Source organism: Strigops habroptila, chromosome 7 (genome assembly GCF_004027225.2).
Source record: "Strigops habroptila isolate Jane chromosome 7, bStrHab1.2.pri, whole genome shotgun sequence".
NCBI classification, from domain to species: Eukaryota; Metazoa; Chordata; class Aves; order Psittaciformes; family Psittacidae; genus Strigops; species Strigops habroptila.
In genome coordinates this window covers 51665944-51789163 of record NC_044283.2, presented here as the reverse complement: position 1 = coordinate 51789163, position 123220 = coordinate 51665944, and the positions used below count along the sequence as shown (strand labels likewise).

The following is a 123220-nucleotide window of genomic DNA, read 5'->3' as shown; positions in this document are numbered from 1 at the left end:
GGGAGGTAAGGCAGGCCTGTGTGGGCAAGGAGCATTTTGCTGGTTTTCATCCCTGCTTTCCACAATGCATTAATTCTTTCCAGATGTGGCACTTTCTGATAGAAAAGCAACTGTGTTATTGTGCTCTTTATTATTATTAACAACTTTCAGCTTTCTTATTACATCAGTAGGACACTTCCCCGGGTCAGGGTTGCAATTCTTCTAATGAATGTGGCTCATTTGTCTCCCCCTCTCCCTCCTCACTCTGCTTTTTGTCTGCTTGCTCTTTGGGTAGTAATTTGATGTGTTTGAGCTCTCACCACCTCCGCTGCCCCCGGGGCTGAAGTTCTGACGATGCTAAACAATTAAAATGCAATGCAATTACAGGCAGCACGGAGCAGCAGAGAATAAGCCAGCAAAAACTCAGCCGTGCAGAACGCTGCGGAGACAGCGTGGCTGTCAGTGCCCGGCTCCAGGAGATCATCTGGCTTTTCTAAGCAGCAATAATTGAGCCTTTCGCATGTGCCACAGTTATGAACTAGTCAAAAGCCTGTTTGCTGTGCACCCAGGAGCACCAGATGGATTGGATGGTCCCCGCAGCTCTTCAGGGGCTGCCAACTTTACGCTTCAAGCCTCTTCTAGCTCCTGTACTTGTAAGTTTTTCTTCTGACAGGTTTTATGCATATGAGCCCCTTGCCTGAATTTAGCTGGTGAAGTGAGGAGGAAGGGTGAGGACGGGTACACCAAATGAAACCAGCATAGCTGGGGGGAGTTCAGAGCCAGAGCTGAACTCTGCTGCTTGCATCCACCCCAAGGAAAGCCCATGGCAGAAATGAAACTGTCTCCAACCTTCAGCCCTCAGATTATGTTTGCTATGGGTCAGGATATGCCCCACGCCAGCCGCTTTGATCACACTCAGATACTTGCAGTCCTATTTTCATGAACCCCATGCACACCTTTCCAAATGAAACTTGGAGCCAGGGAGCTTAGCAAAGAGCTGCTACTATCAGAAAAGCAATTGTAGGGAGATGTTTCACCTGGGATTTAACATCTTACCTCGGTGAAGCACACACCCAATGCAAAGGCCAGAGAGGAGGTGATTGCAGGTACTTGCAGCTGCTCTGCATAGAGAGGGCTGAGCATTGATGTGCAGGTCGCATCCCAAAGGTGAGCTACAGGAAACAGTAAATGCTCCCCCCTGCTTAGCCAGAGCCCCTGCTCATGGCAGGATTGGGAGGGAAAGTATCCCCCAGGTACAAACCCAGTGTGGCTGCCCAGGGCAGCTCACCTGCACTGGAGTTGCCGAGCTTGCTTCCACACTCTTCCCAGGTCCCTCCCTTGCATCCCAAAATCTGTGGGCATTCATTGCAGACATGGGCAGCAATGACTTAACACTATGGTGTTCAATACTCTGCTTGAGGGGCCTGTCCTGGACCACCAGGAGATGGAGATAAAACAGGACCTGGATGTGCACCTGGTTACTCTTTTGTGCTGATTAAGCTGGGTACTTTACAAGCCACGGCAAGGTTTCATGCTCTTGTGCCGTACTATGCTTGGTAAAGGAGCTGGCCCTGAGGCACATGTGTCCTCCATCACCCCAATCATTTCCTTCAGGTGCTGCCACTGTATGATGACCAGGGAAATTCATCCCTGTGCTCTACCCTCCCTCCCAGGTAGGTTTTTTATTGCTGTGCTGCTTTGCACCCTCCTCTGGTAGTTAGTGCTGCTGTCTGCAAAGGATGGAGGCTTTGGGGCACCTGCCATCCTCCAAAAAGCTGGATGCGCTCAGGCTGCCCTCAGTTGCCCAGGTTTGGCTGCTAGCTTAGGAGCAGGAAGGCTGAGCACTGGGAGGATCAGTTTGCTGGGGGCCTGTGCAGTATTTGAGTACATCTCAGTCCTTGGTTCACAGGGGTGGTGTGTCTCACTGAGTAACTGCAGCAGGTCAGGGGAAAAAGTGTTATTATTCTGTAGCTACACCTCTTCTCTTTTGAGAGATGCTGCTGCTTTTGGCTCCTCTCTCGGCTGGTGTGCCTTTGCCCTCTTTGAATAAATTACAGCACTAGGGTGAAGGCACCTTCATCTCTACAGGCTGTACTCACTGCCCTTGCACAGCTGTGAAAACATCTGCATACCCACAAGAGCTATGTGGGCCAGGCACCATCTGGCCCTCTCCACACAGGTACCATCCAGCTCTGTACCTACAAAATACAGTTAAAAGCTCCATTTAAACTCAATGATAAAGTTTGGAACCCAGCTCTTTGCTTCTTGTGCCCAGCCTTGGAACCTGTAAGAGATGCAAATCTGGAGTGATGCTTGCCCCTCCAAATGGCTTCTCAAAGCTCATTGTTTTTTAAGCTTATTTTAAAAAGCATTTCAGTAGTTCTTTGCAACTTTGCTGTCCTGAAGCAGTAGCGTGTGCAGGAACACAGCAGAGCGAAGGTGGTGGATTTCTGTTCACCAAAGTGGAGCGATGCTGAAGGAGCAGCAGGTGGGGAGGAGTTCATCTCCTCTTTCAAGTCGTGTTGGGAACAAAGGTAAGGGATGGCTTTTGACAAATGAATAGTGCAAATACGCCGTCTCTCTGGCCTGGGCTTTCCAAGTTTCAAAGAAACAGTTTTCCTGTGCCTGCAGGTCACTGATGGCGTGAGCTGTTCAGGGATTGCCCTTGGTGGGATCTGCACCATACACTGTTTGGAGGATGAAGAAACTTGCACTGAAGTCATCTCTGTGCCATTTGTAGGCTGGGAAATAGAGCCCTCCCTTTCTCTGGGTGGCTTTGCTCACCGCTGGCCATCTCAACACAGCACGAGTGGGTCAGGTATGTGATGTTTTGACCACATACTCAGTTCTCTGCCCCTACACGGGTTGTTAGAAGTATAAATAGGAGAAATCCTGACACAGAAATAGTCAGTGGGGTTGCCTTGGGGCAAACAGGTGTGTATTTACATACTCATACATCCTCTGGTAGAATAAAACCAGAGCGTGTGGCCCAATGTGTTTTCTTGAACTACATCAGGTCATCTAGTAATATCCCAGCCCTCTCTGAAGAACGGAAGGGCAGAAGCCATTGCAAGGAAGAGGTGTGATTTGCAACAAGGAGAGAAGGATCTCTGTTTTCTTGCACTTGCAAAAGACTTATGTGAAAACCTGTGCCTTTGAGAGACTTCTTGCAGGATGAAGGTAACTTCTAGATCCAGAAATATTTGATTAAAAATATTCCTTTTTTTTTTAACCTTTTTCATTAAACAAGAGCACCTAACCAGCTGGCTTACTGTAACAGTTTTGGGAACATGATCATTAGGATTCAGCTGTAATGCAAAGGCAATGCACTAACTTTAGCCGAGCCTCAGTCATTAGGCACATATGGTTTTTATTTTCCAGAGCTAGGTCTGACATATAAAATTAGTTATTTTGTCCAAGGGTGTTAGAAGCAGCAGGAATTAGCGTAGAATATAAACAGCACACCTGATGGAACAAAATAAGGAAAAAATAATGGACATAATTACTGGTGTGAGAGTTTCAGGTACTCAAGGTGGTGTTCAGGGAAGACGAAACCTTAACTGTTACAGACAAAACAATTTCTAGGCTTTCAAAGCTCCCTTTCAAATGCAGCACCTTAATAATTGAGTCTCTGTTATGTAATTGAAAATTAGTAACATTATCCCCATGTTACTGAGAGGGAAAACATGAGAGCAAAAGCACACTGTGTTGCCAAAGCATGGTGTGTGTCTGTGGTGGGGACAGGGACAGCAGCTCAAGGCACACATAGCAGTAAACATGCTCCTGCTTTGCTCTGCAGGTTTAATGCCTGGGAAAACACATTTCAGCCCTGAAGTCCTGCAAGTGAAATGGAAATCAAGGGAAGCTACAATTGCTGGTCATCTTTTGGAGGATAATATTGGGATAATGTTAGCTTTTCCCCTCCAAATTGTTCACCCCATACGGTGGGTCAATAGCATCTCACCTGATGCTATTTGCCAGCAGCTGCCTTACCAGAAATACCTGGCAGACAAACCTGTTACATCACCTGCCTGAACTGCCTCTCACCACCTCCAAGCATCACTGCCCTGCTGGGGCAAGAGCCAGTACGAGATGAGACCCGCACCACCAAGAAGTTCCTGTGCCATTTGTGTTCACCTCCCGTATTCATTAAAACCAGTCTATTTTTTGTTAGGCTGACTTGCAATTTCCAGCACAACGTAACAAAGTGCCAGAGAAACAGTGCAACCTTCTGGTGTGAATCTTCCCTCTCCTTCGAGAGAGCTAAGAGCGAAGCAGTTTCTGACAGCCTCTGTGCGCCTGCATGGAGAAAACATGTCCCCATGTCATCTGGCAACAATAGCCCAAACCCCCTCACAGGTGAGCCTGCAGCATGTCAGCTCTGGACCCTTGGACAGGTTAATTTTCTTAATTATGTATGTTGTGTTGGGCAATACTCTGAAGTGACACAAAATATCAGGTATGTAACAAAGAAAATTAACCTCAGACACTTCATACAAGCAAAAAGGTTACTGGGACATAAGGCAGTCCTGGGCTGGCTTAGCTGGAAAACCTGGAACTGCCGCCTTTGTTAAAACCAGCCCAGAGCCAAAGAGGCACTACAGGGAGAATATGGGTCCCACAGGGCAGAAGTCTGCTATGCGGGGACCCTGGTATTTATTTATTTGCTATGCGTGTGTGGGTCAAGCTGCTGGTGGTTTTGGTGCTGTGCAGGTCCTGATGCAACTCTTGGTGGGGCATCGCCTTTGCTCCTGCAAATGTGCAGGGGGCTGTTGGAAACAAGAGAACTTTAAGCAATGTCACCATGTCAGACAAAGTAGGATGGGTCATGATGGTCTGCGTTACATGGATACTGTGCCTGCCTGCCCCTTTCTGCCTCCTTTTCACCTCAAAAGGAACTCAAGCATCACTGTCTTCATCTTGTCGTGTTAGCAGTTCCTCTGTCAAGCCTCTGAATCACACCGCACAGGATTTGGGTTCAGTAACCTCTGCTTTAATTTTTGCAAGCCACAAACCAGGCACCCTGCTGTTTTCCAGCAGGCAGTGGGGAGGGAAGACACAGCAAGCACTGCACTAGTTTTATCATGGAACAACCTGGCTCCCAGAAATGGTGTGTTGGTGGCAAGGCACAAGCCTGGGTACTGGCCCTGAAGCTGGTGCAGCAGGGAAGCCCAGATCATTAGGAAAGCAGAGGTGGCTTAGCTTTGTGCTCTGGGAAATGAACATGAACTTCTCTTGCAGAAGGAGCAGTGCACAAAAGCAGCTCAGTGTCCTGGACATATCCGCACCCAGGCAGGGAGGACTGGGTTCATGTGGGAGCTCAGCAGCACATTAGGAAGTAAAAGCTGATTTGACAAGCCAATGCCTTTTAATAATGCATTTTAATACCTGAATAGGAAGGTAATGCTCTATAAGAACATCACCTTTGGTTACATTGGGGTCTCTTTTCTGTACCAAACTCAAGCAGATTGCTAGACGTCAACAAACCAACAGTTTCTTGCCTTTGTTCCACCATACTGCAGGGAACAACAGCTGGTTCTCTGACTTCAGGCAGCACTGCTTCCTGCTACCTGCTGTACAGCCTCCTCAATGCCTTGAAGGCATGGATGGCAGCTGAGCTACTGCAACAACTCGCATCCTTCTTGCCTATTACTTTGTGAGATCTTAACAGGGAAGAATACTAATCTTTGCCTTTTGATATGCACAGCCCGTGCTGCCGGCAATATTTCATCTTTGCAGGCACAGACCACGAGGAGGTTGACAGCCATCACTGTATGTGCTGTTGGCCGTGCAGAGCTGTAAAAACATCACCGTTTGGTTTGGCTGGCGTTGCAGGTGGGTGGATTCAGGTGCTCCCAGCCCATGAGCTGCTCCTGCAGGTCACTAGAAAAGATTCTGCAACATGAACAATGGGGATGCTCAGCACGTGCGCTCTCGTTGAGAGAGGAAACACCAACAAGGAGTTCCATCAGCCTTTGCAAAAGCAGCAGAGTGGCACAACCCTTCCTGTTTGCCACCCAACACTGGTGTGATGCTGGGTTACGAATAGCAAGCGTGGTTTCCATTGGGCAGCACAAAGTGGTGAGGACCAGTGAGCAGCCCAGTGCATTGATGAACCCACAGCAGTGATTTCCCAGGCCTGGTTTCTGTGCCAAGCAGCCTTGGAGATGACCAGGAAAGGTTTTTGCTGTGCTGGTCATCCTCCTGGGGAGGAAGCTGCTAGCTGTATTTCTGCATTCACTTGCATCAAAGCCTCAAGCTTAGGCTTAGGTGGAAGGAAACCTTCCACCAGCACAGCTGTGAAGTTTCTTCTGACATGATGTACAATGAAACGTGGGAGTTAATGTGTAGCTCAGTGAGCTGTTTATTTGCAAGCAGGTCCATTGCTTTGGGTCTGCAATCAGAAATAACAACAGCAGCCTGAATGTGCTCTCTGAAGAGATCTCTCTAGGCCTGCTTATAAGGAAAGCAAAAAAAGAAGGAAAGAAAATAAGTATCATTCCTGTGGGAAGAGATATCCATCCCTTGTCTTCACCCAGGACTGGTTCCTGAGCTGCTGGTTGGTGTTCAGGGCACAAGGGCCTCCAGCTCTGCAAGCAGAGCCCTCGCTCTGCACCTCCATCTTCTTCAGAAAAAAGCTTATACCTCCCTGAAAATCCTACTGAAGCAGGGTGGAGATGTTACCTTTTCAGGTCGTTTATTCAGCAGATTTGGAGGAGGGAAGAGAGGGCTTTGAATTTGCCTTGAGTTAGTTCTGGATATGAACATGATGGTGAAAAGACTCATCAAGAGGCCTCAGTTTTTCCAGAGGGATTTGATGTCTTGATATGGGAGAAGGGAAACAGCCCAAAGCATTAATGAAGTTCAGCCCTGGGGCAGAGACAGAAGGAGCAAGTGTGTGATTGTAAGAGCTGAAATCCCTTAACTGGGAAATTCAGTCAGGCACACTGAGCTTTTCTGTACACAAACAAACCATTTCTGTTCCCTAACAGCCATTTATAAACCTACTGCCATGCAGATAATCTTCCCAAAGACAACTGGGCTTGACTAAAGCATTACAACCATCCATTTTACCATAGTTTCCTCATAACACAGATGTGAAATGAGCTAGGTAACAGTTCTCTCTATTCACAATAATATGCCAACCTAAACCATAACGCATTCAGCTTTTGCTCTCCTTCCCTAAGAGAGTTTGGTGTCTTGTTTCCACCCAACTGTTTGTTGGTGGGGTTTTGTTGTTGTTTTATTTTCCCTTATGTCATTTCACCCGGGAGATGCTCTGGGGAAGTAGCTCTCAACCTGCGTTTCACACCACAGCTGTCTCATGGATGCAAGAAGGGAATATCTACAATTCCTTTATTTTTATTCCCTCCAGCTGTGTTGCCTGCTTGAGCAACCTGTGTGAATAGTTTTTCTTGCCCTCCCAGAGAGCATCTGGATGCTTCTGGAGAGGCAAAGTATAGGGGCTACAGCCCCACCTTGTCTCGCAGCTGGACCAAGCAGCACATAAACCTGCAGGTGCTTTTGGGAGCATCACAGCAGGAGTTTGATGGGTAAAACAGCTCTGACTAGGCAGCAGCTTCCCCCCTGCTCTGGGGCACATGAGCTCTCCTGAGGTGATGCGGTGATGCCCTGAGGAGTGTTATCAGGGTGGGACTGGGGACGCGTGCCCCCTTGGCTGCCAGCCGATTCCCTGGCTGTCCAGGTGACTTCTGTTCCTGTCAGCTTTACATTAGGTTTAACAGATTTGGTGAAGGCCCGTTTGCCTGACAGGCTGCTGATGGAACAGGTGTAAAACAAGCAAACAAAATCAAAGCAGCAATTTGAGTTGAACTTCTGTGAGATCTGTTTGAAGAAGTAAATGTGTAACTTATCAAATATACAACTTACGAAATCATAAACTGCAACAGAGGGCTAAATAATTCCTATCCTAAAAATACCTATTAAAAATGTGGTTTACAAAAGAAAGCAGTGCTTTTTGTATACAACTTGCAGCAAACTTTTCTCTTTTAATCCAAATAGACCAGAAATGTCCATGTAACAATGCAACCATCTTTCATTTTTTTTTCTCCCTAAGAAGAGAGAAATTGGGCATTTTGATTGCAAATGTCTTTTTTTTCTTAAAAAAAAAAAAAAAGGTAAATTTAGATTAGGTATGAGAAAGAAGTTCTTTACCGTGAGGGTGGTGAGGCACTGGAACAGGTTGCCCAGAGAAGTTGTGGCTGCCCCACCCCTGGCAGTGTTCAAAGCCAGGCTGGACAGGGCTTGGAGCAACTTGGTCTAGTGGAAGGTGTCTTTGCCCTTGGCAGGGAGGTTGGAACTGGATGATCTTTAAGATCCCTTCCAGCCCAAACTATTCTGTGGTCGACCCTGGGTGTGCTGCATCCAGTGGTGGTGGGTAGGTAATGGTGCCTGAAGTCCATGCCAGTTTATTTTTCCCTGGGGTTTCCATCCCCGGAAACTGAAGACCCCCCTGATGAAATAGAAAATTCTTTCAAGGAGAAATGCAAGACATGAAGCCCCTTGTGCAGGGCTCCCACCAGGGAAGGATATTTCAGCAGCGACAAGACCTGTGCTTTCAGCGTGATGCTTTCTTCCAAAAATATGGACAGGTAGATGCTGTCAGCTGGTGAAGTGCCATGTACCTCTCTGTGACTGACAGGGACACTTTCTGCCAGCCCACATCAGCACCCTGGTTCTAGGAGCTGCTGATGGCCCCCCATTCCCTCTGGAAACAATCTGTGTTTTCTGTGGGAAAGGCAGGTGGTGAAGGAAGATGATAATGAAGGTAATGATCATGGTGAAGGTGTGCTCGCTGACATGTTCCTTAAGGTCTTTGCTCCAGCAGTTAAATTTTCCTCTGTTTTGCAGCCTTAAATGTTGAGCACACCAGTTTATATGGCAATATTCTTGTAATTGCCCTTAAGCTCACAGGCTTTTTAGAAGGGAAGCATCTTCACGGGAGCTGGCAGTGCTGGTCTTGAGGTAAGGATTTGGCTTGTGGAAGGGCTCATGCTTTATGAACATGCAGATTTTAGTTTGGTAATTAAACAAAAAAAAACAAAGCCAACACCAACCCCCCCCCAGAAAAAACCTAAAAAGGAAAGCCCTCCTTATCCCTCCTCCTGAATATTTATTAGCCTGTTGCTGAAAACTCTCTGAGAGTGTTTTAACATGTTTAAATGAGACTGTTTTAACTTTAACCCTTGTAAATAGCAATTAAAAGAAAATCAAAGGATTGGATTTTTAATTTTTTCCCCTAACTGCTAAAAACCTGACAATTTAGATCCTCATTTCAAGTCCCTGAAGTCTTGAAGTTTTCAGCTGTTTGGCTGATCCTCTGCCCGTGTTCCACAACACGGTTGGGACGAGGTTTGCTCTGCTCCCGGGGCAGCAGCTTTCCTTCCTCCAAAGGCCGTGCTCTGCTATGAAACGGGGTGTGGATTAAGAGGTGATGCAGTGAAAAAAGTGAAATTAAGGTAAAATTAAAGTTTGCTTTGCCTTCTCACCAGTCTGCCACCATATCTGTGTTTAGAGGGGTGAGCTGGGGCTCCTGATAGCCTCAGCCCTGCTGGATGCAGAGGTGCTCCTAAGTCCTTGGTACCATGGGCGCTCTCAGGTGTGGGAAGGATTCATCCAGTGTAAGGATATTTTCAGCTCTTGCTCTACATGAGGAAGATCATTTCTTACAAATGTCTCTGTTATTGCTACTGTTGCTTTTAGTCAATTGGCAAAATATTGAGTGTTTAAGGATGGGTGGAGATGACTCCCATTTTCTTCAGTCCTGTGCCTGGGAACTGAAGCAAAGGCTCATTTTGGTTGTCGTATTCACATCTTTCATTTCTCGTACTCAATGCCTGGAGACTGCTATGAGGTACTTGATTATTCATATATTAAATACATATTTGGAATTGCTCTAGCACCTTAGGACTTTTATATCAAGCATCAAATCTCCTATAGGATTTTTCTTACCTAAACCTCTGCCCTTTGGACCCAACATGTTTGGAAAGCAAAAGCACTTCAGCTGAGATGAAGCACAAATGGATTTACTGGAGTTTTAAACATCCCAGGTGTTAAAGCAGGGACCTGTCCGCGCATGCTCCAGGGACATCTGAAGTTGGCCAAGAGGACTCAGCTCCACTTGTATTTTGGAGCAGGACTGCATGGCTTCTAGTAGGAGTGTGTTATCAGGAGTAAGGAAGGAGGGAGCACTGCAGAAAAGGAGGGGCAGCTTTTATTAAGTTGGGAATTTCTAGGTGATCAGGCTTGATCTTCCTCATCACTGCTAGACAATCACAGCAGGGGACCGGGAGATGCTTATTGTAAGGCCCAACACCTTGTAATTAAAGCCGCTATTGAAAATATTCATCACTCAGTGGTGGGAAGGAGAGAACCCTCCTGCCCCCTCTCTGCACGTCACAGGGAAGCTGAAAAGGCCACATACATGTTTTATTTCCTCCCATGCAGGCCAGCTTTTGAAGCAAGGTGTAACACCTCTGAAACACCCCCTTGCCAAACTGTTTTGGGAAGCAAGAAGTTTGCATCTATTAACTTCCAGAAAAAAGAAGTTAATTAAAGGCAACAGGCTAAACTAAGCCCAGATTGAGCTGGCTTGGTACATTTATCACCTGGAGCTACAGCATCAGGGTTTTCATACGATGGCCAAGGTTCAGCGAGATTTTTTTGGCAGGAGAAAACACCTCAGAAAGTGAGAATCCCACGGCTAGTGAGCCAGGGGTTGTCACCTCTGTACGCTCCTAATTCAGGGGTACCCTGGGGGTCAGAGAAAGTATCATAAAGTAATTAAAGAAAAGAAAGGTAAATGTAATGTTGCATAGCAAAGTAACCTGCTGCAGGGTTATCACTGGTGACAAGAAACAGTGACATGAGAAAACTCACTTTCCACCCCAGTCGGGTCAGTGCTGCCTCTCACTGATTCACTATCTTTAATAACCAAAGTGATTTCGAGCTGTGTGTAGGCAAACAACTGGACTCCATGAGGCAGCAGAGGTCCAGCAACTAGCCCAGTCCTTCAGCCCCACGACTATGGCTGTGACTGTCCACAGGGGACCTGCGACACGTAAGTTGGTTTCACTACTGAGGGACCCAAGTGAAAGATGGCTGCATCGCCCTCACTGCTGCCAGGGATGCGCGGTCAGTTATTGATGGGAGGGAGCATGATTCCCAGCTTCCCCTATGGCTTCGGACAGAGAGCATTCCCAATGCAACCATGCAGACCAGTCTCTCTAAACCCACATGAGAGGCGCAGGGAGATAGGCAGGGATTACCAAAAGAAACCCCCCCAAAATGATATTATTGACTAATAATTTTTACTAGTCTCATCGAGGATTTGCATTTCACTTCGCGCATCAAAACATGCCTTTGCTTGACTATAGCAATGCTTGTGACTTCAGAATATGTTTTCCTAAATCTTCACAGGAAAGTGCTGGTAGATGGTCTATTAGAGAAATATGTATTAAGACTGTTCAAAGTATGTAAAACCAGGTTTTTATAACCCCCTGATGGCAGGCAGCAGTGGGTGGTTTGTTCTGCAGGACAAACATGTCTCTGATTTTCTTCTCTCCCTGTTTCTGATTCTTGACAGGGCTTTCCATTTCTGCAGAGTCTACATGGGCTTGAAAGCTGAGCAAGATTTGTAGCTTGCACCAAATCTGAGACAACATCTGTGAGGGTACTTGCAGGGAAATGCGTGTATACCACACACATTTCAGAGTGTAACCAAAAAGGGAACCAAAGAGTTCCCAGAGTAACCAAAAGGGAATTATTTTTCCATATAGCCTATGTTACTTTTTCATACCCAAGGCCTAACACTTGAAAAATCCTGTGAACTGCTTTCTGTGAAGGCAGGTATCATACAACATTTTATACAGCGCTGGGCAAAATTATCTGTAAGGATTGGGTCACTATGGTAACCGCTTCTTATCCCAGAATCAAAAAGTGGTTATGATTGTAATTAAAAAATGTATGCTTTCTACCAAGAATTATTGTGAATTATAATTCATTTTCTGTCACATACTGGAGTTATTTTTATTGCCCCCACAGGCATCAGCATTTGTCATAATTCAGCAATGCAACTCTTCATAGAGAGAGACCATAACCTGCTTTGAATGTACTGGGAGAAATTGTGGTTGATGACTTCAACCTCTTAAATACTTCAACAGACTCCTGCAAAACACCAGAAATGTTTTTTGTTCTTAGAGAGAAAAGCATGAGATAAACAAGGCCTCCTGAAAGCTCACATTTCATCGCAACTAGCTGTGTACCCTGAGCCCAGTGGTGTGGAGAGAAGGGTCCAGGTTTGCTGCTGTAAGCAGGTGAGTTGGCCACAGATTCAGATTTTCTTTCTGCTTAAGCAGAAGTTTTATTAACAAAAAAAACAACAAAACACCACCACACAAACAAACAAACAAAACAAAACAAGATACAACCTCCCAGCTTTTCTTCCTTGGGTGTTTTTGCCCATCACTTCTGTTCCCAGGATGGTGGTCACACATGGAAACCTTGGGAGACTGCTGGGATGTGGTGGGGGTTCACAAGTAAATCACTGAGGCTGCCTTTAAAAACTATAACATGAGTAACAGGAGCATAGTGTTCCACAGGGCCCTGACTGAGCTGGTGGCAAAGCTGGTTTTCAATTCAAGAGAAGCAAACCCACGTTTGCGAATAGGTGGGCTGCTCCAGCTGGCTCTGTCCACAGTGGCTTCATGGAGGATAGAAGCCCCTGCTACTAATATGAATAATTTCCAAGGGGGTAGCAGCAGAGTGGCCTCTTCCCTGGCCTGGGTCTGCACCAGGCCAGGACACTTAGCAGGATTTTTGGCACTCATCCCTAGTATTCTGTTTTAATGGGGCTACAGCCTATTCATTCTTCAACTAACACATTGTGGAGAAATATACACCTATGTTTTATGTAAACAGTAATATAATTTTTTGCCTAAATATTTCTCTTTTCTACTCTTTCCAAGAGGCAGGCAGAACAAATGTTTAGTTTCCTAAAACGTATAACTTTCAACATTATTTTGGGGGAGGGATCTCATTTCTCTGTAATACAGTTGTGAATTCCTGTGGGCTCTTGATTTTTTTTAATCCTGAAAGTGGGTTTACTGCTCAGTGGCCACAGTTATCCCAGCAGGACACTGTGGAAAGCCTTTTTGGTGCTTAAAATGAGGAATTTGCTCTTCCTGGCTTGGAGGAGCAGACTCCTGTGCGCCAGATGAGCAGTAATGTTAGGTTAAGGAGCCATGGACTAACTTTTATTCTTTCAGAGCCATTCCAGCCACCCATCTAACCAAATGGCTCTCAATGGAGGAAGAGTTGTAATTCACTGAGCTGAATGAAGGCTTTTGGGAAAGGACCCTGTAAAAACCCCAGTCCCAGTCACCCAGAAGAGCCCAAATACACCTGCAGATCCTGAGCACTGCACCCAGTATGGTGGCAATGCTGCCCACAATGGCACAGCCCCTACCTGCACCTCGGGGCTGGCACAGGGATGCTCTCCGCAGCCAGCTGCAGCCTTCCCTTCACACAGGCTGTGGGCTTTCCAGGTGAAACTCTTGCCACCTAGAGAAGGTAAATACTTAATAATGGCCATAATAGAGTCAAGTGGCAAATGACTTCATTAAACCTGGAGTAATAATTAGTTTAATTAGCTGAAGCGCAGCTCAATAAAGCATACTTCAGAGATGGATTAGCTCCAGCATGCTATGCTGGGGGCAGTGGGAGGGCTCTGCAGATCTGTGCTGTGCTTCCCAGGCATGGAGGGACACAGTGCTGGGGAGCAGTGTCAGAGGGATGCCCTCAGGGCAGGTTTCGCTTACCCTGCAGCTTGTCCTGGCACGGCTCAGGGACAGGACTAAGCGCAAGGCAGCTCCTGAAGCAGGATGAAGCCTGTGGCCTCGCCCTTGGCATCCATCCTTCAGCTCCACCAGGAAGCAGCAGTAAGTTGGCCTTTCCCCTACAGGCTTTTCCCTGGGGCTCCTTGGGGCTTCTTTGTTAGCAGCTCAAGCTAATGGTTCAGTCTCAAAACCCAGCCTGGTGCGTGCTTTTATTTCTCCCTTCAGTTTTTGAATTATCTGTCAATTTCCCTTTTTTTTTAGCTGCTGGGAAAGAGTCACAGCTAAGCTGCAGTTCAAGCTACACAAAAATGTCCTATTTCCCCAAGTGCGAGTGGGTTTTGCACTCGCAACGGTTTTAATGTTCAGCAGTGTCTTCAAGTGTGGTATCTCTTGCAGAGGTTGAATCTCCTGCACTGTCATGTGTTGCTAACCTCCTCCGCCACCCTCATCCTTCTAGTTTCACGATGGCAGTTGTTTGCTGGCATAGCCCTACCCTTAGATACAAGAAATGAGCTTGTCTGTGTTGAGACTAAAGACTACATTTTTGGTTTCCAATGCAGGGTATCTGCAGTGTGAAATCTTGCTTGACACCGAGGATGTGCATCACAGTCCCAGCCAGCAGGAACCACAACTCCTCCCTTAATAGGTTGCTTCATGAACAGTGGAATTGACATATGCTGCAACAAGCAGGACAAGCCAGTGCCTTAGGGCTACAGCCTTAAAACAGAAGAAAGGATGCTGAAGCTCTTTACCCTGCCCAGGTATTGGGAATCAACCTCCTTCTCCCTGCTCTCCTGGCAGTGCTCGGGGTCAGACACACAAGAGCCCACCAGAGAGGGCCTGGGGGGTAAGAGAACCACTGTGTAGCACCGTGGCTTCAGCAGTCCTCGTGCTGGGCACTTAAGAGCCCTTGACAACGATAATTACATTAGCTTGTGAAGGCTAAGTCTATCAGAGTGATGGTAAGCTTGGAGGAGCCTGCTTCAGTCTGAAGTACATTAGCATGCACAGTATGGGAGAGCAGAAACTAGCATGACGCACCCACATGTTGTGAAGTGAGAAACAAATCCTATCATTTGAGCTGGCTACTGGGATGTAGCATCTATCCTTCTACTTCTTCAGCCTGAATTCATTTCCTCATCCTCTGGAGAGAATAAGATGTGGTGGCCCTTGCCCATGGGGCACCAGAAAGAAGGAAACAAAAGGGATTTGCTTGCAAGACAGAAACAGCATGTTGCCAAGGTAGGACCAACCCATCATCTCTCTTCCAGCGAATAAAGTATCAAGCAGAGAAAAACCATCCTGGAGCTCCAATGTCCACTGTGCCCACTCTCCACCCATTGCTCCAAACTTGAGTTTTTAAAGAGCTTCCCTGTGCAGGACCATCTGCCCTGCAGCCTGCTCATGGAGCAGCTCAAGGCTTCACACTGCTCTCACTCCTCGAAGCAACACCTTGCTGTGCCATGACTCTTCGGAGACTTCCCATAGATGTTCCAGTGGGATGGTTAATGGGGTCAGGGAGAGGAAAACCAGGCTGAAAGAGGTGGCCAGGAGATCCAGATAATGAAGCAGAATGTCAGAATGGTCCCTGCCACCTAGCAGAGGTCCTTCACCAGATGTACTCATGGGAAAGAAGGCATGGATGTGTCAGTTTGCTGGTGCCTCTGACAGATGTTGCATGTGAACAGACGACTTGTGCTGAAAGGTGAGTACCTGAACAATCAGAACAGTCATTTGCAGATCTCTGGGCAAGTTTAGTCTTCAACCCCTGTAAAGCCACCCCATGAACCAAATGAGGCAGAGATCCCGGGAAATAAAAAAGGTGTTTGGTACCATACGCACTAGAGGGGCCTGCACTGCGCTGCAGCACCAAGTGCGATGCTGTGTCCTCCCTTCCAGCTTCAACACAGGTAGTATTCTTCTCAGGCATGGAAAAACAAAACAAAACATAACATCCCAGCAGCTTTTCAAAAGTAGGATTTATTAAATTGATTAAATTGCAAGCTCTTTCATCCTGGCTTTCCAAGGAGAGTTTTGAACCAGACGTCCCTGGGATGTGCTCAACTTCTCCAAGCATGCAGCCTCACCACAGATGCCCGTTTCCCACTACTCATTTTCTACACGAGCCTCACAGTGGAGGCGGCTGAGGCAAGAGTACGCTCACGCAGATGGGAGACATACTGGTTGCACCTCCCCGCTGCTCCCACCATTCGAGCTGCCATGTCGGTCTCTGGGCCCTCAGGTTGGTAAGCTTCATTTCCTTTACTTTCCCTACCCTCCACCTCCAGAGGATCATTAATGTGAAAGAAGAATATTTGACAGAGCTCAGTCTAATGTCCATGAAAAATAACTGCATCACTGATGGCGAGCGCTTTCTGTGCTGCAGCCCCGTGACTGGCTGGGACTGGAAGGCTGCTGCTTCTTCAATAAGGGAACTGGACACCTGAGACAACAGCTACAATGCTCCTCCATCCTACAGGTAGGGGTAATTCTTCAAATATTTCAAGTGTAAACTAGGCACTGATTATCTAGTCTTGAAAGTGGGACAAAGATTAAAAGAAACTCTTCAAAAACTGTTTTTGAGGAAGACAGAGGAGTGTAAGGAGGTATTTGTATGCGTTGCTTGACATCCTGACTTGTACGGAGAGAGCAAGAGGGATGAGTGGGAAAGACGCAATGTGCCATGCGGGACATTTCTCCCCATGAAGCAAGCAAGGCAAGCTCTCTGTCCCCCCGGCATGTCCTCCCCATGTTTCCACCGAGGTTCAGGCAGCATCAGGCACTGAAGGCTTTTCTCTTTCCCAAATCTGTAAATACCATTCAGGTATTTCAGTGTCATCGTATTCTCGTATTCCCAAAGCAGATCTTAGCCCTACTCATGGATCAGGAACCTAATATGAGACAACAGAAGGCTTGACATTACTTCAAGGGGGTTTAGGTACTGTCTAAATAACAGGATTTCAATGGGATGTGTGCGTGCAAGAAAACCACAGTGTGCACTTCTCTTCCCCTTCCTCCTCATCACTTCTTTAGACTTGCAGTCTTAAAGAAACTTTGCTACTGTAGGTTGAATATTTCCTTGCCTGTGTATATCAAAAAAAAACCAAAACAAACCCCTAACACAACAAAAACAACCACAAACCCCTCCAAACAAATCAGGACAGTGGTATCAGCAAGGCCAAGTCACAGTCACACCTTGTGAAAGCTTGTGCTTCTCCAGGTAGCAGGGTAGCAATGCCAGGCAAAGGGCTGGTTTTCAGCAGGGTGAGATGCCCAAGTCTGTAAGCAACTTCTGCAATGCCAAGACATTGCAAGGCAAAACCCATCGTGGTCGTATAAGGATGTGATTCATAGGCAGGGGCTGGTGGGTTTAGGGTTACCAGCAGAAGCAGCTGGAACATGTTTGGATACCCTCTCCTCTGCCTGCGCCCAAAGCCCATCTGCAGTTTCAGTCGTTGCTGTATCACCTTTACAGACACAATCTGGATTTCTGTTGCCAGAAAGCCAGGGCTGTGGGCAGCCAGGCACTGTCTCTATGGCCATGGGCATTAACATCCTCCTGTGACTTGCTTAAATTACACATTCAGGCTGGTTTTTTTTAGGGAGCAGTCACGAGCACAGGCCTCTTTCAGCACCTTTTATTCGAAGGTAAATAGTCGAAAGACTCTTCCCACTTTGCAGATGTGCTGTTGCACTTGATGGGAAGCACCATTGTAATCACCTCAGTGACGCGTCTGCTGAGGTTTAGAAAATTTACAGTCTCCTGCTGCCTTACCCTGCGCCCTAATCTGCTTCCCCCTGCTCTCACCAGTACAAGTACCCTCTGCCTCTTTGCTGAATAAACGCAACAGGAAAGGGAATAGAAACCCTTCGGGAGTCTGTTCCTGCACCAAGCAAAAAAAACTGGATGTGTTTTGCCATGGGGCTGCAAATGGTGGTCAGAGCAAATTGTGTGTGGCTCCCATAGCAAGGGCCAAGGCACTGGTGGCTGCTGGTCATCCTCCCTGGCCTCCTGGAGCAGGGATGGGAGCCATGGGGATGAAGGGGGGCATACACATCTGGGAATTAGGAAATATAATAATGGTTCCTGTAATATGATGTAGGAAATGTATCTCATTTATGCATGCTGCTGCCACCCTGGCTGCATGCTGGGCTCCTGTTACGTTGAAAATTGCCCTCTTTTTTTATCTAGGAGGAGGCTACAGGATATCAGAGAATCTCTGATGTTTATGTGTCTGCGCTGATTTTAAGATGTTTAAAGCTCACCAGGGCTATGTTATTTCATCTGGTTGAATCAGGGCAGCTCCCAAAGTCCCCAGGTCCTTCAGGAGCGAGTCACTGCTCAGACCCGCTGCTTGCGAGGATTGGCCCTGTTTAGTGTTGATGCTGGAGCAGGGATAGGGGGACCATAGTTGTTTAGACTTAACAAGTCAGACTGAGAAAGCTCTGAGAGGAGTTTCCAGCACCAAATGCTTCTGGGAATGGATTTAGCTCCGCTAAATCTGCTGCAGTGTGCTCCCACTGTTTGGCCAGGTGACTGGACTGCTAGAGCTGTGATGGTGAAGCATAGAGGGATATGCAAAATTCCCATGCTCAGGAGCCAAGACAAATGCAGAAGAAATAGCTGAAAATAAATTTTGCACTATCTGAGCTACCCATTTATAAGGTAGTGATGGGCTGATATTACTGAGTAGCTGAGTACTTGCCAACTCCCAGGTAAGCCATTTCTATAAGTGAGCATGAGGACAGCAATGGTAGCTGCTATCATTATAGATGGGCAAAAGCCCCAGGGATCCGTGGGATATTTGTACTCATGTCTGAGTGACAAGTTGTCACTGCTACAGCAAAGTTTGCATAGAAACACTTTGCAGCTGCTCTATATTTACTTAATGAACAGGAGTCTGCTCTTCAGTTTGAACTTTATTAGCTATTAAATGGGACTTATAGAGCACCTGACTGCAAGCCTAACAGGCTGTAAACATGGGGTTTGAACTTGCTCCCCTTGTACAGCCAGGAGTAAAGGTGGTCGGGAAAGGACCCTAAGCTGATTCTGCTGGCACTGATGATGCTGTGCCGGTCCTTGGTGGCCATGGAGTCATCTCTCACACCTCTGCACTTTTCCTAAGCCGAGCACTTATCCTTTGGGCGATGGGAAGCCATTTTAGTCAGCTTTTCCTAAATGCTGGAGCATCCATAAGAGGCTTTCCATTCTACAGTTCCTCAACCATTATATATGGGGGAGGGGAGAGAAATCCTAAATCACATCTTGCAAATGGTTTCAGGAAACTACTGACTGGTATGGTTCCCAACTCATATAAGACGGAAAATGGATGCACCTGGGTTTTTCCCCCTGCTTCTGGAGAAGTGAGTTATGTTACACTTGCTACTGCTGTTTTGTTTGCCCAAGCTTTGGGCAAACAGCATGGCAACTACTGAACGTGCCAGAGACCCAAGGCCCCGACTCAGTTGTTCATCCCACTTTATAAAATAATTTAATAGGAAATAATTTAAGCATGGACTTAAGTGCATTGCTGTATTGGGACTTTGGGGCAAAACCTGCTGGATTCAGCTCATCTGAAGCAGATATTTATCAGAGGTTGGGCGAAGCCACTGACACTCATAAACACCCTGTTGGTGATAACTTGGACACCAGCACATAGGCATTTTGTGAAACAAATAAGGATCAACCAGCATTGTGCTGGATGAGTCATATGGGAGAGGGGGGAAATTGGCTGATTTCACTCTTTTTAAGGCAGTCGGCCATGCCGATGTGAGCGGCAAATGGAGGAGAGCCAGGCAAAAGCCAGCCACAGTGGAGACCATGATGGCCAGCTATTCATTTTGGAGGAAAATTGGCAGCAAAAGGGATCTGGTCAGCCTTAAGCTCTGGCAGCACTTGTTCTAATTTTGTTGAGCTGACTCCTTAATTAAACGGTCACTTTATGGGGAGAAGCATTGGCTGTGCAGTAGCAAAAGGTGGAGGCTGCCATCCCAATTCATTTAATTCTTCCGAATGCCACCCGCTGCTGTACCCCAGCCATGGAGGATAATTTTGCCTCTAGTTTTCAGCCTGCATCCAGGCATTTTCCTTTTCTTGAGGGACAACTTAATTCCTTTCCTGGACTTACTTTGGGCTATAATGTGGCTGTATTTCAATGCCTCTTATGAACCCCATATTGAAGGCAAGCATAGTAAAGATGTGGGAAAAGAGCTACAGTTCACTTTTTAACTTGTTGAAGGTGTTATTTCCTTCTCCCTGCACCTGGGGCTTTCTCCAGGTCTCAATCCAGCAGCCCCTCCATCCCACAGTGCTCTTCCAAAAGGATAAACCTCAGACATATAAGAAATAGAGTTGTTTGTGTCTATACCAATAAGACACAATGTTGGGTCTATACAGCTTTAAAGCAATATTTTGGGAAGTCATCTCTGTGGTTGGCAGTGAAAATATGACTGACAGAGCAGGACTGGGATTGCCTCTATGGATGTGTCTACAAGGGAAATTGGTCAACTGGAAGACCTTGAAGCTGACCTTCTTAAGGGCATACAGCAAACTCAGAGTGGCTGGTGGCAGAGGAGAGGCCAGGGATGGATTTTTCAGGCCCCCAGTGCTTGGTTTCCATCAGCTCACACAGGTGTTGGGAACCTGAGGTTTCTTACGCAAGTCGCTCCTCACCAGGGAAAAGCATCCCAGTGAAACTTTAAGCAATAGGTATGTGCATCTGCCGGCATGCGTGTGATGCATGTGCAGACAGTAAATTCAGCAGTTTGCCCCCTCACCATAGCTGATGAGGTCGCTGATGTGCGTAACCAGTGCCTCTCACTGACTACTGTGATTTGGAGGAAGGAAAACCAGATTTGTGAAAAGGTCCATGGCATATCCAGCCAGTGCTGGAGCCAGGAGTGTACTTGTGAGGACTGTGGGCCGGCAGCAGTGTGTGAGTACACAGACACCACTCAGAGCTATTCTGGATCTCATGTTTGGCGTCTGTCTTAAAATCAATTAAATATCTCTTCATCATGCCTGGCGCTTGGCCGAGGACAGTTCAGCTGCGATGTTCCCAGGACGAGCTGTGTGCCTTGTACATCTTTGTTTTGCTCAGCAAACTTTAGGCAGGGAAAGAAAAATTGCCTGATTCTGGAAGAACTGGACCTGTTATTTCTAAGGCTCCTGAGCTAAAGAATCATCTGCCCTCAGCAGAGTTATCCAGGCTCAGCAGAGGAGATTAATTTCTTTAAAATGGGATCTCCTCAGCCCTAAGCTCCATGTTGCCACATTACTTATGGCCAAAACCCCTGATGGGGTTTGGCATGGCAGATATCAAATGCGGAAAGACGCACAAATTATTATCTCTTTGTTTGTTATTGACCCCTGCACAGCTGGCTTGGTATTTTGGTGAGTTTAACAGGACTTCTGCCCAACCAGCACCTACAGCTGATCTTCAAGGGGGCAAATGACACCCCAAATGCCATCAGGTCCTTCCCCACAAGCTGCCACCTCATTGTTTAGCATTGTCAGTCCCTCACCCCATCCATGACATTGTCTGGCTTAATAGGATTATAACACCATCCTCTGATTATGGACTCTGGTCTCAAGCTGTTGGGGCAACTCAAGGAGAATAAAAGTTTCTTTCCATGAGGAGTGTGGTGCTGCTGGTGGGGAAATCCTTACCCGCAAGGCCAGCCACTGCTGCAGCACTGATGCCTTAGCTTGCTCTATTTTGTGCTGCTTTTAGGTGGCGTCGTCAGTAAAGACTCCTGTAGCTACTTTGTGTCAGGGATGACTTTACTGCGATGCTTAATCCTCAGCAGGTGCTGTGCAGTTATGTCTGTCTATGACATGCAGTTATGTCTTGGAGGTAATAACGCTGCATTGATGTTTTACTATGCTGTTCACCCTCAGCACGATGAGGTACTACAAACATCGTTTACCTTCTGCTCTGTTACTAATAACGCGCTCTCCTGCTTGGAGCCATCTTGCCACAGCGATGACTGACACAATGCAGGAAGGAGCTCTCTTCTCATGGCCGTGGTGTTTTATACGGCTCTTATTTTCCACACTTGTGGTTCTGCCTCTGTTCCAGCTCTGCAGAGTCTCACACCATAAAATGAAGGCTCTGGCTGCAGGATACAGCATGGCCTTGCTTTATGGTCATAGAGTCATAGAATCATAGAATAGTTAGGGTTGGAAAAGAACTTACGATCATCTAGTTCCAACACCCCTGCCGTGGACAGGGACACCTCGCACTAAGCCATGTCGCCCGAGACTCCATCCAACCTGGCCTTGAACACTGCCAGGGATGGTGCATTCACAACTTCCTTGGGCAACCTGTTCCAATGTCTGACTGTAAAGAACTTCTTCCTTATATCTAATCTAAACTTCCCTTGTTTCAGTTTAAACCCATTACCTCTTGTCCTATCACTACAGTCCCTAATGAAGAGTGCCTCCCCAGCATCCTTGTAGGTCCCCTCCACATTCCGGAAGGCTGCTATGAGGTCTCCATGCAGCCTTCTCTTCTCCAGGCTGAACAGCCCCAACTCTCTCAGCCTGTCTTCATACAGGAGGTGCTCCAGCCCCTGTATCATCCTTGTGGCCCTCCTCTGGACTCGCTCCAGCACCTCCATGTCCTTCTTACGTTGAGGACACCAGAATTGCACACAGTGCTCCAAGTGAGGTCTCACGAGAGCAAAGTAGAGGGGCAGGATCACCTCCTTTGACCTGCTGGTCACACTTCTTTTGGTGCAAATTATGATTTTTCTGATGGTCATGCCTTGCTGCTGCACAGATCTCTTAGAGTCTCTTACTTTTGTAGCTGTTCCTGCCTCTTTTCTTTGTTAGGCTTAAGGCAGAAAAATAATAAAGAGGATCATGGCTTTCTGTAAGGATTTACATTTATATTCTATTAAATACTGGCATAGTTCTCCGAAAAGCAGGATAGAGACAAGTTTGGATCACTCTGTGAGACATTTCTCATGTTGGAAGTCTTTCTACAGCGCATGTTGCATCTTCTTGGTTCTTCTCTGGCCAGTGAAATCAGTGGAGTTTTGGCTACATTTCAGTGCAGGACCAGGATCACATGCATTTGGGTAATGACTTGTATAAGCATGGAATATTTTCGTGATTATGATTTTGAACAATTGGGGAACTTTTCACAAGAATTAGAAGCTGCTACGGGGACGTGATCCAGTTTTATGTATTAAGTCCTGATTGACTGAAGTATGAAAAATTTACGCTGATGAAAACAGCCAAAAATTTAGGGTACCACCTTTATCCTGATTGTGTCATTATAACACTCAGAGCTTTGTAGCTTACAAACCTAGAGCTTGTTTTACAGAAACCTTGATGGCATGTCACTCTTGGGAAATAACTGCTATGGCTGCTCCTGCCAGGGCTTCCTTCATGTCCTCCCATTCCCTCCTGCCCCTCCCACCTTATTGGCAGCCTTGAAGCTGGATCACCGCCTCTGAGCAGGGACGTGTGGGTATTTGGATGGCAGCTGATGACAAAACAAGTGCTGGGATTGCTGATTTTTAAGGGAGGCTGGTCACTGTACGAACTGATGCACTGTTCATCACCACCTTTCTTCTAAGCTGTGGCTATAAGGCTGGGTTTGTACTGTGAGGACGTTATGCTGTGCTGGGACTAACACCATGCTGCTGGCATCCCCTGCACCCCGGCACCACTCAGCCTTGTGCTGAGGGGTTATTTACAGGAAGGCTGAGAGGGCTGATACCCACCTTTAATACCACCCCTCCAGCCTTTGGATAACCTTTAGTAGTTTCAGGGCTTTGCCACTTTCATTCTTAAAAAATAGGTTTGCAAACGAAGAGGGCAGGTTGCTAAGCTCTGTTCCAGCAATATCCACTGTGTGGCAGAGATGGTGTTTGCAAAAGATCCTAAATCCTGCTGGGAGCAGCTGCCAGAAAGCACCCTATGCAGAACGCTGACGAAGCAGAAATGCAGTGTTCATCTTGCATTAAGAAATTCTTAAGATTGCACTGAAGATACAATATTACAGTATTCATCCCTTTTTAATCTGTGAGGGGAAGCGACGTGGGTTATTGTATGTGGTAACATCCACGAGCTGAATTACAGAGCTGTCAGCTGAGAGACACTGAAATGACAGCCCTTTAAACTCCTGTCAGGCTCTTGTTGGACATTTGTATCAAAACACTCATTTTAGCCTCAGGAAGACAAATTCACCCATGTCTTCCCTTTCTGGGGATCTTCTTAACTTAAAGTACTGCTATTCAGTAGTGGGATACATAAAAAAATGGCTTTCTTGAAGCTGTCTGCGCTGCAATTAAAATCTCCTCCCCCCCAGTGGCCAGAGCCACAGCAATGCCATACCCAGGGGCTTTAAGCAGGGTTCCCAAGATGCGGAGGCCTTTTATAAGGCCCTGTGCCCTCCACAGAATGCTGATCTTGGGGGATCTGTGTGTGATGCTCTGCGATTGCCTGGCCCCTGCCCACTGAACAGCCTTGGGCAGCAGTGAGGTCTTCTGGGGTTTGGCAATATGCTGGCCTGCTACGCTAACTGATTGCTCACTGGATTGCTAAGGAAAGAAGGGGCACTGTCCACAGTACCACCAGTGCTGAGCTGGGCTGGGAAGAGCCTTGCTAGCTCCCATCCATAGACACCAATGTTTGGCTTCTCCTTGCGCCCACCCTCCTTCATGTGGCTGCAACCAGAGGTTGAGCTGTGCTCTCGTTGTAGCATCAGTGAAGGACCCCTGGCATTTTGTGCAGTGGGACTGGGGACGCACTTAAGACATCTGATGGATACAAGTGCAAACGAGCTGCCTAATCCAGCTCCCATGGGAATAGGCTGGCTCCTCACGAGCCAGAGGAGGTTTGGCACAGTGTGACAGAGCTTCCCCTGTGCCTGCTCACAGCCATTAAGTGTCCATTACAGGAACACTGAATTCGCTCTGCAAATGAAAGATAATGTCTCCTGAGGAAAATAAATTAAAGGGGGGGAGAAGCAACAAAACAAAAAGAACCCTTCACACTGCAATAGCACTTGCAATTAAGAACAAAACAGAATAGAAAGCTCTGAACCTTGGCTTTGGGCAGGAAGAAAAGGCCCTCTCCGAGAGCCCGGGGTTTCCGTAGGCACAGTGTGGCGGCTGCTGTCTTCGCTTTACATCAGAGCATGAATGCTGTTGTTTCGCCCCTGGTATCAACAGAGCCTGGTAAGTGGGTGGGGTATTGGGATTTATATTATAGAGAAATTCAGAAAAGATTCAGGGTTTTGTGTTGTTTTTTTTTTAATCTCCCTACAAAGCTTTTGAAAGTCCACTGGGGACCCCTAATGTTCAGCTGCTGCTGAAGCACATGCTTCAAAGCCAGAGCTGCACAGCTGCTTTAGCCATCTATGGGTTTGATCATTCTGATGGGCTTTTATTACAGGAAAAAACACTCCCTTCCCCCTGCCAAAAAAGTCATCTTTCTGGGAAGCTCTGAGAGCTCCTCAAAAATTTTGGTAAAACAACATTTTTAGAGTCACAAAACACACCAGCCACATCAAACAGGGACACCCCTGGAGATGCTTTGTGTCACCTCTGTAGCATGTAAGATCCCTTCATGCCCTGAGCCATGGTAGCAGACACATCTAACTTGCCCAACAGAAAAGTCTGCAGAAGAAAAGCAGTTAGAAATCACAGTCATTGTAAAAGGCACTGGGAGGAATAATCCCGTGGGGATTTTTAAGGACATCACTGACAGATAGGCAGGCACTCAGCCCTCCATACACTCCCACTGCCCAGTCCCTATTCCCACACACCTCCCCTTGGCTGCCTCGCTTCTCTTCCACCAAAAATCTCTGCTGCCCAGCTTCTAAGGCCCACACGCAGCTGGACAACCTCCATGACCAAAACCCACAGTCCCTCTGTTGCACTCAGACAGGGCAGATGGGAATTGCTGCCTTCATGGAGTTTTGCCCCGGTTTCCTGGTGCCTCTGGTGGTGGGGCCAAGCAGGACACATAAATACTGCAGCCTGGTTTAGGTGGGGGTTATCCCAAATCCCTGGGGTCAGCTTTGCTCTCTCTTATCATAGAAATGTGCCATCTTTCCCAGACCAGCATTAATATCATTCTACTTTTTCCCCCACAGCCAAATCCAACAGCATGGATGGTTACTGGGAGTGGGTGGCCACATCAAACCCACCCGAAGTTTGGGCAGAAAAATGTTAGAAATGCAGTTGGAGTAAGTCGCCCTCTTCTCTTTCACACCTCCATCCCCAAACCCAAGTAAATCAGAAATATCCGTGCTTTCTAAGTGGCTTCTAACCTAATGAAAGTCAATTAGAGTGATGAAAATGGAGCTGATAACTGCAGGTTTTTATCACTGACTCTGTGCTACATTTCTTGTTCTGTGTGGTTTGCAAGGAAGTAAGGGTGCATGGAGAGGCAAGGATGGGGTTTTTTAAAGCAGTTAAATTGCCTCCAATTAGCAACAAAACTGTAGTCAAAACATAATGTGAGGATAATAAATTGATATTTGCATAATGGAAATGCTACCAAAATGTACTTCAAATAAGCTGAATTAGATTATAATTAGAGCTGTGTTTTGGGAAAGAAAATCCTTCTAATTGCCTGTGTACAGGCAGTGCCAAGGAGGAGAGGGCTGGCAGCTGCCGGGGAGGTCCAGCCAGCACCACATGGAACCAGTGCCCCACAACTGGGGGCTGTTCCCTGGGCAGGGAGAGGATGCCTGCAGCTACTGGGAGCCGGCACAGTCCTGGCGAGGCAGGTTGGTGGAGAAGAAGGGACAAAAGGTAGGAGAAATGTGAATGCCCGCACACGCAGCCATCAACTGCAAGAACATGTTTTGTGGGATTGGACTGAAAGGAAATCCAGGGGGAAATCGTACAGACAGCACTTAGGGTGGGAGACACTCGAGCGGAAAGCACTGGATGATAGGTCTCTTCTTGTATCAGACCATGTGAAGGAAGCTACAGCTGAGATAAAGGGAAAACGTCATATTCCAAAACAGATTTTTTTGAGGAAGTGAACAAAAGAATGGGCCAAATGAATAATGTGCTGATATTACACCTTGCCACTGAAGCGAAGGCAGCATGAACCTCAAGGCTGACTTGTTGCCTGGTAGCCAAAAAGTGTCACAGTCAGTGCCAGTGCCCATTTTGGTGCATGGTAATGACAAGGTTCAGGTGAGAAAATTGATAAGTGCACAAAACCCTGCCTCACTTGCTTTGAGCGGGGGACAGAAAAAGGCCCTGTGAAAAGTGATGACCATGCTCACTGGGGCCTCAGGATATTCACTACTCAAATACCCAGGTTGGTATGCCTGGTACTTGCTGGGATAGTGCCATACACTGCACCTGGGCAGCTAACAGCATCATCCTGGAGCTGATGGCAATGGGAAAGGGGTGTAAATTCAGCCATCACCTATTGCTGGAGGCAACAGATTGGCACAGCTCTCCCCGACCATGCTTGTATGCCCCTCTGACACTGGCTGCTGTGAGTAGGGAGGATGGAAAAAACAAGGAGGATGGCTTGGGGATAGAGGAGAGGCAGCAGCAGACACCATGGGTCCAGATTTCTGTGGAGATTGTGGGACAGCTCCTCACACTGTTAGCCTCATGAATGGTGTTCTGTGGGGTCAAATACAGGGTTTCCTGTTCGCAGGCACAAGAAGGAGGGTACCACAGCCCTGAAAAGGATGCCCAGTGCACTTAGCTGGTGTGTCATTCTATATACGAGACATATGGCATAGGCCTAGTTCCCAAATCAGGACCTACAGCTCATGTGCGTTTACTGTATAAGAAAAAAAAGCAGGTATGAGACATGATGCAGTGCTAGCCTCATGTCAAGGGAAATACTCTCCTCCTGTGAAGGGCCCTGGCTCAGGGCCCCAGTCCACAGCCGCTGCAGAGGCCATGGAAATAAGCTCCTTTTGGAGTTGGCAAACGCTGTCTTGCTTTTCTGCTTGAGGGGGAGGGAAGAGAGAAACTCGCCTGGTGCTCTGCTCTGCTGCGGGTCTTGTGGTACCAGGTTTAATAAAGGGATGCGTAGGAGGGAGCGCAGAAGGGAAAGAGAAAGGAGGAAAGGCGGGGGGAGCAGGCAGCTGCACTGCCAACACACAGCACGGGTCTGCAGCAGGGGCTGCCAGGGACGAGCTGGGGGAGGCAGGAGGACATCCAGCTCCAGGTCTCCTCTGCTCTGTCCTCTCCTCCTGGGAGCAAGGAGCAGAGCTGGCCCCAGGGAGCTGGCAGCCAGGCAGAGCAGAGGCAAAACCTGACCATCCCTTGCTTAACGTCTGGTAACAGGCTCTCGCTGCGCTGCAATGTTGGCATGTTGTGCCTGGGGGGTGCCCCACAGGGATTGCCAGCATCGCCCTAAAAGGGCGGAGGCTCACACCCATGAGAGGATGCGGAAACAGCAGCCTGGGCAAAATCCTTCACGCTTTTGTCTATAAATCACAGTCCATAAGGAATTATTGGAAACCAAAGCCTGGCCTCTGCCATGGGCTTGCTGTCCCATTTGCTCCCTCAGCAGCAGCCCCTGGGTCTTGGGCTCACCAGTGTGGCCTCAGGCAGCCAGTGGGAGCACAGAACCACATGTAATGCAACAAGTAAGATGGATAATTATGGTAGGAAAAAAAGAGAGATTGCATACCAACAAAAGCAGCTCTGGGAAACAATTTTATTGCTAACAAAATGCTATGGATCTTTAGTGAGTGCACTTCCCATGAAATGCAACTGCTCCCACCGCGGTTTTAAACCAAGACCACCCTGAAAATGAAGGCAGTTTCCTTTAAATTGAATTACTTTTCCTTGAAACTGGCATGGCAGTGGTAACGTTGGTAAAGAACAATAGCTATTAAGTGAGTGCATTATTTATATTTTCTATTAAATCACTGTTATTTCTATTATGAATGACATCATGCATGCATGTCATGCTGATTTACAGTGATAAAGCCTCAGTTGTGATCACTTATTGCAATGCATAAGCAGAGCATGAAATCCACACAGCACAAATTCACAAGCAATGCCGCATCAAGCTCAAATCAATATTTGGATCTATTTATCACTATTTGGATTTAGTATTATCAGATCTGTTGGCGCAACACTAGTGGTGCTTTTTCAATATCATTCATACGCCCACCACCAGTGCAACCCTGAGGACTGTCTCCTCCACCCCACCTTTCCAGCGCTGTTCAGAAGTGGTGAGCCAGGAAGCAAAAGAAGAAGGAACAGCAACACACCACTGCCACAGATCTGATCATGGAGATGCAGTGCAAAGCAGATGTAATGTCCAATGAATGATTCAAATGCCTAAAGACTAGACCCTCAGCAAGGAGAAAGTGGGGTTGCTAAGTGCAGAAGGCAGCAAGGCTGGACAAGTATCGGTGTTGCAGCAGTTGTTCAGGGAAGGTTTCTGCTCTTGAGGATGTTTTCCAAAAGCTGCTGAGCTTCTTGGAGCCCGTGGGCTGCTGCCACACTGAGGAGTTTCTCCACTTCCCTGAAGGACATGAAACCTTCATCAAAAAAAACTAGGAGGAAGTTTGATTCACTTCTTTCTAAATTTTACTTACCCAGGCTTTTATAAGAGAACCACAGCTACTGGGTCTGAAAGAGTCTGTGAATTATCTGGTTTTCTTTCTGGTTTTCCCTGTGGTCTGAGCACGTATGTTTTGGGCTTGGTGATTTTCTTATCTTAGTTGAAGTAGAGATGGATTTGGAGCTCTTGAAAGACATACTGATTTTACCACTCAGTACCTGAGTCTGCCTCATCACATGAAGTGCAGCAGAGATTGAAACAAAACGCCGTGGCTTCAACTCAAGGGTTTGCCCAAACATTGGGTTTTCTTAGTTTCAGCTAGCTTAAGACTGCTCTCTCCAACCTCAATTCTAATACTTGGAGTAAATGTAAAAAACTTAAACCAAAACAATTAAAAACCAAAAAAAAGTCTGGGTTTCTCTATGATGGGAACTCACTGGCTGTTTCAGCTTCACTTAGCCCCAGGACAAGTCACCGCACTCATACAAAGCACAAGGCAAGTTTTCTTTGGCTATGGGCCTTGCTGGGAACTTCTCATTGACCTCACTGGACAGGAAGAAGAGCAAACGGAAGCTCCCCAAAAAGAAAGACAGATCTTCGTAGGAGAAAACTCACATGTGGCTTCAATATCTCTTTCTATACCAGTACGGGTCTTGTCCCTTGCCTCGACTGGGAAATCACCAATGGAAATGCATATGTAATTAGACCACAGGCATTTTAGGTACCGTGTCACCTAATTCTTGAAATTTCATGGAGCTAACTGTTTTGTTTTTTCAGTTTTCTTGCCACAGGCAGGGCTGCATTACTGACAATACAAGGAGAAGGCATTAGAAATGCTGGAATAGCTTCACGTGTGGAGTAACTACAGCACTGAGTTCCCCTCCTCCCCAGAAGGGGCTAGCAATGCAGCTGTCATGGAAAGGAAGAGGAATAGTTCAAGTTACCCTTCTTCAAGTGCCACGGTCATGTTTCTGAGTGCCCCCACTGCCAGGTTGAAGGAGGAGTGGGGATGGCCCTGCCCCGCAGCCTGCCTACACAAGGAAAGAGAGAAGCAAAGAAAGCAGTAAGAGAAAGAACAGAAGAAAAAAACCTGAGTTTGAATGTTCTGAAGCAAGGTAAGAGCAAAGAAGAAAAAAGGTATGTATAAATCAGTGTCCTGAAATGTGACCCCTTTAAAATTATCAGGCTCTGATTTGGGAAACATCCTTACTCAGAAACATGCCAAGGTTTGAGCATTTCTCTAAGTATGGATGTCTTTAAAGATGCCTTCTTGGTTCACAACCCTTACTGTCACAGGCACAGTTACCTCAGCCCTAAAAATCCTGCAGCTTGATGCTGTTGCACATCTTGAGCAGGCACAGAGGAAACACCAAGCATGTCCCCCTCTCCTCTCACTTTCTAGGTAGTGCAGTAACTTTCCACATCCTTCATCCTTCCCATTTCTCAGCAGAAGTAGGAGGATGCAGCCCAGGCTCCCATCACAACTGTAACCACAGCAGGTACCACAGCAAATGCTCACATTGGGCATGGCTGCCTTGCTTACGTGGCAGAAAACTCTTGACAGCATGTGCTGAGAGCAGGAAATGAATATGCTGCCATAACTTGATTTTCCATTGCCTCATCAGCTCCTGGCCCTCTCCCCTCTTGCACCTGTGCATTTGTCCCTGTGGCTGCCTGCTTGGGCTTGAACCTCCCCAAAAGACTGTACAGCAGTGCCAGCAGCTTTCTGCACTCTCGCCATCGATATACTTACTTTCCTCACGCTGATTTAAGAAGCAGTAATAGCAGGTGGGGAAAGCAAAGCAAAGCATCTGAACCATAGTGAAAAGCCAGGAGCTCCTGGTCCCCCTGCTGCTGCCCTACACAGCTCCCTCGTCCGGTGCACGGCAGGTCACCACAGGTCTCCCCTCAAAGCACTGCCAGTTCTTTATCCTCCTCCCTCACCACTGTAGCCTTCCCCCTGGAGAAGGCAATTTCCCATGGCAGGAGTTGAGTTTGGGGTTTTTTTGCACCTCACCTGAACCAGTGCATGGCCATGACCTCATTTTTTTCCACTCCAGCTCCTGGTTGTGAGACAAGGGAGCAAAGTCATAGTTAGGATATAAAGTACAGTGTCCAAAACCCAGCAGTGTGGTGGTGTACCACATAGCACAGAGCCGCATTTGTGCTTCTGGTTCATATCCGTGTGTACTCTGGCAGGAAGTTAGCCACAGCTTGGAGAAATGTTACCTTGCAAATACCTCTGTCCCAGGATGTGCTGGGCATTGGGGTACCCCAACCGAGCGTATACATGAGCCACGTGGAAATGGAAGTCCTCATAGCACAGTGGGATGTAGAGCAGGAGGAGGCCAGCAGTGATTACAGCTGCCAACTGTACAAGAGAGGAGCAGTTGTGATGCAAGAAGAAAAAGAAGCTGAGGACCAGCTACAGCAAAGATTTCATCTGAGCTCTGAAGCTTCCCAAAGCTATTCCCCACAGAGAAATGGGAGAAAGATTCACACGACCACGGAAAATCAAAGTTGCCTTTGATAGAGAGCTCGTTCCAGCACCCACTGAAGCTGGCAGAAAAAGCACCACCACCGACTTCAGCAAGCAACTGATCAGCTCCTGAGTTATATCCCCTTTAAGCTCTGCTTTCCTTTGCTCAGCAAAGGAAACTACAATCATTTCATGTTCTAGTGATCCTCCTGAAGAAAAGAAAAAGAAAAATTCATAAGGTGTTATCAGGCTTTTACAGGCAATTCATCAAGGAGGGTTGTCAGAAGGAGCCTCATTCCCTGGGCAGCCAGGTCTTCAGCCCCCCACTGCCCATTGCCAACTGCAGCATCGCCGTACAGATGTGAACACTTTTGTGAACATCCCTGGTTCATAAACCCTTTGTCATTCTGTGTTACAGTGAGGACATGTTGCCAATGTCCACACCTGAAAGGAGAATAACCTTGGGTCTGAAACTCATCTTGCATCCAAGGTATAAATCAGCAAAATGCCTAATGTACTGCACCAGCAGGGAAACAAAGCTGAGAGAGTAGAATCAGGCTGTTTGCTTTTTGATGCCAAATTGGATTTTCTTTGTTCAATGAGCTAGCTATTAGCTTCCAGTGAGAGGATCAACCACATCTTGGCGGGGTCACAGATCGCTGACTGGGGAAAGAAGGGCAGGGTTAGGAAAAGGCTGTAGAAGCTCCATGCAGAGCCTCCTGCCCACGCAATTTACCAGGAGCCCCTTGCCTCCCCTTAGGGGAAAACAGCATATCTCACTAATGGCACCAGCACTACAGAAGGTAAAACTCTTCCCTACTGCATGGGGAGATGGAGGCCAGGTACAGCCTGGGCTGAAGACATGGGCCTTTGAAAACACCACCAGAGGGAAGTGCTGATCAGGTTTCTCAATGTGACCCTGTGCTTGGGTCTGATGTTCACAGGGATGTGCTGAAGCACCTGCAGGCTCTCTGCTTGCCACTGTCCCTCCCTTGCAGATGCAGGAGTAGAGCAGATACAAACAGCCCCACTTCAATGGCCAAGTCAGAGACAAGTCCTGAGGCCCAGCCAGGTGACCATGACTGTTGCAGAACAAGCACTTTTTCATCTGGGCATATTTATTGCTACAGGTACTCGTGAATAGTGGCTATAGAGTGTATGTAGGTTTGTCACCATGCCGTGCTCAGAATGAGCCAAGGGGACAAGAAGCAGCTGAAAAGGATGACAACATGCAAAAGCTTTAACAGCCAGGGGCCCCTCTGGCCACTATGGATGGTTTGATGTGACTGATACATATGAGTGCAAAACCCAACTCCCCTTCATTGGGGGTATGGCACATGATGTATATGCAGACCTTTGCAAAGCAAATAGCACATTTAGGTCCTGATCTGCTTCTCAGCTGTTTGTAGAGCTGGAGGGCAGATGTGGTGTGGTGATGGTGGGGTTCCTGCACCCCCACACATCACAATCAGCTGCAGCAACCATGGGAGACAACAGGTTGCCGAGAGCTTGTTATCTCCCAGGTCCTAGTTCAGGCCCATCTTTACCAGGGATTAGTGAATGCTGAGGATTAAATGAGCCTAGTTAGCTAATTAGGCTAAGCAGATAAAATAGGTAAGCAATAATGACATGCAAATGCCCCAGTGTTTGATTTTCTGGTTGACGAGCTTAGGGATGTAGGAAAGCTTTGCTTTCCTGTTCTGTTTTGAGGACCCCCCAGTTTAGCCCATGTGATGCCATTGCTTGAACAGGGATGATTCCCAGATATTTTGACAAAAAAAGCTCTCTTGTAATGCAACAGGGACCTGTGGGGCCTGAAAGCACTGATGGATATGTAAATCCCTGTAAGCCAATGGGAAGTTCAAGAGGAAATGCAAGTCACAGATCAATTTGGTTATTGCTGAATGCTTTTGCTCTTATCTAAGATGAGGAAATGATACTCCTGAAAAAAATTATGATGGCTAGAAATTTAGTAAGTGCTTCTTGCTGGAGACATGGCTGATGTGAAGGTTCAGCTCAGGCAAAGCTGAGTGCAGACCTCTGGTGAAGGGCAGCATTTCTGAAGCAGAGCAAAGGCTGCTGAGTAAGAGACTGGTTTCACACAGCGACCGTGTGCTGCCTAATGCTGTCACTGTGCTATTTTGTCACTGTTGCAGTGGCTGGGGATGGAATATGTCAGGGGATGTTTCAGGAGGTTGCAGGAGATAGGGTGCACAATGCTGCTGGTGCTTTTATGGGTGCAGATTTGGGGGCTACAAGATGCTCATGGCTGTGGCATCTTCTTTATGCTCCACGCGAGGCTGTCTGAAGACTCAGGAAAGGGGTGGGAAATGTGGTGTTTGGGAGGAACTGTTTCTGTTGGAGGTCTGCTACATCCAGTACACGTAACAGCGAACAAATGACAGACTATTTCTAAATGGAAGGGGAAAGGAATTGGTGAGAAAGGTGCTACAGGTCACAGGGGAAACTTGTCTACAGCCAGGCTGCGACCATACACCACTGCCATGGGGGTACATCCTGGTGTGAATGCTCTCTGTGAGACATCACCTCTTCATGGCAATGTCCGTGATGATCAGCAATCTGCAGCTGGCAGCCCCTGCCCTCGCTGCTATGGTGACACTGTGCCCGGCTCCTGCAAGACAGGTGGCCTGGGAGCTGCTGGATGTCTACTTTTTTGTCCCAAGCTGGGTTTTGCAGAGAGGCTTTTGTTTTTTGCAGTTGCGTAGCCACTGTCAGATGTGGCAAGATATTTCACAGGCCGGCACTGGGGGCTGAAGGCACAGTATACCAGCAGCCCCCAAACCAAGAGCTCCTCAGACATCCAAGCTGGGCAATAAGCACTAGTCTACCTCAAATGCAGGAATGTGGAGAGCTTGTTGCATTGCCCCACGCAGGGGTGGGAAGTGGGCTGATGGATGAAACCACCTTTGTTGATGAACCCAGTTGTTCATCCCACCCTTTTCTTCTGTAGTGACTCATTCAGAAACTGCTTTGCATGTTTCAGACCTTGTATCTTTGGGGCTGCTCTAAAGCAAGAGGAAGCCCGGCGGTATGAATGGAGCTATGCTGGTGAAACAGGCAGTGAGGGAGCCAAAGCAGGCTGTGCATGCATATTTAAGCATATTAAGGTTCCTACAGCAGCTTTGACATTTCGCCTGCACTGTCACCCATGTGCCAAAGCTCAGGATCAAAAGGGCAATCAAGGGGGATGCCTAAAAATCCCACCTATAATGACTGTGTTGGTAGATGCCACATTACCGTGCACTTGCAAAAGTCTCACTCCCCAAAGTCTGCATTCCAACAACTACGGCTGAGTCTTGCATTGCATTCTCTGTGCCAGTGAGCAGAAAGTCCCAGGACTCTGCAGAGGTTTCGGTGCCACAATTGCAATCACATCTGGGCAAGGCCGTGGTGCTGAGAAAGTCATCACAAAACTCAGATTTGAGAGGCTGTTGTGTTGAAGCGGCTCCCTATGGCTTTGACCCACCATGGCTTTAAGGGGCTGGCATCACATCTTCGTGTGCCTGGACACCGTGGTGCCAGTGCTCCCACCCTGAGCCCATCCCCACACTTACCTCCCATCTGCTCCATGCCATGCTGGAGAGGTGAGGGTTCCCACCCCCTGGAGAAGGATTTGCCCGGCAGGTATGAGCACTGCCTCTTGCCTCCCACTGCCGCCACACTGCAGGCTTCCTGTCCCGCATCTCTCCCTCCCACAGGAGGTCTGAGTGCCTCATTTTAACCTGGTCTGCTCCCTGTCTCGCCGTGCACTGCCACCGCCCTGCCATAAGTCTTCCCCATTACCATTCCCTAGTTTTGCTCCTGATTTGTGGTTGCAGTAGCGCAGCTGCTGCACCAAGATAAGAGAGATGGATACGCATCCCTTCTCGGAGTCATAGAAATGAAGATGTTCCTGCCAAAACCTTTTCAAACCACTGATGTTTAACTCTCTCTGTGCTGAATATTCCTCTTCCTTCAGACTGCTCCCAGGTGTTGCAAGCCCCCATCAGTAAATCATTGTATTTGACTAACTTGATGACGTTCATTTCTTTCTGCTTTTTGCATGAGAAGGAAAATGATCCACAAGCAATGATAATACTACTCACCGCTGCAAATGTTCAGTATCTTATCTCAATTGCATGGCCTCCATGGGCATGTGGGGGCTGATTTGTTGGATTTTGGACAAGTGCAAGAACATGCAGGCCCAACCCCAGGTGAGAAAACTAGAAATGGAGGAATGATGTATAATTAGGAAATTATCAGAATATGCAGAACCCCCACAAAATTCTACAGGATGGGATTTTATTTTTTTTAAGCTAGAAAAGAGTTTACTTGTTAGAAGCAGTCATTTTACAGCTGTATAAATACGCTTCTATTCATCTGCAGTAACTCCACCTAGTGACTTTCAGACACAAAATTCCATTTTGCTTTCACATCTAAGAAAACATCTCTTTTCACACAAGATCCCTAATGCATGTTATCTTTCCCGCTCTGAAGTCCTAGCAGAGGATCTTAAGTGGATGGTCATCAGACAAGGTCCATCTCATGTGAAGAACTCGTCTTGCCTTGTTGCCTGCCAGTAAAAGATTAAATGTTTTTCTTTCCAATTTTACAACAGGATAAGTGCTGTGCTTTGGTTTTAAAGGCAACCCCATCTCCAAAGAATAAGGATACCTCTTTGATGGTGATGACTCAGCCTAAAAACCTTTACTGAAGAGGAAACCCTTCATACTTTCCTATTTTATTTCTTATGTTATGCTGCCACCATTGGGCCAGTTCCGTTTGCTCAGTCACTGCCCCGTTCAGGTGGAAGAGATCCATCTTCATGCCGCTGGTCAAAGAGTGAACCATTTTCACAGTATATAAAAATTAATTGGACATTAATAGTTGTACTGCAGGATCAACTGCTTCCAAGTGCAAACATCTGTATTAAGGAAATTAAAATAACATACTAATTTCCAAAACCAGTCCAGAACAGAAGGATCTTCACTGCAGCAAAGAGCAAGGAAGAGAGGAAAGATGGTGAGGAGTTTAATATCTACTTACCCCTTTTTGGTTTGGGTTTTTTTGGGGGCGGGGGTGGGGAGAGTCAGCTACAATTATTAGAATTTAAAGATAAAGGGGGAAAAAAATAACAAACAAATACACAAAAAACCACAAAACCTCACGGGAACTAATTCTTTTTGGGAAGGAGCTACCCTATAGCTGCAATCCCAAATTTTGGCAGAAGTGAGCTCCTGAGTTATTCTTGTCATTGTTTGTAAAGACGTATTGGTAATAGTTATATTCGTACTGACACCTCGCCTAGCTTGGTAAATCGTTGCTTTTCTCAGTACTTGCAGTTCTTTGTTGCAGAGGACTAAAAACAAGAACATGTTATTATTAATTATGAATTATTAATTGAGGACTATGCCATCTGTGATACGAGCCAGGTGGAGTACAGGGTCTCACTCCAGTTGTGAGCCTGAGCTACTTGTCTACAACAATCAACTTACACCATGAGGAAGAAGTAAAACAAGTTGTCACTCTAGAAACAGACGATGGCTGTAGTAGCTGCCTCCTACCAACAAAGAAGAATTGGATCCCTTCTACCTGCAGTAACTTTGGCAGGGAAAGAGCAAGAACCCCAGTGAATTTTCTCTCTGCTCTTCCAAGGGGCAGATGGCATTTCTATTTTCCCTTTCATCTTCACCAAACAAGTTATGAAGAATCATTTCCAGTTCCTGCAAAGGAGCATTTTGATTGAAAACATGGAACCAGCCACGTTCAGGAACACATTACTTTCTTCACATTTCTTTTTCACATAAAGGATTTCTCTAAACACCGTTTCTCTTTCCCTGCTTGGTGCATTGGCGTGATCAGGGATAGAAGCACTCAGATACTGCACACCGATTGAAAGGTGGATGTCAAGTGCTGGAAGAAGAATGGGTGGCTATGGATGTGAAGAGTTAATAGAAAAAAGTCACTGTTTGGGAGAGCTGGTGACTAGACTGAAGTCCCACAAAGAAAAGAAAGGATTTTCTTTTCAAAGGATTACACTGAAAGCCAGATGTGAAACACTGGGTTCATCTTCCCTCATTCGATTTTTAATGTTTGGTCCTCTTTGTTCCAAATTAACTTAAACCTTTTAGTAAGCAGACTGACTGAAGAAACACACAATTATTGAAAGAATTATATAATACATATTATCGACAGAATGAACTGAAATAAGACATGCTCATAGCACACTACCTGTTCAAATCAAAGACAGTGACTTTACCACATCAGATGCAGACTGTTTACAATGCAGGCTTAGTCTGGGAGTGATAGTGGATTAAACAAGAAGGAATTAGCCCCAAAAAGATTTTTGCAGGTTGCTTTCTTAGGAAAAGAGATTGGTATAACCAAATTGCTACAACTGGTACAAGCTTGTTTAATTACAGTGGCCTCTGGGCATAGGTATCGCACAGCAAAACAGATCCACCCCAAGAGTTCCTCAACTTGAATGTAATGGGAGCAGGTACTCCAACTAAAGCATATGGTTTTATAGCACAATACAAAACTGTGTAAATATTACTTCAGTTACTATCCTAAATGGAGCTCAAATATAGGTAAGAGGGAGGACTTAGGCAAGCAGCAACAACAAGAGAGTGGGGAAGGGTAAGTTTCTGCACTAGACAATAGGAAGGATGAGGGTAAGGCATTCTGGCTGGCATCATCTCTGACAGACTCTTGTTTCATTTTGCCTAACTAGCTATAGCTTCCTTTCATAGCTGGCTAAACAGGAACAAGATAAAAATCTATTCAGGCTAGTCATTACGGCACTATTAATAGCTGATACAAGAATGTACGATGAACACCAGCAGATATAAGGGCAATTCAAGTCTCTCTGAAATCAGTAAGTGTTATCCACAGATCTACTAGAGAGACACGCGAAGCTGTTTCCAGATACCAGATTAATAAAAGTAACCGTTAAACCGAACAGTTTTATCCATTCGTCACTACATACAACACAACAGTGCAACCGGAGAGGACATGATTTTCCTGAAGCTAAATACAGCAGCCAGCAGAGAGACCCAAGTGAGCAGAATCCTGTTATTTGATAGAGGTCCTGAAAAAGGGCAGCAGGGAAGCTTTCTGCAAAGGGGGAGGACCACAAGGGCAAATACAAGCCATTTGTAATTGATCTCACCACAAAAACAGAGCCTAAATGAATGTAAGTGGTGGTTACAAACTTAAAAAAAAACCCCAACAAACTAAATTATTCACCTAAGGGGGCATTAGGTCAAAGTTAGACATACTAAAACCTCTGACTAAAGACAGTATACTAAAAACTAAGCTATCTCTGCTTAGCTGTCACCTAAAATATTGAATCCCCAAAATGCCTTCTCCTGTGTGGCTTTAAAGTTCCCCAGATACTCAAATTTGTATCCCAGGAATACCATGGCTGGGCTGAGCACCTAGGCATCTAGCTCCCACATAAATTTGTTCAGGATCCAGAAACTGCAAAGTTCCCTGAGGGATGTGATACAAAGAGTTTTCTGGGAGTGCTTCATGCATTAGTCTACTAATGGAAGATGATCACCACCACTTCTGCAGAAACTAAAACCCTGTGAGAAATTAAGAGAGAGACCAAATAATACTGTGTTCATAGCCTAGTAGTTATAGAGAGGGGTGAGAAATGGTCCCTGCCTTAGAGAATGTGTCCATATTTTGGAGGCAAGTGAAAATGAGTGTTAGGCTCCAAGGAAATTGTATTAAGCAGTAGACAGAGTAGACAAGAAAGCGGCACTACACCCCAATGCTCCTACACATGTTGAAAAACGTGCCCTGAGAACGTAGCCAGGCGATTAAATGTCTCTCAGCTACAACTCTCTGTCTCCAAAGGGGAGGTAATCTTTACCCAGTAGCTCACGCTGCAAAGCTGACTGCCTCTCAGTGAGGACCTGCACAAATCCTGCTACAGCAGGACACAGCACTTAGAGCTGGCCTGCGTACCACCAGCACAGCCATCCAGCTTCACGGGGTAGGTGTGAAGCGCCTGCGGTCAGGACACCATATCAGCGGCCTGTCCATTGGATTGTGTGTAACGCTCTACAGCAAAAGGAGGTCAGTCACAGGATATGTAACACAGACAACAGTTTAGTACAAATACATCTTGTAATGAGAAACATCAGAAAAACTTAATACAAATAAAGCAGTGGCACAAGGGCTGGGTAAAAGATGCAAAGCTCTTCCCTCTGTGGCCTTCAGAGATAATAAAAAGATGCCCAGCATGCCTCAGCACTGAGACCACAGGGCACGAACACCATTGCACAAGCACGACTATCAGCAATTCCCTTTCTAGACACACTGTGTGACTGCGTCTTTCCTCACCAGGTTCCCCATAACCTTCCCTTTTAGAGAAATTTTTCACTTTCTTAAAGGGACCTATCAATGTTAACTGGACCAATAAGAGCCAATTACTCTGCTCTGACCCCCTTGATGTGTATCTTTCTTCTCACCCATGAGGTGGTTATATTATAAAAACTGGATAAGACACTTGGGGGTAGGTTTGTGGTACTGGTTTCGTTAGGATGATGGCAGTGGTAAGTGCTCCCTTTGTGGGATGGAGGTTATTTGTGCTTACAACTGGGTCTGAAGTTGCTTTGGGGTTGTTCCTGGTGTTCCTAAGTTAGTTTTAATTTCTCTCTTTAACTATCAGGGGGCAGGTTGTGCTTGTTAGAGAGGCTTGTTAGCTAGCATAGGATGATCTGAGGTTAGTTTCATGTACCCTACCTGACATGATCTGTTTGGTAAATACACATCCTTGCATTAGTTTAACCTTCGGTGTTAGGCTGCCTTGCCTGCATAATCCCAGCTATAAGGAGCCCTGAGTAGCTGAAAGCATGCAGCCAAAGCAAGCCATTGGGGAAGCTTGTGTGGGAAGCAGGGAACTTCTGTGGCAGGGATTATCTCCATCTGATAGGAGGCCTTTCTGTTCCACTTCCTAGCCCTTCTGTGGACCGAAATCAGGGAGTTAAAAAACAGGTTTTCTCCTCCTACATCTCAAATGCTGTTCCCAGAGGGTCTGTAACCTGCAATTTGGCTTCTCTTCCCTGTAAGAAAAAAACCCAAATGGATCCTTGCTGTAGACATTTTGGACAGAAATAATTTTTAAAATAGCAAGATGAATGAAATCTTAACTTCTGCAGGCTTCTGTAAAACCTTGAGGTTTACTTTTAAACTGTAAAAAAAACCACCCCAAACTCTCTTATCTTGCTGCTCACTGAAGGAAAGCATAAACAACTAATGCTTCAAATAGACAGAGGCACCAGACAGTTACATAAAAACAAACCACCAGATTCCTGCATGTAGGAGTGTCTGCTCTCAATTCGGTCCTGCCTCACTCTGTGTGTGCCTGGAAGTAGGTATCCCTACCCTGAAGCAGTAGCAGCTAGGGCAAAATGCCCGAACTGAAGCTCTAGTGTTGAAGGCATTGATGACGTGGCCTTAGGCTTCCTGGAGGCTGGAGCAAAAGGTCCTTTGTAAGCAGGGGACCAAGTATTTGGGGTAAGCTGTAGGAGCAGAAAAGCCACAAAGTTTTAAATCCTTACTATTTCAGTGAATAGCTGGAAAGACTTTGGAGGGGAGCTCTAGGGATCAGCACATACCCTCCTATCTTGGCACCCTATTTTGCTTGTTGCAGACCTGAAGAAAGTGGAAAAGTTATGGCGAGGAGAGTATCCTCATGAAAACTTTATGCCCTCAGCTCTATCTCCCACTAAATGTCTGTCTGTAAGAGTACTCATCATGCTTAGGACTCTTTAGTATCAGAGAAATACATACATTAATGCCTACTAAATGGTAGTTTTAAGATTAGATTGGTAAATTGCATGACAGATTGAGTTTTCCCTCTAAAGAGGTATTCAGCCATTGAAGGCCTAGGGTTTTTCCCTGAGCATACTGCATACTCACAGATGAACGGGGTATCTCACAGATAACAGAGATTTGTGATGTTCTGGAGGAGCACAAGGAATTTCTACTTTTTTGGAGTTGAAGGAGGTGGATCAACTGAGGTTAAATATCTAGGCTGCTTTATATTCAAGTAGAAATAATGATGCTGTACTGAAAATGGGGAAATGGGGCTAAGGCTTCATTTCAGGGAAATACAGGCAGGGATTCGAAGTGCCCAAGCTGAGGACATCTGCACTGCATCAATTATATGTTCCAGTTGGAACCAACTTCGTGACAAACAGATTTTACCCGTAGTCTGTGAAATATCCAGTGAGACAAACGGGTCTGAAGCAGGGCTGCCCTTGCTAATCACGTGTCTCTTGCATAAGATGGAGGTAAAAATAAAAACCAGTGCACCCGTGTGGAGTTGTTGGCCACGGTGGCACTTCCCCACCCCCAGCATCTTGAGGAGTAAATGCGACTTCATCCTCATTCAAATGGCACTGGGCAGCCTCATGTCTTTGCTAATGCAGTGTAATAGCTCCTCATCCCAAGGCCAGGGTGTAATCTCCTTCAGGCTGCTCCTGAGATGCTTTATGCACTAAGTCCATTAACTTTATTGGGGAAGGCTTCAACCTTCCCCAATAAAGTTAAAAGCGGATCTACACTGGATCTACATCAAGTCGAGCAGAAGGGCATACAGAGCTAGGCTCGGTACCAGGAATGGCATCTGACAATAAATAACCCCTCATGGGTCGCTCGATGCCTTCAGGCAGCCACCCCTCCCACCGCTGCTCCCACGGAAGGAGCAGACAGCGAACTCTCCCCCCTGCCTGGGCGTACGGAGGCCGGTGGGGCCGGGCCCTCACGCCTCAGTTTGGGTGAGGCGGGCGGTGGCCTGGCCGGCGGGGGAGGGCTGGCACTGCGGCCTGCGGGCAGGGCCGCGGCCCCTCGGACGGGTGCCTCGGGTGCCAGCCCGCTCCAGGTACGCGCGGGTTTTATTCTGTTTATTTAATTCCAGCCAGACTCCAGCTCTCAGAGGGCAACACCCGCTACCGGGGTCTCGTGAAGCGACTCCTCCGCCCGGCACGCCCGAAAGCTCCCCCTCCAGCCGCCCGATCGCGGGCGGGCGGGCGGCCCCTCCGCGGGAGCGCCCCACCCCAACCCAAGCAGCACCGGCGCCGCGAGAGCGCGTCCCCAGACCGGGACCTGCGCGGTTTGCACCTCCACCCCCCTGAAATAACGGCGGAGGACAGCCGGCGGGAAGCTCCGCGACGGGTACCACAAACACCCCCAGAGACCCAACCCCCCCCTTCTTAGGACGCCTGTCCCTTTAAATAGGGGCAGGGCCCTTCGCGCACCATAAGACTAGCACCGCCCCGCCTCGCCATTGGTTGTCGCTGGGGTGAGCGACCCGCCCCTGCTCGCAGCGATTGGCTAGGGGCGAGGCTAGGGTACCCGGATGCAGGGACGCTCGACGGTTATAAAGTGCCGGGGGAAGGCGGGAGCGGGCGCAGTTTGAATCGCGGCGGGTTGGGGTAGGTCGCTGTTGTCGCCCGGGCTCCGTTAGTGCGGGACGCTCTCGTCTTCCATCAGCCCCTGCGCGGCGCTGCCCTCCGGTTCGCGATGGTGAGGAGCTGCGGGGCCACTCGAGCGGGCCGCGCTGGGGGGGGTGTGTAGAGGTGGGGGACAGGGACCAGGGGCCGCGGCGCCCTTCGGTGTGAGGCGGGACCGCGCGCGGGGGAGAGGGGAGCGGGGGGAGGCGGGAGGGGGGGGGGGGGTCGCACGCGCACTGGTGGCGCCGGGGAGAGGGAGTGGCCGCCGCGCATGCGCGCGCGGGGTGGTCCGTGCTGCTAGGTGTAGCGGGCGGCGCGCACGCGCCTTGGCGGCGCGCGTGCCGCCCCGCGGGAGGTGGGGGGAGTGTAGGAGGAGGAGGTGGTGGCAGGGGCGCGCATGCGCGGTGAGGTGCTGGCGCTGTGCCTGCAGGTACGGCACCTGGGCGGGCGGCGCGGCTGGCGCAGCCGCACGGACACGTCTCCTCTCGTTGTTAGGCTGGTGGTAAAGCTGGGAAGGACTCTGGGAAGACCAAGACCAAAGCAGTGTCCCGTTCTCAGCGGGCTGGATTGCAGGTGAGCAGGGATTGGAGCATGGGTGAGGGGAAGTCAGGTCGGCCTTCCATCTCTTGGTTGGTTGTGCCTTGTGAAACATGCACATTATGCCATCTCTTGGTTGTCCAAAATGGGGTGAGGATTTGTTTAATGCTTGAGTCTGATGTCTGGCTTAGCTTATTTTTAGACCTTTTATAGATCTATGCGGGAGGGAAGAAAATCCTTTGTGGCTGTTACTGTTGGTGGTTAGAATTGTGATGTAAACATAGCATTGGGTGTCCTAAGTTGGATTCTCAAGTGTTGAAACGTAGCGTGTACTTCTGCCACTGGGGTTCTGTTGCCCAGCATGTGGTTTAGAGCAGTGGCTTTCTTCTTCTGTCTCTGTCGTCATAGCCTGTTCATACTTCTGTTATTTTCCATACTTCTGTTATATTCCAGTTCCCTGTTGGCCGCATCCATAGGCATCTGAAGTCTAGGACTACTAGCCATGGACGTGTAGGAGCCACAGCTGCTGTGTATAGTGCTGCAATCCTGGAGTACCTGACAGCTGAGGTAAGTCTCCTGCAAGGGGTGCAAGCAAGTTGGTCAAGTCCAAAATGGCATAATGACTAGAGCCTGCTGTGTTTTGCCAGTTTGGACTGGGCTGTGAACCCCTTGCTTAGAGCCAGTTTTAAGTATATGCATCATCAGGGGACTATGAAATAGGTGTAGGACCTCTTGTGCTGCATTTTTTGCAGCTCAAATCACTGACTTACAGAAAAGATGGAAGTGCCAGTACAGCACATTGTATCTGCTGTAAAACTTACTCTGTTCTTGGGGAAAACTAAACGCAGAGTTCCAAAGGAGGAACCCATTCAAAAGAGGCATTGTTTGCTGTATTGGTGTTGTTGCTAGTGGACTTGACATAGAGAATAAAATAGCAACAGCTATGCAGTTGGTCTCACTTGGTTTATGTAACTCGATTTTAAAAATGTCTTGTCCTCAGGTTCTGGAGCTGGCAGGAAATGCATCCAAAGACTTGAAGGTGAAACGTATCACTCCCCGTCACTTGCAGCTTGCAATTAGAGGAGATGAGGAATTGGATTCTCTCATTAAGGCAACAATTGCTGGTGGTGGTATGTAAATTCCTTGCTGTTTGTGATGAATTGGGTGGCAAGACCTCTTAACAGTCTAGAGGTTGGTTAACGATGTTGCTTACTTTGAAGTGCAAAGTTTAAGAAAACTGAGAAGTAACATGGTCTTAATTGTTGCTCTTTCTTAGGTGTAATACCGCATATCCATAAGTCTCTCATTGGAAAGAAAGGACAACAGAAAACTGTCTAAAGGATACCAGGATTCCTTGTTATCTCAGGACTCTTAAGTACTTAATTGTCCAGTGTTGGTGATTCCAGTGGACTGTATCTGTGAAACACAATTTTGCCTTTTTGTAACTTTGAAAACTGAAGCTCCCTTGAGCTCTCTAACAAACCAAATTTCTGCATTGAAGTCTTAACCGTATTTAAGTGTTACCATGGCTTCAAAGAAGCTATTGTATTTGTAGTGAGTTCTGATTGAGCTGACTGGTTATAGATTGGTTTAAGTAAAGGAAATGTTTGGTTTTGTACAGACTTTTCATCCACTAGAGTGGAAATATTCAATAAATGTTATGTCAAGACTGATTGTCCCGTGTCCACTAACTGAAAAATACTTGGTCTCGACTATGCAGCTCTCAGAGTTGTTTGAAGAATGTGCAACTCTGGTGATCCTGCCAGCTGTACTTGGGGTGCCTGGAAACACAGTCCTGGAATACTGCACTTGGGAAATACCATCCAGTGGAATGGCACACAGGTTTCATCCTGCCAAGTTACACTCTTGCCAGCTGAGCCTGCTATGCAGAGTGACAGGTGCCTCTAGCAGGGCAGATGTAAGGCTGGTGCTACTTAAGGCCAGTTTTGCTTGGTGCCAGCCTTCGTAGAGTGAAGGGTTTTGTCACAGAGGGGGAAGAAGGTAAGCTGTGGGTGTACGGTGGAAATCCCTAACTTCAACTGATTTTCCTTATGGTAGAGCTGGACCTCTTCACTATTTCTTGTAGAAGACCATGGGGAGACACGCATAAAAGCAGAGGCTGTACTGCAGCAGCCTCTCTTGGCTCATCATGTGTGAACTTGGAGGAAGAGTTCAAAACTTGCTTCCAAGGTAGCAGTCAAATAGCTCTGTCCTTGTGTGGCTTTTCCACAGGTCAGCTTTACCTCTACTGGGACCTGAACTAGAAAGCACTTGGTTGCTGCTTGGAGCATTTTATAGGGGTGAGGGTTCAAACTGGGGCTAGAGTTTGAGGATGGTGTGTTGAAGTTACTGTTTCTGCTATACAGTAGCATCCACCGTAGCACTGGAATAATGGGGGTTCTGGTCACATCTCCTTTAGTTTCTCTGGCTCTCTGTAAATCCACCTCTCACAGAGAGGGCCTGCCTGTCAGCGGTGAGGAAAACCTCATCCTTTCTGTGGGGCAAGAGGTGCTGTAGAGAACAGATCCTGAGGGCAGCAAGCTCTCTGCCTTTCACAACTGCTCCTCCAGCAATGTAAAATACTTCAAACAGGAAGATGCTAAACAGGCTCTTTTCAACTAATAATCTGCTGCAGCACTGTAGCTGGAAGGTGTTGACCTAGATTGCAGGTGTTGGTTAGATATGTGTTAGCTGCATTTGTCCCCTGGAGCTGTGGTGCTTCACTGGAGCAGTACTTGCGTGCTTCCACTGCAGCAACACAGCCCTCGGCAGGATGTGATTGATGTCGCTAATAATAGTGAGCCGTTATAAGGTGCTAGCCGGCACATTCAAGCATCGGTAATTAAAGAACGACAACCCGCGGGCTCCATAAAGGCTGCAGCAGGCGGCGGGGTGCGGTGCTCCCCAGGCCGCAGTGCAGCGGTAGCGCACGGCAGCCCGCCCGGTACTTTTCCATCGTAGCCGGCTCCCGCAGGCTGCGGCCGGGCGGCGGTGGGGCCCCGCAGGCGTGCGACTGGGCGGCAGCGCTCCCGGCCGGGACGAGCCTGCCGCCGGCTGCGGCGCGGACCCCCGCCGGGGCGGCTGCCAGGGCCCCGGGGCCGGCGGCGGGGCGGGCGGGGCGCCCCCGGGCCCCAGCGGCGGCGCATGCGCGGTGAGGGGCCGGGCTGGGTGCCGGGGCCGAACGCGGCGGTGGGGCTGCGGGTACCGCCGGCGCGGAGCGGCGCGGCGGGATGAGCCTTGCGGAGTGAGGGGAGCCCGCGCCCACCCTCCTGCCCACTCCTCTCCTCTCCTTTCTCTGCCCCGCCCGGCTCCGCTCTGGCTTCAGGCCCCTTCTCTCTGCGCTGCGGCGGGCGGAGGCGGCGGAAGGAAAAGCTCATGGAGGGGAACCGGGACGAGGCCGAGAAGTGCATCGGGATCGCGCGGGAGGCGCTGGAGGCCGGCAACCGTGACCGCGCCCTCCGCTTCCTCGGCAAGGCCCAGAAGCTGTACCCGACTGAGACGGCCCGAGGTGAAGCTCGGCCCTGCTTCCGCGGCCGCCCCTCCTCCTCTCTCCCGCTGCCCTGCTCCGTCGGGGCGAGGGGGAACCGCAGGGCCGGCGGGAGGGAGGGGAATGGAGGGGGGGTCTGCTCACCCCAGGGCGCTGTTAGACCGCGCGGCGCCCCCTCAGGCTGAGGCGCCGAGGCGGGGGGACCCCGCGCGTCCTCTGCGCGGGGCTGGCGCTGCCCCCAAAGCAGCCCGGGCTGGGGGCTCAGGCGTGGGGGACTCGGCTGGGGAGAAAGGCCGAAGCGATGCTTAATGTGCCCAGGAGGTGCGCTTAGGGCAGGTGGATTTCCAGCGCTAATACACGGCTCTGGCGTCAGGCGGTGGGGGGGACTGGAGCTACCTCCCTCCTCGCCAGAGGGGTTCGCTCTGGGCCGGCCCAAGCCCTCCTCCCTCCCTTTGGCCATTAATATTAGCGTAGCCGTGTAGACTCTGCTTAGACTCGATGAACAGCAGGACAGCTCAGGCCCCGGGCCGAGACAGGCTGGGCTGGCTTCCCTTCTGTCACTGTGAATTACCCCTCGCTAACAGCTTGCAGTAAGAACTGCAGCTCCAGAATGGGCATGGCTTCATCCTCTGATTCACTTGTGGTTTGGATTTTTTCGGTTTCGTTTTCCTTTCTCGTTGTACAGTAGCTACATAGGAATTGTGCACTTCAACTTTCCTAGAGAAAACGGGATAGGTGGCTCCCCCTATGACTTCCTCGGCTCTTCACACGCTTCTGTGCTGAAACTGGGCACATAATTATCTGCCTAGCAGAAGGTGTTTAGAAATGATTTTTTTAAAAGGAACAATAGCAAGATTTCAGTGTATACAAAGCTGTTACCTGTCTTCAAGTCTTTCTGTCAGGTAGTGTCAGAAGTCAGCTCGAAAGTCCTTTGAATGCAGCAGTGACTTGTTGCATTCCTCTTGTTCTCATTGTCTACACCATGGAAGGAACAGGAAAGACTCGTTGCTCTATACTGACTTAAAGGCCTCAGCGTTTACCATTTTTGGAACATGTCTTTGGGGTGAAATCCTGGCTGGAAGTGTTCTTTGCTGTATTTTATTCTGTAGTAAACCTTTAAGTTGGGTGAGCAGATTCAGTGGACATTTTCTGACCTCTGTTATCTCCCAACTACTTTTTCTATTCAGACAATAAATGAATGTCTCATCAGTGCTTTTTTATAGTATAGATTTTTGGGGTGGTTTTCTTTTTTCCTCTCCTGCAAGGCAGGATGGATGTTGCTGGTAAATCACGTGGAAGAAGGTAACCATTCCTTTAGATCAAGATAGTACTATTTATGTTCTTGCTACATTACATACCTCTCTGAAATAAAACCAAGCAGAAGTTTGCTAGATTCCCCTAAATTTCTGCAGCTTCAGAAGATGACATATATGAAAATAGTTTCAGCTTTGGAAGCAGGAGGTGGAAAGGCTGAGGGTTTCAATTCAGCTTCTTCCACCAAAGGAAGTGAATAGCTTTGTTTGCTTCACTTAGCTTATTACCATCTTATACCTCCAAGATAAGAGTTATAGTAGAAGAAGAAGATCTCCAACTGATTTATGTTTTGAGTGTTTGGGATTTTTTTCCTCCTTTTAAGTAGGGCTGCTACTACATAACCACTATTGTAAAGTATTCGGTGCAAGAAATAGATGGCTAATTAGGCTATTGTCTGTAGGACACTTGCTTTATTCACTGTGGAAATTAGCAAAGTGTGTCACAAATGAGGCGTAGCTCTGGTGAGAAGAAGATGGTCTTGTGGTTAAGGTAGTGGACTATAATCTGGGGAACTGTGTACTGAAACTAAATGCTTCACAGAATTTCTCTGTGATGTTAAGTTGCTTCACTCAGTTTCCATTAGTGACGGCTAATTGTGCTTCATTTTTCACGTATTCAGCTTGAAACAGGGGCCTGGTTTGTGGAACTGGTGGGTAGTTAAAGCTCTATCTGAAGCTGATGAGAATTGCAGATGCCCTAATACCACTGAAAAAAAATCAGGTCCTAGGCCTGATTTGAACTAGGTACTTAGAAATTAGGGGACTCTGTAAACTCGTGCTTCGCTTTTCTAGCTGTGGAGGTTGTAATTCTTTTCAACTCCTCTCATTTCCTCCCAATACACCACCAACTCGTTGATTTCCCCCTCTCTCCCCCCCCACCCCAAGCTCTCGAGGCACTTAAATAGCCCTGTTAAAAGTGCAGTAAGCTGCAAGGACACAGAATGTCCTCTTTTCAGGACAGGCACTGGAAGGTGTGCAGTAAGTTAGAACTGGCATTTTACACTGATTAAGACCAAATGAAATTACTGTTTTGTTATATCAGTGTTGGTTTTTAGATAAATTAGGTGGTGGGGAAAGGAAACAGTAATTCATAATTCAGATAATTAAAAATGTGTCATGGCACATACCAAAGAGAAGGAAACAGTTACAGTTCTGGTTCTAACACATTCTTCATTTACAGTCATAATGTGTTGGGTGTGTATGGTGCAGCCCCAGTTGTCACTGCACTTGCTTACTTTCTCTTTGGGGTATGTATTAGAAGGTAGTTCGTACCAATTTCTCACCGAAGTCACAGGTTCTTCATAGGTTGTACCTTTAATATCACTTTGAGAACAATTGCCCACCATTTCACAACTGATGTTCCATCAGTGATAAAAGCAGAGAGAATGGTAGCACTGAATCTTTTACTGATGGGAGCTTCTTCCTCCTTATGTTATGGCAGGTTATAAAAGGACAGAGAGCAGGTTTTAACTGTTGGCTCTAAAACAATACTGTGTGTGGTTTGTTTTTGGTGACATTTGCATTTAGAGTGCATTCAGCACTAGTTCAGTCATCAGTGTAGTTTAGTTTGCTAAACAAAGCTTCTGTCTGAAATACGCTGACTGCAGCAGTGCTATCTTAAGGCTTTAATAGTGTGAAATGTAAGGTCAATGCTTGTTTAATGATACTTAGCTAATGACTTCATACTAGCAGTGGTCATGTTGATGTCACTCTTTGCTAGAAAATTGTTTTACAATTCAGCTATTCAAAACATTGTTTGATTATGGGTTTTGCTAATGATCCATCTTGCAACTGAGTGGAAACTAATTGCTTGTCTGGAAAAAAAAAAGTGTAAGAGTTGATTTAAAGATAATAAAGGACAAGATCCTTTTAAACTTAGGTGCCATTCTGTTTGGAGTTGAAGGCAGAAAATTGCATTAAGGACAACTTTATTTTTCAGTGCTGCTAAAGATTTTCTTGCACTATTTCTGATGCTGCCTTTAAAACCCAAACTTCTCAGGAGTGTGCAAGCTTAGTTTTTCAGGCTGTTGCATTAGTATGAATTCTGAATTAAACAGTTCTTCCATTAGTCAAAGTGGGGGTCATGTTCAATGCATAATGGAATCGAATTCAGTGCAAGGATGTTTCATTCAGGAGCAGGTAACAGTACACACAAGAGAGCCTTCAGACACACTGGAGATAAGATTGGTTGTCTTACCTGCTAACAAAATAAGTCTTGGGTTCCTTGTATGTCCTGGTTTAAAATACCTAAATGCACAGTGAAAGTTTTCTTTAACACACTGTTAGGACTACAGTTCTAACAGCTGCGTTTACCACCAGTAGTTCATGGAAGAGTCAGAGTTGTTTCTGAATATCTGAACTGTATCTTTTATTTGAAGAAAACAATGGCCACAGACCCTTTGTACGGTTTTCTTTTTCGATGTAGAACAATAGCATGTTTGTATATGCTGTGTCCTGCTATTTTAAGAAGTTAACACTTACGGATTTGAATTTTTATTTGTTTATTTTTTGCAAGCATCCTGCATTGTTTTCTCGGCAGTGCAGCTCCATTATGAGGATGAGAGGTCCAAGAAGGTGCTTAGGAAATAGTGATGTTGAAAGCATAGTGCAGCTAAACCGGTTAATGAAAAGACCAGCTAAACTTGCTGTGAAGACGCGCTGGGTGTTGAAAATGCAAACCGTTGTCTATATTACTGATTTGGCATGAGCTTTAGTGTAGGGAAGAGGAGTTTCTAAAGCAAAGCCAATATAAAGGCAGGATTTGAAATAACACTTACTCGGCAGTTTCGCTAGAGGGTAAGTCAGGGTCACATGTTCAATATGATCCCACGTGATACTGTTATTAAATGCCAAATATCACAGGATAGGAAAAAAGCACATTCAGACAGAAAATGCTTCATTCTGAGGGCACTGTCTGTGCAAATCTCTCTTCTTGATTAGTTCTTAGTCTGCAGACATAGTCACCTTGTTGGAGTTCTTCCTTCATTTACTGCAGAACCTTAAATGCCATAATGGATGATACTAGAATAAACTATTGCAGATATTTGGATAAGTGCTTCAGTTACAATCCATAATGCTACTACAGCTTTCCTGTTTTCAAGAACCTCGCTTCATTTGCAGTGTAAACATCCCTTCAGTATACAACTCAGCATCTAAATGTTAGTCATTTCTTTATTTCTGCAGTAGAAAGTCTGGTCTGATCAACTGATGAGTCTTGCAGAGGCAGGCGTGAGCACAGGGCCGGCACTCAAGTCAACTGACTTTCTTGTTCAGTCCGGGTGCAGCTATTCATCCGCAGTAGTTTAGGCTGCTGTGGCCAGTGGGTAATAAGTGAATTAATAAGTGAAAGCAAATAATGGAGAGTTTTAAATAGCCCATCTCAGGGAAGCAGTGATTTTCCTTTTAAACAAAGCTCTGCTTTCTTCTCTTTCCTGTGCTTCTGTGAGATACAAGCTATGATATGTAGGATCCCAGTTTTCTGCTGCTTCAAGAGAGACCTTGCTAGTCAGAGGAGACATTTTAAGATTAGTTTTAGGAGAAATCCTTCAGGGTTCTTCTCAGTAGCTTCTAGAAGGAAATGTTTTTGTAACAATAAAGCTATAACATGCTTTCACAGTGAGTGGGACGTTTTTCTTTGGGAATTTTTATTAGGGCATTTTTTCTGCAGGTAGTAACTCTCAGTTGTTTATGAAACAAACTTGGACTGTGTAGTTTGCCATCTTGCTCTGAAGGGATCTCTCTTCAGGAAAGATAGACTATTTAATAGTCTGTGATCTACATTATGCTTTGTGTGCAGTCCCTTAAGCTAAATGGTACTGTTTCTCATTTATTGGTAAGACAGCTACTCCCAAAATACACACTCATATCCAGAAAGAAAAAGAAGACTTAGTGTGTGATGATTTATTAAACTGCTAAACTTGAGACTTGTTGGAACATAGGAGGAAAGAGGATTTTAAGATCTAGCAAAAGCATGCTGATTTTCAAGATTCAGGTCCTGGAGCTGGGTGTAGTTGGCTGGTCCTGACTTATTTGTGGCATTTTAACAGTAGTTTGAATTTCAGCTGGTATTACCTGGAAGGGATATAGAGCATCAGTTTGTGGCCACTAATGGCTCATATTACAAATAGGTACATATGTAGCAACTGAAATGTGCTGGAGATGGGCTTGGTCTCTGCATGGAATAATTTGCAGGTTCTTTAGTGTTAGGTTAGTTCCTCTTTTCAATTTACAGTTGCTTATTCAGGTATTCTGGTATTTTCACCCCAAAGCATGGGTTCAGTGCCTCTAAAACCCATCTAGAAATGAAGAACTTGGACAAATTCTTTACAGTATTAAATTACCTTGGCAGAGGTGGAGGTAAGTCCAATCACTAATTTTGAAACACTTTTCCATAGTTTTGCCATGAAAAGATGTTACTAGACTGGCTTCAGAAATGTTTATCGTACAAAGTGATGATCAATAAGGAAGTGGGTTGTAGCAGCTAGTCTTTTATGATTGTGGTGCTCCCATTTAAGATACTTGAGAGCCCTAACTTAATCTCTAATGCCTATAATGATACTAGGATATATTGTTGTTTTATAGTTTTGTTGGAAGCTATTACAAAGAATGGAAGTACTGCTGGGGGAGGCGCTTACTGCCAAAAACCAGCCAGTAGCAATGATCAAAGTAAGCCCAATAGCACGAAGGAGAGCAATGCATCTGCTGCAGGTGAAAGTGGAAGAAGCTACACCACAGACCAAATGGAAGGAGTATTCAGGTATGGCCTTGCTTAAATACATCACCGCTTTTTCATTCCATGTACTATGTACTTATGCTTTCAGCTCTAGCATCTAAAGAAGCAATAAAAAAATCAAGGTTAGCTGAGAGGGGTTACTTGTGCTGAGCTGTGCCTAAAAGGAAGAGTTTTGCTGCATTTAAACACAGTATGAGACATTGTCGCTTTCTGTGAGAAAGATGATACTCTTCATTTTAAACTACCAAGGTTACTTTATATAAAGATAATACTAAAAATAGTTACTAAGTAGGTCTAATGGTAAATGGAAGAAGTGATGAAAATTGCAGGACAGTGTTTCTGTTCTTAAATATTTTTATACTCAGTATACATGCTCACTCCTAATGTTTATTTTCTGTACAAGCTGGTCTTAGATGAGTGTTAGAACTATTTCATTCTGGAAGTGCAGGCACCTGAGAAGCACTGAAGCACATAGTCTAAGTTGCATTATATAAACTGTGTCTGGACTTCATGTAGCATGATAGTATTAAGATTGGGTGACATCAGGAAAGGAGGATGTGCAAAAAGAAACAAAGATAAATAGAAATGTCCTTCTGAGGTGAGTAACTCTTAAGTCATGTTATCATTACACACTTGTTGGCTGTAGGAGTGAGAAAAACATGGGCTGATATGTGCTCTGATTTCTGCTAAAGAAAATTGTATACAGCCACTCTAAAATTGCACACATCAAAACCCATTTGTATTTTTATGTAAGTCTAGCCTACATATTTTCAAGAGAGCTTAAAGAAGGGAGATCAAAAGGTCTTTATCTCCTAATTTGCATACATTGGATGAACTGTTGTGCAAAATCGAAATTTGTGTATGTTTTTTTGTATGCATGTGAAACGTATGTTGCAGTTAATAATCATCTTGGGATCTTTTCCTGATGTTCAATAATGTGTTCAGCTGTGCTAACAGTGAGGAAAAAAAAGTAGCTTTTCTTTGTTGATACAGCAGCTCTGCATTCAGGCAGGTAGAGAGCAGTATCTCTGGCATGGCTATATTCTTGGTGTTGCTACTTACTAGAGCTCTTCATGTACCATCATCTTTGCTTGATTAATGTTATTGCCCTTAGTGACACATGTAAAGTAAAACCTGAATAAGCATGTACGTTTTTGGCCACTTTCAAAGATTAGTGGTTAAAATGAAGGCAAAGTGTGCGTGTGTGTGTGCACATGCATGTGAGACAACATATCCAGAAAGCAGCCCTCTGTGAAATGAGGCTTAGATCAAATTAAGACATGTAACACATTCTCAGAAAGGTGCTACAAGGAAGGCTGTATTCCTGCAAGGATTCACTCACCTGTGACATGCCCAGCTGAGCTGCAATCTGCTTTGACATCAGACTTTCTCCAAGTTCTTTTTTTTTTTGTTTCTTCGTTGTACCAGAAAGTATGTTGCCTACCTTGTCTTGAGTAAAATGATGTTGTCGAGCCAACTTTTCTCCCTGGTATGCTTTCATGGTGCTGGGTGTTGCTTCCTTGAAGGAATTCACTGGATACCAGATAAAATTAATCCAGTTTGCTGAGATCAGAACTAGAGTTAAGGGCATTCACGGAAGTTGCACATTAAAGATAATCTCGATACAACATTGCTTCTTAATAGCTATTTCAACAAGCTGCTTTGTCAATATTAAATTTCGGGTTTTAAAACCTACCCAGATATTTCGATTGAGCAATTGTAATAGCTTGCATAACAATTCATGTTTATCTGTATGTTACATACGACTTAAAGATCAGCTGTTAAACCAAAATCTTGACCTTAGCTTGAATGATGCTACCATCCTTGAATGATGCTACATACCTTATAGCAGTTTATAAACCTTTGGAGAGAGACTGAATTTTGGGTTAGCTGTGCAGTGATCAACAGAGCAAGTCTCCAGTTCTTGTTGGAAGCTTAGAAAAGTTTGTCATATTAGTGAGTGACATCAACACACCACTTAGAAGATTTGTGGTTAAGAATTAAAAAACGTGTGCGCCTTGCCAAGGAGAACAGGATTAAATTCAAACAGTGGGCTAAAACTTAATGGAAAAATATAGCACATGTAGTGATGATAGCTGAAGGAAAGCTTATGTTTAAACCACGGCGAGAATGAGCTTTCTAGTTGGAAACATGACAGGCTGTATGTGCTATTTCTTTAGCCAGGCCCCAGACTTTTGCAATTAAATGAAACATGCCCCTCTGGGGAGGGTGTTCTTCAGAGAGCAGAGCTTGTCACCACCATATGCTTCTGCCATACCACAGTGGAATGGTTTTCAGACGTTTTGTTGCGGCTTAACCCCTGCTGGCAACTAAGTAGCATGCAGCTGCTCGCTCATCCCCCTGCCCCCCAGGTGGGATAGGGAGGAGAATCAGGGGGAAAAAAGGTGAAATCCATGGGTTGAGGTAAGAGGGGTTTAAGAATTGAAATAAAATGTAGTAACAATACTATTATAATAATTGTAATGAAAAGGAAGACAGCAAAAAGAGAAGAATGAAAACTCAAGAACAACAACTGATGCACAATACAGTTGCTCACCACCAGCTGGCTGATGCCCAGCCTGTCCCTCTTGGCCAAATCCCCCCAGTTTATATAAAGGGCATGATGTGCTGTGGTATGGAATACCCCTTTGGCTAGTTCAGGTCAGGCTGTGCTCCCTCCCGGCTTCTTGTACCCCTCCTCACTGGCGGAGCATGAGGCACTGAAACGTCCTTGGTCTCAGGGTAAGCACTACTTGGCAACAACTAAAACATCAGTGTGTTACCAGCATTGCTCTCAGACTAAATCCAAAAAACACAGCACTGTACCAGCTACTAGGAAAAAAAATAATTCTACCCCAGCTGAAACCAGGACACCTTTGAATTAGGTAAAGAAATGCTGTGTGAAGAGAAGTGGTTTTAAATAGTGTTTCATGCTTGATTTATTTTTCTTTTCCCTGTAAGGAAAGAAATGTCTAGATAGCAAAGTAGGAAATTTTCAATTTTTAATAAATTCTATATTTGCCATGAATTTGTCAAACAGTTGTTTTGTATGCTTATGATTTGAAAGGTGATCATTATCCTCAAGTATTCTTCCCTCTAGGAGTTCTGGTTCTGTATTAATAATGGAACATAGACTGAGAAAGCATTCCTGGTTTAACTACAGATGCCATTTCCAATGCTTTTTCTTTATAAGCTTTAGTGAGCAGTTGGACAAGGGGACAGGCTCTGAGCTCTCTCTCACTTGGATCACTGATTATTGTTCCTGGAGTTGTCCAGCTACCTTCAATTTGCTTGTGACAATAGGTTTAAGCATAGTTAAGACATGCGTAGAGCAGTAAGTAATGTAACTGCATTAATTTTCATCAGGGTTACTCCAGTAACGTGAGTAGGTATGAGAACAACCAAGAGCCTGTGTGCTGGTTTTATTTTTTGCGCATACACAGGGGACTCTGATCACTAGCAAGCTACTGTAACACTTCTGCGGAGCATTACATGAGCTTGCAAACAAGTTGCTTGACTGCGGAAAGCATAAGATGCAATATCTTTCCACTGATTGCATAAGTGCTGGGTGATGCTCTGTTCTTTGTGGAAATGGTGCTCACTATTTCAGTGTGACAATTTGAAGCTTGAGATACCCAAAACCACTTTGTTACTTCTGAATTGAAATGCTTTGAAAATACCATCTGTAGTACGTGCATCTTTTTCTTAAAGATGTTTATCTTGTCACTGAGGGCTGGATCAAGTTGCCTTAACGCTTTAGGTGACCTGCATATCAGAGGTACCGACAGGAGACTAGCAGAAATGCGTTAGGACCCACAGTAGACTTATGTCTTTTTAGAGTTAGTGCCCCAGAAGTCACTAGTCAGAAGGCAATTGAAAGCTGTCTGAGCAATATCAACTTGAGTGGTTCGTGTGCACTATAAAAAAGGGAGAATTTGCTTTGTATTCTGAGGTCTTTGCTTTAAAGCAATTCCTTCACTATTTGATGTAGGTTATTGGCATCTTTTGCTGAGATATAGAAATGAAACATTTGTGTAAGAAAGAAAACTTTTTCTTCTAGTTCACTTAAAACAAATGAAGTGCTGATCAGAATTACAGTTATCAGAGTTCTTCATTACTTTCAGACAAATTCTGTTCATATCTGCCTACTCACACCAAGTGTGCAGACCCTTTTTGTGGACTAACATGAAACTAAAAAAAAAAAAGGATCATTTGCCTGTTGTGTATTAATCTTTCCCATTTCTTTTCATGCTGTGAAGTGTGTATTGTCTGTTGTCTCCTACATGATTAAAAATAAATTCAGACACATATATAGGTCATACATTTTATACAGGCTCCCTTTAAATGATCTTAAAATTCATATGGTGTCTGATGTCTCCCTTTTAGTAAATAATCTGTATCATATACTCCATATTATTACCTTTTTGACACCGGAAAGATAACTGCCATTAGTAGTATGATGAAGTTGGATTGCTGTCTTGTGAAAACTGTGGTGGAATACTGCTTTTCCTGCCCTGCCAGTGCCTGCCTCTCAGAAGAGAGCACAGGAGTGAAATTTTGTATTTGGACCTTTGAGCTAAAACCAAAATAAACTAATAGAGTCATGAGTTCTGTAGGAACCTTGTAAAAGAGGATTAAATGTCATCCAGTAGTGGTTGGGCATAATCACCACCTTGATTTGATTTTATGGAGTAAACAGAAAAAAAATTGCCTCTAGACCTTTCATGGGTCAGACTGGAAGGAATTTAAGTTGTGTGACTGACTTTTTCCAGGCCTTCTGCTGAGACTTCTGTGAATTCAGCAAAACAATTGCTAAAATTGAGAGAAAAAAACACCTCAAAGAAAGAAATAAATCAGGGTATGCCTCTCACTAAGCTGTAGAACTGCTGTGAATTGTTGAAATAGCCATTTGAGTGGTTGAGAAAGTCAAGGTAGAAATCACAGTCATAGAGCCTGTCATGGACAAGTGGCACAGAAGATATGGTGGACTTTGTCAAAAAGCTCCTGCGTTTAATCTATGCATTTTATAGGTAAAATAAAAGCTTAAACAAAATGTGGAGAAAAGTGTGCTGATGTAAAACACAGCCTTGAATATTTCATGTAATACACACAGGAGAAACAAACTGACCAGGTACATTCAAGAGCAAGGTACTAAGACAAGCACCCTTATGTGGTGTTGAATCTATCAGTAAAAGAGAGATCTGAAGGTTCTGGTGCATTCATTTCAGAAACTAGGGAGTTGTTGGTACCAGCTTGAGTTCCTCAACAAGACTGTGACCTCCTCCTTCCAATCTAGAGCACTTTTTGCAGACCACACATCATCCAAACTGTGACTGGCACATTCACACATCAGCAACAAGACGCCATTTGCATCAGGCTCTCTGGCATTATTGGAAACTTGACCTATGTAGAAATTGGTCTGTGTTTTACTGTGGTTTTCTGCTCAAGTCTGGGATTAAAGTCAGTGTAGCTTCCTCTTGTTCAGTTCTTTGTTACTAACATTCACATTCCTGCTCACTGTGCCGCTCAGTTCAGATTACCATTGAGAGAAATAATTGTGGCTCCCGTTGCAAGTTTTTGGAGATTGTGGTTGAAGTATTTGTCTTTTTGGCCATCCCCGTGGTTGTAGACAGAAGCTTTGGAAGGCCTTTCAAAACACCTAGTCATACTAAAACTTCGTGGTCACGGGTAACTGCAGGTATTTGATACAGAAATGCAAGCATCTCTGATAGGTTTTGTTAACCTGATAAAAGCTGTCGATGCTGACCTAATCTGAATTGTAGATTTGTAAAGTGAAACAAGCAACACAGCAGTAGGATCACATCATTTTGTAGTCACAGGAGAACCAGTGGTGGTAGCCACAGACTTTCTGCAGGTGAGAGCAGACATTTCAGTTCCTGAAGGGCTGCCTCTGCCTTCAGCCATCAGAGCACGAAGAGGAGCCCAGCGTCAGGCAGAATTGGCTGTTGCTGCTGTCTGAAACTGGCTGACCAGTTCTACTGCAAGTGGCTTGTCAGCTGTAACTTGGGATAGTGGAGCTTTGCAAGTCACAACGAGACTCCTCTGTCAACAGATTGTGGATGAATGTTAGCTGTCACTTGCCCTCATAGTGTTTGAAAAGTCTACTCTCTAAAAGTCAGTTATTATTTCAGGAACATCCAGCATTATGCCCTCCTAAATCTGTTAACCAGAAGGGCAGTGCCAAGGTGCTGGCAGGGGACTAAAATTCAGCAAGGACAGAAATTAGCCAAACAAAAGAAATAATTTAATAGTAACTCAGATACAGAAGTGATCTGACCAGGAATGAAAAACACAAGAAAAGCAAAAAACAAAAAAATAAAACCTCAAACAAATTAACAGTGAAAACATCAAATAAACCAGAAATAAACAACAAAAAACCCCAGTTCAATACAAAAGGGGCAGTCAATAAGCAAGTGATAGATAAATTGCAAGTTTAAAAAGAAACATCAGTGTGGAGTTTACATGTGCAAGAAAATTAGCACTAGGGACTACAGTGCCTTAAGTGCAGCAAAACCAAGCAAGCAACAATTTGAAATGCAGCTTTCAGAAAGTTAGTTAGTTGTTCATGCTGAGAGTGCTGCAGGACAGGGGGTTCGGATGCAGTTAAAGCCATAAGTAACATTGGTGGTCAGACTTTCCAAAACCTCCACTGGTTTTAATCTTTCCCAGCCTCTGCTGGCCAGTGTTGTGTGGACTGCAACAGAAGACAAGTGTGAAGGGGATGGTTTCTTCCGTCCATCTGTTCCTTCATTGACAGATCTCCACAGGACAGTTCAGTGCTCCAGGTGAGGGATTCTGGCAGTGTGAGGATTGTCAGATGTCAGCCTACTGGAGACAAGGGGTGGGAAATATGTCCAAAAGGCCTGCTTCTCCTGAGGAATAAGGGTCAGGTTGGCCGTAGCTTCCAACAGCTCCCAGCAGCTGGAGAGAAATTTATTGTCAGGACAGTGGCAGTTTGGGGGAAGAGGACTTAAGTCTTGGCGAGTCTGTGAGAAGCCCATGATCCTTATCTCTTTAAGGCGGAGGAGGGATGTGGTATGTCAGGCCCTGGTGGGGTGGGCTGTGTGCTCCAACAGTGTTTGAGAAGCCTGGTGACTGCACAGCACAGGTATGACCTGAGGATCCAGTGGGTTGCCCTGTTGATCCCATGCAGTTGTCCTGCTGTAAACAGACCAACGAAGTTGAGTTGGTGATGCGTTAGAGTTTTGCCTCTCAGGAGCGCATCACAAACACTGATAACTTTAATTGGAAAGCATCTTCTAAACGTCTTCGTTTCTCCCATCATCCCTAGTGCAAAGCTGCTGCCGTACAAGTTTTGGTGCAGAACTCACATGGACTTGTCTGAGGGGGGAAAAAACGAGCCATTACCCTGTAATGATTGCCCTGAATTGTGCTCAGTAAGGGACCTCCTGGCAGAAGTCACTAACTCCCTCCCTATAGGAAACTTTGCATTAACTAGGTACTAGCTACTTACAGTCCAGATGCCTTTTGCCTTGAGATGGCAAAGCAATGGTTATAAAACTCTTGTCTAATAGGAGAGTGTAGCGAGGGCTTCGTAGCACAGGGTCACTGCTGAGAATGTATGGTTTAGGCTTAGGTTTAGGCTTAGGTATGGTTTTTGGCCCCTGCATATTTGTACAATCATTTGATGTGTTCTAGCTTTAAAGCTTGATCTGCCCAATCCAAAGTCCTGCTAAACTCTGCAAAATTACCACACATATATGTGTATTCCACATGATTTGCCATGAAGTCACATGCAGCAGTGCTTCTCAGGCTATCCAGCAAAGTACTGACAGCTTATGTTTGCAGCTGAGGTTTGTTAGAGCCAGCGCTCACTTGGTTGAGATCCGAAGATGACAACAGACTAAACAGTGAACAGGGGTTAAGTATCTCACTGTTGGTCCTGTGCAGTAGAAAGGAGGGCAATGTAAATGATCTGGAGGATTGGTTACAGGTCTATTGCAGGCAGTGTTGCTGTGAGCGTGCCCATCCTGGCAGGAACATGCAAGGGAGAATGAAAAGTCAGGGGTGGCTGTCACAAATTCATAAAGGTTTCTTTGAGCCTGGCCGTTTAGCTTAGGGTAGCAGGTCAGGGTGTGAGGGTGATTTGATATAAGATGTGCTTGAAATATTAAATTGTAGCTTCATACAATATCGGGAACTTTGGAATGGAGATGCTTATGTATTTGTAAATTGTTTTGTTTAACAAAGCAATCACCAGCAAAGACTTGCTCAGAGAAAATCGAGATGTGTTATACCTTGGCTGAAAACTCGTTTCTCAGTGAACAATAGCTCATTTGTGGAGCAGGTTCAGGATAGCTGTTGCATGGAGGGTGACAGCATTCATCCCTTTGAGGGGCAAGTGCTATCCGAACCACAAAGCAGGTTTCTCCCTGCGCTTTCTCGTCAAGAAGTAGCTCTGGCTTGATACACTGGCTCTAGGCAGACTGTGGTGTCAGAAGCTGGTGGGTCACATGCTGACCTGAACATCTTCTGACCATTCCTGCTTTTCCCATAAGGGTTTCCCACTGTGGGATTTTCACTGGTTGTGAATGGGAGGAAGCTAAAGTGAGTTTTGGGGGGTTGGAAAACAGGTTGGCATTTCTTGGGTGGTTCTTTTTTTTCCATTTTTCTCCTCTCTGCATCCTAAAGTTGTGAAATAAATGCATATAGGTTCTGCAAAGAAGTATGCTTTCATGTTTGGATTTTGGGGTTTTTTTATTACTTCCATGAAAAAATGGCCATATACTGTTGGGGGAAAAAGTTGTCGAGAATGCATGGTGCTTAAAATACTTGAACAAATGTTCACTGCAGTTTTACTGCTAATAGAGTAACTTTGCTAAACATTGAAGACTCACCACCTAATTTTGTATCAACCAAAGTTCTGAAGAGTCTGCTCCACAAAAGATAATTCAGATACTGAATTATCTAAGAGAAGAACTTAGATGGGATGCTGAGATAACAATTTCTTGAAATAAAAGCTTAATTTGATACTGTTACACTTTAAATAAAGCTGTCTTTTCTTGCTACAGTTCATAAGTAATCTACGTCTTGAGGCTAAGGATGAAGGGATCTGTAGAGTACCAAATTTCTTTCTTCTTGTACAAACAAGTTTTCCAGTACTCATAGTATAATTTAATGTATTTTCTTTCCACTCTTTATTGATGATGTGTTCTTTTTAGTTAGCTTTATCAGCTTCCTGAACTTATTAAATGTTAGTTCAATATAATGAACTGTATTTATGTCGCTGGATATTTGTGTTGGCAGCCGCCTGCATGCATTCAATGCAGTGCTCTCGTGAGCATTACACCAAGGCTTCCACAAAAGCTTGTGTTATTTGAACACAGGAAAAGAGATCCCTCACTTGAAACTTGATTTGATCAATCTGTGAACTATGAAGGACCACACACGACGGTGTAGTTGTACTTCTGATGCTAGCATTCCCTTAATTACAGGGTACCCATTCTTCTTTCATGAAAATGCCAGAGGCTCACTTCCCCCCTTTTTTTTTTCTGCTTGGCTGCCCTGTGTATAGTCGTTGCAACACTAAACCCATATTTATGTAGAAATCTATGCATTTAAGAGAATGTGGACACAGTTATAGCCATGTGAAGAGACTCACAAAAAGCTTTTAAAGTATTTATGGATGTAATTTGTATTTCTTGCTCGGACCAGCCCTTCTCTTTTGGTATGCACCAAATATCAGCGTGCCTCATTTCTGCAATGCAAGTTTGTGATTTGGCCTTATTTTCTGAGTTCTTACCCAAGTAACTTGGTTTGATTTTAAGGTGTATTTATTAATTTGGTCAGTTCTTCCTGCCCACACAGAATTAATGTCCTCTCTGCCCTCTGTAACTGCTCTTTCACTCTTCTGGGTATTGTAAAGCCTACCAAATCATGACATCATTTCCAGGTTTTGCTTTTCCTTTCTGGGTGAGACGGCCTACAGGAATAATATTTCAGAGTTTAAAGAAAGCTACATTGAACATATGAGATGAGCTGAATTTGAAATTGCTGAAGCTGTTATTGTTTCTTTGAATCTGTATAAATACTTACAGAAAGCTTGTTAAGATCCAGGTACACTCCCAGCAGCAGAGGTATTCTCATGTGCCTTATTTCCCTGAAAAGCGAATGCTTGAATGGTGTTATGACTTGGCTTTTTTTTGGAGAAAGGAAGGTATTGTTTGTTTTGTTTTATATCATGTGTACCAGAGAGCATTTGCTGTTGATAGTCACAACACGCCTTCGTACCTGCTAGCTCTGCGAAATAAATTTGGAATCTTCATTTTATGCATTATTAACATCAATATTCAAATAATTGGGGATGAGGAAATGCTACAGTAATTGCAAACTGGAAAAATTTCTTGCAACTCTAGTAGTTCTACAGTAGAAGTAGTAAAATAAATGTACGTAGTAATTAATTTTTAGTATGATCGTTTATTGTGCTCAGTGGTGAGTTTATTATGAAAAATGCCATTCTTTGTTTCTGGAGTGGATTTTTAAATAGATTTTATATTGAAAGTGAGAGATGTAACGTATTGCATCAGTGTAATGGATTACCTCATTTGCAGCTGTGTTCTAACATCTTTCACATCTTTTTGTTTACAATGTTTTACTTCATTTTCTTTTGCAGTATAAAGAAATGTAAAAATTATTATGAAGTCCTTGGGGTGTCAAAGGATGCGGGTGAAGAAGACCTAAAGAAGGCTTATAGAAAACTTGCTTTGAAATTCCACCCGGACAAAAACGATGCACCTGGAGCAACAGAGGCTTTTAAAAGTAAAAACCCTTTTTCACTTAAAATTTCTTTTATGATTAAACTGTGTCAGATGAACAGAAATTCATCTGCACTGGTCACTTGTCTTTTTACAAAATTGTCAGTGTGGTGGTTTGTACCTAATAGCAAACTGACATTTTTATCCAAGAAAATACTTGACCTTTATTGTCCTAACATATGCCTAGAAGTATAGATAAATAATGTGGGCTTTTGCAGTAGGGTTCGGTTTCAGAAGGTTGACTCAAATTTTCAGGTACAAGGAGTAAATACTTGATCTGTGAAACCCATTGCACTTTTTTACTGCTGTTGATTTAATGTAGTCAATTGAATCTTACTATCTTAAATCTTGAGCCTGAAAAAAGCAAAGCAATACCTGGCAGCCAAATGCAGTTTTTACTGATTCACATGCCACGCTGTTACCTTTTCCTTAGAATTCCTTGTTTGTGTGTAGTTTTACTACTTTTTACACACAGAAACACTTGGGTTCAAACATGGCCTTATTAACAATTGCCTTTGACTATTTCAGGTAACATTTAGTCTGACTTGACCTGATCTTAGCCCTGCACAAGGGAAATTGCTGAGGATAAGCTTTTTAAGGAAAAGTACACCTTCATCTCGGGCATAGATGAAGAAAAATGTGAATGTATGAGAAACGATCATGCATAAATAAACAACATGATTGTGGTACATCTATTTTATTTTTTTCCTGTGTGAGGTTTACATGCACACATTTGAAAAAATGAATCAGATTTAAATTTGGGGGGGGGGGGGGGGAAGTCTCTGATACAGAAGTCATTTAAGAGGTAATTATAATAATATATTAACAATTCCAGATGAAAATTAGATAGACTATAGCAGGAAGTTTGATGGTTAATGATTATTTTAATGCAGCTACATAATGGCTTTATCTAAAAAAAAAAGGTATTATTCTTATAAAATTGACTCCAGCCCTATGAGTAAAATAATTCTTCTTTGTTAATAGCATTTTAAATAATCTTTGAAATGTTAGAAATCAGTTTCTTCTTATTTAATCTTTTGTTTAACATTAGCGCTTTCTACAAGTTTGATTTCTTCAGCTTAATTTCATTTTCTGGTTCTTAGCTAGATGAGTAAATTAACAGAACATTTTGTAGGGGAATCTTGTTGACTAAAAATAACTTAATAAAAGGTAGCATTTTTCTTGCTTTGAAATTATTGTAATTTTTTTGTATGGCTGAGTAAATTTATGATTTGGTTTGCCTTTAAAGGTGTCTGATGAGTTTCTAACATCCAGCTGAGAAAAGGAGTTTCGTAATAATAGCTATTATTTCATAATAATGCGTTATTTTAAGGAAAGGCCATATTAGAAAACAGAGTTTGATGTTAGGCAAGGTACTTAGATCTTGAGCTACGTTGTACAACTCTTCTCTTGTATTGAGCAGTCTCCCTGAGATTGTATTTCAGATTAAGAAGTTTGTGCAAATATAATCACTTTTAATCTCTTGGAACCTCTTTTACCAACTTCATCAAAAATCTTTCTTTTGAAACTTTTGAGCAGTTAGGGTTTTTTTCATTTTCTAAAGTCTTTTATTTAAAGAAAATCATCTTTGAATCAAATCTGTTGTGAATTATCATTGAATAATCAAACCCAAATAATAAATAGTTGAAATGCTGACCATACTGTGACAGTATGCTGTCTTCTCTTTACCTGCAGTGACCTGATTTATGTCTCCCTAAATTCTTAACTGTTGGGAAAATCTAGATTTTTACTACCAATTTTATCTGCGTGCTGAATAGAGGATACAAGAGGAACCTTGTAGCGATATTTGGTGTCAGTAGTGTATATCATGCTCTCACTGCACATTGCCAGGCTTAATTTCTTTGGGTTTTCTCCTCTACTTAAAGGAATTACTAATGATTATTTCTACAGGCATCTTAAAAGGCACATAGCTAAGATTCATTAGCTTTTTTTCTTTTTTAATTGGATAATGTTGAAAACAGTGATTATGCAAAGTCATAGTCCTTATTCGCATGTGTTGAGGTTGTAGTGTTGCACCTCTCACAAAATTTTGATGACTGATGGCTTCTCGACACTGAAAAACAATCCCTTTGCCTTGTGTTGGTTGGCTGCAAAAGAAGACTTTTGTTGGAGAGGCCTGGAGGAGAGAGAAGACAGGAGGGCAGAAAGGTTTAATGAAGATACGACTGAGTGAAGATTGTTCATTGAGTGCCAGCAGACATTTTCCTTCAGTCTGCAAGAGCGGCATGTCTGTGCACAGCAACTAGGGTTAAAGCTTGTGAAGTCAGCAGACCTTGTGGTTTTTCACACTGATTCTGTTGATGCTCACCAAACTCAGTTTTTCCCCTTCTACTGTCAAAATTGAAGTTGTCCATTTGTTATAATGTAGCATAAATGGGGACAAGCATCCAGGCCAGGTGCTGCGAACATTGAGGTTGTACTGACAACCTTAGGAGCACGTGTTCCTGCCATGCATGCATGTTACATCATGCAAAATGTTGTGTTATTAATGTAATCCGTAAAATATCTTAAGAAGAATACAGAAAAATACATTAATACTCTTGTAGACAATAAAGTTGATGCATTCAAAAAAGTCACCACTTACCAAATGAAACCAAAGAAAACCTACTGAGTCCATGATGTTTTTAAGCTAGGCTGCTAGAGCAAACTGAACTTTGCAATTACCCAGCTTTAAAGCTCTCACTGTAATGCTGGATGCTTTTTTAGTAATTGCAGTGAGCGAGAACATTTCCACAAGTGTAGGTGTTCCCCTGGAAAAAGAAACAAAGCTCTCCTGCCTTCTGCCTAGTTCAACAGGATAAAAGGCTTTGAATGGCGTTGGTGGGAAACTGTGGAAGCTATGCTAAGAAAAGTAGAGATGTTTCTGGACCTTGTTCTACTATAGTTGATTTGTAACATACAGTAAAAGACACCATTCTCTGCCTGTTCCTGGCTTTGAAATTGCAATTTTCATGCTGGAATAGCTCTTATCTTTCATTTATGGGAGTTGTCTTTTATTCCTTGTTTCAGAAATTGGAAATGCGTATGCTGTGCTGAGTAATCCAGAAAAGCGAAAGCAGTATGACCTTACAGGCAACGAAGAGCAAACATGCAATCACCCTAGCAATGGTAGATTCAACTTCCATAAAGGTTGTGAGGCAGAGATTACCCCAGAGGATCTATTCAACATGTTTTTTGGAGGGGCCTTTCCAACAGGTATTTGTATATATCAGTATAATCATTGGGATACAGTGGTACTGCCCAGAGTGGCATTAGAGTTTGTTATACTATAAAACAGTAAAATTACTTCAGCCTGCCTACGACTCCAACTCTTTAATCTGCATCACAGTTTATTTTTCCCCTAAGTGCTGCTAAATCCCCAAAATGCGATGTTCGGTTCTTTGGGGTTACTATGGTGATTCTGCAGTACCTGAAATAAGAAAATCAGTTGTCTTCAAGCTTAAAATATTTATTTTAAACCACTTTGAAATTGTAAGATATCTTAAAGCTATTTTATGTGTCATTGTGCGGCAATGATAAGTGTTTTATGTTGTTGCTTCTGTATTGACCTCTAAACCGGTTTTGGTTTTTTACATGATTTAAATGTGGGTATTTCTTTCCTTAGGTAGTGTACATTCATTTTCTAATGGTCGTGCTGGCTACAGTCATCCTAATCAGCACCGTCAGAGTGGACATGAGAGGGAGGAAGAGAGGGGTGATGTATGTTTAAGCACAATTGACTTTAAACTATGGATTGTGAAATTTCTTGGTAGTCACTTTCAGTGATGTGATTGCACAGGAGCTCTGTATTGTAGAGGAAGATTTGTACTTGCCAGTTATGTATTTTAAAACTTTGGCAGGTGGTACTACTTAATGTAAATAGACATGCAAATTTGAGAAGGTAATAGCCTGGTTTTGTAAATCTGTTGTTGTATGTCACTAGTGACTGGTGGTATTAGTCTAAATGTGCCACTAATACTGGTCACTAATCCTTGACTACATTTAAACATTTGTTTGGGCTGAGGTACGAATTGAACTTAAGGCTCAATATTCATCTATCTGAAGTATATATAGTCCTATATAATTACATACAACGGTATAGATGAGACCAAATCATTACACACAATGTAACTGAATCGAGCTATTCATTTGGTAATTGTTTGTGGCTACACGCTAACCCGTGAATTCTTGCAGCTTGAGCACTCTGTGAATATTGTGTATGCATCAGAAAGTTAAGATAACAATACAGTGTTTGCAGTTATAGTTTGCCTAGCGGTTTTTAATGTTTAAAGCAGAAAGCCATGCTTAGCATTAAATTTTGTCAAATCTACCTGTTTACTTGATGCGGTTTTGTGAAATACCTGAATCTGTTTTGTTCCTTAGGGAGGTTTCTCTATGTTCATTCAGCTGATGCCTATTATTGTGTTGATCCTTGTCTCCTTGTTGAGCCAGCTGATGGTATCTAACCCTCCTTACGCCTTATATCCAAGATCGTAAGTAATGCTCAATTACATTAGCTTAAAACAGAGGGGAGGATATTGCAATCAGCCTCTCCCACTTAGAAGCATTTTAGAGAGCCTTCCATTAAACAAGAAACAATAGTCTTACTAATGTAGCTTTTTTAGGATCAAGGGTTTAAGCAGCAGAAGCTTAATGTTCAGGTAAATGTAGTAATTTTTATTCTCTGGCAAATTATACAGCCATTCATTTCTTTACTTGTCTTGAAATCGCAAATTTGGTTACGTGCTGTTCTTCTGCAATAGCAATATTTTTTAAAGTGTTATTTGTGGTGTTAAAACCCATAAGATAAATATCTAGTCTCTCTTTCCCCAATCCCTCTTTTTTTGCAGAAGTACAGGGCAGACCATAAAAATGCAGACAGAAAACTTGCGTGTCGTTTATTATGTCAACAAGGACTTTAAAAATGAATACAAAGGAGTGTCATTAGAGAAAGTGGAAAAGAGTGTGGAAGAGGATTATGTGTCCAACATTCGTAATAACTGTTGGAAGGAGAGGCAACAAAGTAAGTTTAGCAGTATGTGTATTTTCATGAAAGCATGCATTACTGTAAAAAAATATTGCCTCAGGCAATAATGAAGTGCTTGTATTATTAAAATGTTTTAATGAGAAAGCAAGCATAAGGTTCCCTACTGTTCCTCACTTCTAAAAGGGTCCCCAATGTCACTTAATTTTTGTGCTTTACTCAGTGACCTAACAACCATCTGCAAATCGTCAGTAATTTTAACCTGCTACTCTATTATCTGTGACCATTTCTCAGAAGATTAAAGACTACAGTGAATTGATAAGGAGAAAGAAATTGCTCTAAGTTAAGGACAGGAAACACCTACATAAATGTTTCTGGAGAAGGAACCACAGTGCATACAAACACTGCTTTTCCAGGTGACTGAGGACACACAGCGTGTCCTCTTAAACTTCATAAGCTGCAAATCAGTGGTTAATGTTTTGCCAGTGCTGAATAATTTTTCCCCCTGGACTTGGTACCTTGGCTATATCAGACCTTAAAAATGGTTGGGTTTGGGGGGTTTTTTTTTTCAGTTTACTATCTCTTTTTCCAGTCTAATTTAATATTATACATGGAGGTATTTTCTTTCAGAAGCCTAGAATTCAGTGTTAAAGCATAAGAATTCTGAATAGCATTGACCATCTCCATATCATCATCAATTTTAACCTGTTATTCTATTATCTGTGCTCATTTTGTGAGCCTTTCATGCTCTGTGAGAACAGTGCTGCTAAAATTACATCAATGTTGAAACCAGATGGTTTCAACTTTTCAGGCAGTAAGCTTCAGTAGTAACTTACTGGATAAATAACTCATTCATGAATTGTCAGTGAACTGACCAGAAACAAACAGAATGCTCTTCTTTGAGTGAAATCATGTGTTCCTGCACAACTTTACGCTCTGCAGTCCAAGCCTTTCAGCTGAGATGGCCCCTTAGTTTCTCCCAGTTGTAAAAGACAACGTGGTATCATGTGCCTGAACAAGACCACACGCATTCTTTACAGTTAGCCTGTATGTATACAAATACAAACTGCATTGCCCATGAATAGTAGGCCCAGTGCTTCCTGGAGATTTTATGCTCCTTGCTCAAGAGTACATACTGCTTATGCACAAGTAAATCTCTACAGTTTTACAAATTGCCCCCAGGAAACACCTGGTGGGCAGAAAACTGTGCTGATGGGTCAAATGTCTGCAAGAGAAACACCAGTGCTTTGGGGGAAACCCTTCGGTAATTTCCCAGGCTACTAGTTTGGGTGAGAACAATTTTTTCTAGGTTTTTCAAACACAGGAAATCATCAGAGAACTTTTAGGTATAATTCATAAGCAAATACCAAGAACTCTTTTATTTTTCCAACTAGATTGTCCGTTGATCATCTTGAAATGTTTGAGTATGTTCACTTTTCATGAAATGAATACCTAGTTTTTCATCTACAGGTGGTTGCTAAATGAATGATTGGTAGTCTTATAATAAAATAGTTACAAAAATGAGAGGTGGTTGTTAACAAACAAGCAAAAAAAGAGAGAATCCAGCACAAAAACTAAAAAGAGAACAAATGATTTGTACATTTTTTCAGCAGAGTACGGATCTGGAAGGATATGGATCTGCTTTCACTGACCTAGTCATTACTCTTACATTTACTGGCATGTTACATTTGTGTCTCCTGTAATATATTTACTGTCTTTGAAAAGGTTTAGTTGATATGCAGTTTCCACCTGGGGAGGGAAAGAAGAGAAAGAATACCTTTCCCAACTTTCAGCATTTATTCTTGACATGCTTACATTTTTAAGCATTAACAGTCCTGGACAATGCAGAGAGGCCCACGCTTCTGTATATACATATTTACAGGGAAAAAATGTGATGACTACAGAAGCATCTGACCCTAGTATAAAGAAGAAAAATTACCTGAAGGTGGTGACTGTCAGGTTGTTTGCTACTTGCAATTTATCAGGTTGTGAAAACTACCCAAATTGATTTTGGGTAAGCAGCTCCTAATAGATTTTCTCTATTTATAGAAACAGCTGATTTTGTGGGTTTATGGATTTAAAATAGCTGTTGTGTGTTGGATCTCCTTGACAGTTAAAATCTTTCCAGCATTGATTGACATTTAAGAAAGCTTTGCTAATCCATTTTGAGTTGAAGGGCTGAAAAAGATTTTATAGAATTAAAATGCTTAACAATGTCAAGCTATTGAACACCAGTATAATCCAGAGAACTGTTTTACTTATACCTCTGAACACTGGCAGTCTGAAACAGCATCAGTTGAAGTAATGCGCTTAACATTGAGAATGGATTTTTGGGCACAGACAAGCACCAGAGCTGTCAATAATATGCAAGATCACTGAGTGTGGCCTGTGTTTGTATTGTTTTATGAGGTCTGTCAGTAGTAGTAGGGGATTTTTTGTTGTTTGGTTTTTTTAATCAGATATTGCTGTATGAAATGTGAGGGTGCTGGAAGGCTGTTACCACTTTCCCTGTTCAAAAAGATGAAATGCTTGTGAAGGCCCAGCAAAGCAAAGCTGTAGCAGTGCTGTTGAGGTGGTGTAGTCAGAATAGACAGAAGGAGAAAAGTGCAAGGATTAAACCTGAGGTGTTTTGTACAGCTTTGAGAAGGAATGTATTGTGTGCAAAGTATTCAGGTTTTAACCTGAAAAAAAACTTTTCTCTTTTTTCCTTAAAGAAACAGACTTACTTTATGCAGCAAAAGTATATCGAGATGACCGTCTCCGAAGGAAAGCAGACTCCATGTCCATGGACAACTGCAAAGAACTAGAACGGCTGACCAGCCTCTATCGAGGAGGATGAACTACAGTTACACACTTCCATCTTTACGTATGCCGTTCTCTCTCTTGTAAATTAAGAAGAGATTAGTTTCACCATGAATGCTGGAAAAGAGGGGTGGATGTAAAACTCTACTGTGTAGCTGTTTCCAGAAACCTTATGCTGAAATATCATTTAATGGCTTCTTTACCTACTGTGAAATATAGGTAACTTTAATTGTCTAGATTTTCCTTCCAAGCTTCTGTGAATTCTTTCAGCAGAGAGAATAGCTCAGAAAGGATGCTATACTTGTAGAGACTTAGTCATAGTGGTTCTCCTCTAACATATTTGCCATGTAAATATCTGTGGAAAGAACACTTTGTGTATATACGAGTTAAATGACTTTCTATTTAAAAACCTCAGAAATTTAGTTCCATACAACATTTTGTCTCACTGATGGAATAAATAGTATGATTACATCACTCCTATTCAGATGTCAAGTGTGTGGAGTTGAAACAAGAATTTTTAATATTTTATCTCTAACTCTATGTAAAATCTTCTAGGTTTACCAGCTTAGAGGAACTTGGTATTTTTAAATATAATGGCATATATTCCTAAATAACTGTTGGGGTACATTGATCTGGTGTAGAGTAGCACTTAGCTGTTGTAGTTTTTTAGCGTTTCTAAGCAATGCTGAGAAAACTAAGAACTACACTAATCTCTTTTCCAAGTAAATACTTGCAAATGCTGTACAGGCCATTATAAGCATTGCTTTTAGTACTCGCAGCAGTTTACAGCAGCTCTACCATTTGGTATTCCAGTAGTCGTAAGTCCATGCGTATGGTTAACATGCATCCATAGCTTCCTGAATTTTCACTGGAAAAGTAGAGGAAAACATGCAATAGTAAAATCTTAAAGCTAAAAAAAAAAATTAGAAAAAGAAAAGGCAACCTGTTTTTCTTTTTTCCTGGCAGGCTTCCATTTTCTTACTCTTTTTTTATTTCAAGCTAGGTCCCAACACTGATTCCTCAATGGGCACCGCAAGTGGAACAGGGAAATATTGCTAAGGACAAGCTATGTGCCTTTCAACACTTTCGCCAACTATTTAAATGCTTTGTTAGTCTGCAGTAGGCTCCTATGGTCAGAGCCATATCACTTGTCCCAGGGCAGAAGAGGTAGAGTATGCGTTTTTCTGGACCAGAATGTTGCTGGACAGACTTCCTAGACATGAGCAAACACACCATTTGGTCTGTACGTGGAAACTATATGTAGCCACACCTGCTGATGCAAAGAGGTGTTTTGAAGCAGCTAAGTACAATGTACTTAAAAGTTTATCAAAACCACGTTGAAAATGTTTTTAGGTTCAGTAGCTGATGTTTTTACATTTTAACAGGGCTATGCAGGAGAATTTTTCTTGTATTTGAGAATGCCAGGTGGCTCTTAATAAGGGCAGTATTTTTTGTCTGAGGAAACTGCTATCTTTGAGCAGTGCTATCAGTTTATGTGGAGCCAAGTTCTCCTCCTGAACTGAAAGTTTAAATACTTGACTGACTTCATTGGAATTCCTCCTGATCTAGAGCAGGATTTTACTTTAGACATACACTAAATGCTATTGCTATAAGTGACCCAGAAATCATTTTGCATATATACCTTTTCTGAACTGTCCCACTGGAAATGTCCTCTATTGAACTGATGTAACATGAGAGGGACTAGCTGCAGGCTTTTAAGTAAGCAGCTAAACCAGCACTCAGGGTGGACATGAAAGCCTGAGGCACAAAACAGAACTAACAGCTGCTGAAACAAATGGAAAAAAAAAAGGGTTGCTGTACTGGATGTCCCTACTAAGATCATAGGAAAAGTGTGCAGAAGTAATGGAAAGGCACCCACGTGCCTGAAGTTTGCAATAGAAATTTATGGAGAAAACGTGATTCCCCGAATTTTGTAACTGTCCAGAATGTATTGTAATTATACTAATGAAAACAAAACTATCAAAGTACGTACTGGTAATCCTGTGTCTTCTTAATAGAAGGATATTGTTCCAAAGGCTTTAACAAGTACTCGGGCCTTCCTATTCACAAATGAGTGTGAGCTTGCAGGGTGATCTTTTAGTTCAGATATGCCACACATGTATCAAATATCAGAACAGTGAAGTCAGAGTGAAGAGATGCTGTTAGCAAAGCTATGTGTAGTAATCGGGTGGGTTATGTCTGCCCTGCAGTTACTCCTGCTGGAGCTGAGAAGCAGGTAAATGGATGGCTATTGGGCTGTGTTAGGCTGTTCAGATTGCTGCCGGTAGGTACCTCAGCAAACCAGAATGCTGCAGTGGCTGTGTCCTGTGGCAACGCAGATGTCCCCATAGTTTAAAAGCAAGACCTAGGTGGCTACATCTCACTGGATTATCTACTGCAATTGCCATTTTCAAGGAAGGAAATAATATACCAGTGGAAAAACATTACTTAGTATTTAAAAGATTAAATAGTGTCACACTTTGAAATATCCAGTGACATGCAGAAGGATGCTGTTATTTCCTATAGCATAACGTTTAACCTGCTCTAAACATGGCCTGCAAATGTTCTTTCAATATTCCAAGTGGGTAACATGATTGTTACTATTTTCTCAAGTCTGAAGGTTTTTTCTTTAGAAAAGAAAAAAGGAGGAATCTGCTGGAAAGTTCAGAATGAATTTTCTTATGAGCCAACTGAAGAGGGTGGAGTACTTGAATATTTTCATTTGACTTTTCTTCAGAAGGTGAAGTTCTCATTCAACTAAGATATCATAAAGAAAGGGGAAAAACAAAACTGGTTTTGAAAAGCCTGACTAAAAATCCCTGAACTTTTCTAGCTACCAAGAATTAACTCCTTACTCTATTTAGCACCACCTGTATTTAATCTAGAATTAAAGTTAGCACATGCATGGGTTCTTGATTTCTCCTCTACAAGGGCAAGCAGGAAAGTCCTGCAAAGAGTGAAGACTTTTGACATGACTTTGACATACCATAATGAGAAAGGGAGATGATAACATCAGTCTGTGTTCTATTTATGGAGCATCCTGAGTCACAAGTGAGTTCAGTGTTCACATCTGATGAACATTTCCCTACAAGTTCTCTAACTGTTCAGGTAAAACAAGATTAAATTTGATTTAATTTTTTTTTTAACTGTTTTTAAACAGTCTTGATTCTTTTACAAGTTTGCAAGAAAAGGTAGAACATTATAGCACTAAAATGTAACAGATGCATTTAAATAGGCAGTAGAGACAACTTTAAATTATATACATTTTTAATGTAATTTTGTAATGAATGCTGTAAAAGGATTAAAATGAGAGGGCAAGAATATGTTTTTTAAGGTTGTTTGTTCTATAAATTCCATTCATCCGCTAAACAGTCGTTACTCTTTCTTCCCGTAATCGGTCAAAGAGAGCAGAAGGAAAATGCAATAGTGAAAGCAAACATCTTGTTTTTAAAAAAGCAGTTAACACACAAATTCCTGGCACTGTAACTGTTAGATGTCCTGGTTTCCCAGTTGTGTCTATTGGGTTAACAGAGCACAGTCAGTTTCACCAGAGGAGCTTCGTCATCACGATTCATGGCAGTCGGAACCTCCAGTGCTGTGTCCCCCATCTACTAACAACTCAGTATGACCTTCAAGTGCCGCTCATCTCTGGGCACTGCTTTCCCTATGCTCCTTTGTAAACTGCTGGGTAGAGCCTGGAGAAAAGATAGCATGTAACAAATGTAAAATTCTGTGCCATTTTTGGCATATGATCAAGATACTTTTGGGAGCAAACAGCACAAGTGTAATAAATATAGCAAAGAAATATGCCGTTTGTTGTGGTCTAACCCCAACCAGCAGCTAAGTACCACACAGCCACTCGCTCACACACACACACACACACACACACACCTCCTGGTGGGGTGGGGAGGAGAATCGGAAAAAAGAGAAAACCCATGGGTTGAGATAACAGACTGAAATAAAATATTATAAGAATACAATTGTAATGGAAAGGGATACAACAAAAAGAGGAATAAACCCAAAGACAGACAACTGATGCACAGTACAGTTGCTCACCACCAGCTGACTGATGCCCAGCCTGTCCCTCCCATCCAACTCCCCCCAGTTTCTGTACCAAGCATGATGTGCTGTGGTATGGAATATCCCTTTGGCCAGGTTGGGTCCTGGCTGTGCTCCCTGTTGGCTTCCTGTGCAGCTCCTCACTGGCAGAGCATGGGAAACTGAAAAGTCGTTGATGTAAAGGAAGCACTACTGAGCAACAACTAAAACACTGGTGTTATCAACATTGTTCTCAGACTGAAGCCAAAACACAGCACTGCACCAGGTACTAGGAAGAAAATTGTCCCAGCTGAAACCAGGACAGTATCCACCCCTTATTCTACACCATTTATGTCATGCCCAGGTCCCACACTTTCCAATACACCATCACCTTTCCTGTCTTTTGATACACACACACAGAGATATCATTTCCCTAGTCTATGGACCATCCGTGTAAAATGACTATTGAGTTCGTTTAGTCCATCTGTTTTAACAGCCTTTCAGGGCAGGAGAGGTGGTGTGTGGTGGTGCATTGTTGCATGCTGAAGCCAGTTCTGATTAATCTGGGTGATTTTTACTGAAATACCCTTCATACAGCAATCAAAAGGGAGTTGGGTTCAGATCCTTGAATCTGGAGTGGTGGAGGAGGGTGCCACAAGGCGCCCAGTGCAGTGACGGGTATATAGCCACCATAGAAGTGATAATATACAGTGTTACATAGCAATCAACATCATACAGTTTAATTCATTGGCTGTTTTCCCCCAAAATTAAATCCCCTTGAGGTACACATCGGACTTCCCCATCTTCCTGCATTACCCACCAAGTATATCCAGGTCCCTGAGCAAAAGCAACCCCACAAGTGGGTTTGCCTTTACCTGAAGCAGGAATAACCCAGACTGTCTTCCCCAACAAATTCTTTATGTGCACCACAGGAACTTTATCCCCCTCTACAGTACGTAAAAGTTCTGATTGGGCTGGGCCAGCCCTGTTGGCAGATCCCCTAGTGCTGACCAACCAGGTGGCTTTTGGTAAATGTGTATCCCAGTGTTTGAAAGTCCCACCACCCATTGCTCTCAGTGTAGTTTTTAACAGCCCATTGTACCGTTCGATTTTCCCAGAGGCTGGTGCATGGTAGGGGATGTGGTATACCCACTCAATGCCATGCTCTTTGGCCCAAGTGTCTATGAGGTTGTTCCGGAAATGAGTCCCATTGTCTGACTCAATTCTCTCTGGGGTGCCGTGTCGCCACAAGACTTGTTTCTCAAGGCCCAGGATAGTGTTCCGGGCAGTGGCGTGGGGCACTGTGGACATTTCCAGCCATCCGGTGGTTGCTTCCACCATGGTCAGCACATGGCGCTTGCCTTGGCAGGTCAGTGGGAGTGTGATATAGTCAATGTGCCAGGCCTCCCCATGCTCGTACTGCGCCGGATGACCCCGGTTTATTCCTTCACTTCAGCTGTCACCCGCAGCCCGGCGCTCCATGGCCTGCGCCCAGCACCGCTGCAAACCATCAGCCCCGGGCCCCGCAACTCCCCACGCTCAACCCCCACCCTCACCCGCTGCGCCTGCGCGGGACGCGCAGAGCCGGCGCCGAGGCGCTTCCGGGTTCGCGGGGCTGAGGCGCCGTCATGTGACAGCGGCTTAAAGGGGAAGCGGCGGCGGGGGGCAGCGGTGGCAGCAGTAGCGTAGGGCGCGCCGGCCGCGCACACAGGTGGGGCGCGGGGGGCAGCGCCGCCACCCCCGGTGTCGCCGCGGTGGTGTCGGCCCGACCGCGCTCCCTTCGCTGGGCGGGTGGGGGCGGCCTCTACCAAGGCAGCGGGGCGGGAGGAGGCGGTCGGGCCTCACGGTGGGAGCGCGCCCGCCCGTCGCTCCCCTCCTTCGAGGCGGGTGACCGGGCGCCCTCTCGTCCCGCAGGCCCGCGGAGGTGGCGGCGGCGCCGGCAGGGCCCCAGCCATGGCCGACGTAAGTGGGGGGTGGTTGGGGCGCGGGCGGCGGCTCGGCGGGAGGCCGGGGGGGAGCACGTCCGGGGCGGCGGCGGCGGCGGCGGGGGGTGCCGGGCCTGGCGCGGGGCGCGGCGTTCCGCGGGCATCAGTAACGCGCGGCCCCGTCTCTGCCCGCAGGACCTGAAGAGGTTCCTGTACAAGAAGCTGCCGAGGTAACTGCGGGGGGCGCGGCGGGCCCTGCGGAGCCCGGGCCGGCGGCGAAGTCGCTTCTGGTTAAGAGGGGCGATTGTCCGCGCCCTGCCGCGCTGTGGCGGGGGGACGGTCACCCCGGTACACGCTCTGAGCCCTCAAGTGGGGTGGGAGCGCCGTGTGATGAGGAGAGCTTCGCCTTCCACTCGCTGCTTGGGAAGCGGCGGGGTGTGCTCGTCCTGCCCGGCCCAGGGGTGGGTGGAAAAGCCCTTCCTCGTGACTGGGTTGCCTAATCCTTGACAGCTCCCTTCTCTGCAGCTGCCGGTTGCTGGCAGCGTTAAACAGGTCTGCCACAGCCGCAGGCCTGAGACAAGGGGCAGGGAGGGTGAAACTGGTGCTCGGTGGGCGAGGACAGCACAAAAAGGCTCCTGCTTGACTAAGGGAGCTCGGTTAGTTGTACCGGTCCTCTTAGGAAGTGCCAGTTGCTGGGAGCCCCATGGAATCGTTAGTAGTTTCGTTTCATATTGTTTTACTGCTCCAAGAGCCCACCTGCACTAAACAGAACAAGCCCCTTTCCGTGAAACACTGAATTAGTGAAGGCGTCATCCTTTTCCATATTTCCTCCTTCCTTTGCATGTTTATTCAGGGAAAACAAGATCTTTGCTACTAATTACTCTGTTTTTAAGATGGTGTCTCTTCTTTTTTTCACAGCGTTGAAGGTCTTCATGCTATTGTCGTCTCGGATAGAGATGGAGTGCCTGTTATCAAAGGTAACTCCACCTTCTCCCTGTGCCCTGCAGCCGATGCCGTGACTGAACAGCAGGGGGTGGAGCAGCACAGCAGAATCTGCCCTGGTTGTGCCCAATACCTGAGTATCCAAAAGCAAAGAATTAAATCAGACTTGTACTTCAAGTTCAATAGCTGATTATGTACCTCTTTCAATTTATGCTTTTTTTGTGGCCTCAGTAATTGCAGGCCAAAGAGATTCTCCTTGGTGAAAAGGGTTGGAGTGCTGCAAGATCCTTGTATCTTCAAGCTGCTCCTAGGCTGATGGATACAGAGTACCAGAGAGAGCTTACCGTGCCTTGTTGGCTTGGCTGGTCTGTGCTCGGAAGCAATTGCATCCAACCTTTACACACATTACCTCATTTTGTTTGCTTTGGGGTACTGTAGCTTTTTTCTAATTTTTGCAGTCCTTGTTTAAGATGTTTTTATACTGTAAGTACATTAGTTTACGAACACAAAGATTTAAGTACTGCAGATCTTTTTAATGTCCCACAGTATTTAAGGACCTAGCACACCTTCACCTGTTTATGGACTTTGTGCAGGTAACCAGTTCACGGACTGGAATCAGTACACATAGCGAGGGACGCAGAACCAAAGTGGCATCAGCACAGGCTGCACATCCTAAAGGAAAAGCCTGTTCCTTAGGTGTGCTAGGAAGGATGCACTGAGGTACAGAATATTAAATGATGTACTGCTCATGAAGATTGTCCTCTACTCATTGTGGAAGCACATGAGATGTGTTACGTGTTCCCCAACAGCAGATGTACTACTGGTGGAGGACCGAGCCAGGTAACGATTTGAGATGCAATCAAACGTACCATGTAGTGATAAGAATTGTCTTGTTTTGTTGCAGTTGCCAATGATAATGCTCCAGAACACGCGCTGCGACCAGGCTTTCTGTCCACCTTTGCCCTCGCCACAGATCAGGGCAGTAAGCTGGGACTGTCTAAAAACAAAAGTATCATCTGCTATTACAATACGTACCAGGTAGGTCACCTCAGTGTGGTTTGTCCTTGGTGACCTAAGCTGTTCCTGCATTCCATTTTCAAGGCCAGGCTGGCCAGGGCCTTGAGCGACCTGGTTTAGTGTGAGGTGTCCCTGCCCATGGCAGGGGGTTGGAACTGGATGATCTTAAGGTCCTTTCCAACCCAAACCATTCTGTGATTCTGCACTGAGCAAGGGAGAGGGGGTTGTTTAAGCTCTGCCAGATTTCCACTTGGCTGCTGTTGAAGTATTTGTGTGTTATTTCTCACACTGCTTAAATGCCAAAGCTTAAACTGTCACACCATTTGTTAGGCGTCTCCTGTATTTCTCAAAACTGAGATTTGCTGTTTGAAAGTGGTGACGTTTTCTGAAGAGGTGGGGATCAGGAATTTGGAGCAGGTGCTGCTCACATGGCATTCAATCTGTTGTGAAGGGTTTATGTTCTCTTTCACAAACAATATTTATTTATAATTAGTGACACCTAAACTAATAAGCACATGCAGACTGCTTCATAGCTAATCTTGCTGCCAGTATGACTTAGAGGTAAGAAAGCTCGGAAATGCCACTCATTTTTTTACAAACTGGTTATTAGTGTCCTGAAATCCATCACCTATGAAACTTCTGCTCCTTCTCAAGTCCTAGTGGTCTTGAGAGCTGTTTATTTTATTTATATTTTGACTGAAGTAAACTGCCAGCTGTAAACTGCCTCCAGTATCTAGCTTGTTTGGAAAACAAACAGGTGAATGAGTTAGTTTACACACATTGAGTGCATTGCTTTCTCTTGAAGCGACTAGCTGCTTGTTGTGCTCAAGGTTCCAGTTACCTGTTGGTGGAAGTAGAGATACTGCTGTACACAGAACAGTATTTTAAAACAATAAATCCCCCTGCTCTTGTGCTGCCTGTGGAGAGCATGGTGGATAACACTGCAGAGCATGGGAAGGAGGGAAATGCAGGCTTTGTGCGTGGAGCTCCTGGGTAGCATGGTGTAAGTTCTGTCTGTGTTTTCAACTGAGGAGGCTGCTTGTTTCAGAAAGAATGTAAGTATCAGAGCTCTGACATCTAACGTGCTTAGCTGCTAGCTGAACACTGTTCTCTCTCCTTGCAGGTGGTGCAGTTTAATCGCTTACCTTTGGTAGTAAGCTTCATTGCTAGCAGCAATGCCAATACCGGTATGTCTTCATGTGTATTTTAAATATTGTGGTATTTTAAGGCCCAGATGCTTAAATAATTAAAACCAAATCACCTGAAATAACTTCAATGTATATTAACTTTGCTCCTGCTATGAATTTTGTCAGGATATTGTAAAGGGGAGATTTAGATTAGATGTAAGGAAGAAATTCTTCACTGAGAGTTGTGAGGCACTGGCACAGGTTGCCCAGAGAAGCTGTGGCTGCCCCATCCCTGGTGGTGTTCAAGGCCAGGCTGGACAGGGCTTGGAGCAACCTGGTCTACTGGGAGGTGTCCCAGCCCATGGCAGGGGGTTGGAACTAGATGATCTTAAGGTCCTTTCCAACCCAGACCATTCTATCATTCTATGAAAGGTGTCAGTAAAAATGTGTAGCTTTTTAAGTGACTTGTTGAAGTTGTTCTGTTAGAAGCATATTTCTCCTGTGGTTAGGCTTACCCTTGCTGTGTGAGCATGCTCACTGCGCCTCAAGGTGTGTACCGTACAAGCCAGTCGCTTCCAAATTAGGTTCTGCAGTAACATGTGTGGCTTCATCCCCTCAGTTGTGTGGGGTAGGGAGTCCTTCAGCAAGGCACCTGGCTTTGCTCGTGCTGGCATTAGCTAATGAGTGTGAGCCAAGGGGATAGAATCCTTGCGCAGCTGCTTGGCAGCTGTGGGAAGCAGGGAGGTGACACTGGAGGCCAGCAGCAGGACAGGAGAGCTCTGCTGCATGGGGTGTACCCCTGTTGCTCCCTTGGAGAGCAATCAGCTCAAGAGAAACGTTTTGTGTTGTGGAACACGCTGCCTGTGACTTGGGAGGGAGGGAGTGGTGAGGTTTGCAGAGAGGCTTCTCAGTTATGTCGTCTGATGGGATGTTTGTTGTGTCTCTCCTCTCTTTCCAGGGCTGATTCTAAGTTTAGAGAAGGAGCTTGCACCCCTGTTTGAAGAACTGAGGCAGGTTGTTGAAGTTTCTTAACCTGATGGGATAGCCGGAGTGCAGCATCCCTCTGCAGCCCAGTGGACAGATTCAATAATCCTCAGTCAAATAACATGCCTCAGAAGAAATACCACAGCTCCTTAGTATACTAAGTAAGAGTAAATTGTACATAGTACTGAATCTGAAATGATCTACTAGTGTGTTGTAGGTGGATGTTACTTTAGGCCATGCTTCTTGTATCGCGCAGTACTGAAGAGACCACCAAAATAGCTCCCATGGAGTTTAGCTCTGCCAGATCGGCATGATGCCGCTGGCTCACATGAGCAACCCACAGATCCACAGATCTCTTGCTTTACAGGAAACCAGGCAGGCATTGGGGTGTCCCCTACTACGTGTTGGAAGGCAGATTGGTTGTACAGTGTTATCAGAGTTGTGGTTGAAGGAGTTACTGTGAGAGCAAGTTTACTAGCCGTGCTGTGTTGGTACAATCAATAAATATCCCAGCTTTCTCACAGGGGTGATACTTTGGCAAGGGAATGCTACTAATCTGGATGCTAGCTGCATCCTGCTTCCATTGAGAAGAAAGCTATTTCTATGAAAGCTGTTGCTCCAGGGGTTTTCCTGATGCCCGGATAAAAGCACCTGAACAATGTCTCACTTCTTCATGGGGTTTTTGTGTAATATGGTTGTGAAGATCTCTTGTCTCATAGTCCTTGTGTGGGTTCATCACTGGTGACACTCTCAGCTCATTTACCCTTAGGTTTTCCTAAGTAAATAAATATAAATAAAATACAGTATTTTTAAATGACAGAGCCTGGTCCCCTCTTCTGTCACACCATAATACTCCACAGCACATCAGCTTTTCTGGGGAGAGAACAGAACTGTTTGTAACTGTACAAAACCCAGGAGATTAGAGGCTGAAAACTAACCAGCGTGTCCCTTGGCTGGGTGGTAAGGATAGAGAGTCCCGTGCCAATGCAGAGATCCTATCGCTGGGGATCAATCCTCCCCTTTGTTCCCTCCTGTGTCCCCCTTGTGACGGCTGCAGTGTAGACTTCTAGCACCGAAACCAAGCACCAAGTGTGAGCTCCTGGCAGGTCTCTGCCTCAGGCTGGGAAAGGGGGTGCTGCTGCCCCTTGTTCACACCTTGCCCCCCTTCAGCATTGGGCAGGATGGGAGGAAACAGCTGTGCTGGAAATGAGGACTGGGAATTCTTGGCTCAAAGCTTTCTCAGAGACTAAAAGTCATCGGTCAACCCTTTTCCATTTAAACTGTGCTCCTGGCGGGAGCTTTCTGTTGCTGGTCCTCACAGAAGCAGCTGGAAACCGAGCCCCAGGGTGTCTGTGTATTTCTGGCAAAAAGCATTTGCATTCCACCTCAGGCCTCCTCCTGCTGTTGGCTTCTCTTCAGCTCATCTGCCAGTGACTGTGTTCTAGGCCTGCCAAGTGCCACTTCTGCTACTGGCTTCAGTTTGTGACACTATGTGCTGAACAGTCTTTAATACTTTGTAACACAGCCGGTTGGTGTGAAAAGGGGAAGGCTGCTTTCGAGGTTACACTTCATGCTTCATTCCCAAGCTGCTGTCACAGAACAGTGATGCTGTTGGAGAACATTGTCCGACTCTTCCCCTCAGGCTGCCTCTCTCTCACACAAACAAAGCTGTTTAACTGAACAGGAGATGCCCATCTGTTAGACCACTTCTTGAAGGGGGAAAGGAGGACAAAGCTTTAACACCACAGTGCATGAATACAGAAGACCTTTGGTAGTTTTATAATGACGTTTTATTCAGAAAACAGTCTGTATAAAAATATTCACAAATATTTTTAATTTCTAAGTTGAAATAAAATGCTATTTCTATCTCCAAATCGACATTTTCTTTCTTCTTCCAGTCTGTTTTTCTCCTCCTCTTCAGCCTTCCCACAGTAGAGGCATCTGTCGAACGCTAACCTGCTGTGTGAGCAGTACCAAGCCCTGTGCCACAGCATTTGCATGGCAGGAGAGGTTTGCATGTGTTGTTTCAGCAGAAACTTGACTGTTGCCCAGGGACATGGGGCCCTCTTTCCCCAGCCCTCCAGGGGGAGCAGGATTGCCCAGGGGGTCTTGTCTCACTGCTGGGTCAGCTCTGAAGTCAGGCTAAGCTGCTCTTGGGACCCTCCAGCATGTCAAACTTTGCTTCCACAATGTAACAGCTATTTTGACTACAGCACCAAAGTACTGGGCTTCCACTTCCTGACTCTGTAGCCAGCCACAACACTGTTAAATTCGTGTGAGTCTTCCAAAATATAGATAGGAATTTACATGAGGTTATGTAGAAGGTGTATTCTTTTAAATTCCTATTTTTAGTGTACGGGGTGCTTTTTGTTTAATACAAAGCAGTGCTTAGTTCTGAACACAGTTCTGCACAGAATCTCGTTTCGAGTTCTCTGCATGAGGAAAACATAAAATCCAGCCCATTCCCTAGGGGAGCTGTTGGGGGCCCAACCCGTGATGCTACTCAACGCTGGCAGATGCCACAAGACAAAGCCTTCTGCAGAGCCCTGTCACCATCTTTAGGGTCCCACAGCAGCTCTGTTCTAAGTGTGCTGGGAACCAGCTGCCTGTTCCTCATAACCCCAGTCTGTCAACTGTGTTTGCGTGCTGCTGCTCACTGTTACCTGTAGATGATGCTGTTTGAAACAAATGGTCCCTTGTAGCCATCACTGGGGTACAAATGTAAGCCATACAAAACCAGATTTGACCAGAACTAAGTGTTTACTCATCCATCACCTTGAAATATTCTCTGGATTGTAATACAGATACTATTTACAACAATGTAATTACCTCCGTCATTTTTCTTTTGGTTTAGAGCCTAAACAGATCATGCAAAAAAGGTATTTAATGTTTCCAGAAAGGACTGGTTTTAAATAACTGGCTCAAGGTTACAGAATGTGCTGCTAATGGAAAGTTGTGATGGAGCTTGCAATAAATTACCAAGAGCGCTTTGAATAGCCACAGAAGTTTTCAACAGTGACTACACCTGTGATTAGTGAAGAGGTGTTTAAATTGAGAGTGTTGCAGGCACACACCATGCACGTCAAACCAATACACTGATTTTGCAACTGTCTCCACACATGAACTCGATGGCCTGAGAGCACCTGGCTGTACAAGCCCTCTATGCACAGAGCTGGGTGCAAGTGTGCCTGTGCGGGTACACAGACACACATGTGCACATCATGAGTAATGGAGACACATGAAACCATCCTCTTGTAAGCGATGCCTTCCCCTGGCCAAGAGGCAGCTCCTGCCAATGGAGGGAAGCAGGAGAGGTGCAGCTAGGAGCTGAGGGTGGCGTTACGCTGCTCCAGTTGCTTCCGTATCTGTGACTAGAACAGAAAGATGATCTGTTACTGTTTGTCTGCATGCGTGTGGATGTGGGCAAGTATGACCAACCCAAATACTGGTATTCTTAAGGAAGTAATGCTTTCAAGCCTTTACAGTGTCTTCTCATTGCTCCCTTCATGACCCAACACATGCAGTCTGTGCTGATGTTCCATACTGTTTACCATATACAAAATGATATCCTTAAAGATGATTCATTTCTTCTTCCTAATGAGTATGTGTATTAAAAGTGCATCCCAAAATTGCTAAAGTGGGTTTGGAGGCATATACATTATGTGAAAACTACATATCCCGGTCTAGTTGGCCTGGAAGCTGGAACAAATACTCCCTTCTTCCAGATCCTGAGGGCTGTAGTGCTTGGGTGCTACCGTACTGAGAGGTTTATGATGGCAGTACCAAGGGTACTGCTGCCTGAAGCGTACTGCCACTGAACGCTGCATGTCACCTTACCAGCTTCCATCGCAGTATTTTAATCCACTCGTCAGCTTCTATTCCGGTTTTTGCGCACAGATAATATGTCCTCAGTGGGAACACTAAACTGTAAGCAAACAATTAAAGGCCATTTCTTAAATTGACAGAACAATTGGTAATTCTTCCTAAAACTGAACCCAGCTGGCCTGCACCAGCAGTTGTTTAGACAGAGCAGGGCGGGGAGGCTGTGCTCCCATGCAGTCACCAGGAGGGAGGTTAGCCAGGAACTCTGTACAGTCCTTTACATCTGGGGGAGATGCTGCCCCAGGCCTGTAGGGACAGAAGTCCCCCATCTGGGCACAAAAGTGGTTACTGTGTGACTGGTAGCAATGTCTGAACTAGGAACTAGCCCATGGGTCTAGGTGATGACTATACATGCTTACAGAAATGGGAAGAGAAATTCCCACCACACATAGGCCTACACCCTTCCTCCTTACCAAGAAAAGGAAACCTTTTTCCAGTGGTAATATGGCAAAGCCACACAGGACTGACAGAGGTTGGCTGACAGAAACAGGCTCGTGAGTTAGAGAAAGAGCAGGGTCACAATGGGCAAGGAAGCTTTCAGAAGCACCCAGCTGTCACATTTCAAACTTCCCTGGCTATTCCAGCAGGTGTAAGTAGTACAGCAACTTACCAGAAACAATTGACTCTTTCCTGGGAATAGTCAAATTGCACAGCTGAGCATTCGGTTAAGTCAAGTGCCCGAATTGGTTCTGTGGCCTTGAGAATAGAATGGTTTTAGAATGGGAACGTGTGAAATCAGAAGACAAGGCTAGCTTGGTTCATCTTCAGTATATCCAGACCTTTACAAACACACTAGGTTTTTCCAGGCATAGGAATAGCTGCAACACCATAAACCCAAACTAACAAGCATAACATCAGTATTAACATGATAGGAACTGAGCTAAGTATAAAAAACCAGGACAGTCAGTTCAGATCTAGACAAACAATAGAGGAAGTGACTACTGCAGGAAAGTGTGAGCTAAATGCAGACTGCTTAAGGTTTGCTTGATGCATTATAATGTAACTGACACAGCAGCAGATCTGGTATCACTTCCAACTAAGGTTTACAGAGACAAGGGGATGGTTATCAGTCTTACCAGGCCTAGCCAGCTGTTGGAGATTTCGTTAATTCCTAAGTGCTTTAAAAGGATGAAGATGGGTAGAGAAAAATGCAGAGGCAAAGCTGAGGTAGTGCTTGCAGCAGAAGTGAGGGGTTTGGCTGCATAAGCAGTGTGTGTATATTGAAGTTTCTTGGGACAGACCTAGGAGTGCTCAGGTATGGGGATATAGACTATGTGTAACTATAACTCCCTTAAGAGTTTCATCCTCCCTAGGTGTGGGAGTTCTTCCTTATTTTGTTTGGCCTTACACTCTTATAGAATCATTTAGGTTGGAAATAATCGTTAAGATCAGAAGAGGCAGCTGAAGTAGTAGAACAGGTTGCCCTCTACCCAAATGCCCTTAGGCCTTCCCCATGGCCCTTCATCAGGTGTATGGAGGTGTCTGTTGCTTTCCCATCTTTCCTTGTGTTTTCCTCTGGCTCAGTGGTTGTTATACACTACACTAGAAGCAAGCCCCTTGTGCTGAGGCGTGCTAGCAAATGCCTTCTCAGGGCCAGCAGCAACTTGCTCACCTGTAGGTATCTGCAATCCCACAGCAACACTGGGAATGCCAGGAGACACCAGAGCTGCTGCCTGGGAGGAGGCCATGTTCCTGACAGAGACACCTTCTCACCTGGTAAGTCGCAAATGCTCCTCAAACATTTGCAGTGCTGCCCTTTGAAATGTTATCCTGGAAACTTAACTGAAGTTGGCTTGAACTGAAATGAAAGCTGATGGTAGGTCCCATAAATATGTAACTGTTTATAAACGGTAATGTTTGGTGAGACAGTTGTGTCTGCTGTTGTGTTAAAATTTGTGAGATGCTTGAAGCAGAGCTTGGCAGAGCTGCAGAGGAAAACAGTTTGGCTGTGTTCATGAAGGAGGTATTGAAAGGGTGGAGAAACTCTAAGAGGTATCTCTTTATTTTTTCGCAGTTTAAGAATGGAATGGAACAGCAAGTGCAACTGTTTTTCCCAGCTGCAGCAGGTTAATCCATGTCGGAGTACTAGAAAGGAGGCAGTTTTTAAATCAGTGCTTTCTATGTATACTTGAAATAGAAGGATGAAAGCAAGGAGTGCAAAATATACTCTAGTATTTGCAGATATATTTTAATAGCACTGCTGTCTGTTATGCTGTATGTGAAAGCTACTGATAAAAACCATGTTGTGCTGGTAGCTTAAAATCCATTGAACAAAGTAACCAAAAATGCACTGTAAATAACAGCTCTAACTAGTAGGTAAGACTACAGAGCACAGTAATGTTTTCCAGCTGTGAAACTTGCCTTTCTTGTTGAAGTCATCAGCAAGATGTCTGAGCTAATTTGAGAGGTCTGACCCCTCTGACAGTATGGGAAGCTTTGATACAGATGCGAGAAGCCAGAGATATGCGGAGGCCGCAGCTGCCTCTAGAGAGGTTTAAAGAGTAGAACTGGTGTTTGCTACTTACTGTCTGGTCTTTGAAATACTTAAGTTCATTCCTATGCAGTGTAAACCACCTTGTCTTCCAATTCTGAAAGATCAAGAACGGATGGATGGTAACTGTCTTGTGAGAATTGAGTGTAATGCGTCTTGGGAAAGAAAAAGCTTTAAGGCTTTGACTTGCTCTGGTTTACAGTTGTGCTTTGTTGTTGCTCTCTGCAGGGGAATGCAAGTGGAGTTATTTCAGCTCCACATTGTCTCTAGCTTCTGTGGGTGATTGCAGAGTGGAAGCAAGAAGTAAGAGTTTTTCCTTACCTTGACTATTTTGCCTTGTTTTATCAAATATCCTTCTTTTGTACCAAGCTGTGAAGGAACCAGGAAAGGGATTGGTGTTAGAGATTATGCTCTGTTTTTATTTCCCACATTCCCCTCTCTGCCTATGTCCAGAACAAGGAAAGGCAGCCTGTCTTTGGGGAAACTTCCCATGGCCAATTGCCCTGTCCTCACTCCTGTGCTTGCCTCATAGGGCTGGATCCACAGCTAGGTTAAACATGGGCCTGTGCTAGCTCTAAAGGCAATCTCTTAGACCATGACTCCCTTGGCAAGCTTCTGGCCTGCATCTTCTTAATGAAACACTGCAAAATAGTTGCAGTTACAGTTTATTTGGTAAAGTTAGACAGTTGCCTCACTATGTCTTGTAACCAGAAGCACCTGGGGTTTAGCTGACAGAGGAATTATCCACAAAAATCACTCTTGATGTGTTTTACTTAGGCATTCTCTTCCCTCAGACAGCCACATGCTTGAGAGGGAAAACCTGATACATTCAATATGCTTACCAAAAAATTGTTTTTTGGACTGTTTCTCTGCCACCATGAGTGATGCTGGGACCTTATGACTTCTCAGATACTGAAACTCTGTGTAGGGACCTAGTTGTGAGACTGCACACCTCTGGAAATCAAATTCTGGCCAAGCTAATAACTACCTGGCTCTTGAAAAAATACTGCCTTTTTACTGGTTGCATGTGGAAGTTAAGTTTCTTTGGAGGTTAAAGTGTTTTAAAACAAGGTGATTCTAAAATAATAAAGTCCAAGTGTGAAGATGCCAAAAAAACCCTTTTTGTGTAAAGTACCTATCCAGATATAGATACTCTGATTAACTTGGTTGTACTGTGCTTCGGTTTGGGGTTTCCTTTTCCAAATGTGTCCCTGACTGTCTTGCACATCTCTGAATACTTTTTTCAAAAAGTTGCTTTTTAACTGACTTAGAAAGGCTGTATATTGCTAACTGGGCAAAATAATTCTAAGAAACAAAGAAGCCTGCAAAAATAATAAGTAGTAATGAGTTTAGGTCTGTCAGAACTACTATCTGCTTCCTGCCATCTAATCCTTGTATTCACCAAGTGAGACAAAATGTGGTAAATCCCATAATTGTTACTTGGGTTTGCTATTTGGTGTATTCCTCTCCTTACCTGGGAAGGGAGAGAAAGAGAGACTTGCCACTGGCTGTAAAGGATGTTGAGCAAAACAAGGGCTTACTGTGCAAGCTGGCATGTGTGTTGTTGCATACAGCCTGATGAGTGTTATCAGAAAGATGTGAGAAGTGGTGTGTTTGTTGTGTGGGTTTGTTTGGTTTGGTTTTTAATTCCTGATAAAGTTATTGTTAAGATGGCATTCTAAAAGGAAGGTAACAGGAGAATGAAAACTTTCATATATTCTTTGTTTGGATGGTCAGACTTACCTGCAGACAGTGTTTTCCCAGTGACAGCATTGAAAATCTCAGTGACAGTTCTAAAACGCTTTAGCTGTCAGGGGAGTGTACTTAGCAAGTCTTTGTTTTGCCTTGGTTGGCAAAGACATCCTGTATTTACAAGCCCATAAAGCGATGAATTACCAGTGTTACTCCGTAGCTCACTCCAGGAATCATACTAAACTCAGGCCAGGAGAAGCACCCCTCTCACTGAACACAACTTACTGAAGGAGCATTTGGAACAAGGTCGCTTTCTGTCCTTCCTGTCTGCATGGCTGTGTGAACTCGGACGGACTCATAAATGGAAGGTTCTTCCACTTCCCGAGGGTAGGGATGCTTCAATACAATTAAGGTTCCTGGAGAGAAAAAGAGCAGGAGTGAGTCATCTGGCAAGACAGTCTTAGAAAAATAACTGGCAGTAGCTCCCCGTTTGAGGAATGGTTAACTTCATCTTTTCCCAAAATAAAAAAAGGCAGAAGAACTAATAACCTCCCAAGATTTATGTGACACTTCCTGTAAGGGGATTTCCTTGGAATGGACTCAGGCCACACCGATTTGAGAAAACAATCAGATGCTATAAATGACTCTCCCATACTGGTAAAACTAGACAAATATTTCTAACATGCATCATCTGAATAATTTAGACTTTGCGAGGGGTATTTTCTACAAAAATCCACCCATCCAAAGTACAGAGAGGCACCTGCTGGATTCAGTTGCCCAGTGAATTTGACTCTCTTGTGTTGCTCAGAGTCCTCAACATCTTGGACACCTGGACCATGCCTAAATTCATTCCTTCCTCCCTGTACAGTGGGAGTTTACTTATCCTTACATCTCTGAAAACAAGACTGACAACCCTCTTCACTTCTCCTAAGCAGCAGTTAATTAAACCCCTTCTGCAATGCATGGTAAAGTGGTGAAAAATCAAGACAGCAACAGAACAGGACTGTCAGACAACCCTCAAAGGCAGGCGTCTCCTGTCCTGCTTGAACCTTATCTTCAGCCAGGGAGCAACTAGGTAATACAGAACAAACTGAAACCCGATTTCATAGTTACAGCTGAAATGCTGATCTACACGCGACCTGCACCTTCACTGCGTTCATGAGGATGTGACTACAGACATGATCATGCCTCTTTACATGCAACTGTGAAAACTGTAAATATATGGTACCTTTTTAAACCTTTAAACTTACTAGGGCTTGCAGGGAATCACTTGACACATTAGATTCCCTTCCTGCACAGGAGGCTGGCTGGGTGGATAGGCAGGATAGGAGGCCACCACAGTTACCCTGCTTTTGCCAAGAACCTGCTGCTTGCTGCATAAATTGCTTCATCTGTCAGAGCTTTGGTTAGAGGCTTCTTAACAGTAGGCCCAGTTAGCATCACAGTTAACTGGTTTAGATAGTAACTTTTTGATTATAGCTGTTCTTAGTTCCCCAAATAAAGTCATGCTTATTGCACATTCTCTGTAAAAAGCTGTCTCAATAGACAGCTCAATAGAGAATCTATTAAACTAGATTCTCAATAGAGAATCTATTAAACTATCCACAATAGTGAAGAGTCTCCTTAAAAACGTAACTGCTATACCATCTAATCTCATTCTTTAAAAATAACGACAAAGCATACCAAGTGCTGTTCCATTTGCATCTTATGCTGATATTGTCAGCTTTTAAACAGGAAGGATGCTAGAATTGGTAAGAACTTGGACTTGAAACCTACAAGTGATTGAGTAATTTAGAAGTGAAATAAAGTTTAAAGTATATTTTGCAATGGGAAGGGCTACAAACAGAAGTGGGGAAAATTGTATTTGAAGTAACCAACTGAAATTTGCTCACAGGCACAGGTGGTCTATGCAAATGTGCTATGTTCAACTTGTAGTAGGTGAAAAGTCAAAATCAGTTTCATTCTCTCTGGCCTTACAGAAAAACATTGCTTTATCATTTAAAATCAAATTGAGAATACACCTATTACTGGTCTACAGAAACTACTCTTAAGCTGTTGCGTAGAATCAGAGTACTATCATCTCTATAAATAAAAGAGGCCCTGCTCTTTTATAAAAGAGCCCTGCTGCAGAACTGGGAGGACTTAACATTTTATACAATATTTGTTTTCTAATAAGTTCTCCATGTTTTTTCTCCACAACGGATACTTGTACACCATCATCTGGTAACTGTATAAAAGAACTAGTAAAAGTTGCACTGTTAGCAAGATTCTTATTACATGTTTGTGTGTGATAATCTATTCCTAAGGAAGACTTAAAATTAGTCACATTGTTGGAAATTTTAGCTTCAAGTGTGTCGTGGTTTGAGCCCAGCCGGTAACTCAGAACCACGCAGCCGCTCGCTCACACCCCACCTTCCTCCTCCCCCAGCTCCCGGAGGGATGGGGAGGAGAATCGGAAGAATGTAACTCCCACGGGTTGAGATAAGAGCAGTCCCGCAACTAAGGTATAATACAAAACCACTGCTACTACCACCAATCATAATAATGATAAGGGAAAGAACAAGGGGAGAGGATACAATTGCTCACCACCTGCCAACCGATACCCTGCCCAATCTGAGCAGCAATCTGGGCCTTTCGGGTGACTCTCCCCAGTTTATATACTGGGCATGATGTGCTGTGGTATGGAATACCCCTTTGGCCAGTTTGGGTCAGGTGTCCTGTCTCTGCTTCTTCCCAGCTTCCCCTCCTCCTTGGCAGAGCATGAGACTGAGAAAGTCCTTGGTCAGAGTAAACATTACTTAGCAACAACCAAAAAACATCGGTGTTATCAGCGTTGTTCCCAGGCTGAAAGTCAAAAACGCAGCATTACACCAGCCACTAAGAAGGAGAAAAATGAATGCTATAGCTGAACCCAGGACAAAGTGACTTTGGTTTTTTTGTGTGGGTAATGACAATGTTTTTTATATGCTTTCAAAATAATTTAGGTAAAAACTGACAAAGCAAACAAGTAAAAATATTATGTTAACCTTGTCACTTTGAATAAAGATGGAAATCCAGAAATACAATAGTATATTGCTTTAACCCTGTTACTGAATAGATTCAGCCTGCCTGCTCAGTAAGCCATCCCACAGAACACAATTTCCTTTTACTTATCCATAGTTCAGAAGGAAGTGGATACATCACATTGCAAAAAAAATAGACGTGAGTCCATGTAGCAATTTGGAGTGGCAAATGAAGTTGTGGTAAGACAAGGTTTGTTTGGCTTTAAGCACAAACCTGCAGGTGTCCCACTACAAAAGAACCACTGTGCTCCATGGACTAGTTTGCAGGGTGCAGGCCTGTGTGTTCGCATACTGATCAATGAGAATGTGCTGTGCCTCTTCAGACACAAAACTAGCTCCAGTGAGACAAACTTAAATGGGAGATAGTGGAAATCATTACACATTCTCTCTCATGGGTCTCTGCTTTATTAAGTCCCGTCTGTAAGCAAGGAGGAGATGAAAATGCTATCCTGCTTTACTCTTTCATTCCTGCTCTTGCAGTGTTTTTATAGAAAATTGTTTGTAAGTATAACAAGGAATAAGAAAAACTGGTCCAACTACTTTCTACTAATGCCTGAGCTACATGTTGCTTGCTGCCTTTCACTGAATGGAACGGTAGCTTAAGAAATCAGACCCTGTTGCTGGCCCTTCTGCCAACCTGCTGTGTGACCTGTGTTGGGCCAGCCATTCTGCCACACTGACACTTGGCTTAGAGTGGGCTCTGATGAGCCTCTACCCTCTTTTTAATGTAAACTGGTTACCACCCAGGTGACCTTGGACACCTGTGTTTGAAGGAACATTGCCTGTGTGCTAGGTCTCTCTTCCTCTCTACTGCTATCCATGGTAAGGTAAGGTGGAAGGTTTCTTGATGTGATATTCAAATGGCTTTTCTCATTCTGTAGCACATCCAAAATAAGAGGTTTCACAGAGCCAGCAGAATCTGATTAGAGCGCTTTAAGGCAACAAATGAGCCCATCATTCAGCAGTGTTGATCCTGTCCACAGAGATCACACAACACCAATGCCTCGATTACTAAAGTCTGTAATGCACGCAGTGAAGGAATGGGGAAATACAAGTTTTATATGTCATCTGAAATCTTTATAGGGTTAGGCCTGTATGCTGCACATCTGTGCTCACTGGCACAAAAAATACACGTGGGAACTTTGTGTTTGAACCACTCTTAAAAGCAATTTAAAAAAAGAATGCTTTGAAAGATACAAGTGCTATACTGAGTGTACCACTGCATTTTTCTTGCAGGAGGAAAAAAAAAAGGCAAAGCAACCCTTGAATTTAATGCCTGAGTTACAAGAGTGCTGCTCTTAGTGCAGTGTGTGACATATTACAGTTATTGCATGTGCCAACAATCACTTAACTGGTGTCTTGCCTATGTAATTAGTACTACTCTATGAGGTATTTGCATACACTTTCTACAGAGGATACTGAAGTTTTTGGCACTAACTTGTACTGACCCTTTTTCAACTCCTGCATTTGAAGCTAAACCTAAAACTGGCATCATCATGATAATAAGCATCTGCTTCTACATGGATTCTGGTCTGGTGGTATTCAACTCACTTGTGGTAATCAAGATTAAGCTTTTGACTTAATTCAGACAGCATGTTGGCTGCTAAAGAAACCTGTGCTTTTCTCTCTCTTTTTCTTAAAAACAAGAAACAACACTCTGATGGCAGATAGTATTAGCAGGTTGATCCACTGTAGACAGAAAAGGGCAAGGTGATATAGGCCAAATTCCCTAAAGGAAAGAGGAACATATCACTGTAGACTTCTTCCCTGGATGAAGAACGGTGGAGCTAAGAGCTAAGCAATTTCAAATCCCTTTTCCATTTATTCTTTTTCTGTGATTTCAACTTCATAGGTGAACATTTACTTCCTCACTAAACACCCTCTTTAGTTTTTCCCTTTTTGAGAAGGTTCTGTTGCTCCCAGTACACACATATTCTGAAACGCTTCCTTCTCTGAGAAATCAAAAGGACCTCACATCCCTGGTTATCAAAAACCCCATAAGATTACATGTAGTTTGTCTTCAGAGCACTGGAAAGAGTTTTTGAAGGGGAACATCTAAGATACCTGTAGTTAACACAATCATGAATTCTGAAGAGGAACACTTCAGCAGTAGATTGATTTGATAGCCACTGAAGACACTGGAAGCTCCTTTTACTTAGATCTGTACAAAGCAGGACTACAAATGTGTTCATGCAAACATATGCTCTCCTTACCTGTTTCACTTCCAATTAAAGGCTGATTTGCAAAATGCATGACTAATTCCTTCAAGCTAGAGAATTCATTAAATCCAAATTTGAACGAAGTTCCTGTATGTTCAACAAGGAAGTGTTTGACAGAATCTTTTCCCCTAAAATAAAAAAGGAAAATTTGTCAATGCATAAATGCTGAAGGCATTTGGCATATGCAACCCTTAAACAGCAGCTTCCACTACAGGAAATCTGGCTCCCAGATTACAGGCTGACAATCACTGTCCTAGCAGCAATACTATCACCATTACTGTCCCTCACTAATACTCCACACAGCTGAGACTCAGATTTATTAAGAAAAATCTAATTGTTGCTTTACAGATATGAGATGATGAAAGCCTAGAAAGGCCAAGGAAGTTAAATTAACTCTTGTAGCAATCAGTAAAGAGACTCACAAACGAGGTTTCCAGCCTTCTGTCCATTCCCTTACTGGACTTTAATCTTTATGGTGTACCTGTATTACTTGGTGTATGTCTTACTCTACAGGTAGCATCCCAACTTCATTGAAACTCTCCTGTTTCTCTTTCAAAAATTGGTTGCCTCCTTTCCGCATCCAAACAGGGATTTAATAACCTAGCTTTAGACACCCATTTGTCTGTTTTGCCTCTGTGCTGAGACAAATACTTCCCCTATGGTTGGCACTGTCAAACATGAACCAGGATCCTTTGTCCAGAAAGTAACAGTATTTGTTTATGAAAACTGATGGTATTTAGAGAAGTGGGCAAGGCCTCACTTCCTGGATGGGCACTTGTTTTGACTTCAGGAGACAGTAAAACACTTACTGCAAGTATCTCTCCTGTGAAAAAGTTACTTCTGTTAATGTTATTAGCATTCAAAATAGTCCAGAGAAAAATTTGTCTCAGGAGAAATTGTATGGGGCAAATATATTGAAAACATACTGAAGACAGGGATTTATAGCATCTTTTCCATTGTCTACTGCCACTTCCACAGGATATTATAATTTCAAACAGGTATTTAAACAAATATTTATCTTTGAACAATACTTGTGATATTGTAGAACATGCCTCCGTTGACCTCTGTTGCATGTTTTGTGCTACAGTCAGCTGAGACACAATGCGTGCAAGCCAAGTGCAGAGGCCCTACAATAGCAAACAGCTGATGTGACTCCACTGCAATGACAGGGTTTTCATCTTTTCATTTAATTTCACAAGAAATACAATGCTGCAATGAGTTGTACTTACTTTATTTCCCAGTTCCTTTTTGAAGTTGGCTAATTTAGCACTTATTAACTGGTATATTTACTACCATTCTCATCGTGAAACTTTTCTACTCCCATCAGCTGTTTTTTTAACTCCCAGAACTGCCATAGGTTTTTATCATGAAGACTGAATATCTACAGCAAATCCACAGAAATGTTTTTCATCAATAAGATTAATTCATAGTTTGTAAAAATAAGTGCCATTTTCAAATCCAAACCAATGGTTTCTTTCTTTCTAACAAAATGTCATTCAGCAGGATTACACTATGAGGAATATATACTAAAATAGCTTAAGCCCTAGGAAAAAACTCTGCAGGTCATCTCAATGCATGAGACAAGCAAACAAACATGGGAGTAAGTGCAGATTTTAAAACTGCTAGCTGTGAGGCATGAGATAAATTCACTTGGGTCCATACACTACCTTACAGAGAGGGAATACAAATCTTCCCTTTCATTACTCTTCCTCAAGAGATAGCTTCCATCCTGCCCGTTGGAAAGCAGCAGCGCTTCTGCTGCATGCCGGGTAAGATTATCATGATACCACCTGGGAAGACACAAGGGGTTAAAGCATCATTTGCTCTGCTCTCAACTGACAGCTGCTGCTGCGTTATAGAGCTGAGTTAGAGAAAGAGGAAGGACTGCAGCTATCACTGCTACAATTCTGAGTTACCACCCTTCTCACAAGCACACACAGGTTACACAGAACTGTGCTCCTTTCAGCACCCTCAGAGAACTACCTTTTGTTAACTACAAAGTTGTATACAAACACCTGACACTTTGTAATAATCTAGAAAACCCAGCAAATTCTCCTTCCGTGAGCAACAAACTACCTTATGCTGATAAGGTGAAAGCAATTTTGGGGGGTATGCAGGACCCTTTGTCTATTTTCAGAACCTGTACTTCCTGACATATCTACACGCTTTGGTACACTTCCCCTTTTGGGGCAAATGGGCAACAGTTAAACTCCTCCCAAACTTTCTGTTTCCCGCAACTTACTTCATCTGCACTGCTAAGATTGGCAATTAACCACATGTGCCTAAACTTAAAATTTCATTTGAAGCATAGCCTTTTTGGAAGAAGGAACAGAGGAAGGGACAAAAATAACTAACAGAATTTGAAGCAAAATTTAGGAAATCTTACCATTGTTGTGACTCAGCCATATGTGGTCTGAGCTATGCAGGAAAACTAGATCTAAACACCTGCTTCACTTACCATCAGTTAAAACTAACCTCATTAGGTTTTTTAAATGAAAAATTCCACAAGGAAATCACAGAAAAAAATCCTGCAAAGATGATGAAATGTTGTTTATGGCTTCATTTGCACCTAGAATTTTTCACAATAGAAACACCTGATTCCCATCAGTAGAAAAGGATCTCATGAGACATGATCCTGAGACCACACACAAATAAGAGCCACAGCTATAAAAGGCTGGAGTGCTATCCCATAAGACATGCTGTGTGAAGATATCTGTGCAGTTATATACATATGCCATAACCTCTGGTGCAGAAGGAGGAGGGGAGACTGTATCCAGGGCACAGCTCTGCAGGGTACAAGCCTCTCCACTCCCCTTGTCTGTATGTGGAGCAGTGCCCAGTCTCCTTTCCCTTCCTTTTAAACTGTATGTGCCCGGAGTTTTAGGGTCTAAGTCTATTACTGTTTCAGCCAGAGAAATACAGTTTGACCAAAAGCAGAAGTGTGATCACAGCGCTTTCCGGCATTTGTATCATGGCAGTGTTCAGCCTGAAATGAGGTGTAATTGTACACCTTTTCTCCTTTGTACTTTATCTGTTCATTGTAAGTTGCCACTAAATTTGGCACCTTGTGCTATGTTTTTAAATCTGAATTTAGACAGCTGCCTACTTGAAAGGCCAGCTGGTTGATAAATTGCTTTATGACAGACTCCAGATTGTTAACCCTGCAGAAGACAAGATCCATGTGAAACTCAATGCAGGCAGAGTATGGCTGCTTTGGCTCTAGAACATGGTCCGTGGACCATCTATACAGTAGAATCAAATAATGAATATTTAAAGATCAAAGTGTCATCCTCTGAAACACCTGTTAGCCAAAATCTGCTTTGGGATTAACTGCCCAAGTAAGTAACTGCCAAAGGTCAGATCTGTCCTGATGTGATGAGGATCATACCAGCATGCACACTTGGCTGAGAGGACAACACTGTGTTTTGGGTGGAATTTCATAACACTATTTCTCTCACTTATGTACAGAAGAAACATACACAGAGAAAATCTGTAAGTGGTCACGTTCATAAAGGAGGCATACTCAGTTTGAGGTTGCTCATAACTGTGCTGTTACCTTTTGTCCAAAAAGCCTTCTACTAAGATTTTAAAATAGAAGTCACTTAAAAAAATGCTGTGTTTAAATCTACTCTCTCATTACACATAAAAAGCCAGTGAGTAATGAAATTTTACCATTATGAAAAAAATAATATTAAACTAATCAAAAAACATCAATAAAATCCCACTCACTTAATTGGGAAAATAATGTTGGTTTAAAGAGCAGTTTTAAATATTTGCTGACCAGGCTGCATCAGTCTTCTTGCTCAGACATGCTGCCTCAGACAAAAATCCCTCAAATGTTACCATGTTCCTCTTGCTCAGCTTAAAAAGTAGAACTGGATGTGAGACATATTTTAGTGCCAAAGTGACTGTGTTATACATAGCTTGTTTTCTTTTCTTTTTTTTCTGGCCACTCAGAATTAGTTCCAATTGAATGAACACAGGTAAGATTTAAAAATGTTGTGGAAAATTCAGCATTTACATCCAGACCACCAGGAGGTTAAATAAATACATACCTATGCAAACAGTCTGCTCTCCCAATCTAGCCTGCCTGGTGACACAAATACAAGTACGTAGGACTAAAAAGAAATCCAAACAGTCCTTTGGTTAGACACTACTAGATACACTTCAGTTAAATCTAAGTACTTGACAGAAGGGGGATCATTCTATTTGTCTTGTCTAGAAAAACGTATTTCAGGCAGTTCTTTGAAATTTGCAGGTAAATCAATGTGGGAGATATGGCTCATTCAGCAGACACTGTAAAAGGGAGGTCACCTTTAGCTTAGGTTTTGGTTCTTCCGAGAATTTGGAGAAGGAAACTGTTGACAGAAAACATAATACTGTATCTACCTTCTTGCCTTCTTAAAACAGAAAAGGAGATTAAAAGGCTTTATAAACACCCACCTGTTTGAAGCCCCGAGCAAGTCCTTTAAAAAGCTGAAGTGTCTTAACTCTTTCATTTTGAACCATGGTGCGTATCTTGCATATTGGGTTGTTTCTGAAGGGCCTTCCAAAAGACATCTTTATTTGACCCAACTTACAGAGCCTTGTATTCACTATAAAAATAATCCAGTAGTGTGAAAATTGCCTGGGGTTCCTTATTCAAATTTCCCTGAAGTAACACAGGCAGAAAAACAGAGGAAAGTCCTTCCTTGCTTCAGAGCCAATGCTGCTGGGTGCCCTTAGCCTTCCATGCCTTCCTGTCACAAATGCATACATACTTCCAGGAGTTCTTTCTTTCTTAATAACTTCATTTCTCCTATAAAAATTCCTGCATGCTCCCCTTTTTTGGGTTCCTTACCATCGATTTGACTAGTGATCTCAATTTCAGAGTTTATAATTGCTGTCATTTATCCATTCTTGTTACCTTAACTTTGTCCTAAGTTACATTAAATCTCTGTACCCCACACGTGTAAGCATGCCTGGGTTGCCAGGGTGTGTTGCTGAAGGACCGTGCTATTCTTCCTGCACTTTGGAGAGGAAGAGTCTGCTGGGCCCATGAAAGTGTGTCTTAAGATGGGCACTCAGCCCTAGTGAGATCACCTTTGCTTCTCTTTGGAAAAGAAAAAAAGCATTTGCAGAAATCAGCCTATCCTTTAGATCAGATTGCACTGGTGACAATGGAGGAAGAGCTTTACTGACATTGCTGTTAAGAGAAAGAAGAGAGAAATGAGACATGCAGTGCCCCAGAGAACCAAACTCATCAGAGCACACAGCCTTGCCCTAAGGGTCTGCCCACCTGCTCAGCAGTGGGGTTCCCCTGTGGGATAAGCTGGTGATTGCCACAGTACAAGCCATGTCTGTGCCAGCCAGCTGTACCACTGCAGCTATGCTAATCATCACTACTACACAATGCACACACTTGCGTTGAAATCTCTCCTTGCATTAAGATCTCTGTGTAGTTAATGCAGTGACCGGCACTCCCTACACAGTGGTGATGATCAGGAATATGTTACAGCAATGTTTGGGGTGGGAAACTCCCTCTTCAGTAAAGAACCTCATCCTCAAAATGTTCACTTGTTCTTTTATCAACCCAAGATATTTCAATGAAAAACGCTAATGAAACTTCATTACCTGCACGTCAGACAGCCCTTACACAAAGAAACTACAGAGATATTTTGCAAAACATTTCTGCCTGTGTAAATAGGGGCTGGTGAATAAACCTGTAGCTGTCATCAGGTGGATTAACTTTTTAACAATACTGGAATATACAAGGAATACAAACACTCATCCATGGTTAACCTAAGGATGAATGTTGAGTGACTTGGATAATTCTCTTCTCAGCCATTTCTATGCGCAAACTGTGTATCACCCAGCAGAAATACTCACTTTTCCTCCTCATAAAAATGAAAGGTAGCTAGTGCCAGCCAGAAGCTGGAAGTTCTGACTGCCATTTGGTTTTAATGTCTGGAGCGGTAACTCTGAGGTACACCCAGCTGTCAGATAAATGCAGTAGGCAGAAGTCACACTTATTTTTATGTCCTTATCAGATTATGTTCTCAGACAGTTATAGCCTAGATAAGAGAAACTTTGTGGATGTTCGGCTTGCTTTTGCAGAGTCAGGCAATTCAAAGTTCCTTTGCTGAAGCAGGAAGGAGATTCTCAGTAGTCAACTGTGTCTGATTCCTTCCCAGAAGCTCCCTCCCTTACCACAGAAGGTCAAATACTTCCTGTGCTCCTCAGTGGGTGGCTGACCCCATGGAAAGCACCTTGACTGCCTGAGCTGCAGGAGTAAAGCAGAAACACAGCATAACGAATTCTCTCTTGTCCACCTCTGAAAGGGAAGAGAGATCCACACTGGCGGGGAGACAGTCCAGATGTGCTCTCGGTAGGGCTTTAGTATTATTCAGAACACTTATTTACCCTGGGCTGCTCTTTTAGTCATGGCATATGTTGCCAGGTTTTGTACTTTTGGGTTGGTGGTTTTTTTTTTGGTTTTTTTTTTTTGGATTAAAAACATATTTCCTGACACAACAAGTTGAATTTTCTTACATTTTGAAACTATATACTAGCCTCAAAGACATATTCCCATTCTTAGGTGAAATGTGTAGAATACTGTACTGCTTGGAGTGAGCAGGAAAGCATAGAGTTCTCCTGTGGCTGGACGCAGTGCTCTTCACTTGCTTGTACTCCAAAAATGACTCTACAAAACAGTCTTGCTAGTACTTGATTCTCTGCATGCTGGATTTCAGCAACTTCCAGATCATATCTGTCAAGTTTGGAGGTTTTGTTTGTTTGTTTTTATTTTAACTTTTTTCCTAATACGAAAGCCTAGAAGCATTACCCACCATCTTGAAGTCACAAAGGACTCTCTTACATCAGTAAAAATGAAGTTTTGGCAATGTTTTTAATGGTGCACGAGTTGAGAGAGCTCTAGAGAACCTACAAAAGGGCAAGAATGGTAAGACACAAGTTCTAGGTGGCATAAAACCAACACTGGTATTTATTGGACATTCTTTCAATGTGGCACACTGAAATACTTAATCACACAACTATGTAAAGTACTTTGCTGGAATGCAAAGGTGCTGTTTCATAGAAAAAATAACTTAAAAATAGAAATACAAGGAAATAATATCAGTGTATCCAGCGTTAAAGTTCATGTCATCTAACTGCAGGCTTTCACTAGTTCGGCTTCTGCTTTTCACTTCCATTTTCTCTTTCCCCTTCTCTCAACTGCCTTTGTTCTGATTTTCACCCAGTTCATTTGCTCACTTTCTAGCCGTTGTATTTTTGCCCTGTTTACCCTAGAAATATTATGAAGAAAAAAACCTTATGACCATTTGCCCTGTCCCAGTCATAGGAGTTCCTCAATTCCCCAATTTTATCACCATCTGATCTAGGTCTGTGGCCCAATTTATCTTCTGTTACTACAATTAAGCATTCAGTCTTGCAAATACCGTCTGTCATGGTATTGTCAAACCTCAAGCTGGAGGAACATAAAAGCTGTGCTGCAAGGGATAACAAAGAACACTTGGACTGCAAAAGAAAAAAGGCTACAGAAACTTGTTTCCTCTTGCCCCATTCCTGTCACCTCAAAAAGACAAACAGTGTCACCAAGCTACGCTATTATACTAGGACAGAAGCTGTGTTATGAGACCAGCCTGTAATTACTCAGATAACAAGATATTCCACATTCTCGTCTCTTGTGCAAGTAACATGAACCGCAAAATGGAATTCCCCAAACTCACACTATACGTGATCAGCCACAGGAGTTTCACACTGCAATGTGCAGGCAGTCCTTTAAGCGGTAACAGCAATAAATGTGATCGGAAAAAGGGCTGACCCCAGGAACAGCCAAAGAGACCTTCAAAGAAGAATCACAATGTCTGTTTCCTTGTCCGTTAGGCCAAGATGCGTATGGCTCTTTTGATAAACTTCAGTGCCCCCTTTTAAGTATTTTGGCAGATTTAAGGAAGAAGTTAATGAAGGAGCTAACACGTTTTTAACGTGTTCTGATTTTGCCCTTCCATTTCATTAGGCATTTAGTTCCGCCTATAAACACCTTGGCAATGAAGCTGACAGTAATCTGAATTCTCACTTTGAACTCTTGTTTGACCTCCGGAACTCTCTGAATAAATATAAGCAACCATCTTCCCTCAGACTGAACAAAATAGTTTAAAAAAATTAAATTAAAAAAAGCCAAACCCATCACTTCTGCTTTCTTTTGTTCTAACGTAAAGATCAGGAAGATCATCTTTACCAATACTGAGGCTTTGGAAAAAAGAAATCAATCTGATAAACAACTGTAGATATAGCTAGATCTTTCAGTGACTGTGATTGCCCCTGATGATAACTGGGATTGTTAAATCTTATTTCTTGATCTTTTTTTTTGTGACAGATGGGACATCTCTAGAGCAGGGGTAAATAAAGATGTGGCTTGTATATACTGAAATCCCCTTCTCCTCTTGCTTTGCTTTCATGCACTCCAATATTCCCAGTGTAATTTCAGGAGCATTAATCTAGAACAGTCCAGCACACACCAGGTCTTCCAAACCTAGCAGTGAGACAGATAGGTTTTATGCTGTACACCCATCTCTATTGCTGTCAACTTTCCATTTTGATGACCAGATGACCTGGTACTCTATGAGGATGTCCCGGTACCCAACCACCTTTCTCTTAAAAGTAAACACCTTCCCTTTTCACACTTCTTCAAACCTTCTCCAACTTCTTTGGTTTTTGCACAGTAAAGCAGAAGCTCTAAAATAACCTGATTCAAATTCCCCCTAAAGGGATGTGAATGTCAAAGTTGCTCTTCATCTGAATGACGCTTGTCTCTGATGGTCTTCACTATGGCAATGACATATATTCCTCAGCAGAACTGTGTCTCGGTTGTGCTAGATACTGCGTCAGGTGTAAGAGGAACTCAACTCTATGATAGCATCAGGGACTAAGTTTAGGATAAAAACCCTTGTGGTGGCTGAGAATTTAATGTTATGGTCTGGAGAGTGACGTACTTACTTCTCACAGATTAAAAAGTATTTACCTTAAGAGATTTTTTAGACTATTCTACCAGCATGTTTAGGGTGTGAGGACTTCTTTATCCTCTTTGGGGGAAGAAAGTGGCTTTAGTACTAGCTGAAAAAAAGGGCTTTGTTTAATAATCTGAAGGGAATCTTTGCTTGGCATTACTTATTTACCTTTAGTGCATTTAACTCAACACACTGCCCTGAAAGAGATCCTCAGGATTTCCTGGTAGGGTGAAAAGTTTAGGTTTTTCACCAAAGTGGAAATAAAATAAAGAAGCTACAGCTTTAAAAATGCATATTTATAGCCTTCTCATTTGTAGCCTTTTCTTCTCACTGGTACCACATCAGACACCATATCAGGCTGCAGTCCTACAAGATCACCTATGAGGACAAACTGCTTGCCAACCAGCAAGGCTGTTTATAAGCACAGGTTACTGGCATAAATCAACTCAGGTTATATAGTGGAAATTAATAAAAGTCTGGCAACTGATAATCGTGCTTCCCACATGAGCTGCAACTCTCTCTTTTTCCTTTTTTCTTTCCCCATAGATATTTTTTTTATGATGAGCATAATCTTAGAGATGTAAAGGAAATGCATATAATGGCCATTCTGGGTCCCACTGCAAAATGACTTCATTTTATATTTGTTAGATGCTTCAGTAACAGGCATTTCATGAACAGGTTCTTCTAAATATAGGAAAACATCAGCAGTGTGGAGATAATAATTCCAAGTCTCTGTGGCACTCCAATTTCTTCACTAAGTCAATTAATCACAGAAATAAATGATGAGTTGGTCCTTATCCATAAGTACTTGGGAAGCAAAAAACCTTTACTTGTTTCATCTAACCTTTTTGAACACAGAGGTGGCACCAGAGCCTTCCTGCTTTGTCTTCGCTGGCCTTCCCTCTGCTTTGTCTCCACTTTGCTGCCACTGATCCTTCCTCCCCTCCCTTTGCCCACCCGTGCTGTTCCTCCAGCCTGTGTTTCTTCTCACCCACAGCAATGGTGAAAAAGTGACCCAAGCCTTCCTCCTGTAAAAAGCAAAACTAACTGGCAAACATGGGTGAGTCACATCGGACAGGGAAGGAGGTCTGTTGCAACCTTCAGCCTTTCTTTTTGCTCCTTGGGTTTTGCTTATGAGGGTGATGCCCTCATAACGGCTGTGAACCGCTCCACTGCTCTCACTCCCAAGCCCGAGGCACCCTGGGGCAGCGGGCTGCCTCCCCGTGCCCAGCAAGGGGAGCCGGCATGGCGGCTGCGGTGGCAGCCCTCCAGGCCGAGCTGTGAGGAGATGGACGAAGGGATGGTGCAGGTCTGCAGCTGGGGAGAACACGCAGCTCTGAGGACAAGCTCTGGGCTTGGTGCTCCCTTCAGACACAGGTAAGAGACATGTCACAACCTTGGGCTCTTCCTGACAGAGGTTAAATGTCACAGAGCTGCTCTGAGTGAAGCTGCCTCTAACTTGCCACTGTACCTGAAAGCCCGTCTGTGCTCTGGCTTTTCTGTTATTTCTCCCGCTCACCTGCGGCACGCCAGTTGCACACCATGCACCGAGCCCTCCGACGGGCTCGTTAAAACAAACCCCAGTTTATCTCACTCCTCACCTCACTACCAAAGTCAGCAGCAAGAACCCGCAGCTCCCGCCCTGTCAGTGCCCGCCGGGCGGCCCGGCACCACCCGAAGGCCGCCATTTCGCGCGGGGACCCCCGCGCCCCTCAGCCACCACAGGGGTTGGGCGGGGGCCGCCATTTCGCGTGGGGACCCCCTCGGCGGCGTCCAGCCCCGACCGCCGCTTACCCCAGCGCCTCCAGCTCCTCGTCTAGCAGCGCGGCGGGACGCGGCTCCCGGCGCTGGGTCATCGTCCCGCCGCAGCTCTTCACTGCGCCCCGCCGGGGCACGACGGCTGCCGCGGCCGCCTCCGTGGGCCGCTGAGGAAGTGCACGGGCGTGGCGGCGGGACGGTACCTCCCGGGGCGGGAACCGGCCCGCCTCGTCGCGACGGAGTGTCCCGGCCCCGGCCGTGGGGAAGCGACCCTTCCCCGAGGTTTTACGGGGCCCCTCCGGCCCCGTCAGCGGGGCCTGCTCCCTCAGTAGGGGAGGCCAGAGCCGCCCAGGTAGCCAGTGGTACCTGGTTTCTCCCGTACTGGAAGTACCTTATTTCCAGAATAATCCATATTTCCGATTAGTTTAATCTGTACATCCCAGAAGTTCATATTCTGAAATCTTTCATGTATGTTCACTTTTCTCTTGTAATGGATGCCTCTCATCTCTTCTGTCACCAAAGTTCTCAGTGAGGAAATCTGAGGACGTTTCTGGATTAAGGTGAAATCTGTTTATTCTGTAAGTGTGAGGTGTTAAATCCTGCACCCACACCCAACCCGGAGAGTCCTGCGGGGTTTCTCACTTGCCCCTCTGAGCACAGCTTCACAGAGTGTGGTACTGCTGCTGGGGCAGTGAAAAACAAATACATGGCAGAATGCTATGTTCTAGTCACACATATTGAAGTTTTCACCAGGTATCCAGCACCAAAATAAGTTGTCTTCAGAAAAAACCTGATGTTTGAAGAGGCTGGAACAGCTACTTATTCTCTCACAAGTAGTCATGTGAATGTCACGCTCTGTGTGGAGCTAAGTCATTAGGAACAGGCTTGCTAAAAGCCTGGTGCTCCTGCTGGTCTTGGGGAATCAGTTTTTGAAGAGCTTTTCTAGCCTTGGCCATAGAAGAAGCTTCACAGAGTTTCCATATGTCAGATCACACTGTCCTGCTGTTCGAGCTTCTAACTGTGTTTTCGCTGGCTGGCTGCAAGGTGCTCTGCTCCTGTACTTGGCTGTTCATCTCAGCAGCAACATTCAGTTGTAGATACAGATTTCACAAATAAGCTGGTTTGGGGTTTGGTTTTTTTTTTTTTCCCCTTGGAAAAATAATTTTTTTTTTCTTGAAAAAGTTTTTTGGTTTTTGGTTTTTTGGCTTTTTTTTTTGTTTTGTTTGTTTGCTGTTTTTTTTTTTTGTAGGGGGCGGGGTGGGTCCCCTCTTTCTGAGTTTGCCTTTTCCTCTATTGAAAGCTTGTGATTTCATACTGTCTCTGGTAACCTGATCCTGAAATCCACAACCTTTGGTTAAATAGGTGCTTTTGATATGTTCATGGTTTGCTTGTGTTGGCTGGATAGATTTATTTATTATTGTCCTGTTCTGAGAGCTGCTCTGTTTGTTTTCAGCAGTGCCAAGCCCACTCCAGGTTATCTTGTTTGTGCTAGTGAAAGAGGCAGAAAAGCGGCTATCAAAATTTGTGGGTTACAGAGGAAAAAGCAGAGAAAGAAAAATTAAGAAAATTACAGACAGTGAAGAGCCACAACTAAATTTTAGGGAATTATAATTGCATCGCAAATTGTCTTTAAAGTTCAGCACTGCAGACTCAAAGGTCGTTTCCAGCCCTCCTGTACCCCATCGTGCTTCGTGCACTAGTGCGTTGCGGTGGGAGAGGGCTCCCACCGGGGAGCAGATGCTTCCTCTTACTCTGCACCTAAGAGTGCAACGTTTCCTCTTCATTTGCAGGAAAAAATAAAAGCAGAAATTGCACTCTCGTGCAGCACGGATCATCCTTCCCTTTTACGAAAGCCGCTTGATTTGGGGCTTTTTACACACGTGAGCTGCAGGACGGAAAGGCTCAGATTGCCCGGTTGCTTTCCCAAAAGCCAACATCAGCGTCAGGGTTTCCCTTTCCCGAATCTTTCGCAGGACTTGGGTTTCGTGTCTGGTTTGAGTACCGTGCAGCGCAGACCTGTAGAGAGCAGCAGTGCTCCAGTGCTTGCTGCTCAGCCCGGAGCACTGCTCAGCATAAAGCACCCCCGAAAGAAACAGCACAATAAGGTGCCTTTTTGAAAATCAGGTGATAGTTTGGTTTTCTCCTCATCTCCTCTCATCTGTCAGTCATCATAAAGCAAAGTGTGATTTACTTAAAGTTTTGAAGTCTTGCTTGAATAACTGCCCCATCTCATGGAAAAAACCCCAAACCACACCACCAAACCAAACACCGAAAACCTTATTGTTTTAAATTCAGGTCATGAATAAGCAGAAGAAAAACTATGGCCATCAAAATGGGGAGGGGAAGGCCAATAACGATCAATACATATGTAAATACCTCTTGTCCTCTGTGTCACACTACGTTATTACAGAATACCAGCAGACTTTAAACTCCAATAAATGCAGCTGCCAGGTCTCCCAGCCTAGCAGATGCTGTATTGTAGGAGGACAGTGATGTGCCTGGGTTTGGGCAGAAACTGTGGGATCGCTAGATGAGTTTATATCGCATGTGTCTTGTAAGTGGTCAGGTCCCAGGATCATAATGGTTCTTCTAGGTTTTCAGGTTTTTACAGAGCAATTGCTTAAAACTATTTGAAAGTTTTGTTCTGTTGTTTAAGATAGATGTAATTTTGTACTTGAGTTCCAAGTTATATTAATGTAATAAAGGAGAATTTGTTAGCTGTGCAACTAATGAAGCTTGTAAAGAGATGATTGCTGAAAAAGTGTAATAACTCTTGAAGATGTAACTTTTGGGACCAACTATAGTTAGCGTTTCTAACTGCATAACAGGTTCTTCTCTTGTTTGTTCAGCTCTAGGAATTTCAGGTACCCCTTTAGGGGTAAGTAGGTTTTTTTCCTCATTTGTGAACGTAAGCAGACATGGAAATCGGTACAGGAAGTTTCCCTCTAGTCCTTGCTTGCTGTGTACAAAACCAAGAGCTGGAGCATGTATATTTTGAGATGATAGTGGGAGATTAAATGCCTTTAGCTAGAACAGCTGTGTTGTTGCACGTGGTTTGGTTTTCACAGATTTAATTATATGGATAATGATGTGAAGACTATATGTTCCCAGTTTCAGTTCTACAAGGAAAACTTTCTAGGAATGTTCTCAATCCACTGGTTAATGCATATGTGTGCTTGAAGCCTTCAACATGCTTTTCAGGTCTCCTCAGATACAGACGAAGTCTCTTTAAAACTTTCCACCTTAGAGCAATGTCATTCTCTCTAAATAGATGGGGTGTGCTGCAAATGCATTTTCTGTCCAGCCAAACCGCAACATAATCTCAAGAAATAAACTCAAACATCTGGGAATTATCTTTAAATGAGAAAATGTGAGTTTCAGTGGCTGCTAGCGGCAGCATGCACAGGGAGGTGGAGGAGAGCAAGTCTTGTTGCCAAAGGCCAGGCTGAGGGGTGTGGATGGAGTCAGGCAGCTCTTCTTGTAGGCCACGCAGTGCCTTGAGCCAACTGACCTGCTGGCGGTCAGGTCTCTGTCCAAGAGGCATCATGTCTGGCTGGCAGGGCTCTGCACTGTGACTACCCAGTAATTAAAGATCTAGAGAGGAGGAGGCTCTCTGGACTCCCCTGAATCTGGATCTATGCTGTAGTGACCTGGGGCAGGGAGCGTCAGGGCTGGAAACCTGAACATCCTCAGATCTGGAGTCCCACCAGGAATTCGTGCTCCTTTCCTGCTCGGTTGTGAAGCTAAACCATAGCACTGTCCTGCAGCAGAGCCCAGGGGCCCAGATCCACATCTGTAATGAGTTACAGCTCCCACCTGGCCACAGGCTTGGGTTCAGGTCACACTTGGGTTTACAGTACCTGTCTGATGTGCTTAAACTAAAGACTGCTAGTGCATCCACAGCATAAACGAATACAAACGCCAGTGTCCAATAATAGGCAAAAAAATGATGGAGGTACGGCATATGCTTTTAGGCTTAGGTATAGGTGTCTTAAAATACAGAATGAAATGGTTTAAATTAGAAAGGAGGTTAGGAAAAAAAGCTGAGAATAGTTTTTTTCACTGTTTTTTGAAACTCAGTTTCTTGTGTGATCTTATTACAGCTCACATAAGTTTTTTCTTTTCTTTTTTCATTTTGAAATTTGCCACTTCGGCTTTTTGCAGCTTCAAAGTCTGTGTTCCAATAATATATGAAATGTGTCTGTACACTATCAAACTTGATAGCCCTGTCACTTTATGCAACTATTTATGGATATAGGGGCAAACTTCATGAGTAACACTGAGAGCTGAGTAGAAAGGAGCCAGGGAGAAATATTACTTTACCCAAATAAATTTAGCTTACATCAGTAGCCCTGAAAGTATTTGGGTGTTGCATCATTTTGCATTTCATGGCACTGCTGTTGCATAAACAGGATATTGAGAATCTGTGTCAAAAAGGAGACATAAATTACTTTCTGAGGACAATGATTGCAGTTGTAGTGCCTTTTCCTTGCTGGAGAAATGTGGGTTAATACACTGTTCACATCTGTGTAATAGAAACCCAGAAGGCATCTTGCTGGAATTATAGATTTTCCAGAGCCTTGTCAAAAGCTCAGTTCATTGCCAGTTGAGAATTTAAATATACACATACCCTGTGGCAGGACATTTTTTTCTAAAATGGACAAGAACCTAACATTAGAAAGGGTGCAGGTGCTTTATAATTAATATTTCATGAACCCTAATCAGTTTAATTGGTGTCCAGTGAACAGCAAATGCCTGGTATTGATGGCTTCTTCTCTTACCAGCACATGGCATGAATGACCATCTGCAAGCCAGCAGCGGTTTCATCTTCCATTCTGTGTTGAGGCATTTCAGTGACTCTAAAAACCAATACTTTGTCACATTAACACCCAAGACCAGCCACCTATCGGGGTCTGGGTTATAAATAGAGATCCTCTTCAGAAGCCTAGTCTTACCTGAGACATGCATCTGTGAGTGCTGCCAGGCGTGATCCTTGCATGCCCATTGCTGGCGGTTGCAGTGGATCCCTCCTGCAGCGGGAGGAGAGATTGCACACATTACTGTACATGGCACACTCTCCCAGCTCAAAGAGATGAGAGCATGTGCCCTGTTGGTTTTGCTGAGTAGAAAGTTGTGCTTGGGTCATCTCTGGAGGACTGTGTGAAAGGAGGATGGGGCAGGAGAGGCAGGCAACCATGCTGCGTTCTCCTGCAGAGCCTTCAAAGATCCTTTTCTGTCAGAACCATTGCTCTCTTGCTTTTAAACTGCAGCTATTGCCCAGTTTTTTGCAAGGCGAGTGCATTTGGCCAAGTGGCACAGTAGGTGGTATTAAAAAATCCCGCCTGACTGCACCGCTTCCCCATAGCTATTTATTGTACCATGGACTACAACAGCTGCACTGGGCTTCCACGTGACATACATGTCTAGTCTGTGCCAGCATATCAGTCAGCCCGTCAAGTCCTCTTATTTATATTGCGACTTTCATAGCAGCAATCTCACCCTGCTTCACATGTTATAATTAGACCCTGAAAACCAGTTCAGATAAACATAACTCAAATGTTACAAATCTCCAAACTGATTGACATAAACAAGTAAGGTAGCCAGAGGCTGGGGACTTTGGTTTTGATGTGTCCTTGCCAGCATGACTTTGGCATAGAGGGCCATCTCTGTTTTGAAGAGAGTATGGCTTTCACATAGTGGTTTCAATTTGCAGCCAAAAAGTGCTTTCCCCCTTGGCTAAACTGAAGACAATTAGGAAGGAATATTATGTGGTGTATTTGCAGAGTAGTGGTTGACATCTTCGGTTGCATTCGTTACCTTACAGCAGAGCAGGGTTCACTCATGTTTATCTGTTGCAAAGTTGGTATAGCTCAGACCTTGTCAACACTGTGGATGTGCTCCAAGTATAGCCACTGATCTAATTTCACTGCAGATAGGCAAAACTAATTAAAAGACAGTTGTATCCCACAATATAGATGGCTGAAATATAAGCTGTATTTGAGCAAAGAGAGAATTTGTGTGTGACCTGAGAAAAAAACGGTGAGGGATTTTCTGGCTGATAAAGAATTAAGAAAATTGAGATTTGAAACACAGACCTGATACTGTAAAGAAAATGGAGGAGACTCTTAGAAACATGAGGGCTGTATTGTTGTTATGGCCTGATTTGGTTTCAAGAAGTTAAGAATCTCCTCTTTGAACTCAGAAATTCAATCTGCACATGTATTCAGCCAAGGAGTCTTCTTTCCCAGTCCTGACAGACTCTAAGATGTAATACCTGGAATTGGAATTTAGGACCTCTTGTTGTCCACCTTTATTTTTCGCCATTTCTCCAATTTTTGTATTTAGTGCATGGTATGGGTTGGAGGAGCAGTGGGTTATGTGTGGGCTTCCAGGAAATCCCAACTTTGAAACAAGAAGTTCATGAGGTGCTAGCTCTCAACATCATTATTTTTATGAACATTAAAATTTAATTAACTTCTTCCTTGCTTTGAAAGCAGTTGACAGTCCAGGAGTCTGTTTTCCAGAGGTGGAATAAAAACAAAACCCCATGGTCTTTAATCTATTGAGAAATGTGATCCTGCATAAAGACAAAAATCTTCACTTATTTCCAGGAAATTTTAGTTATTTAAACTACATTTCTTGTCTGTAATAACCTTGCCAGCCTTAAAAAAAACATAGATTGTCACTTCAGCCACTGCTGGCCAAAGTAAATATGCCATACCCACAGAAAGCCTTTTACTAACTGGTTTAAAAGTTATATAGTGCACATGTAGAAGTTACTACAAAAAGCACAAGAGCGTCATGTACTAAGCAGAAGACTTCCCTGCTGTATTTCTGTAGTGACCATAGGATCTTCCCCATGGGAATTATCCTCACAGTCATGAAAGCCAGACACAAGTCACACTCTAATATAAGCAACTAACATAAGCAGAAGTGAAGAGGCTCACTCCAGAGCTGCAGGGGTCTGTAGCACTTTGCCAAATACATGTTGCTGTTTTACATGATAGACCCAGAAATGTGCCATCTGAAGGTTGCACAGGGTGTGCCAGTGTCAGACACAGATCTGTGAGCTTTCATGCTTGTGGCATGGTTCAAAAATGCATACAAAATCGCATTAAATATTGGAGATATATAGTCAGAAATCCAGATAGGCTGTGTGGTTTGGTAAGGCCAAGCAATCTGTACCATAGCTGGGAGCAGAACCCTGGTCGTTTTATAAGTCAACCCCTCTCTGCATCACTAAGGGAAGTTTGCAGATCGTTGGCTTCAAGTAAGGAAATGGTATGCAGTGAAAAGTATTTGTGAGATTGAAACTATATTTAAAGTGATAAAGTCAAGCTCAGTTGTTCAGGAAATGTTGCTGAAATTCATTGTTGTTTTAATGCAGAAATAAATTGAAGCTCTGTAAGTAAAAAGTACATTGAAAAAACCCACTCTGAGTTAAAAACGCAGAATTGATGTAAAGATCTCAGAACAGAGCAAAATGTTTATCTGCTTCAGGTAGTGAGAATTATTTTGACTTCTGTATTGGTTACAAGTCATGTCAGAGTGTTTCTGGCAGAGCTGCAGACAGAATTTATAGCAATTCAATCTGGATATAACAAAAAGTATAGCCCCAGGAAACTGGACAGCATTTAATCCGTGGCATATTTTGCAGATGATAAAAATCCACTTTAATAACAGATGCATGTTCATAATCATGTTCATCAAGGGAGAGCTGCACTTCCAGCATGCCTTGTAGATGTCTCACCAGCGCACAAATAGGGATCACACTCAGCATCTCCAGAAAAAAGCCTGTGGAGTCAGATGCGGGGTGGAGGTGGGGGCAGTTTAGTTGATGCCAAGAAGGAAAATGTCACTTCGATTCTTTGTCTGCTATCACGGTTGCAAGAAATAACCTAGGCAGCAGCAGTGCCTGTGAGCACTTTAGAAAACAAGCTTTTGCTTGTTTGGGGTTCAAGGTGAAAGCTGCTTGTTAGGATTATAAGTGGTAGATTCTGCTCACATTTGGGCAGTTCTGCTCTAAAACTCCATTTTTCTTTAACATTAGAGATTTATAGAAATACAGTACATTGAAGCAGAGCTGTCTCAGGGATGTCCAAGCACAAGCACACACGCTGCTAGTGAGTAACAGCAGCAGGGGAGGAAAGAGGAAATCTTATCCTGGAGGAGTTGGCATATTTCTGTTACAGTGGGTACTGTCAGGTCCTTCAGACTGATATCTACTCCTTATCTACAGGAGTGTATACAAGGAGAACTGCAAGGAAAATAAAAGCTGCATCAGATCTTTCATGATCAAATCCCATGGCTTCAGGGAGCCCTTGTATTGCCAGGCTGATAAACAGATTTTTCTTACTACAGTAGCATCCATAGCAAAGTTGGTGTGAAAATTGCCTTTGAAGCCTGCTGCAAAATGGGGAGAAGATGACTAGGATTGAGATATTTTGGAAAGATATCCTGTACTTGTGGAATATTACAGAGCATGCATTGCGATCAAACCAAGGCAAAGCAAGCTGGTGGTGTGGCACCTTACTTGCAGAAGTGGGCTAAGAAGGTATCTGTCAGAAAGGTCTTCCCTAAAGCTCTCTCACTGTTTGTACACTGAGAAGCAAGAGCCTCACATATAGCTGGGCTTGATTTTGTCTGCCTTGGTGAGCCACTAAAGAGCTTTGAGTGCCAAATTAGCAGGGAGAGAGGATCCTTAGCCAGGCTGTTAAGTGAATCAAGCCAGGAGGTGCAGCTTGAAAAATGCCCTTTACAAGAAGTTGTGTCCACATGCCCTTCTGAATGAGTGGCCGTGAGAAGAGATGCATAGTAATTATAATGATTTCCATCAATGCCCAAGTTGAATATTTCTGTTGTAAGGGCGGAAATAGCCCAAGTTAGTCAAATGGTAGTAATTTCATGAACCATAGGTAAGTTTTTCACTGTAAGCGCGGTCCCATGCACTCTGCCATTTCCACTGCTGGAGGCAAAAAGAGGCTCCCAAATCTGATCTTACCATTCCAAATCCAATCTTCTCCTGGAGAACCATTCACTGCAGCCTTTCCAGCTGTGCAAGGCGCTGTGAAGGTAGTTGCTGGGTATTTAATCAGCTGCTGGGTCCAGCTCCCTGCAGGGTGGTAGAGTCAGAAAAGAAACTGCTCTTGTGGGAATTGCAACAAGTGGGTGAGCTGCTGTGGCTGTCACATTTCTTCATTAAAAATACAGTATCCTGAGTGGAAAAAACTAGAACAAAGTGGCAAAGTGCCCTTCTCTAGCAAGGAGGGGTACTCAGGCATTGCTAGAGCAGATGGGAAGAAGCTCCCTTAAGCCAGCTACATGCTTGCAAAACCCTGTTACAAATGCCCTGTTTGTATGAGGGACAATTCCTTGCTTATATTTAATTAAAAGGTTTCATTTGGGAATAGAGAATTATAATATATTTATAGAGAAGAAAGAAGATGCAAAGCTCATATTTCAAATTCTCACTGATTTCAGTGCTGAAAGGTCCTGTTCAACCAGCTGAAAACACTTGCCTTTAATGTGTATTTGGAAGAAACTGAGCATGTGACTGAGAGATGCACATCCAAGAGTTTTTCCTAAACAACCATTTCAATTTCCCTCCTATTTAAACAGGAATATATTTCAAGCTGCTGTCTTAAAAGCCTTATTTTGGGGTGAGAACATGAACCTGTCCCCTGCTTCTGGCACAGCCACAGGCCTGCTGGGGCAAGGCAGTTTCCCTTTGCATGGATTTCCTCATCTGTAAGGCAGGGATGATAATTTGAACCTTATCTGCTGAGTGCTGCAGGCTGGCAGGCATGAGCCAACCCATCACTTATTACGTGTTTATTATACTTTATGTAATAACTCAAAGTGCTGTGGTCAGATACTCACATTAGGAACCTCGTGGCCTCAAGCAAAGCATGAGAAACAGGCTGTTAAAGGGAGGATAAAAAGGAAAAATCAGTTCTTTTAACCTTCTTGACCTCCACTCGGTGGCAACCCGCTGCTGAGGACAGCTGAAAGAGATGCACTGAATCAGCACGTCCCTCAGCTGCTTTGGCCACTCGCCCTCCTCGCCCGCTCTTTAGGCTTCCCTGGCCATCGCTCTGTCTGTATTTATACTGCGCTCCTCAGATACTGCAGTGGTCGCTGTGGTATAAATACTGCTAGACAGCTATATATCAGTCTTGTCATTGAGAGGTCTGAGTATGGTACAAATACATTTAGCAATGGGTTCCTGTGGTGGAAGAGAGGTTTTGGGGCTGCTTTCTGACACCATGACTTCTTCCATCACTGAACTTAATGACAGCATCATTTTGAGCCATGCCACGGTAGACACAAACTGTGAGGCTTGCTCCTCCTATAGCATTTTTGCATTGCAGGAGAGTACAGGGCTTCATGGCCCTGCTAACACAGCTATTTTTTGGGCCAAAACTGGCTTCCCTCTAGGTGGTGCAGAGTGCAGACTTGAGGCAGTCCTGCTTCATCTACCTCTGCTTTTCCAAGTACATGCCTGGGGTTGAGCAAGGAAACAGGTCGCAGTCAGCCCAGGAGGGAGGTCACAGGCTGCTGGAGGCGTGATGGGCAGGGCAGGATGATAAGCAGAGGATACCTTGCTTTTGGCTGCATGGCCACTGTTTTTCACACTTGGCAGGTTCAGGGTATGGAGAAATTGAAAACACAGGAAAGTTTAAGCAAGTAAGGTGGACATTGCACGTGTTCTGAGGTTCTCATTTTGTTTCATTTTCCAGAAAAAACCAAACAACCCATAATCTTTTTCCATTATGATATTATGTGTGGCACTTGGAATAGCTTTTTCAAAATAGCTTTTTTTTTTTGGGGGGGGGAGGCGCTACTTTAGGAGTCTCTACATAGGAAAACGTGTAAAACTTAGAGGAGAAGAAATAATACAGTTCTGCTTTACATCTCCAGCAGTGTCCCCAAGGGAGGAGAATAAAACACTGGTTTTATTCTGGAGAAAAGTTTCAACATTGGAGCTGTCAAACATGAGAATTCAGGAAATTGCTTCTTCTTTTATCAGCTGAAAGTCTGACACTTTCCCTTCCAACATCACTAAATTGGTTGTTTGGTTCTGTTAATTTAGCTGAGTTCGAGAAAGGAACAGAGGCTATTTTTAGTGAAGTTAATTATTTGCTGAAAAAGCTAGAGTTTCTTCTGGTTCTTCAATTATGAAGCCAAATGCAAAGCTGCAGGAGTAAATCATCCATTTGGTTTTGCACTGAAGCATCTGTGGGGGCAAGTTGGAGAATGGCATTTTCATTTCTGCTCTCTGAGTTCTTTTGGGGGGGACATTAATCAGAAGGGCAGATGCTGTATGCACAAATTTTGTGAGTAATCCTGAATATAATTTTAATGTAGTTATTTGGAATAAAATACATCTAAAGGGAGTGGACAGAAAGCACAAGTAGCAATGACAGTTTGTAATTTCTGTGAAGGGCATGAAGAGTCCTGAAACTCATCCAGGCACTACCTAAAGACTAAGCAATTGCTCTGAGTCTCCTCCCTTCCACTTGGGATAGCTTTGCAGCTGTCCAGATGAGCCATAAAGATGGCTTGTCACCTAAATTTAAAGACCAGATTTAAATTTCTGCAGCTGGGGTTAGCACATGATCCCTGAAGCCAGAGGAGTGGAAAAAGGGAATTGTCCTTCTTGGCAGGACTTTATCCAACAGCTATAGAGTTGCCTGGTTTTTCTCATCACCTAGTCTAGGTTTTTTTGTTGTATGTTTTAATGGAGAAACACAGACAGGATTTCAGCTAGCAGTTGTGCTCTTTGTGCAGTTGTCATATCACAGCATCCTTGCCTCATCCCAGACTCTTGTGAGCAGGAAGAGAAAATAAAGGAGCATACTGCAGACCAAACATATGTAATGTAGCTAATGCTGTTCTTGACTTTGCATCCAGACCCCTGAGCTGTCTTGCTTTGGGCTGTGGGAAGTGAGTGGAAAGAATGAGAGGTTCAGAGGGTTACATGTCTGTCTTGGGAATTAGCCAGAGGCTTCTGGTTTGCCTTTTCAATAAAGGGTGAGCCGCCCTGTTTGCACCAGGCTGTGTCCCTACCTTTTCCCTGAAGGCAGGATATAAAGCGTACCTTTCCAGTTGTGCCACTGTAAGTCATTCATCAAAACCAGTGCAAGCACCAGCTTTGCTGAGGAGGGGGAAACACATTACTCTCTTCCTCTTGCACATAAATTTTCTTAGAAGAAACTACCTGACAGGCATTTCAAGAGGGTGTCCAGGAAAGAGCAGTGAGCGGGTGCCAGTGTGGGATTCTCCACATTGCTTCCTGCCGGTCAGCAGGGCTCACAGGAGCCTCTCTCTTTCCCTCGCTCCTCCGTAAAGGTTGCACTGGTTGACACCTACAGAGTGAGCCCAGTTTTTCCTCCTGAAGCTCTGTGGAGTCAAGTTGCCCAAAGGGGCACGCGTTTGGAGAGAAAGAGCAGGAAGAGCTGGAATCCAAAAGACATGAGCTCAGTTGCAGTTTTACAATAGAATAAATCTCTTGATTTTTAAAAAAGGAGGTAACACTTTTACCTCTTCTAGCTTCTAATTTTAGTTTTAAAAATCAGTCTTTTCCCCTAGCTGAAAAGCACAGAGTCATTTTTTTCCACATTAAAATGCTTTCTTCCAAATGTCTTCCTACTGGTTCTGTTGCTTGCCCTGCAGGCTCATGCTATGTCAAGATTCTGCAAATATCTGCAGCTTTGCTGGCTTGCAGGTGGTGCCACTACCTTAAAAATCAACCATGATTTGAACTGTTAGCAGAATCCAGGCCTTCTGAAAGCAAGAGTAAGATGTTCTCCTCAGCTTGTGTGGCTGAGGAGCATAAAACAACAGCATAAAACAGCATAAAACAACAAAACTAAAGCCTTTGTGCGTTTCTGTGGCACTAGGAAAGTAATGGTAGCACAAGAGAAAGTGAAGGAGGTGAGGGCAGAAAATACTCTTCCAAACACACTCCTTTTTCTTACTTTCTTAACCAACTCTTTTAACCAACTCTTTCATTGTATTTTAAATGTTTTTACCATTTGAAGCAGTAGTGAAGGAGAAAAATTGCTACTGAAAGAAAAATGCAGGCAATAGCATACTCTTTTGGTTTTTGGTTTTTTTTAAGCATCAGAAAAGTATTTTGTTCCTTGTTACTTTCGAGCAGATAAAATATATCTAACTCTGAAACTGTTGGGTAGAAAAATTATGTGTGATTGATTCATGCTTTGAGATACCACTGGGGAAAAAAGCCTTTGAGGGAAAGAGCTTTTAAGTCATTGAAGCTTTCTGAGGTGAGGGGTGGAAATGGTGGCCTGGAGATGTGTCTCCATAATGCCAGCAAGGCATAGATGGATTAGAGCAGCCCAAGTACTGAAGCAATGCACCAGCTCGCTCAGGGGGCTCGGGTGCTGAAAGCAGGTTGTAAGATGGTGGGGGCACATGAGGGCAAAGGAAGGCTTGGGTGTTTTCTTCCAGCATAGGACATGCACCATCAAACTTGGAAGCAAATGGGTAGGATCCAGACAAGCTAGTGAAAGAGTAATTAGAGGGTAGATAGGAACTAAAAGTACTGAAGAAGGACTAGTGGAAGTGGACAGGGTAGGGGCAGATAGCAAAAAAGAAAGCCCAGAGCCTAGTTGTAGTCCTAGCAAATACTTTGTCCAGACTATATTTAAATGGCTTTCACTGTCTGTGGGTCATGGTATAAACAGCTGCTCCTCCTCAAGGCTAATGTCATTGAGGAGAAAAACAAAATGGAAGTTTGTAAACACATGTCAATCTGGGGGTTCCTAACACAAGCTATATGTTAAGAAAATCAGATGGATTTGCTTCTGGGTTTGAGTAATGATTAATATTACCATTTCCAGAATGGTGGTAGGGAATATGTATTTTCATTAGAATGATAATAAGAATATTAATCTTAGGCTTAATTAAAACAATATAGCTATTTAATCTTAACATTGTCTCTGGATCGGTGTACAGTCTGCAGGTTGTGAGTTGGTGGGGGCACATGAGAAAGGCTCAGGTATTTTCTTCCAACATAGGACATGCACCATCAAACTTGCAACCAAATGGGCAGAGAAACTGGGCCACCATTGCAAATTTGTAGCTTACGAAATTATGTTGTGTAACAAAGAAGTCCTTGTGTAGGTGCACGTATGTACATGTATCTGAGAGGAGGAAAACACTAGTAAGCAGGGGCTTTTGGAAGCTGTTTGAGGTAGGTACAGGCATACCAGCCTCCCTGCAAGGTGCTGCCTGGGTGCTGAGCAGGTAGTAAGCTGCTGGATATTTGGAACATGAGAATTTGCTATTTTTAGAGTTTATGTGTCCAAAATGGACTGTGCCCTGGAAAACACAGGGGCTACACAAAGCTTTATTCCTTGTGCGTTTGGGAAGCAGGATGGGGATGACATTAGCTCAACAGGATGTGAAAATGGTGCCCATCATTCTCAGTGTCATGCTGCAGAAGAGGAGGAATGGTCACTTTTAACAGACAGAAGTGACCTTCTTACTTTTCCCAATAGCCTAAGCATGAATTGCTTATCTCTGTTGTTTCATGGGATGGAGAGAAAGGGTGAAGGATTTCAGAAATGTGAGGGCTCCAGAGGTACTCAGGCTCTATCAGAAGCATGGTCTGGAGGCCTCTGACAGCCGTGGTGTGGAGGAGGCAGAGCATGAACACAAGAGGTGTATGATGGCAGGGGGCAAAGCAAGCTGGTGAGACCCTCCTTGGAACTCGCTACCCCAAGTATCCACCCATGATGGAGAATGGCATCACGGGTGGGTGTGAGTGTGATGATGCACAACAGCACCTCAGCTGAGGTCCTTACACTGCAAGGAGAAAACGAGGCTCGGTGTTTGCAGGAACTGTCTCTCTTTGTAGGCCATTTCAATCCAACAGCTGCCAGGTCTGCGTGTCCATCCTTCCCAGATGCCACCACTGCTGAGCTCCCCAAGGATGTGGCTCTTGTGGTATTTAGAGAGCAGCGTATGGCCTTTCCTCAGAGCTCAGTCTGGCAAGGCGCAGGAGGTGATCTAGCAGAGGAATGTCAGCCTCTAAAGCCTGTCTGCCCTGTCGGGGTATTTCTGTTTGGATGAACTGGTATACAGAAGAGTAATATTAAGTGTTGGGATATAAGTGTACATGTTAAAATGTTGTAGGGAAATTAAAGCTGGAAGGGGTCTCTGGAGATCATCTAGTCCAACTTTCATCCATAAGGCCCACGATCTGTGCAGCTATCAAGGGCCTTTTTATGGGTTTTTCAAACCAGTTTTTGTCAGTGCAGTAATGGCATTGTAATTATCTCATTACATACCATAAAAAGAAAGGATGATGATGACAAAAACTGGGAGGAATGAGAAGACAAAATTACATCAGAGTTCTTAACTCCTAATCCACAGCAACATTTGAGTTAAACCAGGACTTTGAATCCCTGATATTACCCACTGATATGCATGGGTTTGCATATTTACAATGTGTTATGTGTTCAAAATTAGTTATGCATTCAAGCAGTATACTGCCTTAATGAGTTAAATAGTGCTTATTCACACTGGATTTGCAAACCCTATTTTCCAAATAGTGAAGAGGATGTGGAAAAATGCTAATTTTTTTTTTTTGTGGGAATAGTGAAAGTGTAATTGCAGAACCTTGCACCGTGAATAACATGATTATTTTTGGAAAGAACTGAGGGTTAAACTGCCTTTTAAAGGAAATGTGAGACCACTGATAACCAGTACTGTCCATAGCATTTAACACAAGAACAAGTGGAGGAAGTCTTGCAGAAGCTGCTTCCTTTCAACATAACCCTTCTCTACTTGTATCACATATATTCAAACATCCTTTCCTAAGACTCATGTGTTTGCTGTCAGCTTACCAGTTTCAGGAAATGTTTAGGGGGGGTTATGATTTGTATTCCATTGTCCATCATGAATCTTACTAATATAAGGGGGATGATGATACCTGAAGGAGCATGTTGCCTTTGTGTATAGAGTGGCAGGGCTGTGTGGGATCCGAGAGTGATTTAATGCAGACATTAGTGCGGTGAGGAGCTGGAGCCTGGTGGCTGGAGCAGAAGAGGGCTCAGCATGCTGAAAGCTGCAGGCAGATTGCAAAAAACCTGAGCAAAAACCAGCTGTAATTCAGACAAGTCCGGTGCAGATCTTTGTGCCCCTCCAGTGATTAATCCACTGCAGAGGTTAATGAGAACTGCATACCTGCTTGCTGTGCAACTACTCAGAACTGCTGCAGCAGGATTGAAAATCCATCCACCTAAATCCCTAATACAGCCCCTGTGTTACATGCGTTGATAGCCCAGAGGCCAGCACATCAATCTGCTTCCCTTCTGCACAGTGCTATTCACCCAACAGAGGAAATGTTAAAAATAAATAAAATCATGCTTTAGCAGGGAGCACAAAGTACTCTCAGGGGAGCCAAAAGTGTGGGATAGAAATGTGCTGAGGAGGAGAGGGCTGCAGCCCCGCTCCCCCATATTCTCTCTTCCCTGCCCAACACCTCTATCCCAGTATTTTGCTTCCTGAGAAAATAGGTAGTCTGAGATGTAAATTAAAGTTTATAAGCATAATAGTGCATCATAGCTCATCTTGTGGCAAGGAAAAATGTAGCCTTTGATTTGGGTAGCTCGCCATTTAGAAAAGCACTGTAGTAAGTTCTGTGATGGTATCAGCAGGTAGCTCTGATTTATGTGTGACATAACCGGTTGTGGTTTCTTCCCAGAGGGATATCTGCATCTAAAAATAAATGTGGCACAGTTTGTGTTTTTGGCAAGATGGCACAAATACTTTTCAAATTACTCTGTTCACTAGAAAACAATTGTGCTTCGTCCTCTGATGAGCACCGGCACCTGCTGCCTTCTGAGGTTTATTTGCAGGGTGAATCATCAGTGGGGCCTTGAAGTGCCATCGGTCCATGTTAGGCTCTGGAGACCTGGAATGCATGAAGACCTGGCCTTTTATGGACTCCACCTGGAAGCCCATCTTCTGCTGGAGCATCTAAATCTTGATTTTGTTACTCACCCTATGTCCCTCCCATGGGAAGGGAATATAACCTGCATATACAAGCAATGGAGTGCAGGCTGCTGTGGCTGCGGTTTCTGTT

General features: G+C 44.3%; 4 protein-coding genes and 1 long non-coding RNA gene across 7 annotated transcripts; 3 read left to right on the top strand and 2 right to left on the bottom strand.

Annotated features, from left to right (window-relative positions):
• The first annotated feature begins 43199 nt into the window (after window positions 1–43199).
• Window positions 43200–45518, top strand: LOC115611050 (histone H2A.Z). The gene is made up of 5 exons (XM_030493396.2): window positions 43200–43381; window positions 43804–43881; window positions 44299–44412; window positions 44846–44975; window positions 45122–45518. The coding sequence occupies exons 1-5, from the start codon at window positions 43379–43381 to the stop codon at window positions 45181–45183; spliced, it is 387 nt and encodes a 128-aa protein (XP_030349256.1). The 5' UTR covers window positions 43200–43378; the 3' UTR covers window positions 45184–45518.
• A 1438-nt stretch (window positions 45519–46956) lies between these two features.
• On the top strand, window positions 46957–75280 carry DNAJB14 (DnaJ heat shock protein family (Hsp40) member B14). 3 transcript variants are annotated; one of them, XM_030493392.1, is made up of 9 exons: window positions 47008–47353; window positions 48602–48634; window positions 53227–53401; window positions 64032–64177; window positions 67204–67389; window positions 67799–67893; window positions 68557–68666; window positions 69024–69196; window positions 71872–75280. In XM_030493392.1, exons 1-9 carry the CDS (start codon window positions 47221–47223, stop codon window positions 71994–71996), a joined length of 1176 nt encoding a protein of 391 aa, XP_030349252.1. In that variant the 5' UTR covers window positions 47008–47220; the 3' UTR covers window positions 71997–75280. The 3 variants fall into 3 exon arrangements, with proteins under 3 accessions (XP_030349253.1, XP_030349252.1, XP_030349254.1); XM_030493393.1 differs by lacking the exon at window positions 48602–48634 and having other exon boundaries at window positions 46957–47353; XM_030493394.1 differs by lacking the exon at window positions 53227–53401 and having other exon boundaries at window positions 48598–48634; window positions 71872–72439.
• Window positions 75106–77186, bottom strand: LOC115611051. The gene is made up of 2 exons (XR_003992444.1): window positions 77151–77186; window positions 75106–75654 (listed from the first exon to the last, which is right to left on the bottom strand). It is a non-coding gene; the product is annotated as an uncharacterized LOC115611051 (long non-coding RNA).
• A 391-nt stretch (window positions 77187–77577) lies between these two features.
• Window positions 77578–83866, top strand: LAMTOR3 (late endosomal/lysosomal adaptor, MAPK and MTOR activator 3). Its single transcript, XM_030493391.1, has 7 exons — window positions 77578–77708; window positions 77912–77959; window positions 78118–78152; window positions 78841–78899; window positions 79769–79902; window positions 81005–81068; window positions 81967–83866. Exons 2-7 carry the CDS (start codon window positions 77951–77953, stop codon window positions 82038–82040), a joined length of 375 nt encoding a protein of 124 aa, XP_030349251.1. The 5' UTR covers window positions 77578–77708; window positions 77912–77950; the 3' UTR covers window positions 82041–83866.
• An 867-nt stretch (window positions 83867–84733) lies between these two features.
• DAPP1 (dual adaptor of phosphotyrosine and 3-phosphoinositides 1) lies at window positions 84734–106257 on the bottom strand. The gene is made up of 9 exons (XM_030493390.1): window positions 106141–106257; window positions 97006–97128; window positions 95333–95466; window positions 90343–90473; window positions 88687–88734; window positions 88400–88462; window positions 86485–86570; window positions 85830–85917; window positions 84734–85363 (listed from the first exon to the last, which is right to left on the bottom strand). The coding sequence occupies exons 1-9, from the start codon at window positions 106200–106202 to the stop codon at window positions 85313–85315; spliced, it is 786 nt and encodes a 261-aa protein (XP_030349250.1). The 5' UTR covers window positions 106203–106257; the 3' UTR covers window positions 84734–85312.
• Between the last annotated feature and the right edge of the window lie 16963 nt (window positions 106258–123220).

Coding starts and splice junctions, on each gene's coding strand:
- DAPP1 (XM_030493390.1), bottom strand. CDS start 106,202: ATGACCCAGCGCCGGGAGCCGCGTCCCGCCGCGCTGCTAGACGAGGAG. Junction 97,129..106,140: donor GAGGAGCTGGAGGCGCTGGG/GTAAGCGGCGGT, acceptor GTGTCTTCCCAG/GTGGTATCATGATAATCTTA. Junction 85,918..86,484: donor GAAAGAGTCAATTGTTTCTG/GTAAGTTGCTGT, acceptor GTTTGCTTACAG/TTTAGTGTTCCCACTGAGGA.
- LAMTOR3 (XM_030493391.1), top strand. Junction 78,900..79,768: donor TGGAGTGCCTGTTATCAAAG/GTAACTCCACCT, acceptor GTTTTGTTGCAG/TTGCCAATGATAATGCTCCA. Junction 79,903..81,004: donor GCTATTACAATACGTACCAG/GTAGGTCACCTC, acceptor CTCTCCTTGCAG/GTGGTGCAGTTTAATCGCTT.
- LOC115611050 (XM_030493396.2), top strand. Junction 44,413..44,845: donor TGGAGTACCTGACAGCTGAG/GTAAGTCTCCTG, acceptor TCTTGTCCTCAG/GTTCTGGAGCTGGCAGGAAA. Junction 44,976..45,121: donor GGCAACAATTGCTGGTGGTG/GTATGTAAATTC, acceptor GCTCTTTCTTAG/GTGTAATACCGCATATCCAT.
- DNAJB14 (XM_030493392.1), top strand. CDS start 47,221: ATGGAGGGGAACCGGGACGAGGCCGAGAAGTGCATCGGGATCGCGCGG. Junction 64,178..67,203: donor AGCAACAGAGGCTTTTAAAA/GTAAAAACCCTT, acceptor TCCTTGTTTCAG/AAATTGGAAATGCGTATGCT. Junction 69,197..71,871: donor TTGGAAGGAGAGGCAACAAA/GTAAGTTTAGCA, acceptor TTTTCCTTAAAG/AAACAGACTTACTTTATGCA.